The sequence below is a fragment of the Triticum urartu genome, chromosome 5 (genome assembly GCF_003073215.2).
Source record: "Triticum urartu cultivar G1812 chromosome 5, Tu2.1, whole genome shotgun sequence".
Classification (NCBI taxonomy): Eukaryota; Viridiplantae; Streptophyta; class Magnoliopsida; order Poales; family Poaceae; genus Triticum; species Triticum urartu.
Window position 1 is genome coordinate 123,183,355 of NC_053026.1, and position 144,179 is coordinate 123,327,533.

General features: G+C 44.4%; 1 protein-coding gene across 3 annotated transcripts in view; it reads right to left on the bottom strand.

Annotated features, from left to right (window-relative positions):
- Positions 1–4,049, bottom strand: part of LOC125508151 — a 4,775-nt gene extending 726 nt beyond the window's left edge. The window contains exons 1-9 of one of the 3 annotated variants that reach the window (XM_048672755.1): positions 1,936–4,049; positions 1,708–1,789; positions 1,462–1,532; positions 1,299–1,357; positions 769–913; positions 663–703; positions 454–587; positions 271–343; positions 121–201 (exon numbers count right to left, since the gene is read on the bottom strand). In XM_048672755.1, coding sequence (XP_048528712.1) covers positions 121–201; positions 271–343; positions 454–587; positions 663–703; positions 769–874 — 435 coding nt within the window. In that variant the 5' untranslated portion in view covers positions 875–913; positions 1,299–1,357; positions 1,462–1,532; positions 1,708–1,789; positions 1,936–4,049. Of the gene's footprint in view, positions 1–120; positions 202–270; positions 344–453; positions 588–662; positions 704–768; positions 914–1,298; positions 1,533–1,707; positions 1,790–1,935 lie in introns of all 3 variants that reach the window. The other 2 variants (XM_048672754.1, XM_048672753.1) reach the window with 2 other exon arrangements.
- Positions 4,050–144,179: the final 140,130 nt, after the last annotated feature.

The following is a 144,179-nucleotide window of genomic DNA, read 5'->3' on the forward strand; positions in this document are numbered from 1 at the left end:
GAACCGCATTAGAAATATGGCATAGACAAAAGATTTGCTAGAAACAAAACAATGTTTAAGAAATACGAATATCACACAAGAGAAGTTACCAAGAGTAAACAAGTACAACAGAGAACTTACTTCTTCAGAATCTGAATCTGAGTCAGAATCTGAGCTATCACTAGATTCTTTATTTTTCTTAACTGGTTTAGCAGTGGTATCCTGGAAATATATTGAAAAGGTTAGTATCACAATGAAGCCTTAGTTTTCATATAACTATTAGACTGATACCTCCTCAGAGTCAGAATCAGAACTTTCACTGGATTCTACCACTTTCTTGGCTTTAGTGGCCATATCCTGCAAACTCCACAGAATTAAACGACAAGATCAGGGGAATGGTAAGTGCAAGAGATATGTTTTATGCTTTTGTAATGATCTCACATAGACATGCATTGCTAGAAATATGATTCTTACCTCATCTGATGAATCATCAGAATCGCTGTCAGAGCCGTCCAATTCCAGGTTTTTCTTTTGTGCAGTAGCAACCCGCAGAATTCTTCACTTCGGTAGCTGGCTTCTGAAAACGAAGTGAAACATGGTAGCTTCCACTTCAGGCAAAAAGATAATTAAAATGCTATTAAATGATGAAGCTTCCACTTCGAAATTGGTAGGGAAATGAATACCTCGGAGTCAGAGCTTTCGGAATCAGAACTTTCATTGGATTCTGCAAGAGGCAAAAACTTACAGGATCACCAAAGTATAAGATATCTGCAAGAGGCAAAAACTAACCGTCCAGCACCGCGTTTGCCACATCAGTTGCCTCCGCGCAAGCAGGCCTTAGGTTGTCCGTCATACTGTCCACAACATGAGTAACAACAGCAGGCTTTCCAGCCATGTTGCACTTGTGCAGAGCAGACTTCTGAAATAAGAACACCTAAAGAACGAACAAAGTAGTGCTCAATATGAATCATCACTAAGCTTCATGGAAATGGGAAAAATACATGTTAATCAAGCAAAATGCCTTCAACTGCCAAGGGCACTCACAATGCTTCTCTTAGAAAGATGGCATAGTCAAAATGCTGATGTGGCACCGTAATAATTAAGAAAGAACGAGAGTGGAGCTGTATGTTTATATAGATACGGCTCTTAGCTCGTTTTCTTGCACTCCCTGTTCTCCTATTCTTTAATTTTCTCCACAATGCAACATCATTTAGATACAACCCTTAAGAAACAATGCATTGGGGTGATTCTCTCTAATTTTTTCACTACTAGGACGACACGTTAAGAGATGATGCATTGCGAAGGTTGAGATAACCAACCTTTTCAGGTGGAAGATCAATTCCAAAGTTTCCTCTTGACAGAATTATACCATCTGCTTCTTCCAGGATCTCATCAAAATGGTTCAAGCAAGGAATAAGGAGTCAATAGGTGGTAAACAAATTCAAGTTGCTCAGGAATGTTGAAGGAATATCTTGAAATTACCTCCACATTCTCAATTTTGGCAAAATCAGAGTTTGGCTAAGATCACCTAACTTTGAGAGGAACTCCCATGCCTATTGCAGGAAAAAATATTCTATCAACATTAGGAACATTTTTCCAAAGTATGAAATGCAAACAAACATGTGATACTAGTCAACCCAATATCAATATAAAAAAAATTCAATCTGTTGGGAAAGATGGCACTGTGAAGTAGTACACTCTAAATATCTGACATAATGAGTTACTTACTTGCCACACATCTTCTGCATGCCTTGTATAAGAAAGAGAGAGGAAGTCAATCTTGGTTGGGGCACCCTATTTTTCTCATAACCTGAAAGTGGTGCATGCTCATAAAGTCATATAATGGGTTACAGCAAGGAGCTCCAGTTTCACGAAAAAAATATTTTTTTAATATGTAAAGCCTAGTCGTCAAGTTAATACAAAGAGCAGGAGAGATTCTTGGGAGGAGTTCCTTACATCTTTATCCTCAGACAGCGTGGGATGTCGATATGGATCGAGCAGTGCAATGTGAAGACATAATCACAAAAAAGTTCAGAAAAAAGAATAGTCAGTCTACACTAAACAAGTAATAGGTGATCAGGAACTACCAATACAAGTTAGCATACATGATTATTCGTCAAGATACGAGTTCGCATTCAACAAACAGCAATCAATCGTGCCACAACAATATAAAACACAAGTTATACAAACCAATCATTCAACAAAGGATACAAGCCACACCATCAAGCAAATGCAATATTCACAGAGTCACACACACAGTCAAGCCACACACAAATTCACCATCAAGCCACACACAGTCAAGCCACACACACACACACAGAGTCAAGCCACACATATTCACCATCAAGCCACACACACACACACAGAGTCAAGCCACACATATTCACCATCAAGCCACACACAGTGACACACACATAATGGAGCACTTGCACACAAGAAACAGACTTAGATAGGGGCACAAACAGAAAGCATACATGCAAGACCGAAGTAATTTCAGAAAGCTATAAAGTTAGCAGCATTGACAAAAAACATGTGATGAACAAGCTTTCACAGATAAATAAATTCTGGAGTTATGCTCACAGCAGAATTATATGCCCAGGTGTGTAATGACAAAATTCTGGAGTTATGCTCTTTTATCTAGAACAATGTCTAAGGGGGACTAACTAGCAGCACCTCATCTAGTACTCGTATGATGAGCAGTTAAATGGAAATAGCAACATGAGGAAGAAAGGAAGGCCACATGGTTTGCACTCTTGTAAAACTTTCTACCTAAATGGTTTGCACCCCTGAATACACATCACCATATATGGGAACATGAGCAAAGCATGACAAGTAAGCAATTGAAAACAACATAGTAACACCCTGAACATCCATCAAGTAGAATAAGAATCGACAGAGGGCCAACAACCCAATTTCAATCAAAATAACCGATCTGAACAACGCAGCATTTGAGATCTGAACATCCATCAAGCAGTATCAAAGGGTGCATGCGTTTGAGATATGAAAGTAACTGACGAACAGCGCAGGTAACGGAACAGAGGAACCGATCTGAACGAGCACGATAAACAGCAGTTCCAATTTCAAAAGCAGACGCGAACAAGGGCCCGACCCGAACACGAAACACAGGAACGTGAGCGTCTCTCAGAAAACAGAAGCGCACGCAGAAGTTTCACAAACAGACTTGTTAGTTCGCAAACCAAACGACCCAAACCGACCGACCGACCGACCGCTCGCTTCCTCCACGGATACCCCCGATGAGACGGCACGAAGAACACGCGAGAGCATCAGTGCAAAGAACCCAGCAGCAACACAGGGGATCGAGCAGAATATAATCAGTCGCGATTCCAAATGGACTAGGATGAGATCGAGCAGAATCAAATCAAGACGCGGATTCTATCTAAATTGCCGACAGCGAGGACAAGAAAATCAAAACAGACGCGATTCTGATCTAAACGGACGACGGGGTGGACGAGCAGAATCAAATCACACGCAACTCTAAACTGACGACGGCGAGGACGAGCAAAATCAATTCGGAAGCGATTCTAAACGGGCGGCGGCGAGGACGAGCACACGCGACTCTAAACTGGCGACGGCGAGGACGAGTAAAATCAACTCGGAAGCGATGCTAAACGGGCGACAGCGAGGACGAGCAAAATGAAACCAGACGCGATTTCTATCTAAACAGATGAACCGAGGACGAGCAAAGTCAATCAAATTAGACGCGCTTCAAAACAGACGAATCGAGGACGAGCAATTCTTTCCAGTCTAAACGGACGAGTCGAGCGATGAGGAGCAAGATGAAACCAGACGCGGGAGGAGGAGAGGCAGGAGTCGAGGACGAATCGAGGCGAGAGGCATGGCCTGGGCGAAGAGAGGAGGAGCGGACGGCCAAAGGGCGTGCCTTTATAGCCAGGGCAGAGGCGGTTGCGGCAGCCGGAGGCTTGTCCTTGCCGGACACGGCTTCGTCGAGGTGGCGTGCGTGGCGTGGCGTGGCGGCGGATATAGAAGGAAAGTGGAGTTGGTGGGCTGGGGGTTTGGGGCTGGATCCGGAGCGGGAGCGGGAGCGGGGGCGGGGGTGGGCAGGAGGAGGTCGGCGGCGGCTCGTCCATCTCGAATCGGGAGCGGAACGGGAGATTTCCGTCTCGAATTGGGGACGGACAGGGAAATTTCCAACTAGGGTATTCGGGACGGAAGTTGCAACGGTCCAGATGATGGCGTGTCTTTTCTCTTCTTTTTTTGAGGGCGAAAACAAATGTGTGTGTTTTTACTACTGAAAAAAAATGTGTTCGGGTTAGAAAAACGTTACTACTGCCAAAAAAAAGAAAAAGAATAAAACTCATCTCGCCCGATAGTGTGCGCAGGGTGTGAACCCCAGCTTTTGTCGCTTCCCTCCACCTTCTTGCCTTCCGCCCCCTTCGACGTCAGCGGGCAAAGCCCAGTAAGTGTAGGCGGCGGGGGGGGGGGGGGGGGGGGGGGGGGCATTTCTCCCCTCCCGATAGTGTGCGCAGCGCGGGGCGGCACCGTGTCGAGGGTGCGGCGGCAGCAAGTCAGACGAGCGTGCCGGCAGCGTGGGCAGATGGCAGGGCTGCGACGGCTGTGCGGATTCCGGAGGTGCGGTGTTGCGTGCTCGGCGGGCAAGCATTGGTCTGTTGAGCGGCGCAAGTCGGGTAAGCATGGGCCGATGGTTATGGCCCTGCCTACAGGCGATCATGGTTGTTGGCGGAGGGGGTATGATGCAGAGGCGTAGTGGTGGCCCTGGTCTATCGAGGGATCTGGCCAGGTGCTGCAGGCGCGATGCAAGGGAGCTGCTCGAGGTCGTCAATGAATCTGGGTGGCCTTGGATGCTCCTCGCGGCTCCGGTGGGTGGATGGCTAGGTTGTGGCAGGGATCTCCCCTTGCCCTGGTCTGGTTCGGCCGTTGCAGGGTGCCTACATCGATCGGCGGGTCAGTCGCTATGGCTTGGGCGGCGCGGTTGGCAGCAGGGTGCGAGTGCTGGTGGTGCCTCTCTTCTTCCAGGTTCGAGTCGGGGGTGCTCATGCGGTGAAGATGGCCAGGACTTGGAGCTCGTGCTTGGGCGGATCAGTTTTGGGTCCGGGATGGGTCAGATCTCCGCTCCGGATAGATGATGGTGGGCCCAGTCTGGGTGGTGCCCTCAGGCGATGAGGTCCCTCTTCTCGTGGGTACAGTGGTTGATGGTGGTGGTCAGGACATCGTGAGTCCATCAGGCAGATTGGCGTCGAAGACCATGGACATGGTGTCATGCGAGCGTGCTCAGCGGCGACCATTGGTAGTCACAGAGTTGTGTCTCCTTTCGGTCCACCAGGACTGGCTGGAGGCATAGGTGTCCATGCCTCCTACCATGGAGGTGTCAATCCAGATTTCGTGGTTGATGTTGGGCTAGGAGTGGGTGCACCGTGATGTAGGCGGGTGGTTATGGCTTGGACATGGATGCCGGGGTGGCGGTTTGCATGTTTTGGCTATCTAGTGGGGAACACTACAGCGGTGGTGATTGTCTGTCTTGGCTATGTGGGCGATGGGGCGGGTAGAGGCAGGTGGGTCAGGTGTCTTCTTTGCCTTTGGAGTGGTTACACTCTGATCCGGATCTGCGGGGCGGGGGGGGGGGGTCAATCCTCGCTGAGCTTGTCCTAGTGACCTCGTAGTGGCATGGGTAAGCTGGCAAGGGAAAGCTCTATGCCTTGGTGCCAACGAAGGATCTTGGGTAGGGGGTCCCAAGATGTGGACGTAGCTTGATGGTGATAGGACAAAAGAGGTACACGATGTTTACCTAGGTTCACGCCCCCTCGAAGAGGTAAAACCCCATGTCCCGCTCTGATTGTATTAATATGGAGTACAAAGTACATGATGATCTACATCGAGATTGTATATGTATGTCTCTAACTCGAAGAGGTAAAAATTACTAGACTATTTTGTCCCCGAATTTGCTATGGAGGAAATGCTGGGTAGTTACGCGCATGCAAAGTATTGTCTCAGCCTGCAGTCCTTAATTCTCGTGCAAAGATATTGGCAAAGATATTGAAGAAGTGTGATTAGAATATAATAGTAGTGGCACTAGTTGATGAGACATAAACTCATCACAAATAGAAGCCGGTAGAAGTAGAGAAGTATCCACATGGAGAGACGTGGGGAGCTGGGGCAGTGGAGCAAGCCGGCTCCAAAAGGAAATTGTACCTAAGGGACATCGGGATGTAGTTAGGAGGGCGGTGGGAGGCGGCATCAGCCCATGCCGCAGCAGTGAGCAAGGGGCGAAGGCTACCATGCTAGAGCTTTGTGAGAGAGAACGGTGGGGACCCCTGATCGGGACGCACCAACAGTGGGTTTTCTCCCTCGCTGCTGCCGACCGCGTCTACACAAAACATCCTCCCCTTCCCCTGGCGGCGGGATCTGGACGGATATGTGACCAGCGGTGTGGGCACCGTCGTTCTGTGCAAGAGAGTGTGAAGAGAGCAATCCTAGCAAGCAGGCGGGTAGCTTAGGCTCCTGACTAGTATTATGTTATTATGTATATATAGTGGAGCGGTTTTCTCTTTCTCTCCATATCAACCTTTTTATATTGCGTACATGCCATTGAAGAGTGGAATGATGGTTGCTTCATCCGACCAACTTACTGTGTGATTTGGCTGCTCATTAGTCATTATTACTACGTCCCCTGCACGTACTCCCCCTACGCGTGTGACCGTTCCCGAGTCTCACTTGTACTTATCTCTATTTTCTTGCATGACACATGGACCTGGATGCTGGATGTCCCACGTGACGCTGAAAGGAAGAAGAGCGAGTTCCGACGACCAAGAAGTACTAGTATTTCCATGAAAACGGATCTTACGATGCATGAGATGTTTGTTGTGCTATCGACCAAAAAACACCCGTGTGCAGGTTTGTCTCACTCCTATGTGCCCTACCTTCTCTAACATCCATCATTCCAGCAAAGGGTAGTGCTGTCTAAAACTGCGTCCATGCAGTACATTATAGAATTTTGGCCAAAAGCTTATGCGCACAATAAAATAGAACAAAAGGAGTATGTTTTACCATGCTAATACTTGGTCATTGAAAAGAGAAGGTCATTAATCTATCATAAGTTTCTAAATGAGAGAGTGAATTGGTGATATTGTGATCTCCATTTGAAAGTCAATGATGTATGCATGAGTAAATGGAATAGAGAGGTGCGTACGCGTAATTGTAGAAGCGTGCTCAACCGGCAGATATCACTGGTACAACGAGGTGCTATACAAACGGTTTTTAACCCTTTTCCGCGATGGTGTTTTGAACCATCGCCAAGTGAGTGTGTGCAATAGGGGGGTCCTTCCCACACGACCCAAAAACCGTCGGGGATAAGCCCTCCTGAAAGGATCGAGAAGAGGTGTCTAGAGGGGGGTGATTAGACCCTCAACAAGCAAAAGTAGCAGTTTTTAAATTCTTCAAGTTGAGGTGGAGTTTTAGCACAATTTTAAACATTCACAATACATTTCAAGCAAGCATGGCAAGAGTATATGAGCAGCGGAAAGTAAAGCATGCAAATTGCAAGAAAGTAAAGGGATGGGATTGGAGTGAGCAAACGCAATGTAGACACAGAGATTTTTGGCGTGGTTTCGATAGGTGGTGCTATCGTACATCCACGTTGATGGAGACTTCAACCCACGAAGGGTAATAGTTGCGCGAGTCCACGGAGGGCTCCACCCACGAAGGATCCACGAACAAGCAACCTCGTCTATCCCACCATGGCCATTGCCCATGAAGGACTTGCCTCACTTGGGTAGATCTTCATGAAGTAGGCAATCTCCTTGCCCTTACAAGCTCCTTGGTTCAACTCCACAAGCTTGACGGAGGCTCCCAAGTGACACTTAACCAATCTAGGAGACACCACTCTCCAAAAGGTAATATATGGTGTGTTGATGATGAACTCCTTGCTCTTGTGCTTCAAATGATAGTCTCCCCAACACTCAACTCTCTCTCACAGATTTGGCTATGGTGAAAAGATGATTTGAGTAGAAAGCAACTTGGGGAAGGCTAGAGATCAAGATTCTTGTGGTTGGATTGGAATGTCTTGATCTCAACACATGAGTAGGTGGTTCTCTCTTAGAAAATGAATGCTGGAAGTGTAGGCATGTTCTGATGGCTCTCTCACTTATGGAGAGGAGGGTGGAGGGGTATATATAGCCTCCACACAAAATCTAACCATTACACACAAAAGAGCCAACTCGGTCAGACCTAATATATGAACTTGGTGAGACCGATTCAGTTCAAAATGTGAATGTTAGGATTTTCGGTGGGATCGACATGATCAACTGGGTGGGACCGATGTGCTAGGGTTAGGATAAAACCTCAACTCAGTTTGACTGATTACACAAACTCGGTGGGAGCGATTTTAGTAATAAGCAAACAGAGAGTTGGTCAAGCAAACTCGGTGTGACCGACTGCGTATCGGTGAGACCGAAATTGCAACAGGCAACTGAGAGTTTGCAAGCCCATCTCGGTGAGATCGAGATCCCATCAGTGGGACCGAACTGATTAGGGTTTCTCACAGTGGCTATGTCCTAGTGAACTCGGTGGCGCCGGATGAATCAAATTGGTGGGGTCGAGTTTGACTTTAGGTTTTGGACATGTTTGGAATTGAGAAAGTGGTTGAGGGCTTTGGAGCATATCACTAAGCACTTTGAGCAAGTAGACCATTAAGCAACACCTCATACCCTTTTAATAGTATTGGCTTTCCTATGGACTCAATGTGATCTTGGATCACTAAAAATACAAATGAAGAGTCTTGAGCTTTTGCCAATGTTCTGTCCTTAGCATCTAGAAAGGGGGTCCACATCCTCTTGTCCATGCCACGCCTTTGCTGAACTTTCTGAAATATACTAGATGAAAATATTAGTCCAATAGGAGATATGTTGACATTAATTACCAAAATCACCCGGGGAGCACTTGTGCTTTAAATCTCCCCCTTTTTGGTAATTGATGACAACATACATCAAAGCTTTAGATGAAGATATGAAGAATAACACGTAAAGCTTTGGAAAGACATGTAACATGCATATGCTCCCCCTACATGTATGAGGTCATGTAAAGATTGTGTGTAAGAGCATGTGAATGCATAAGCATGTCAGAGCAAGCAATGAGTTACATGTGTCTTGGATATATGCATCCGAGCAAATGATGTAAATACAGAGAATGTACCTTCATGTTCATGAGTCCTTCTTGCAAACAATATGTACTTCAACAAGAGATCGTCATGCACATGAGTGTGATGCATATACTTACCTTGTGGTCTTGAGCTGACTTTGGAGGAGGTGAACTTGAGAAAACAGAGTTAGATAACACAAGAACACCTACTAATCAGAGCAAGTTTAGGAAACCACAAGAGTACCAAGACTGGGATGACATGTAGTGAGTGAGCACTTAGTACTCAATTTGGGTATAAACATGTCCCCAAAGAACAAAGATATGAAATGAATTCCAAAGATTTGCTTCCCTTAGGTATGAACTCTTTCTTCCCCTGAATCTGATATTGGATAATGGGAGAAGATAGGGAAAAAGAAAATCAGGACAAAGCAACATAACCTTTACTTAACATGTCTTTCCCCTCTTAAAGACATGTGACTTCTCTCCTCTATGGTTGATAAGCATCTGGAGAAGCTAAGATGTGATGTCTCTCTTATGTGATAAGCTTTGATGTGATTTCTCTCCCTCTTTGACACCAATTTCCAAGAAGGGATCTTCTGGAGCATGAGTCATATAGGTTTGGTCCTTGAGTCACATTACAAAGCATCATGTAATTTGAAGATGCTAGTAGAGGACAAGAATCATCGAGTGGAGCTGGAAGGAAAATGAAAATGGCAATGGCAAAATGTTTTCTTAGTAGTGAAATCGGTAACGCTGAGGGTGACACCTAGTTGGAGATGTCAGAGATGATGCATATCGGTCAGACCAGGTTTGTCCTTTTCGGTTGGACCGATGAACAATCTACAATGCAAGATTGCAGTTTGGTCTAGCCGGGATGCAAAAATCGGTGAGACTGACCTCAATACAGAGGAAATATTTTGTCATCTCATCTCCCTAGGCAAATAAGATCTTACAAAGATTTGCAAGGAATTAACTAAAGGATTTGCAATGAATTAGATGTAGGGAATGCAGAAGGATAACAGACGGAAGAAATGAAATCTAGATGAAGTTTTTTTTGAAAGAGGAACAAGCAAGCAAAAGACAAATGCAAGAACACAAAGAAACACTATAGAACTTCATGTAGAATTGGTCGGCGACACAGTCACCTATGTTAGAGTATATTGACTTAGGAGTCAAGTGAGGTCACTTGATCATAGGTCATACTCATCGTTTAAGCTCAAAATGGGGTTACCATTTTTCGTTTAAGCATTTTGATGTATTCTCATCTTGTTGAGATGCTTTGACCCATGTCTTGGGGTAAAGCTTCTATAAGATGGAATAACATACCTTGGGTGGTGAGGTTGATCTTGATCATGTAGTTGAACTTGTGTAGGATGCTCAAGGTTGATGTAGTTCATCAAGAGCTAGGAGCACCACTTGTAGTTTGAGTCCATCTACCTACATGGGTCATTTTTGCAAGGAAGAGCACTCGTTTATCCAAAGTGACAATCATGAAATTTGATACCAAATGAAATTTGATATATAAAAATTGTCAAAGGATATGTTAAGTCGATTCATGCTTCCTTGTCTTCAACCACCCTATTGTAGAGACTTGGTGATGTAGAGATTGCTCAAGATGTGAGTGAGTTGTAATCTCATAGATTGGGGCTCATCCAAGTACCTACAAGGGTTAGATGACATACAAGGGTACAAGTATAGATCGAAGGCATATGATCTTCATCATAAGAGAAATATCAAGGATTAGTCAAAGGCTCATGCCTTGCATGCATCCAAATGGAGTTTCTACTCCAAGTTTGAGGCATCAATGATGTTCAATTCACCTCTCAAACGGCAAAATACTTTCTCATCAAGCGGTTTGGTGAATATATCTGCCAATTGCTTATCGACACGAACATGCTTAAGATCGATGTCTCCTTTAGCAACATGATCTCGAATGAAATGATGACGAACTTCAATATGCTTAGTTCGAGAATGTTGCACGGGATTGTGAGCAATATTAATAGCACTTTCATTATCACAAAGCAATGGAACATGTTTCACGTTAATCCCATAATCTTTAAGAGTTTGGGTCATCCAAAGTAATTGAGCACAACATGAACCGGCAGCAATGTATTCCGCTTCGGCGGTGGTTAAGGATACCGAGTTTTGTTTCTTGGAGGACCAAGACACAAGAGATCTCCCAAGAAATTGACAAGTACCCAAAGTGGACTTTCTATCAACCTTGTCACCGGTATAGTCCGAATCGGAGTAGCCAACAAGGTCAAAAGAGGACCTCTTAGGATACCAAATGCCAAAGTTTGGTGTATGAATTAAGTATCTCACTATCCTTTTCACAACCTTAAGATGACATTCCTTAGGGGCCGCTTGATATCGTGCACACATGCATACACTTAGCATAGTATTGAGGCGGGAGGCACATAGATATAACAATGAACCAATCATAGAGAGATAAACCTTTTGGTCAACCGGTTTGCCATCCTTTGTCAAGTCAAGATGTCCACTAGTAGGCATGGGTGTTTTCATACCTTTGCTTTCTTGCATGTTGAACTTCTTGATTAAGTCCTTGGTATACTTTTTTTGGAAACAAAGGTACCCTCCTTGGTTTGCTTGATTTGCAAACCAAGAAAGAACTTGAGTTCGCTCATCATAGACATCTCAAACTTCTCCGACATTAGCCTTCCAAACTTTTCACTAAAATGAGGGTTAATCGAACCAAATATGATATCATCCACATAAATTTGGCACACAAATAATTCACCATTAACCCTTTTAGTAAAAAGAGTAGAATCAATTTTTCCAATCTCAAAGCATTTTTCAGTAAGGAACTTAGCCAAGCATTTATACCATGCTCTAGGAGCTTGTTTAAGACCATAAAGAGCTTTGTGAAGTTTGTAAACATGATCGGGTTTCTTAGGATTAACAAAGGCAGGAGGTTGTTTAACATAAACTTCCTCCTCAATTTCACCATTTAGAAAAGCACTTTTAATGTCCATTTGATATAAGGTAATGTCATGATGATTGGCATAAGCAAGTAAGATGCGTATGGACTCAAGTCTAGCAACGGGGGCATATGTCTCACCATAGTCCATACCTTCGACTTGAGTGTAGCCTTGGGCGATGAGATGGGCCTTGTTGCATACAACTTGTCCATCTTCATCTTGCTTATTCCGAAACACCCATTTTGTACCAATGGCATTTTGGTTGTTATCCGGCTTTTCTACCAAGGTCCACACTTGGTTCCTCTCGAAGTTGTGTAGCTCTTCGTGCATGGCGTTTACCCAATCTGGATCATCAAGCACTTCTTCAACCTTCAAAGGTTCAATACTAGAGATAAATAAATAATGTTCACAAAAATTAGCCAAACGAGTTTTAGAGCGAGTAATTCTCTCGGTTTGGATATCATCAAATATTTGTTCGACGGGATGGTCTCTTGAAACTCTTGCTCTAACTCATGAGAGCTTTTGTTTGGGTTGGGGTGGAACATCTTCTTCATCATCTTGTTCTTCCTCTTGGCCTTCCTCGTTATTGGTGTTGTTGTTATCTTGTGGAGGTGGAGAAGGAGGTTGATGAGGTTCATCTTGGTGTACTTCCTCGCTTCCTTCATCTTGGCGTGTCCCACTTGTGGATGCCTTCAAGTCAACTCGTGGTTCACCTTGTCGTGAGGTAGAAGCTTCCACTTGAACGGACGAGGTACTCTCCTTCACCTCCGTTGGGCGAATCTTGCCAATAGACAAGTCTTGGATTGCTTCTGAAGGGTCTTTATCTCCTACACCAATTGGCAATTGCTCTACTCGCGAGCCGTTAGATTCATCAAACTTCACCTCTACCGTCTCTTCAACCTTTTGGGTGAAATTGTTGTAGACACGGTAAGTGTGAAACCTTCATGAGATTTAGGAGAAAATTTTGAATGATGATGCTTATAAAAAATATAGCACTTTGAGCCGAATACTCAAAAGTATCCAACTTAGAGTTTGTTACTGGTGAGGAGCTTGTATGTCGTCTTGCCGAGTAGCTTGTATGTCGTCTTGTCGAGTAGCTTGTGAAGATATAGACAATTTGTTGCATGACAAGCTGTCTCAATCGCTTCCGCCCAAAAGTGTTTTGGCGTCTTGTACTCATCAAGCATAGTTCTCGCCATCCCAATAAGAGTCCGGTTCTTCCTCTCAACAACTCCATTTTGTTGAGGAGTGTACGTAGCCGAGAACTCATGTGAAATCCCTTCTTCGTCAAGAAAGGTGTCCACATTTGCATTCTTGAACTCCGTTCCATTGTTGCTTCGAAACTTCTTGATCTTCACTTCAAATTGATTTTGGGCCTTCCTAGCGAAACTCTTGAAGATCTTTTGGACCTGCGATTTGTCATCAAGAAAGAACACCCACATAAATCTTGAAAAGTCATCGACAATGACTAAACCGAACGAGTTACCACCGAGACTTTTGTAGGTGTTGGGACCAAAAATATCCATATGAAGCAGCTCGAGCGATCTTCTCGTGGTCATGATGTTTTTCACGGGGTGGCTTCCTCCAACTTGTTTTCTTGCTTGACAAGCACTACATAGTCTATCCTTGTCAAATATAACGTCTTTCACTCCAAGGATATGATCACCTTTAATAATCTATCAAGATTTCGCATGCCCACATTGTCGGTGTCAAAACCGGCGGATCTCGGGTAGGGGGTCCCGAACTGTGCGTCTGAGGTTGATCGTAATAGGAGACAAGGGACACGAAGTTTTACCCAGGTTTGGGCCCTCTTGATGGAGGTAATACCCTACGTCTTGCTTGATTAATATTGATGAGTATGGGGGTTACAAGAGTTGATCTACCATGAGATCGTAATGGCTAAATCCCCAGAAGTCTAGCCTATATGATTATGATTGCCTCTACGGACTAAACCCTCCGGTTTATATAGACATTTGGGGTGCCTAGGGTTATACAAAGTCGGTTACATAGAAAGGAAATAGCACATCCGGCCGCCTAGCTTGCCTTCCACATAAAGGAGAGTCCTATCCGGACGCGGGAGGAAGTCTTCTATCTTGTATCTTCATGGCCCAATAGTCCGGCCCATGTCACATAGGCCGGATGCCCGAGGACCCCTTAATCCAGGACTCCCTTAGTAGCCCCTGAACCAGGCTTCAATGACGAGGTGTCCGGCGTGCAGATTGTCTTCGGCATTGCAAGGCGGGTTCCTCCTCCGGTCACTTCAAAGCACTTGACTTAAAGAGCTGTATTCGGACCTCCATTTAATGTTGCACCTATCAGCTTCTGTGCTTCCACACCTTCTGCTTCCACACGTCAAGCGAATACAAGAGGTCGGGGTATTTTTTCATAACCCCCTCCGGCTACATAAGAAAGGCCTCTATTTAAAGGGGTTGGATCTCAGATCCATTCCACACCCAACGGAAAATCCTCACAGTCTTGCCATGGGAAACCATTCGACATGGCCAGCGTCCCTAGTTCCTCCTCCCGCCCTCACGGCTCCGAACAAGGCGATTGTGAGAGGTGCTCTGTATCCCATGAGCAGTTGGTTAAGCTCCAAACACAGGGATTCCTTCCCCCCGCAAATGTGGTCCCTGTTCGAGCAGGATTGACCTCCTTCACAGGCGAAGTTTCAGTGGAAAATTTCCCCAATCCAACTAGGGGGAACGGGTGTGTTTCATATCTTACTTGTTGAGAGGCGTCGGGTTTCCAATCCACCCTTTCCTCCATGGACTCCTGGAGTATTACGGCCTCCAACTGCACAACCTCACGCCGGCCTCTATCCTGCGCATCGCGGGTTTTGTTGCCCTGTGCGAGCTTTTCTTAGGCCGTGAAGCCCACTTTGATTTGTGGAGGAAGCTATTCTGTCTCGTCCCTCGCAACCGAGAAGGGTCGATATTCGAGGTGGGCGGCGCCGAAGTATGTCAGCATAGCTGGGACCGGATACCCGTCTGGCACGCCGTAGAAGGTGCCCGAAAAATGGCCCTTAGAATGGTTTTATATTGAGGACGTCGCTCTCCCTGACCCAGTTCGAATGGGCCTCCCGAATTTTCAAATGCTCCGTTGAAGAAACATCACAGTTTGCGCCCTCGGAGCCTTGAGGAGGAAGATAGCGCGGAAGTCCGTCAATTGATGGGCAAGATAAAGACACTTGCCCACTCCAGATTATCAATAATCAAGGTGACGGCGACTTCCATAGTGCGGGGGGGGGGGGGGGGGGGGGGTCCAGCCACTCCAATACCGAGGGCTTTCCATGTGGCACTATAATGGGGAGGATGACGCCTCACGCTGCGGTCAGAAGGGTCTGGACACCCCCGCCGCTTTGGTCAAAATATTGGCCGAACTATACAAAGGGGAGGAAGAGGAGTTCACTCGTCTTAAACGCCGAGATGTATTTTCCATGTACAATCCTCTGAGCTGGGTGAGCTCTAATCCCACCACTTTACTCAATCTTCTCCCTGAATCACTTTTAATGGACATTAACCCATCTATTTATAATAGGAATGGCGGAAGGTTACCGAGGGGATCCATAACCCCGCCCCACAGCCAGAGGATCACAATCAGGATCTTGACCCCGGATTCGAAGAGGATCCGGACATATTTGTGGAGCTCGAGAAGGGAGTATTCTACCAGGCGAGCTATGATGGCACAGTTGTGCCAATCGTGGCCGACTATCCCGGCCTCCTTCCCGCCTCACATGTAAGTAATCAGGAGATACCTTCTTCGAAAGAGCTTCTTTATTATGCCTCACCGACCGCACTATTTCGTGCTATAAAGGGGAGGCGCTCGATGACACAACGTGCACCAGAGGCATCTCCGAGGAGAGCGGTGCCCGTGCCGAGCACATCTTCGAAGAGAAAGGCAAATGACAATATGGCAGTACCTTCATCAAAGAGTTATGGCTTTCTTTTTAAATATGCCTCCTGGTCGTCACATCAAATTGTGACATTAACCGCCGCATTTTATCAGGAAGAGCGTCCATCGGACTATGTCCGGGGATCCTGCTGGTCGCGCCTCCACTAGTAACGTTCCAGACCCTGCCCTAAGGATGGGGGCTGACACGGGAGTGGCGCCGGACTGCCCTTCCGCAGAGGATTCAGATGATATGTCCATCACGAACTCTGAAGTGGAGAGCGCCATGAATCATCGTCGTCGGAGGGCCGCTCTCCGTGACCCCAGCTTTTCAAAAGAGGCATTCAATGCCTTCAGCTCGGCTGATGCATACATCTGAGCTGCTCGGGATGGACTTGCCAGAGCCACGGACCAGCATCTAAAAGATATGTGGGTAAGTGTAGATTTGATAATCATATACCAGTAGCCCCCGAGACTTAAAGCAATTGATACAACTGGTTTAAGGATCACTGTATAATCAGGCACTTACGGAGAAGAATAGCCTGCTATCTCAAGAGCTGGAGAAGTGTCAGACCCAGCTAACTGCGGCACCGCCAAATTGGAAAAATTCAAGGAGGCACCGCCTGGTAATGTTTCTCCCCATTAGAAAAAGTATAATCATATACCAGTAATATTAATACTATTGTGTTTCCGCTGACAGAATCAGTAGAGCAACTGAGAGAGAAACTGAAGGTTGCCCAGGCTGGTGAACAAGAGGCCAAAAGGCAACATGCGACAGGCGAACGTGTGCTGACGCGGGTCAAGGATGAAAAGAACAAACTGCAGGATTCCAATACCCGGCTGGGCAAAGAACTAAAAGATGTTCGAGCCCAGCTAGCTGACGCCGTCAAGGAGAATAGGAGGCTACAAGACGGCATATTCAGTATGTTTTTAACCTCACCTTTATGCATTTCAGCGAAGAAATGATCTAACAGATTGATGTCTGCAGGTATGCTAACTGGCCGGCCCAAAGCGGAAATGTCCGGCTCTCAAGGCGACCTTCTGCAAGAGCTGTCCCAATTGCACGAGCGAGCTCGGCAAGCAATGCAAAGCATTTCCAAAGCTTTGTGGCCGTCCGCCTCTCCTCCGGGAAGTATGGGGGAGCTTGTGAAGCTATTCCAGGGAGCTCGGCGGTGCTTCCAATTATGGAAGATAACAGCCTGCCGAGAAGGTGCGTGAGAGGCCTGGGCCATAGTAAAAACACGGTATACCAAGCTCGATCCAAATCATATGGCCCGGGTCGGACCTAAGGGGCCAGATGGAAAAGAAATTCCAGTTAGTTTGGTATATGACCAAGTAAAGATAGCCGCCACATATTCCCAACGGGATTGTAAGCTAGACAGCCTATTAGACGGCATAGAGGAAGAAGTTTTTGAGTCTAAATGACTATGTAGTTCAATTGAAAATTTTGTCCCTAGCCAGATTGTAAAATGATTGTCATGGTAGACCTTTTCGCTTCGACCTCTGGACCTGAAGGCTCGGAGTGTTTCCGAATACCCACTCAGTAATATAAACCGGGGCATGCGTGGAAACTAGGCGTAGGGTCATAGTTGCTTGAACAGACAAGTTGTATCCGGCTAGTTATGTTATATTACATTGTAATTGTAAGAAACATGTTCCAGGGAGAATAGTTCTGTTAAGGGTTCCTTTACCTGGGCGAATATGCGTTAGTATGCATGTCCGAACTGTGATTGAAAAAAATCGCAGTGTGAGTGACATCTGGGGGTTCATAGTGTAATGAGTGTAACTCGTCTTTAGTCCGCCGACCAAATATTCCCTTAAGAACACTAGCTTTCGGCTTCACCCAGTCTGGGGTACACGTCTGGATGACCCGGCAGTAACAATCACAGAGGTGCTCCCTTTATGCCCTAGCTGAACAAACGGGAACGTAGGGCATAAGCACAGGAGCCAGGCAACCCAGCTTGCCCAAAACTTAAGTCATAACGATGCATATAATGGCGAAGAAAAGGTACGTATGCGGAAGAGGACACATATGTGTTGAGCTTGATGCTCAAAAAATAATAATAAGCTTATGTAAAAGAAGCCCCCAGGTGTTATGAGTGTATACATTTAAGGATGTGCACATCATAGGTGTGTGGTTTGGCCGCACAAGAGCTAAAGAGCTAAACGAAAAAGTTAAAGAGAGGAAAAAGAAAATAATGGAAATAAAGGGAGAAGAAGATGAACAAAGAGTCCGGCTCTAGGCGTAGAATCTTCGGAGTCTGGCGGCATTCCAGGGGTTCGGCTCTAGGCGTAGAATCTTTGGAGTCTGGCGGCATTCCAGGGGTTCGGCTCTAAGCGGTTGTCTGATGCGTCATGCAGGCGGTACGCTCCTCCAGTGAGAACTTCATCTATGATGAAGAGACCCTCCCACTTGGGCTTGAGTTTGTCCTTTTTCTTCTCTGGTAAGTGTAGAACGAGTACGTCAACGTTATAAGTCTTGGCCCGCACCTCCCTGCTTTGATATCTGTGAGCCTGCTGTTGATAAAATGTGGAACATGCTTTTGCGACGTCGTGCTCCTCCTCCAGGGCATCTAAGCCGTCCTGCCGATCTAGCTCGGCCTCTTTCTCTTCATACATGCGCACTCTAGGTGAGTCATGAATAATGTTGCAGGGCAACACAACCTCTACACCGTACACCATGAAGAAAGATGTATATCCAGTAGTGCGATTGGGCGTGGTCCACAACCCCCAGAGTACGGAGTCGAGCTCCTCAACCCAGTGCTTGTCTGATTCTTTCAAAGACCGCACTAGTCTAGGCTTAATGTCACCCATAATAAGACCATTAGCTCGTTCGACTTGACTGTTTGTTTGTGGATGATAGACCGAGGCGTAATCAAGTTTAATGCCCAATTTAGCACACCAGGATTTTACTTCATCAGCTGTGAAATTGGAGCAGTTATCGGTGATGATGCTGTGTGGGACACCATAACGGTGCATGACACCGGATATAAAGTCTATCACCGGTCCAGCTTCGACCGTTTTCACTGGTTTGGCCTCTATCCACTTGGTGAATTTATCTACCATGACTAGCAGATGTTTTTTCTTATGGCTCCCTCCTTTAAGGGGTCCCACCATATCAAGCCCCTAGACTGCAAAAGGCCAAGTAATGGGGATTGTTTGTAGTGCAGTAGGCGGCATATGGCTTTGAGTGGCGAAGAGCTGGCATCCGACACAACGTTGGACCAAGTCCTGGGCGTCTACTCGGGCCATCGGCTAGAAGAGACCTGTACGGAAGGCCTTACTTACAAGGGCCCGAGCCGCGGCGTGGTGATCGCCGAGGCCAGCATGGATTTCAGCCAGGAGCTGCCGTCCTCTTCTTCGGAGATACATCTTTGAAGGACTCCGGTAGCACTTTTCTTGTAGAGCTCTCTGTCGTGGACCTTGTAGGCTTTTGAATGCCAAACAATGCAGTGAGCCTCATTCTGGTCCGCCGGGAGATCTCGCCTATTAAGGTAGGGCAAGAATGGTTCGGTCCATGGGGCAATTACTGCCATTATTAGATGGGCTGATGGTGTTATTTCGGTGGCTGAGCCCCTGATGATATCGGTATTGTGTTCGGAATCTGGGGGTATAGTTGGATCCGGACTAGTGTTGCCGCACTCATCCTGCCATACCATGGATGGCTTGAAGAGCCTTTCCAAAAAGATGTTAGGCGGGACGGGGTCACGCTTGGCGCCCATGCGAGCGAGGACGTCTGCCACTTGATTACTCTCTCGAGCCACGTGATGGAACTCGAGTCCGTCGAACCATGTTGATATTTTGAGTAGGACATTATGATAGGCCGCCATCTTCGGGTCCTTGGCATTGAAGTCTCCATTTATCTGGGATATTGCAAGGTTTGAATCCCCGCGCACCTCCAGGCGTTGTATGCCCATGGAGGTAGCCATCCGAAGACCGTGCAATAAGGCCTCGTATTCGGCTGCATTGTTGGAGTCTGTGTATAATATTTGAAGTACATACTGGACCGTGTCTCCAGTGGGGGATGTTAAAATGACGCCTGCTCCTAAACCAGCCAGCATTTTAGAGCCATCGAAGTACATGACCCAGTTGGAATATTGTTGGATGTGGGGTTCCAGCAAACCCTAAAGGTTCGAACACTAGGGTGCGCGCGAAGTCTTTCCTTCCCACCAATCTACGCCCTAGCTCGCTAAGATCTCGCGGACGAACTCGACGAACTCGCAACACACAAAGACACAAGATTTATACTGGTTCGGGCCACCATTGTGGTGTAATACCCTACTCCAGTGTGGTGGTGGTGGATTGCCTCCAGGGCTAATGATGAACAGTACAAGGGAAGAACAGCCTCCTGAGGTTGAGGTGTTCTTGAGCTCGGTGAGCTTGAGTGTGTGAGGATGGTCTGAATGATCTATCCCCTGGTTGGATCAAGCTTGGGTGAGATGATCCCCCCACTATGGTGGCTAGCTCTACTTATATAGGCCCTGGTCCTCTTCCCAAATATCGAGCGGGAAGGGAGCCAACAATGGCGGGCCAATTTGAAGGGGGACAACTAGTACAAGCTATCCTGACAAAAGTGGTCTTCGCCTGCGCAAAGCTCTGGTGGTGATGCCATCTTGGGCTCCATGATGACCTCCGTCTTGCCATCCTCCAGGTCTTGGTCTTGTTGCACCGAAATGGCAACCTTTGCCCGATGCCTCGGTACTCCTCGCCAGCGCTTTCCTCCTTAGCACCAAAGAGGAAACAAGGACGCTGCGCGCCCTGGCGCCCGCCTGGTGTCGTGCGTCATGTCTCACATCACGAGGGTCTCGTGAGGTTTGCCCCGCCTTGATATCTCCGCTCCTCGTGAGCCTGCCTAGTTAGGCTACTCCCGAGGAGGTCTTGCATCGTCCGCCTCGTGAGGCTTGGACCCTCGCGAGGGTCTTGGGTGCTTTGTTGGTGAAGATGGGCCGTACGGCCTGCTGGCTCAGCCACGCCGCGGGTCGCAGGCAGGCAAGTATGGGGATCCCCGTTCCTAGAACGCCGACAGTAGCCCCCGGGCTTGGCTTCGCGGCGAAGCCAAGGGCCAAGTACGGAGCGCCGCGAGCCCCCAAAGCCTGCATCCTCGATTGATGCGTGGCGGTTGATTGGACGTGGGCGTCTCCGCTTCCCCATGTTGCCTCAGCAACTGCTCGACTTGACAAGTCCCTGCGACATGCAAGGAAAACCATCATTACCTGCGATCGTGGGAGACGCAGGTTGGCCTTCCCTTGCTATAAATGGTGAGGGGGGCGGAGCCCCCATTGCCCATATCTTCCTCGCTTGCTTGCTTCTTCCTCCTGGCTCCACTAATGACAACAATGGCGCCCATCAGAAAGTTCTCTATTGAAGAGAGGCTCCCTGTGATGATCCAGGGCCTCTTCCGCCGAAGAAGAGGTCGATCCATCACCGTGATGAAGCGGCAATGCAGGTGGTTGATGTCTACTACACAACCTTCTTCTTGTAGACGTTGTTGGGCCTCCAAGTGCAGAGGTTTGTAGGACAGTAGCAAATTTCCCTCAAGTGGATGACCTAAGGTTTATCAATCCGTAGGAGGCGTAGGATGAAGATGGTCTCTCTCGAGCAACCCTACAACCAAATAACAAAGAGTCTCTTGTGTCCCCAACACACCCAATACAATGGTAAATTGTATAGGTGCACTAGTTCGGCGAAGAGATGGTGAAACAAGTGGTATATGGATGGTAGATAAAGGTATTTGTAATCTGAAATTATAAAAACAGCAAGGTAACAAGTGATAAAAGTGAGCGTAAACGGTATTGCAATGATGGGCTTCCTCAAAATGCCCTAGGTCTTCGTGAGCAAGCGAGTTGGATGCACACCCACTAGTTTCTTTTGTTGAGCTTTCATATACTTATAGCTCTAGTGCATCCGTTGCATGGCAATCCCTACTCACTCACATTGATATATATTGATGGGCATCTCCATAGCCCGTTGATACGCCTAGTTGATGTGAGATTATCTTCTCCCTTTTTGTCTTCTCCACAACCACCATTCTATTCCACCTATAGTGCTATATCCATGGCTCACGCTCATGTATTGCGTGAAGATTGAAAAAGTTTGAGAACATCAAAAGTATGAAACAATTGCTTGGCTTGTCATCGGGGTTGTGCATGATTTAAATATTTTGTGTGGTGAAGATAGAGCATAGCCAGACTATATGATTTTGTAGGGATAGCTTTCTTTGGCCATGTTATTTTGAGAAAACATAATTGCTTAGTTAGTATGCTTGAAGTATTATTGTTTTTATGTCAATATTAAACTTTTGTCTTGAATCTTACGGATCTGAATATTCATGACACAATTAAGAAGAATTACATTGAAATTATGCCAAGTAGCACTCCGCATCAAAAATTCTGTTTTTATCATTTACCTACTCGAGGACGAGTAGGAATTAAGCTTGGGGATGCTGATACGTCTCCAACATATCTATAATTTTTTATTGCTCCATGCTATATTATCTACTGTTTTGAATGTTTATGGGCTTTATTATACACTTTTATACCATTTTTGGGACTAACCTATTAACCCAAAGCCCAGTGCCAGTTTATGTTTTTACCCTGTTTTAGGGTTTCGAAGAAAAGGAAAATCAAACGGAGTCCAATTGACCTGAAACTTCACGGAACTCATTTTTGGAAGGAAAGAAGCCCAGAAGAGTTGGAGTGCACGTCGGGGGATCTACGAGGAGGTCACGAGGCAGGGGGCGCGCCCACCCCCTGGGTGCGCCCTCCACCCTCGTGAGCCCCTCATGGCCCCCCTGACGTACTTCTTCCGCCTATATATCTCCATATACCCTAAAAACATCTGGGGGCGCAATAGATCGGGAGTTCCGCCGCCAGAAGCCTCCGTAGCCACCGAAAGCCAATCTAGACCCGTTCCGGCACCCTGTCAGAGGGGGAATCCCTCTCCGGTGGCCATCTTCATCATCCCGGTGCTCTCCATGACGAGGAGGGAGTAGTTCTCCCTCAGGGCTGAGGGTATGTACCAGTAGCTATGTGTTTGATCTCTCTCTCTCTCTCTCTCTCTCTCGTGTTCTTGAGATGATACGATCTTCATGTATCGCGAGCTTTCCTATTATAGTTGGATCCTATGATGTTTTCTCCCCCCTCTACTCTCTTGTAATGAATTGAGTTTCCCCTTTGAAGTTATCTTATCGGATTGAGTCTTTAAAGATTTGAGAACACTTGATGTATGTCTTGCCGTGGATATCTGTGGTGACAATGGGATATCACGTGATTCACTTGATGTATGTTTTGGTGACCAACTCAAGTTCTATAATGAAAGATTCCCACTACTATATTAAAGTGACAACATAGGAGACTCTCTATCATGAAGATCATGGTGCTACTTTGAAGCACAAGTGTGGTAAAAGGATAGTAGCATTGTCCCTTCTCTCTTTTTCTCTCATTTTTTTATTTTTTTATTTTTTATTTGGGCCTTATCTTTTTTATGGCCTCATTTCTCTTTTTTTTATTTGGGCTTCCTTGGCCTCTTTTATTTATTTATTTATTTTTGTCCGGAGTCTCATCCCGACTTATGGGGGAATCATAGTCTCCATCATCCTTTCCTCACTGGGACAATGCTCTAATAATGATGATCATCACACTTTTATTTACTTACAACTCAAGAATTACAACTTGATACTTAGAACAAGATATGACTCTATATGAATGCCTCCGGCGCTGTACCGGGATATGCAATGACTCATGAGTGACATGTATGAAAGAATTATGAATGGTGGCTTTGCCACAAATAAGATGTCAACTACATGATCATGCTAAGCAATATGACAATGATGGAGTGTGTCATAAATGGAACGGTGGAAAGTTGTATGGCAATATATCTCGGAATGGCTATGGAAATTCCATAATAGGTACGTATGGTGGCTGTTTTGAGGAAGGTATATGGTGGGTTTATGGTACCGGCGAAAGTTGTGCGGTACTAGAGAGGCTAGAAATGGTGGAAGGGTGAAAGTGCGTATAATCCATGGACTCAACATTAGTCATAAATAACTCACATACTTATTGCAAAAATCTATTAGTTATCGAAACAAAGTACTATGCGCATGCTCCTAGGGGGATAGATTGGTAGGAAAAGACCATCACTCGTCCCCGACCGCCACTCATAAGGAAGGCAATCAATAAATAAATCATGCTCCGACTTCATCACATAACGGTTCACCATACATGCATGCTACAGGAATCACAAACTTCAACACAAGTATTTCTCAAATTCACAACTACTCAACTACCATGACTCTAATATTACCATCCTCATATCTCAAAACAATCATCAAGTATCAAACTTCTCTTAGTATTCAACACACTCATAAGAGAATTTTATTATTCTTGAATACCTAGCATATTAGGATTTTAAGCAAATTACCATGCTATTTAAGACTCTCAAAATAATATAAGTGAAGCATGAGAGTTCATCTATTTCTTCAAAATAAAACTACCACCATGCTCTAAAAGATATAAGTGAAGCACTAGAGCAAATGACAAACTACTCCGAAAGATATAAGTGAAGATCAATGAGTAGTAGAATTATGCAACTATGTGAAGACTCTCTAACATTTAATAATTTCAGATCTTGGTATTTTATTCAAACAGCAAGCAAAGCAAAATAAAGTGATATTCTAAGAATGGCAAACATCATGTGAAGAAGCAAAAACTTAGGATCAACCGATACTAACCGATAATTGTTGAAGAAGAAAGGTGGGATGCCAACCGGGGCATGCCCAAGCTTAGATGCTTGAGACTTATTGAAATATTATCTTGGGATGCCTTGGGCATCCCCAAGCTTGAGCTTTCGTGTCTCCTTAATTCCTCTCATATCACGGTCTCCCTAAATCTCAAAAGCTTCATCCACACAAAACTCAACAAGGACTCATGAGATAAGTTAGTATAAACCATTGCAAAAACCTTATCATACTCCACTGTAGCAAATCACTAAAATTATTATTCAACACTGGATACTAAATTCCTCTGCATATTTAATAGTCCTATCCTCAAATAGAATCATTAAAGAAGCAAACATATGCAAACATAACAACAATCTGCCTAAACAGGATAGTCTGTAAAGAATGCAGCAACATCCATACTTCCCTAGATCCAAAAATTATGAAAGAAAATTACCACTGTAGTAAATTTATCAGAGCTTAATATGCAAAATGTTTCAACATTTTATCACATTCTGACTTTTCTAGGGAATTATTGCAACAGCGGTAAACTTTCTGTTTTCAAACAGCAACATGTATACTTGTAACATAGGCATAGTAAAGGCTATCAATGCCACTTTTATTGAAATAAAAGATGCAAAACATTTTTATAAATAACAGCAAGCAAATATTAACAAAATAAATTGACGCTCCAAGCAAAACACATATCATGTGGCGAATAAAAATATAGCTCCAAGTAAAGTTACCGATGAACGAAGACGAAAGAGGGGATGCCTTCCGGGGCATCCCCAAGCTTTGGCTCTTGGCTATCCTTGAATATTACCTTGGGGTGCCTTGGGAATCCCCAAGATTAGGCTCTTGCCACTCCTTATTCCATAGTCCATCGAATCCTTACCCAAAACTTGAAAACTTCACAACACAAAACTTAACAGAAAACTCGTAAGCTCCGTTAGTATAAGAAGATAAATCACCACTTCAAGGTACTGTAATGAACTCATTCTTTATTTATATTGGTGTTAAAACTACTGTATTCCAACTTCTCTATGGTTTATAAACTCTTTTACTAGCCATAGATTCATCAAAATAAGTAAACAACACATGAAAAACAGAATCTGTCAAAAACAGAACAGTCTGTAGTAATCTGGATCAAACGTATACTTCTGGAACTCATAAAATTCTCAAATAAATTGCTGGACCTGAGGAATTTATCTATTAATCATCTTCAAAAATAATTAACTCAATAGCACTATCCAAATAAAAATGGCAGCAATTCTGGTGAGCGCTAAAGTTTCTGTTTTTTACAGCATGATCGCAAAGACTTTCCCCAAGTCTTCCCAACGGTTCTACTTGGCACAAACACTAATTAAACACATAAAACCACATCTAAACAGAGGCTAGATGGATTATTTATTATTAAACAGGAACAAAAATCAAGTAGCTAAAATAAAATTTGGTTGCCTCCCAACAAGCGCTATCGTTTAACGCCCCTCGCTAGGCATGATGATTTCAATGATGCTCACATAAAAGATAAGAATTGAAACATAAAGAGAGCATCATAAAGAATATGACTAGCACATTTAAGTCTAACATACTTACTATGCATAGGGATTTTGTGAGCAAACAACTTATGGGAATAAGAATCAACTTGCATAGGAAGGTAAAACAAGCATAACTTCAAAACTTTAAGCACATAGAGCGGAAACTTGATATTATTGAAATTCCTACAAGCATATATTCCTCCCTCATAATAATTTTCAGTAGCATCATGAACTAATTCAACAATATAACCAGCACCTAAAGCATTCTTTTCATGATCTATAATCATAGAAATTTTATTACTCTCCACATAAGCAAATTTCTTCTCATGAATAATAGTGGGAGCAAACTCAACAAAATAACTATCATGTGATTGAAAATTAAGATCAAGATGACAAGTTTAATGGTTATCATTATTCTTTAAAGCATACGTGTCATCACAATAATCATCACAGATAGGAGGCATGCTTTCATCATAGTAAATTTGCTCATCAAAGCTTGGGGGGCAAAAAATATCATCTTCATCAAACATAGCTTCCCCAAGCTTGTGGCTTTGCATATCATTAGCATCATGGATATTCAAGGAATTCATACTAACAACATTGCAATCATGCTCATCATTCAAATATTTAGTGCCAAACATTCTAATGCATTCTTCTTCTAGCACTTGAGCACAATTTTCCTTTCCATCATACTCACGAAAGATATTAAAAAGATGAAGCGTATGAGATAAACTCAATTCCATTTTTTTATAGTTTTCTTTTATAAACTAAACTAGTGATAAAACAAGAAACTAAAAGACTCGATTGCAAGATCTAAAGATATACCTTCAAGCACTAACCTCCCCGGCAACGGCGCCAGAAAAGAGCTTGATGTCTACTACACAACCTTCTTCTTGTAGACGTTGTTGGGCCTCCAAGTGCAGATGTTTGTAGGACAGTAGCAAATTTCCCTCAAGTGGATGACCTAAGGTTTATCAATCTGTAGGAGGCGTAGGATGAAGATGGTCTCTCTCGAGCAACGCTGCAACCAAATAACAAAGAGTCTCTTATGTCCCCAACACACCCAATACAATGGTAAATTGTATAGCTTCACTAGTTCGGCGAAGAGATGGTGAAACAAGTGGTATATGGATGGTAGATAAAGGTATTTGTAATCTGAAATTATAAAAACAGCAAGGTAACAAGTGATAAAAGTGAGCGTAAACGGTATTGCAATGCTAGGAAACAAGGCCTAGGGTTCATACTTTCACTAGTGTAAGTTCTCTCAACAATACTAACATAATTGGATCATAAAACTATCCCTCAACATGCAACAAAGAGTCACTCCAAAGTCACTAATAGCGGAGAACGAACAAAGAGATTATGGTAGGGTACGAAACCACCTCAAAGTTATTCTTTCCAATAAATCCGTTGGGCTATTCCTAAAAGTGTCACAAGCAGCCCTAGAGTTCGTACTAGAATAACACCTTAAGATACATATCAACCAAAACCCTAATGTCACCTAGATACTCCAATGTCACCTCAAGTATCCGTGGGCATGATTATACGATATGCATCACACAATCTCAGATTCATCTATTCAACCAACACAAAGGACCTCAAAGAGTGCCCCAAAGTTCTACCGGAGAATCACGACGAAAACGTGTGCCAACCCCTATGCATAGGTTCATGGGCGGAACCCGCAAGTTGGTCACCAAAACATACATCAAGTGAATCACGTGATATCCCATTGTCACCACAGATATCCATGGCAAGACATACATCAAGTGTTCTCAAATCTTTAAAGACTCAATTCGATAAGATAACTTCAAAGGGGAAACTCAATTCATTACAAGAGAGTAGAGGGGGGAGAAAACATCATAGGATCCAACTGTAATAGCAAAGCTCGCGATACATCAAGATCGTATCATCTCAAGAACACGAGAGAGAGAGATCAAACACATAGCTACTGGTACATACCATCAGCCCCGAGGGAGAACTACTCCCTCCTCGTCATGGAGAGCACCAGGATGATGAAGATGGCCACCGGAGAGGGATTCCCCCTTCGGCAGGGTGCCGGAACGGGTCTAGATTGGCTTTCGGTGGCTACGGAGGCTTCTGGCGGCGGAACTCCCGATCTATTGTGCCTCCTGATGTTTTTAGGGTATATGGAGATATATAGGTGGAAGAAGTACGTCAGGGGGGCCACGAGGGGCTCACGAGGGTGGAGGGCGCGCCCAGGGGGGGTGGGCGCGCCCCCCTGCCTCGTGACCTCATCGTAGAGCCCCCGACGTGCACTCCAAGTCTTCTGGGCTTCTTTCCTTCCAAAAATGAGTTCCGTGAAGTTTCAGGTCAATTGGACTCCGTTTGATTTTCCTTTTCTTCGAAACCCTAAAACAGGGTAAAAATAGAAACTGGCACTGGGCTTTGGGTTAATAGGTTAGTCCCAAAAATGATATAAAAGTGTATAATAAAGCCCATAAACATTCAAAACAGTAGATAATATAGCATGGAGCAATCAAAAATTATAGATACGTTGGAGACGTATCAGTGGTGTCAAGGCCTTGGTGCGAGCGGCCTCCTCCAGGGTACCCGCTACCCTTGTACGCCCAAGCCGAGGGCTCGGGAGGACGGAGTGACGAGCAGCATCGCCCACGCCGCATCCAGGGTCGCCGCGCCACGGCGACGCGTGCCGTCGCCCCTGGGGTTCACGCCGTGGACTCCTCGCGCGAGTTGGTGCTGTGGGCGCCGATGCCTCCGAGCTCCTAGATCCGCTTCCCGCGGTTCTTTTCGACGTGATGCCGCCGAGGGGGCCTCTCGAGCTCTGGGTGCAGCACGCCGACTGCAGCGCTCCGGCGACCGGAGCGGAGATCGAAGCGGTCCCCACCGGCAAGATCTTCATGACACGCGGGTCTGCCGTGCGAGGGGCGCCCTCGCGATCCACTTTGAGTTCGACGGCGTCTCCATGCTCTTCTTCAAGGTCTTCGATGCTAAGGGCCACCGCCTGGAGTGCTGCTCCGGAGAGGAGCGTGAGGTTGACGCGTGTCCCACTCGCGGCCACCCCAGCAGCAGCAGCCCTTGGGAGTCCAGCAACTCTCCTGAGCTCTATGAGACTCCGGAGACGAGCGACGACAGCTACGTGCCCCCGAGCCCTCGCCACAATCGGAGCAGGGCTGCGGCGTCCGGCCGTCGCCGCCACTGATCTGGATGGGGTTGGCGCCGGCCTCCCGTGGCCCACTGTTGATGATGGTGTCCACCACGGAAGGATGTAGATAGGATTCCCCTTAGTATCGGCTTTTGTTTCCTGCAATGAATCATGAATTGCCCCGTGGGGGCATGTAAGGGTCCGTAATGTCTTTTGTGCTTATCTTCCCTGTTATGAGAATTTGGTGAACACATGTCCCATTAAGGCTGGGTCCCCCCTTTCTTTCCTCGCGATAGCTTGTTGCTCTACGCCGACAAGTCCCGGTCCCCAGGTAGGCTACAGCCGTCGCTGGTATGCCAGGTCGTGTGCCATGGTCAAGGCCAGGAGGTGTGCGGCCCGAGGTCCAGTAAGAGCCCCTGAGGCACGATGCTCAGGAGGTCCCCCTTAGCGCTCAAGCAGCCATGGTAAGGCGAGAAAGGGAGTTGACGTGGCCGCAACGGGGCTGCGGCAAGGCGTGAGTGACCATTAGGCCCAAACATTTAGCCAATCCGAGTGCGGGACTTATCTCGTTGATCTCGTGGCGACTCCTGACGTTGCGCTAGGGCTATGCACCTGCTCGTGCGGCATAGCTAGGCTGGCCCATATGAGTTTCCCTCTCCTCATGCTCTCCTTAGTGCTCTACGTCCTCAGGTCCTGACCCTCGAGCGAGCTCAGTCGCTGCTGGTATGCCAGGTCGCAATGCCGTGGTCAAGGCCAGGGGGTGAGGGCTGGAGAGCCAGTAAGAGCTCCCGAGTCACGATGCTCAGGAGCCCCCCTTTTAACCCGCAAGCGAATTGCATGAGAGAAAAGGAGACTCGCGGTGCCGCCTTCTATCCTTCCCATGGGGTCCCTGTGAACAGGCACAAGAAGAAACACGGTTTGCCGTTACAGCTGTCAGCCTGCCGCTGATTGCTCTGAATGAGGTGAAGGCACTGAGGGCCTGGTGAGGTGACGTGCGCGGGGTGTGCCGGGAGCCAGAGCTCGACCACTCAGATTTGTCGGCGTGGCAGGGACGGACCCATGCACCAGCGCCGTGCCTGTATGGAGGCCCCGGGGGAGGCGATGATCGAGCAGGTGGCAGCAGTTGGTAGGTTAAGCATGGAGAGCAGATCAAGTTGGATAAATGCAGGAAGATGCGTGCCACCGGGTCCGGCCCAAGGGGCTTGGGGATGGTGCAGCCCGAGGGGCGCCCCCAACAAGGTAAGCTCAAGACATAAGCAAAAGGGATACATGCCGCAGGGACGGACCCACGCGGCCTGGGAATAATGTAGCCCGAGGGGCGCTCCTAGCTAAACGAGCTTGGAAGATGTCACCTGGTTCTGTAGAAGAAGTAGAGTTGGTGCAGCTGAAGGCGTGCGTTGAAGAAATGACTCCTCATGAGCCTCCAGAAACCTGAGCCTCGGGAGGCTCTGGGGGCTCGGGAGGTTCCCTGAAGACCGTCTCCATCTCCTCCAGAACGGCGTGGTACCTGGATTCCTGAGCCGCCAGGACACGTCGCATGTTGTGCTAATAGGCTGACGCCACGCTCGGCAAGCCAAAAGGCATATGAACGTAGCTGTGCGGCGGGCCCTCGCAGCGGCCCACACGCGAAGGCCAGAAACGCTCCTGAGATGCGGCCATGTTGAGCCCTGGGACGTTGATGCAGACACGCAGCCCAGCATCCTCGCCAGGATGCGGAGCTGCGCCCCGTGGGCGGCTGTCGCCGCACATGGCTCTTGCTTCTTGCAGTTCCTGAGTAGTCTTGGTGATGAACTCCTGGGTGGTGGGCACTCCTTACCCTGTACTCTCCTGAGGGTCACGTGCCACGAAGCACGCTTCCGAGTGGTGCCCAAGCGCCTCCCTCGTGAGGCTGGCAAGGTCTGATGCCCTCCAGAAGAGATCCCCCGAGCCCTGCCTGAGGAGGGCGCCGGACGCGCCTTCCTATGCGACGGAGGGAGGCGCCCCTAGAGCGGGCGCTGATCCTGACGTGGCTCCTGCCGCGATGCCATCCTCTCCTGCACGGCGCGGCTTCTTCTTCTTGGGGATGGCCTCTAGAGGGCCTTCATTTTGCTGTCGGGGTCGTCGATTGCTGCGGCTTGAAAGGCGCGCTCGAGGGAGCACACCGCATCCCTCTCTTCAGATGGGACCATGATGATTCCTCCGCTTCCTAGCATCTTGAGAACATTGTAGCCATGATGAGTGACTGCCATGAACTTGGCCAGGGCTGGATACCCGAGGATGGCATTGTACGATAGGCGGATGTGCGCGACGTCGAAGCCGATGAGGTCGGTGCGGTAGTTCTTGCGCTCCCCGAAGGTGACAGGCAGGCGGACCTGCCCTATCGGCGTGGTGGAGCCGTCGGTCACTCCTGAGAAAGGCTTGGTGGGCTGGAGCTGCTGATGACCCACAAGTATAGGGGATCTATCGTAGTCCTTTCGATAAGTAAGAGTGTCGAACCCAACGAGGAGCAGAAGGAAATGATAAGCGGTTTCCAGCAAGGTATTCTCTACAAGTACTGAAATAAGTGGTAACAGATAGTTTTGTGATAGGATAATTTGTAACGAGCAACAAGTAGCAAAAGTAAATAAAGTGCAGCAAGGTGGCCCAATCCTTTTTGTAGCAAAGGACAAGCCTGGACAAACTCTTATATAGAGAAAAGTGCTCCCGAGGACACATGGGAATATCGTCAAGCTAGTTTTCATCACGCTCATATGATTCGCGTTTGGTACTTTGATAATTTGGTATGTTGGTGGACCAGTGCTTGGGTGTTGTCCTTACTTGGACAAGCATCCCACTTATGATTAACCTCTATTGCAAGCATCCGCAACTACAACAAAAGTATTAAGGTAAACCTAACCATAGCATGAAACATATGGATCCAAATCAGCCCCTTACGAAGCAACGCATAAACTAGGGTTTAAGCTTCTGTCACTCTAGCAACCCATCATCTACTTATTACTTCCCAATGCCTTCCTCTAGGCCCAAATAATGGTGAAGTGTCATGTAGTCGACGTTCACATAACACCACTAGAGGACAGACAACATACATCTCATCAAAATATCGAACGAATACCAAATTCACATGACTACTAATAGCAAGACTTCTCCTATGTCCTCAGGAACAAACATAACTACTCACAAAGCATAAACATGTTCATAATCAAAGGGGTATTAATATGCATATAGGATCTGAACATATGATCTTCCACCAATTGAACCAACTAGCATCAACTACAAGGAGTAATTAACACTACTAGCAACCTACTAGCACCAATCCCGGACTTGGAGACAAGAATTGGATACAAGAGATGAACTAGGGTTTTGAGAGGAGATGGTGCTGATGAAGATGTTGATGGAGATTGGCCTCTCCCGATGAGGGGAGCGTTGGTGATGACGATGGCGATGATTTCCCCCTCCCGGAGGGAAGTTTCCCCGGCAGAACAGCTCCGCCAGAGCCCTAGATTGGTTCTGCCAAGGTTCCGCCTCGTGGCGGCGGAGTTTCGTCCGAGAAGATGGCTTGTTATTGTTTTCCCATCGAAAGACTTCATATAGCAGAAGATGGCCACCGGAGGGCCACCAGGGGGCCCACGAGGTAGGGGGCGCGCCCAGGGGGTAGGGCGCACCCCCACCCTCGTGGGCAGGGTGTGGCCCCCCTGGTGAATATCTTCCGCTGAGTATTTTTTTATATATTATGAAAACATCTTCCGTAAAGTTTCAGGACTTTTGGAGCTATGCAGAATAGGTCTCTAATATTTGCTCCTTTTCCAGCCCAGAATCCCAGCCGCCGGCATTCTCCCTCTTTATGGAAACTGAGGGAGTCCTGGATTAGGGGGTATCCGGACAGTCGGGCTATATCCTTTGGCCGGACTATTGGACTATGAAGATACAAGATTGAAGACTTCGTCCTGTGTCCGGATGGGACTCTCCTTGGCGTGGAAGGCAAGCTTGGCAATACGGATATGTAGATCTCCTTCCTTGTAACCGACTCCGTGTAACCCTAGCCCCCTCCGGTGTCTATATAAACCGGAGGGTTTAGTCCGTAGGACCGACAACAACAATCATACCATAGGCTAGCTTCTAGGGTTTAGCCTCTTCGATCTCGTGGTAGATCAACTCTTGTACTACTCATATTATCAAGAACAATCAAGCAGGACGTAGGGTATTACCTCCATCAAGAGGGCCCGAACCTGGGTAAACATCGTGTCCCCTGCCTCCTGTTACCATCCGCCTTAGACGCACAGTTCGGGACCCCCTACCCGAGATCCGAATGTTTTGACACCGACATTGGTGCTTTCATTGAGAATTCCTCTGTGTCGTCATCGTTAGGCTTGATGGCTCCTTCAATCATTGATAGCGATGCAGTCCAGGGTGAGACTTTTCTCCCCGGACAGATCTTTGTATTCGGCGAACCCGCACTGCGGGCCAACTCGCTTGGCCATCTGGAGAAGATCGAGAGTTACGCCCTTGGCCACCAGGTCAGGTTTGGAAGCATAAACCACACGGCCGACATCCACGGAGACTTGATCTTCGATGATTCGAGCCCTTGCCGAGTGCGCCGCACGGTCACGATGAGCATGATTTAGCTCTACCATCGGACAGTGTTCGGGAGATCGCACCGGCGACCGTTCCGACCCTCAATTCGGAGCCAGTTGTGCCATCCAAGGACGGGTGGATAGACCCCGCCACGGAGGCCGCATCTTCAGCGGCAATAGAGACAAATACCGACCTTACCCTTCACGGGAGCCGTGATGCCGAACAGCCGGATTCTTCCCCAGCCACGGACTCCGAACCGCCTGCACCCGTGCCTATCGAATCCAACTGGGCACTGATCATGGAGTTCACCTCCGTGGATATCTTTCAGCACTCGCCCTTTGGCGACATACTGAACTCATTAAGCTCTCTCTCCTTGTTAGGAGAGTCCTGGCCGAACTATGGCCGGCCAGATCGGGATGCGGACGACGAAGAAATTTGCTGCCCACCCACCATCCACTTAGTAGCCACTGTCGATGATTTGACCGACATGCTTGCCTTCGACTCCGAAGACATCGACGGTATGGACGACGATGCAGGAGACGAACAAGAGCCACTGCCCACAGGGCACTAGACGCCCACTTCATCATATGATGTATACATGGTCGACACACCCAAAGAAAACGGCGACGAGGAACAGAAGGACGCAGCGAAGGATCGTTCCGAGAAGCAGTCAAAGCGACGGCGTAAGCGCCGCTCCAAATCCCGCCTCGGCAGAAACAACGATCATATAGACCCAACGATAGAGCAGGGTGAGCTAGCGGACGACAATCACGGCATTGAACCACCGTCCGTCCACGACAACACGGAGAATCAAACCGCACAACCCGTCTCCGACGAAGATAACAGTCCGGATGACATCACACCGGACAGGCACCCGGAGCAACAGAGTACCCATCAAAGGCTTGTCGCCACTGCGAGGAGTCTGAAAAAGTAGAAGCAAAGGCTCAGGGCTGCACAAGACACACTCAGAATTAGATGGAGTAAAGTACTCAACACCGCATCAAAATACAGCGGCAGTCGCCACACAAAGAGCTACCCGAAGCGAAAGCTGCTACCTGAATTCCATGATGAGGCCTTAGATCCCCCGCAATCGAAAAACAAAACAGCCATCCGGTCGGATAGACGACCTCGTGGCCAACATAGAGCGGCAAACGACGCCACACACAAGCCAGTAAGCGATCCACGTAAGGACGCACATCAAAAGGACGGTGCAACCAGATCCATCTACGGGCCAAGCAAGCGCGCTCCAGCACGCAATGCAACACAACAAAAATCCGAACACCACGGTACACCCAAATACAGGGGTGCCGCACACCCCCTATGTTTCACCAATGAGGTGTTGGACCATGGATTTCCAAAGGGATTCAAACCCGTAAACATAGAGGCGTATGACGGAACGATAGACCCTCGGGTCTGGATTGAGGACTACATCCTCCATATCCACATGGCTCGAGGAGACGATCTCCACGCCATCAAGTACTTACCCCTCAAGCTCAAAGGGCCAGCTCGGCACTGGCTTAAAAACCTCCCCGAAAACTCCAATGGAAGCTGGGAAGAGCTCGAAGACGCTTTTCGGGCAAATTTTCAAGGGACCTATGTCCGACCACCGAATGCAGACGATTTAAGTCATATAACTCAGCAGCCCGGAGAGTCAGTCCGAAAGCTTTGGAACAGGTTTCTCACTAAGAAGAACCAAATAGTCGATTGTCCGGACGCTGAAGCCCTAGCAGCTTTCAAACACAGCGTTCAAGACGAATGGCTTGCCAGACACCTCGGCCAAGAAAAGCCGAGAACAATGGCATCATTAACGAGACTCATGACTCGCTTTTGCGTGGGCGAGGACAGCTGGTTAGACCGATGTAGCACCAGCGACCCAAGTACATCTGAAGTCAGGGACGGAAACGGGAAGCCACAACGCAGCAAAAACAAGCGCCGGAATAAAGAAGACAACCCGAAGAGCACGGCGGTAAACGCCGGATTTAGAAGCTCTCGACCAGGTCAGCAAAAGCTGCCCTCCAAAGGCAACAGAGATGAACTGTCCAGCCTAAACAAGATTCTGGACAAAATATGTCAGATCCACAGCACCCCCGATAAACCTGCAAATCATACCCATAGAGAATGTTGAGTCTTCAAGCAGTCCGGCAAGCTCAACGCCGAACACAAGGGGCAGGATACACCAAGCGAAGACGAGGATGAGCCTCGCAAGAAAATCACTGGGGAACAGAAGAAATTCCCACCAGAAGTAAAAATAGTAAACGTTTTACACGTAATGAAGGGGAGAAACAAAGAGGCACTCCTAGAGACACATGCCCCAGGGCCTATCACCGCGGAGTTCTGCCACTGGTCGTCCCAACCGATCACCTTTGACCATCGGGATTACTCGACAAGTATCCGGCATGCAGGATGGGCTGCCTTGGTGTTGGACCCAATAATTGACGGATACCACTTCACACGAGTCCTGATGGACGGCGGCAGTAGTTTAAACCTAATATATCAGGACATAGTCCGCAAAATGGGGATATACCCAAAAAAAAATCAGCTATAGCAAGGCCCAGAAGCCCATTGCACGGGCTCCCTACTACTAGAGGTTATATTTGGCTTTCCCGATAACTTCCGCAGCGAAAAGTTAACCTTCCACATCGCTCCGTTCCAAAGTGGCTATCAAGCACTACTCGGATGCGAAGCTTTCGCTCGCTTTAACGCAATACCGCATTACGCTTCTCTCATGCTTAGGATGCTCGGTCCACATGGCATCATTACAGTAAATGGAAATATTGAGCGCTCCTTGCACGCGGAAGACCGTGCGGCTGCCTTGGCAGCCGCACACTAGACGGCCTCACCAACTAGAGCATCTAACAGGTCGTTAAGACCACAGACACAGTTGGACGAGTCCGGTGTAGCTATATACAATTGATACAGGTTTGATGGCTATACCCCTATAACAATACAAGGGGCTCAACGCGTGTAAACTAGTGACAATTAGGCTCAACTTTACTCATCTTGAACTGTACATGGTTTATTTAGTATAACCTACCTTTTGCACGACAACTTTTCAACTAAGTTCCTCTCTTTTACAGATGACCATCGTGCTACACCCGTCCAGGAAACGGCACAACGGAGACACAGGCGCAGACGTGCAGCAGGGAGCCGTTCCAAGGATTCTTTCTAGATTAAGACCCTGCGTAAACCTTTTTTACTGTCTCTTGTTGATACACACCCCCCGGATTCTCAGTACAACTGAGAAGGATGCTGACGTATTGGCATGTGGTCACGTAGAATATTGCACGTACCTGGACACCAGGGGCTTATGACAAAAGGGCACTGATTAGCCCGATTTACATCATAAAGACCGAATACCTTAGGGAGTGTTTGGCGTCGCGAGTTTGGCCTTATATGCATTAGCTCCGAATCATGTCTTTGGTCAAATGTTGGGTTTGCCCGGCTCCTGTGTTTTGCTGCCTTATGTTCCGCTCTATTGGCTAGGGCGGCACCAGGAGAACTACTGCGATTGTGCCCTGGTTCATCCGGACGAGCACCTAAGTAGAGAAAGCCGAAAATTGACTGTCATGATATAGCGTGAGACTGGTCAACCACTCGATGACCTAGCTGAATCTTCGGGATTCCTCCACCTTAACGAAGGGCCGTTTCCCGGCCAGGCATGTACGCGCCCTGAATTCGGATGAGCGCGGAGCCACCAGGGGCTATATAGTAGCCCCACTATCAAACTCCTCTGGCTAAGTGAAAGTGTTAAAGCATTATAGTCCGGTTGCCTAGTTCGCTGCGCTATCACCTCCTTAATGGACCAAGACGTTGGATCAAGTGTGAACATGTGTCTTCTGCGAGCACCCCCACATTATATGCGTGGGGGCTGAAGCCGACGACTGCCATCTTTCAGGTTATATACATATATACATAAACGGCCGCATAGGAGGCATCATAGTACTTTCGGGAAAAAGTATAAATACAACCTTGATAATTCAATAAAACATTGTTTTTACAATGGGAATACATGTCACTCAAACATAATATTCTTCGAGCACCGAGCCTCTATCAAACGAGCGCCTTCAAGAACTTCTTCAAAGTAGTGCTCGGCAGCCACTCGGCGTATGGCCAAACCCTGTGCCGCAATAGTGGTGGCATCCATCTCCGCCCAGTATGTTTTGACACGGGCAAGGGCCATCCGCGAGCCTTCTATGCATGCCGACCTCTTTACAGCACCGATGTGTGGCACAACACCAAGGAATTGTTGCACTAAGCTAAAGTAGCTATTCAGCCTTGGCCCTCCCGGCCACAAATGATCCACAACGGACCTCATGGCAAGTCCGGATAATCTATGGAGCTCGGCCAATCGGCCATTTGCTCATTCAACAGCAGCGGACGGGCTAGAGCATGAAACTGTGACCAAAACAGTTTTTCCACTTCGTGATCTTTCCAATCCTTGAAGTACTCGGTCGCATCAGCAGCACTTGCAGCCAAATCCATGTAGGCGTCCACAGAACTCCATAGCCTGTCCAGAGGTGCATACTTCGGATCCCCGAACTTAGTCCGCAACAAGAAGGGCTTCCCAGATACAATATCCGCAGCTTGATGCAGCTCCTCCTTCGTCGCTCTAACCTTGGAGCGGGCCTCCTTGGCAGCCACCCGGGCCTTTTCCAGGTCCGTCGCCTTCGCCCGATTTTCTTCTTCAAGAAGCTGGTAACGGTCAGCAGCATCTTTTAACTCTACAACCATCTTGGCTATTTTTTCTTTGCTCTCGCAATGCGCGGCCTGTTCGGCCCTTAACTCTTCGGCCACCTTCAAAGCGGCCGCATTGCTACTCCTTGCTTGCTCCTTGGCTCGGGCGAGCTCCGCCCGAAGGGTCTCCACGGTGGCAGCTCCATCTGCAGTCACAACATATTAAAGATACTGGCATCATGCTGCTCTTATTATGTGACAATCACCAGAAAAATCACTTACCATGTGCCTCGTCAAGCCGCTTGTTAACAAGCACGATGTCAGCGTCTGCCGCATCCAGTTGTCGCCTTAGTTCGGCAAACCCATCAGTCTGGCTAGCCACCAGAGCTTTAACCACCTGCACATAAAGGCGGTCTGGTTATTACCTGGGACTATGATCCTCTGTTTGCTGTCGTTTTCGATGACAACCAGAGTCTCAGGGGCTACTATCTACACAGGGCACATCTAAAAATGTGCGCTACTGTCAAAAATGTACATCATTTCACGTACCTCAAAACCCGTCAGTAGACTCATAAAGGCTTCATGCAACCCGCTTTTGGCGGACGAAATCCTTTCAATCACCGTACCCATCAACGTGCAGTGCTCTTCTGAGATAGCCGCTTGCTCTAGCAGATCCCTCAGTACGTCTGACCGCACACTAGACGGTGCCGGATTCTTTCGATTGCTCTCTTCAAGAGCCGGATACTAAGGACTTTGGGTGGCCATAGGATTACCTTCCGGCCTTGCCGGATCAGGAGAAACCCGCCGCTATGACACCTCAGGGTCGCCCACCTCATGAGGCGGTATGGCAGGGGGAGGCATTTCGCTCTCCATCATCTCCGGAAGAAGTCCCCCTGAAGACGAGCTCTGCTGAGAAGGGCTAAGATCCGAACTGCAAGATAAATGCTTCGGTTATTTTTCTCAGAAGTAAAGCGAGATATTTTCATTATTAAGTACCCTTTTACTTACAGCTCGGTGGAGGGCTGATCCCCTTGAGGGCATAGTGCGGCCGGGGTATCCCCCTGGGCAGGACCCTCCGGCGAAGTTTTCTTCCTCCGTTTGGAGACCATTGTCTCCGGGTCCTCAGAGGCGGTTCTCTTCCTTCCCTGGGGAGAGGAAGTTTCAGTTCCTCCTCCACGGTTAACCTCCTTCGCAGAGGCGCTAGCCTCCTTGTTCCCCCCTTTATCTTCTCCTGAGGGCGCTTGATAAGGCACGATCTCCAGTATCCTGGTTAGCACGGGATTTGGTGAGGTCTCGGGGAGGGGGGTCGGACACCTGATCAACTTTGCCTTCGCTATCCAATCTTGGTCAAAGAGCGGCTTTTTTAGGGCAACGTTGCGATAAATAAACAGACAGTGTGTTCGGATGCGGGGCTACTTACTTGGGTATCCGGGCGATTGCAGCTCAGACCTGCATCCTTAGTGACGTCCGGACACATTATTTGTGGTCTAAAGAACAATTTGTACATCTCTTCGTGCGTCATGCCGAGGAAATGTTGAATAGCTCGCAGCCCTTCCGGGTTGAATTCCCACATGTGAAGGGGCCGGCGTTTGCAAGGCTGGACTCGACGAACTAGCATAACTTGCACTACCATAACTAGACTGAAATCTCTCTCAAAGAGATCTCGGATACGGTTTTGCAGTATTGGCACGTCCTTGGCTGGACCCCAGCTCAGCCCCCTGCTGATCCATGACATCAGTTGTGCTGGGGGGCCTGAGCGAAAGGTGGGGGCAGCTACCCACTTGGCACTTCGGGGAGCTGTGATGTAGAACCACTCCCGCTGCCACAATCCGGACACCTCTCGGAAGCAACCCTCAGGCCATGGAGCGTTAGCGATTTTGCTTATTAAAGCGCCTCCGCACGCTGCGTGCTGCCCCTCAGGCCATGGAGCGTTAGCGATTTTGCTTATTAAAGCGCCTCCGCACGCTGCGTGCTGCCCCTCGATCATCTTCGGCTTCACATCGAAGGTCTTGAGCCACAGGCCGAAGTGAGTGGTAATGCGAAGGAAGGCCTCACATATGACAATAAATGACGAGATGTGAAGAAGTGAATCCGGGGCCAGACCGTGAAAATCTAGCCCATAATAGAACATAAGACCCCTAACAAAGGGATCCAGAGTGAGGCCTAGTCCTCGGAGGAAGTGGGAGACGAACACGACGCTCTCGTTGGGTGCGGGAGTAGGGACGACCTGCCCTCAGGCAGGCAGCTGATGCAAAATTTCGGCAGTCAGATATCTGGCCTCTCTCAACTTCTTGATGTCCTCCTCCGTGACGGAGGAAGGCATCCACCGACCTTGAAGGTTGGATCCGGACATAGTTGAAGGTCCGAAGCACCTGACCTGAGTTTTGGGTGTTAGAACTCGAGGCAGGGGAAGGATTTGATTGAGCACGAGAGGGAAAAAAGAAAAAAGCCTTGTCCCCTTTATAAAGAGGGTGAATATCAAGAGCCCTCCTCGTGGCCGTTTGGGACTTGTCTAAGATCCAGGAGTCCTACCCATAGGCACGATTGGGTTACCCACGTCCGTATTGATGAGAATCCCGTGATAAAGGGGACACGATCTCTGCTTCGACAAGACGTGCCAAGGAAACCGCCTCGCGAAACACGCTGAGATGGGTTATGAAAATGATTCGAATAAAGACCTGGCTGTGGTGTGATGTCACACTACGGGGTACGTCAGCAGATTAGGTTTGTGGAAATATTTTTCTCTCTACGGTGGTATGTGGAACTTATTTTGCAGAGCCGGACACGGTCCTCGTGTTCAAAATCTTCTATGAAATATTTGGAGGAGGAACCCGCCTTGCAATGCCGAAGACAATCTATGCGCCGGACTCATCGTCATTGAAGCCTGGTTCAGGGGCTACTGAGGGAGTCCTGGATTAGGGGGTATCCGGACAGCCGGGCCATATCCTTTGGCTGGACTGTTGGACTATGAAGATACATGTAACACCCCGAGACCGTTGTGCCAGGTGTCTTCCAGTTATTCGCTGTTGTTGCCTTGTCATTTTCTTGCATGTCATGCATTTCATATCATGTCATCATGTGCATCGCATTTGCATACGTGTTCATCTCATGCATCCGAGCATTTTCCCCGTTGTCCGTTTTGCATTCTGGCACTCCTATGTCCTTCGGCGTCCTCTTTTGCTTCTTTTCGTGTGCAGGTATTAAATGTTTTCGGATTGGACCGAGACTTGCCAAGCGGCCCTAGTTTACCACCGGTAGACCGCCTGTCAAGTTTCGTGCCATTTGGACTTCGTTTGATACTCCAACGGTTAACCGAGGAGCCGAGAAGGCCTCGTGTGTGTTGCAGCCCAACACCTCTCCAAAGTGGCCCAAAACCCACCTAAACCCCTTCCATCATCTCGGCCTTTCGATCACGATCGCGTGGTCGCAAACCGTGCTCAATTTGGAGCCTCCTAGCTCCTCCTACCTATATAAAGGCCCCTCCACCAAAATTTCCAGATCCATACCTACCCTAACCCTAGTCCCCCTCTTCCTCCATGCGCCGGACAATGTCCGCCGGCGCCGAACATGTTCGACTTGTCCCTCCATCGCCACGTGGCACCACCTGGTTCGCCCGGCCGCCTCCCCCCCGCCGTCCCGTCCCGGCCCAGGGCGGGCCCTCTCCACCGACCGACTGGGCCGCGCGCCCGCCGCCGCCATCGCCTCGCGCCGCCGCTCCGGCCACCGCCCGCCATCGCCGGCACCGCCGCCGATTGCCTCGTCGCCTCCGCCTCCGTTCACCTCCGACGCCGCGTCGCCTCGCGCATCCGGCCGGAGCCGCCGCGCCCGCGCCGCGCCAGCCACCTCGCTGGCCCCTCCGTCCTCTCCTCGCCGACCGGATCCTCAAGTCCGGCGACCTCGTCCACTATTCTGGTGAGTACTCCGGCGACCGCCTCGGGAAGCGTGCAGATCTGGAAACCCTAGATCTGGTTGACCTTCTGCCTCTAACCCTAGTAATTTTGTGCATTTTTTCATCATGCTATAACTCTGCAACCATAGCTCCGTTTTGGGCGTGTAGCATATCAAATTGTTCGTCTTGACAATTAATTCATTTCATCTCACTGCACCATGTTCATTTGAGCTCATCTTGATGCCCTAAATGCTTTTGGAAGAGTGCTAGTTTCTGTTAGTTTCAGATTCATATCAGTAATTGGATATTTGTCATTTTTGCCATGATTAATGTGTGCCTCCTATGATTTTGAGCCCTACATGTGTTTTGAAGTATGCCATGCCATCTTTACAGGGGTGTATGCCATGTATTTTTGTGATCTTTGTGGTGACTAGCACAAGCATGCAAAGTATCTCTCGTAATGTTGCTGATTTCAGGGACTTAGAAATCTTCTAAGTCTTTGTCCTGTCAATATTTTTATGCCATGTATTCTTGTGGCTACAGAGTGATCCATGCCTCTTTTGAGCATGATTAGTAAGGATGTTTTGTAGATAATGTTATGCTCTATCCATCCATGTCTTTGTTTTCAATTATGGAGTCCCCTAGCATGACTCAATCTTGCTCTACTTTTGCTATAAAATGTTCCTGGCAGATTGTTTACGTGTTAAGCAATTTTGCCAAGGTTGTTGTAGTTGATCCTTGCATGCTATGAGGTTGTTCTTGCCATGTTTAGCTTCTATGCCATGTCTACTTGCTGGGTGTATGCTTAGTTTGTTATGCAATGCCTTGTGGTGAGTGCATCGAGCTCGTAAACATGCCTATGTGAATCTATTTTGCCATGTTCTAGTTTTCTGCCAAGTCTGAATGTGTTAACGAAAGTTGCTATGTTTACATGGTTGCCATTGTATTTTCTGATCCCTTTTGGCTTGTGGTCAGTAAGGGACTTTTGTTATATGCTCTATGTAGTTTCATGCCATGCCTTGCTTTGCCATGATATGTTCCTGTAGCATGTTGTTATCTTGCTCTAAACATTGCTTCCTGATGTTAAATCCCGCCATGTTGTTATTTTCACTAAGTCCGTGAACCTGATATCTTTTGCACTTTTGCCATGCTTGTTTGTACCTGCTCTTGTGTGATTTAGCCATAGCTCAGTGTTCATATTTTGTCAAGCATCTTGAGTGGATCACTGCCATGTGTTTTGTTGCTATGTTAGAGTGCAGTAGCTTGTTGTTCTTGATGCATTTAGATGGCCTCGTGCTGTTAATCGCAGATCGGTGCCATATTTGTTTTGCTTGCCATTTGCAAACCGTGCATCCGATTCCGGTGATCTTTATATCGATTTCGACCGAAATCAACTCATCTTTCCAGTGGCACTCTTGGTTTTCCAAGTTGAGGCCTGGTCCAATCTTTCCTTTTGGAAGCACGCATATGCATTGCATATCACATCCCGTATATCATGCCATGTTTTGCATCATGTTGCTTGCGCATTGCAACATGGTTGATTGTTGTTCCCTTTGCTTGTGTTCTTGCTTTGGGTAGAGCCGGAAGACGAGTTCGTGTTCGAGGACCCGTTTAGTTCGTTTTCGAGGATCAAGCTTTCGTCTTCTCGGAGATCTTTGCAGGCAAGATGACCATACCCTCGAAATCACTTCTATCTTTGCTTGCTAGTTGCTCGCTCTTTTGCTATGCCTATGCTGCGATACCTACCACTTGCTATATCATGCCTCCCATATTGCCATGTTCAGCCTCTAACCCACCTTGTCCTAGAAAACCGTTTTTTGGCTATGTTACCGCTTTGCTCAGCCCCTCTTATAGCATTGCTAGTTGCAGGTGAAGATGAAGATTGGAGTTTGTTCCTTGCTGGAACATGATTATTGTTGGGATATCACAATATCTCTTATTTAATTAATGCATCTATATACTTGGTAAAGGGTGGAAGGCTCGGCCTTATGCCTCGTGTTTTGTTCCACTCTTGCCGCCCTAGTTTCCGTCATACCAGTGTTATGTTCCTTGATTTTGCATTCCTTACGCGGTTGGGTTATAATGGGGACCCCTTGACAGTTCTCTTTGAATAAAACTCCTCCAGCATGGCCCAACCTTGGTTTTACCATTTGCCTCACCACCACCTACTTTTCCCTTGGGAGTCGCTCTCTCAAGGGTCATCCTTATTTTAGCCCCCCGGGCCAGTGCTTGTCGAAGTGTTGGTCCGAACCGAGCTGCCTGCGGGGCCACCTCGGGGAAACTTGAGGTTTGGTTTTACTCGTAGCTAGTCTCATCCGGTGTTGCCCTGAGAACGAGATACGTGCGACTCCTATTGGGATTGTCGGCACATCGGGTGGCTTTGCTGGTCTTGTTTTACCATTGTCGAAATGTCTTGTAACCAGGATTCCGAGACTGATCGGGTCTTCCCGCTAGAAGGAATATACTTCGTTGACCGTGAGAGCTTGTGATGGGCTAAGTTGGGACACCCCTGCAGGGATTTGAACTTTCGAAAGCCATGCCCGCGGTTATGGGCAGATGGGAATTTGTTAATGTCCGGTTGTAGAGAACTTGACACTTGACTTAATTAAAATACATCAACCGCATGTGTAGCTGTGATGGTCTCTTCTCGGCGGGGTCCGGGAGGTGAACACGGTGTTGGAGTTATGCTTGAACGTAAGTAGTTTCAGGATCACTTCTTGATCCTTATTAGTTCTCGATCGTTCTTTGCCTTCTCTTCTCGCTCTCATTTGCATATGTTAGCCACCATATATGCTAGTGCTTGCTGCAGCTCTACCTCACTGCCCTTTTCCTACCCATAAGCTTAAATAGTCTTGATCGCGAGGGTGTGAGATTGCTGAGTCCCCGTGACTCACAGATACTTCCAAAACTAGTTGCAGGTGCCGATGATACCGTGCAGGTGACGCAACCTAGCTCAAGGAGGAGCTCGATGAAGATCGTGTTCGTAGTCTAGTTTTGTTTCCAGTTGATCAGTAGTGGAGCCCAGTTGGGGTCGATCGGGGATCTTTTGCATTAGGGGTAGTCTTCTTTCATTTTGGTTCCATAGTCGGACCTTGATTGTATCTGGATGATGTAATGCTATATTTATGTATTGTGTGAAGTGGCGATTGTAAGCCAACTCTGTATCTCTATCTTATTTAGTACATGGGTTGTGTAAAGATTACCCCTCTTGCGACATGCCTACAATGCGGTTATGCCTCTAAGTCGTGCTCCGACACGTGGGAGATATAGCCGCATCGTGGGTGTTACAATACAAGATTGAAGACTTCGTCCCGTGTCCGGATGGGAATCTCCTTGGCGTGGAAGGCAAGCTTGGCAATACGGATATGTAGATCTCCTTCCTTGTAACCGACTCTGTGTAACCCTAACCCCCTTCGGTGTCTATATAAACCGGAGGGTTTAGTCCGTAGGACCGAAAACAACAATCATACCATAGGCTAGCTTCTAGGGTTTAGCCTCTTCGATCTCGTGGTAGATCAACTCTTGTACTACTCATATTATCAAGAACAATCAAGAAGGACGTAGGGTATTACCTCCATCAAGAGGGCCTGAACCTGGGTAAACATCGTGTCCCCTGCCTCCTGTTACCATCCGCCTTAGACGCACAGTTCAGGACCCCCTACCCGAGATCCGCCGGTTTTGACACCGACAGAAACCTTGTAAAATAAGAGAGAATAGGCATAATTATTGTGACATAATGTGTAATAACAGCCCATAATGCAATAAATATCGATATAAAAGCATGATGCAAAATGGACATATCAATTCCCCCAAGCTTAGACCTCGCTTGTCCTCAAGCGAAAGCCGAAATCGAAAAATATGTCCACATGTTTAGAGATAGAGGTGTCGATAAAAATAAAATACGGACATGAGGGCATCATGATCATTCTCAGAACAGTAACTTATATAATTCTTGTCATATGATTTCTTATGCTAGAGTAATAATTCAATCACAATTTCAAGTATGAATCGTAAACTTCATTGACAACTAACAAACTATAATCTCAGTCATTGGAGCAATTACAATTTATCATAACATGGGAAAGAGTCAACATATAAGAGATTTTCAGCAAGTCCACATACTCAACTATCATATAGTGTTTCACAATTGTTGACACTCACGCAATACTTATGGGTATGGAATTTTAACCGGACACAGAGAAAGATAGGGGCTTATAGTTTTGCCTCCCAACGTTTTACCTCTAGGGTAATGTCAACAATAATAGTTCATGAAAACTCACATCCAATTAGCCATATATACCAGGATCTTTCCAACATACTGTCCATGCCAAAGGATAAAATGTAAAAGGAAGGGTGAAGATCACCATGACTCTTATGCAAGGCAGGAGATAAAAGTGAAAGATAGGCCCTTCGCAGAGGGAAGCAGAGGTTGTCATCCGCTTTTATGGTTGGATGCACAAAATCTTAATGCGAAAGAACGTCACTTTATATTGCCACTTGTGATATGGACCTTTATTATGCAGTCTGTCGCTTTTATTTCTTCCATATCACACGATCGTATAAAGTTTATTTCTCCCACACTAATAAGTCATACATATTTAGAGATCAATTTTTATTGCTTTGCACCGATGACAACTTACTTGGAGGATCTTACTCAATCCATAGGTAGGTATGGTGGACTCTCAAGGCAAAACTGGTTTAAGGGTATTTGGAAGCACAAGTAGTATCTCTACTTGGTGCGATGAATTTGGCTAGCATGAGAGGGAAAGGCAAGCTCAACCATGTTGGATGATCCATGCCAATATAATTTATCTCATATGTAAGAAAACATAACCCATTACGTTGTCTTCCTTGGCCAACATCAACTCCTTAGCATGTCATATTTTAATGAGTGCTCAGAATCATAAAAGATGTCCAAGATAGTATATCTATATGTGAAGACCTCTCTTTCTTTATTAATTCCTATTAATTGCAACGATGACCAAAACTATGCTTGTCAACTCTCAACAACTTTTATTCATCATACTTTTTCTATGTGAGCTCATTACTCCCCATAAGACTCACATGATCTCTTTGTTTCTTTTTATTTCTTTCTCTTTTCTTTTGTTCCCTTAGGATCATGGCAAAATAATAAAGCCCTTGACTCAACACTAATCTTTATTATATAGCTCATGGACTCGATCACATAGAAGAACTATAAAGAAAAACTCAAAACTAGGTCATACTAATAACTTTTATTCTACTAGATCAAGATATTACCAAAAGGATCGAACTAAGAAAAACTGTAAAGTTAAAAGTGATGGTGATATGATACCGGGGCACTTCCCCAAGCTTGGCAGTTGCCAAGGGGAGTGCCCATACCAGATACTCAATTCTTCTTTGTTGGTGGAGACGGTGGTGATTTTGTTGATGGCGTAGGCTTGTCGTCCTTCTTCCAAGGCATAGGCTCACGATCATAGAAGGATGACCGAGTCTCCTGGAACCTCAAATCTGCAGCCAAACTCATCCTCTTGAATCTATATTCATACTCACGAAGCTTGAAGATGGCCTCCCCAATGTCCTTGACGTCCAGCTTGTGGTTGTTGGTGAACTCCGTGATCATAATGTGATTGGAATCGAGTCCACGCTCCACCATCTCCTGACACTTGAAAACTTCTTGCTCCAATGCCTCGAGCCTTGCCTCAGTGCTTCTGGTCTTCCATGGTCCCTCAGCATCGCGGATGTGCAACAACCCCTCACACATCTCAATGGTTTGAGGGTGTTGCAGCACTTCTGCGAGGTTGGGGTTGATGACCTTCTCGAAGAACTGGTCCTTGGGGGCGCTTGAAGACGACATGATGACCTGGATCTGTCAGAAAAACAGCTCGAAACAAAAACAGGGGATTTTTGCGTGATACGGGAGTCAAAACCTCCGGGAGATTATATAATGAATTTTTACCGACCAAAATACGTAACGTGTAAGAAAACGGAGTTCGGAGAGCGCACGAGGTGCCCACGAGGTAGGGGGCGTGCCCAGGGGGGTAGGGCGCGACCTCCACCCTCGTGGAGCCCTTGTGTCCTTCCCGGAATGCTTCTTATTTTTCTATTTTTCTAAATATTCCAAAACGGAGAAATATTGCCTTAAAAACTGTTTTGGAGTCGGTTTACTTACCGTACCACATACCTATTCCTTTTTGGAGTCTGAAACGTTCCGGAAAGTGTCCCTTATGTATTCCTCCGGGGTTACGGTTTCAATAACATTGGTTTCAACATTTATGAGATTACCTGAGATATAATGTTTGATTCTTTGACCGTTCACCACCTTCGGATTTGTGCCTTCGAAGTTGTTGATTTTTATGGCACCGGAACGATAGACCTCCTCGATAACGTAAGGACCTTCCCATTTAGAGAGAATTTTTCCTGCAAAAAATCTTAAACGAGAGTTGTATAGCAATACATAATCACCTACATTAAACTCACGCTTTTGTATCCTTTTATCATGCCATCTTTTAACTTTTTCTTTAAACAACTTGACATTTTCGTAGGCTTGGGTTCTCCATTCATCTAGTGAGCTAATATCAAATAACCTCTTCTCATCGGCAAGTTTAAAATCATAATTTAGCTCTTTAATAGCCCAATATGCTTTGTGTTCTAGTTCGTGAGGTAAGTGACATGCTTTTCCATAAACCATTTTATACGGAGACATACCCATAGGATTTTTATATGCAGTTCTATAGGCCCATAATGCATCATCAAGTTTCTTGGACCAATTCTTTCTAGATATATTAACAGTCTTTTGCAAAATTATTTGAGCTCTCTATTACTCAATTCTACTTTACCACTAGACTGTGGGTGATAAGGAGATGCAATTCTATGATTAGCATCATATTTAGGAAGCATTTTACGGAAAGCACCATGAATAAAATGTGAACCACCATCAGTCATTAAATATCTAGGGACTCCAAATCTTGGAAAAATAACTACTTTAAGCATTTTAATAGAAGTGTTATGATCAACACTACTAGTTGGAATAGCTTCTACCCACTTAGTAACGTAATCAACAGCAACTAAAATATGTGTATATCCATTAGAGGAAGGAAAAGGTCCCATATAGTCAAAGCCCCAAACATCAAATGGTTCAATAACAAGTGAATAATTCATAGGCATTTCTTGACGTCTACTAATATTACCAATTCTTTGACATTCATCACAAGATAAGACAAACTTACGGGCATCCTTTTTTTTGACTGTGAACTGTGGGGTAAAACCCCCACAGCAGATCAAAACTTTATTGAGAATATAATAGGTACAACAAGTTGATTACAAGGAGTAACCAGGTTACAAGGAACAAAAAAGAAAAGAGAAAGCCCTACCAGACTAGCTTAGGGTGGGAGATAAGAGATCCATTTGAGTAGGTCATCCTTCTAAGCAGCTCTGATCCTGTGCTGCATGAGACTAATATCCTGCCGAAAAGCAAACCTCCATTTATTGAAACTGGCCCTCTCATGTCTGAATACTTTGGCATTTCTGACTAGCCAAATATGCCAGCAAGCAATGAATACCACTTCAGAAAAGAAAGGCCTTGCAAAACCTCTCCTTGCCTGAGTAACCAGCTCAATCATAGATGTGCCAGCAGTCCAATCAATCTGCAGATAATTCCAGACCCTTACACTGAAATTGCAATTGAAAAATAAGTGGTCTCTTGTTTCCCTAGCCTGCAAAGGGCATAGTGTACAGTGGACTCCATCCTCCATGTGCCAGTGTCTCCTTTAAACTATATCCTTGGTGTTTAACCTGTCCATAATAAGCAACCAAGCAAAGACCTTGATCTTGAGAGTACAGGAGGATTTCCACATCCAACAGAGCAAAGGATTGAAGGACTCAAACTGAAAGGAGAGTAAGTAAAACATCTTGGGTTTGTAAAACTTGGAAGAGCCCTGCCAGAACCAACAATCCTTCAAGCTAGGGTCCCTTCTGTGTGAGTTCATTAAAGCCTTTATCAGATTTAACTCATCAAAGGCTTGAGCCGATAAGGGTAGATGAAAAAATTGGTGGAGATCCTGGGTGTTGAAGATTTCTTTAATTGAGACCCAGGGGTCCTTGGCAAAAGAGAAAAGCCTTGGGAATCGTGCCTGCAAACTAGACGTCTCAGAGCCAAGGTTCCAATTATCAGACCAAAAGAGAGCAGTGTCCCCTTCATTGACCTGTACCCAGGAGCAGTCCCTAAAATGCTGCATGACTTTGCAAACATCCCTCCACCAAAAGGAGCCACAGTCATTTGTTCCCTGGGGCATTCTCTCAAAATAATATGAGTCCCAAACTAGAGATACCCAAGGAATTTGTCGTTTGTTCAGGAAATTGCTGGCATGCTTGAGAAGGAGAGCCACATTCTGAACCCCCAGATTAAGAATACCAAGACCTCCTTTGCTTTTTGGCCTACATATGAGTTGCCAAGCCGCCAGAGATGGAGCTGGCTCATCTCTATGCTTTCTCCACAAGCACTGCCTTTGAATTCTTTCCAACTGCTTCAGAATACCAGCTGGGAGAGCAAGGCTACCCATAAAGAAAATTGGCAGAGCGGATAGAGCCGAGTTTAGGAACTGTAGCCTTTCTCCTTGGTTGAGGAAAGAAGAACTGGCAGTCATTCTTCTCTCCATACAGTCAACCAGTGGCATGAAGTCTGCCATTTTGGGCCTGGTGGTCCCCACAGGTAATCCCAGATATGTAAATGGCATTGTACCAATTTTGCAGTCAAAAGCAGATGCTAAATCCTTCATTACAGCAGAGTCAACATTGATTGGAATAATGGAAGACTTTTTATAATTGACATCCAGGCCAGTGGATTGAGAGAACACCTGCAGCATATCCTTCAGAGCCAGGAGTTGGACCCTGTCTGCAGGGAGGATAATCAAAGTATCATCAGCATACTGGATCACAGGGTAGTCTGTATCATGGCAGGGAATAGGTAAATGCAGAAGTCCCCTCCTGTACATATCATTAATCACTGTTTGTAGCAGGTCAGCAGCTATGACAAATAGCAGGGGAGATACAGGGTCACCCTGTCTAACTCCTTTCTTACAAACAAATTTCCTCCCAGGGACTCCGTTGAGCAAGACAGAAGAAGTACCAGTGGTAAGGAGCTGTTTCATCCAAAGAATCCACTTATCATTAAAGCCCTTATACCTGAGAATTTGAAAGATAGCTTCATGCTCAATGGAGTCAAATGCCTTTTCAAAATCCAATTTAAGGATTACTATTGGCCGCTTGGACTGGTGGCATTGATGTAAGTACTCAAAAGTCCAACCCAGGCAATCCTGTATTGTTCTGGTTTTGATGAAACCATATTGGTTCTTATGGATACACTGCATGATTATTGTTTGAAGTCTATTAGCAGCCATTTTGGACAAAAATTTAAGCCCCATACTAGTGAGAGAGATTGGTCTGAAGTCTCCCACTTCCTCAGGAGAAAGTTTTTTGGGCACAAGAGTAATAAAATAACTATTGATGTTATCTAAGACAGCCTTTCCCTCATGAAAGGCCTGGGCTAGCTCATAAAAATCCCCATAAATAAGGTGCCAGCATTTCTTAAAAAACAGGCCATTAAAACCATCCGGACCAGGTGCCTTATCCACAGGCATATGTTTGACCACGTTATCCATTTCCTCCTTTTCAAAAGGCCTAGTGAGCACCTCAAGGCTAGATACTGGTGTGATTAGTGAAGACAAGTCAAAACCCATCACAATCCCTCTAGAGGTGCCCATTCTATTCTTAAAACAGCTCCAGATAAGTCCAGCCATTTGGGAATGATCAGAGACTACAGTTCCATCAGGTAGTCTTAGACTTGCTATGGAGTTTCTCCTATGTCTCTCAGTGGCCATAGCATGGAAAAACTTAGTGTTTTCTCCCCCCACCTTAAAATATCTGATAGAGCATCTCTTCTTCCAGTACAGAAACTGTAAGTGCAGAAGCTTTTCCAAATGTGTTTTGACAATTCTTCTGAAGTTGTTCTCCTGAATAACAAGAGGCCTCCACTCCTCTAGTTCATCCAAAAGGAAAATGACATGATTGCATTTGCTAATCAATAGCCTCAATTTGGAAATACTCATTTGCCATCTCTTAAGACACATTCTCAAAAACTTAAATTTGTCTGCAATTTTTGCAGTGATGTGTGTCTTCCGAGAGGGCTGCTTCCAAGAGGATTCAACACAAGTCATAAAACCTTCCAGGTCAAGCCAATAGTTTTCAAACCTAAAGATGTTTGATTTTGGAATGGAAGTTTTGATGGATACTAGACAAGGCACATGATCAGATACAGTCCTAGCTAGTGGCAGAACTTCAGTCATGGGGTAATCAGAAATCCAATCTACAGAGGTAAAGAACCAATCTAGCTGCTCAAGAAGTGGGGTATCCTGCATATTGGACCATGTGTAGGATCTGCCTTTGATTGGAAGTTCAAGGAGGCCCAGGTGACCGATAATCTCATTAAAAATGAACATGTCATTTATGTCCCCGCCCGGTAAGTTTCTGTTGTCCACAGATCGGAGGAAATTAAAATCGCCAAGTAGTAACCAATGCTCATTAACAGGTATAACAAGGTTGTATAACCAATTAACAAAATTGTCCCTGGCTATACCCTGACAAGGACCATAAACAGTCACAAGAGTCCAAGTTTCATTATTTTGTCTGGAAGTAAACTGAACCACCACAGCAAACTACTGCACCTCTATGATAGTGCCACTAAAAACTGTAGAATTCCGGACAACAAAAATTCCACCAGAAGCCCCAATTGAGGGAGAACAGACAAAAGAGTCAAATCTTTTAGGGCAAAAAGATTTGACTGCCCTCGAGTCAAAAGAAGTACACTTCGTTTCTTGTAGACAAGCGATTGAACATTGGCTCTCCTCAATTTTCTGCCTAACAGCTCTCTGTCTAGCTTCAGAATTTAGGCCTCTCACATTCCAACAGAGAATATTCCAGTTTCTACAGCTATTACTCATTATAGCAAAAGTTAAAGGCCAGTAACCACATGGTACACAATACCACATTTTCAAAAGACGACAGTTTAGTCCGTCCCAACATCACCAAGTACCAGAGTTCCATAAGCAGGAAACAGCCTAAAAATAGAGAAAAGGCAAAATTAAGGGCTTGCAAAACCCAATACTCCAGGGACACATTAATCATCATGTTTAGGCGAAGCTCCAGCAGGTGGGTCCACCATAAGTGCATCCACAGTTAGCAGATCAGCATCAATCTGAAGCTCACGTCCAACTTCCTGTAGTCGACTGACAGGGGTTGCAGGAGGAATTCCATCAGAAGCAGGCTCTTCATGCATCTGGGCCGTGAAAGGCTTGGCCTTGGGCTTCTTCCTCTTGGGCTGAAGCGCGAGCTCTTGGAAAGTGGGCTTGAAACCATCTCGCTGGGCCGAGCTTCTGGTGCAGCGTCGAACTGTGGTGTCAACAATTGGAGTTGGCGCCAGAGTCTTCCGTGGCTTGCGTTTGATCGCAGCAGAAGGAACCTGCACAGGCTGCACAGCAATAGGATCAGAAAAAAGCGCCCTGGCAACTGGCCGAGCGGGCTCCTCTTCCCTCCATGTAAGACGTGGCAGGTGGAAATCACTAAAAGCCAAATCCCAGCTCCTTTTAGACAGAACAACGGGTGACAAAGGTTGCATCATCACTGGCCTAGGTACAGAAAATGCTACAGGAGCTTGCAAAAGGTTCTCAAAAGACCTCCTACAAATCATCTCCGGGGGCAAAGGAGGCCCAAAAGGAATGACAGGTAGAGCAATTTCCTTCGTGACGGAAGGAGGATTATACACCACAATTGCCCAATTGTTCGCTGTATCTTCATTGACCACAGGCTGCATAACTGATTCAGGTAGATCATCCTCCACCACAATGACAGGTGGATCCTGGTCAGTCGCGGAGCTTGGCTGGGCGGAGAGATCTACCACCATTGACTCTTGATCCTGAGCAGGTTCAGGCTGAACATTGTCCTGGCCGTTCCCCCAATTGTCCTCGGCCACTTCAATGATCACAGGCTCTGGCGGCGGAGGAGGGACTGCATTCCACCCCAAGGCGGGGTAGACAGGAAGATTAAACGGGGGCAAATCCGGGAAAGGAACACCCGGAACTGGATGCGGATTGCCATTGATGGGCATCCAATCTTCATCCTGAGGCATCTGCTTAGCAAAGTTCGCTCCCAAGATGTATAGAGGCGCAGTCCAAGAAACCCTCGCCCCACCATAGGCTGCAAAATCCATGAAGACTACATCACGTGGTACCAGGAAATCCTCTGGGAAAGAAGCAAAGACCAAAGAGCAGACCAAATAGGGGTCCTCACTGACCCAATGGTGGAATTTCCCAAAAGTATTCACCGCTGCTCTAATGCATTCAGTGTTGCGAAGGTCCAAGGGAATACCAAGAAACATAATAAGTCCCTGACGAAAACCCTGAACTCCCCGAAAATTTTCACCCTCGTCATGCTTCATAAAACGCACGAAACAGTCATTACCCAGCGGCTGAGGCGGAAGTTGTAGCAGAGAAAATCTGACAGCAGCATCTCTAAGCTCAAAGAGCCCAACAGACCGGATCCAAGGCTGAGCTGACCGAACATGAACCCCATGCCCATGCAACCACTGCACTACTTCCTCTCTAGCAGCACCAATCTCATCTGGTTGAGGAATAGGCATTACCTCCGCAAGCATGAACTCCTCATGGCGGCGCACAATTGGGGTATGTGGCGTCACAAAGGTTCGCGGCAGACGATCTTCTCCCCCATCGATGATGTGGTGACCAGCAGGTACATACCGCAGGGGATCCAAATGAAAGTTGGCCATCGGAGTCGGGAGCTCCGCTTCCAATGACGGCGAGTGAAGGGGCGGAGGAGGGGTTGCTGGCGGCGAAGTCGATGGCGTTTTGGGGCCAGGGCTGATGGAACTGGACGATGGTGTAAATGAAGAAGTGCAAGGGAGGTCCAAGTTTGGTAAAGGATTTGTCAGAGAGATATTCCCGCAGCGCGCCTCGAAAGATGGAGCGTTAACAGGTTTGGCTTGCCACACGAGCCCCAAGATACTAGCAAATTTGTTGCAGTCTTTTTTGACGTGACCAAACTGGAGGCAAGAGATACACCAGAGCATAGATGTGCACGCAGAAGCAAAATGACCCTTCTCCAGGCACTGCTGACACGTAAAAATTTCATCGACCATATCAGAAATTAAGGTGTCGAAATCTTCCCTTGCTTGTTGAGACGAGGGGATATCCAGCTGCTCCCCAACGGAAACCGGTGAAACCCGGCCCACCTCAGAGGGGGAGGATGGCTCATCCAGGCCCTCCGAGTCCAAAAAAGCGGGCCCAACATGGCCCGGCACGACCTCATTCGAAGGAACAGAATTCCCGCCCGAGATTGGTGGCGTGCGATCAGCATGGGGCTGAAGATCATGCACCGTACCAAACGAGATAGATGGTCTCGCCGACGTCCACCGGAGAGTCGCCGGCAAGGTTGGACGAATAATCACCCGCTCATGAGAAGAAATTGAGTAGCCCGCCTGTTCAACATCACGAATGCAACTTTCCGTAGCTGGATAACGATAGTCCTGGCAAGCACCATATCTTTGAAAAACTGCAAATGAGAGCTTCTTGCGAATTGAATGAGCCGATTTGAAAGAAGACTTAGAAGGCTTAGAGCGCAGGGCTAAAACCCCAAGAGCAGCACGTCTCTTTGAGGGACTCACTAGGATCCACTCAGCATCACATTCCAAATTCCAGATCTTGAACTCACGACTCCAATTAGGGCCATCGTTACTGCACAAATGGAAGTAACATTTGAATTGTTCGCAAGAAAAAGACCGAAGACGAAGAATAATCATGGCAACAACCTTGCAAGAGACTTGAAATCCAAAAACCTTGTCCTTTATCAAAAACACCATGAGATCAATGCCCGATCCACCAATAGCTGCTTCCAGAGCCGCAGCCACAGAATCCTCGTTCAAACGAAAGTTGTGGCGCCCAAATGAAACCACCATGGTGAAGATGTGGGATTCCTCCATGGGGTGTACCGAGAAGCCCGTAGATCTGAAAACCTTCTCCGCAAAAGCCACACCTTTAGAGAAGTCCAGGCCAAGGGTGGAACCCTCCATGGAACCCATTAAAGATGGGTATGAACGTGTAGATCTCGGAGCGGCGAAGAGATCCACTGGAGAAGAACTAGATTTTAGTGGCTAGTGTAGGAGATCGCCGGAAGGGGGTGGAGATCGCCGGGGTGGGGGTGGGAGCGCTCCATGGGTTTCCAACAACGGGCTTGCCACTTACGGGCATCCTTGAAGAGAGTGGGCCAATGAAAACCAGATTGCAATACGTTATGTGCAGTTCTATCTCCAGCATGGTGTCCTCCATAAGCTTCGGAGTGACACTTGCGTAGGATATGTTCCTATTCATGCTCAGGTACACAATGTCTAATAACACCATCTACTCCTTCTTTATAAAGATGTGGGTCATCCCAAAAGTAATGCCTCAAATCATAGAAGAACTTTTTCTTTTGCTGGTATGTGAAACTAGGTGGTATAAACTTAGCAACAATGTAATTAGCATAATCAGCATACCATGGAGCAGTATGAGAAGAATTTATGACATTTAGTTGCTCATCAAGAAAGCTATCATCAATAGGAAGTGGGTCATCAAGCACATTTTCTAACCTGACAAGTTGTCTGCAATGGGGTTCTCAGCTCCCTTTCTATCAACCATATGTAAGTCAAATTCTTGTAGCAAGAGAACCCATCTAATAAGTCTAGGTTTAGCATCTTTCTTTTCCATAAGATATTTAATAGCAGCATGATCAGTGTGAATAGTTACTTTAGAATCAACAATATAAGGTCTGAACTTATCACAAGCAAATACAACTGCTAAGAATTCTTTTTCAGTAGTAGCATAATTTCTTTGAGCATTGTCTAGGGTTTTACTAGTATATTGAATAATGTTTAATTTCTTATCAACTCTTTGCCCTAGAACAACACCTACAACATAATCACTAGCATCACACATAATTTCAAAGGGTAAATTCCAATCAGGTGGCTGAACAATAGGTGCAGAGATCAATGCTTTCTTAAGTATTTCAAATGCTTCTAGACAATCATCATCAAAGACAAATGGTATATCTTTTTGTAATAAATTAGTCAGAGGCCGAGAAATTTTTGAGAAGTCCTTAATGAACCTCCTATAAAATCCGGTGTGACCAAGGAAACTTCTTATACCTTTGATGTCCTTGGGGCATGGCATCTTTTCAATAGCATCAACCTTGGCTTTATCAACTTCAATACCTCTTTCAGAAACTTTATGCCCCAAGACAATACCTTCATTAACCATAAAGTGGCACTTTTCCCAATTGAAGACAAGATTAATTTCTTCACATCTCTGCAAAACTCGATTAAGGTTGCTCAAGCAATCATCAAAAGAAGATCCATAGAAGGAGAAATCATCCATGAAAACCTCACAAATCTTTTCACAAAAGTCAGAGAATATAGCCATCATGCATCTTTGAAAGGTAGAAGGTGCATTACATAAACCAAAAGGCATACGTCTATAAGAAAAAGTACTAAAAGGGCAAGTAAAAGTAGTCTTTGATTGATCCTTGGCTGACACAGGTATTTGAGAGAAACCAGAATAACCATCTAGAAAGCAAAAATGTGTATGTTTGGAAAATCTTTCTAGCATTTGATCGATAAAAGGTAAGGGGTAATGATCCTTTTTAGTGGCCTTATTTAATTTGCGAAAATCAATTACCATCCTATAACCTGTAATAATTCTTTGAGGAATCAATTCATCTTTATCATTAGGAACGATAATAATACCTCCCTTCTTAGGGACACAATGGACATGACTTACCCACTGACTATCAGCAACAGGATAGATTATACATGCCTCAAGGAGCTTTAGTATTTCTTTTCTTACCACTTCTTTCATTTTAGGATTCAGCCGTCGTTGATGATCACAAACTGGTTTAGCATCTTCTTCCAAATTAATTTTATGTTGACATAGAGTGGGACTAATGCTCTTAAGATCATCAAGAGTATACCCAATAGCAGCACGGTGCTTCTTTAGAGTCTTCAATAATCTCTCTTCCTCATGCTCTGAAAGGTTAGCACTAATAATAACATGATATATCTTTTTCTCATCAAGATAAGCATATTTAAGAGTATCAGGCAACGGTTTAAGCTCAAACACGGGATCACCCTTGGGTGGAGGAGGATCCCCTAGGATTTCAACAGGCAAATTGTTTTCCAGAATAGGTTCCTGTTTAAAGAATACTTCATCTATCTCCCTTCTTTCATTCATAAACATATCATTTTCATGGCCTAGCAAAAATTGCTCTAAAGGATCACTAGGAGGTACGGCAATAGAAGCAAGACCAATAATTTCATCCTTACTAGGTAATTCTTCTTCACGGTGTTGTCTACTAAATTTAGAGAAATTAAATTCATGAGTCATATCATCTAAACCGATAGTAACAACATCCCTTTTGCAATCTATGGTAGCATTAACAGTGTTCAGGAAGGGTCTACCAAATATAATGGGACAAAAGCTATCTTGTGGGGAACCAAGAACAAGAAAATCAGCAGGATATTTAGTTTTCCCACACAAGACTTCAACATCTCTAACAATTCCCATTGGTGAAATAGTATCTCTATTGGCAAGTTTAATTGTGACATCAATATCTTCTATCTCAGCAGGTGCAATATCATGCATAATTTCTTTGTATAAGGAATAAGGTATTGCACTAGCACTAGCACCCATATCACATAAGCCATGATAACAATGATCTCCTATTTTAACAGAAATAACAAGCATGCCTACCACAGGTCTGTTTTTATCTTTAGCACAAGGTTTAGCAATTCTAGCAGTCTCATCAAGGAAATGAATAACATGCCCATCAATATTATCAAAAAAGAGATCTTTAACAATAGCAATATCAGGTTCAACTTTAATTTGCTCATGAGGTGTATAAGTTTTAATATTGCTTTTACGAACCACAGTTGAAGCTTTAGCATGATCCTTTATCCTAACAGGAAAAGGTGGTTTCTCAACATAAGAAGTAGGAACAAATAGGATCATTATAAGTGACAATCTTTTCTTCAACTTTAATAGGTGCAACTACTTTTACTTCTATGGGAGGATGATATTTAACCACTTCTCCTTGGGGAGATCAACATAAGTAGCAGAAGATTCACAAAAATAAGCTACTATCTCAGAGTCAAGTCCATATTTAGTGCTAAATTTACGGAAAACATCGGTATCCATAAAATATTTAACACAATCAAACCTAGGTGTCATACCTGACTCCTTACCTTTGTCGAGGTCCCAATCTTCAGAGTTGTGTTTAATTCTTTCCAATAAATCCCATTCGAATTCAACAGTCTTCATCATAAAAGATCCAGCACAAGAAGTATCAAGCATGGTGCGATTGCTATCAGAAGACGAGCATACAAATTTTAAATAATCATTTCTCTTGAGAGCTCATGATTGGGGCATGAATATAACATTGATTTAAGCCTCCCCCAAGCTTGAGCGATGCTTTCTCCTTCGCGAGGCCAAAAATTATATATATAATTGCGATCATGATGAACAAGATGCATATGATAAAACTTCTGATGAAATTCCAATTTCAATCGTTTGTAATTCCAAGACCCCATATCATCACATAGCCTATACCATGTCGATGCATCTCCCTTCAAAGATAAAGGGAAGACCTTCTTCTTAACAACATCTCCGGGTACACCTCCAAGCTTAAACAATCCACAAACTTCATCCACATATATTAGGTGCTCATCAGGATGCTTTGTTCCATCTCCTACAAAAGGATTAGCTAGCAGTTTTTCTATTATACCCGAAGGAATTTCAAAGCAGATATTTTCATTTTCATTTGGTTTAGTAGGTTGAGGAGCAACTCTTTGCTCTACTGGTCGGGGTGAAGATACCCCGAACAAGCCCCTCAAAGGATTACTTTCCATAGTAACAAGTGACAGTAAATTTCAGCACACTATATAAATTTTTCCTTACCAAATTCCACCTACCAAAGGCGCTTCACTCCCCGGCAACGGCGCCAGAAAAGAGTCTTGATGACCCACAAGTATAGGGGATCTATCGTAGTCCTTTCCATAAGTAAGAGTATCGAACCCAACGAGGAGCAGAAGGAAATGATAAGCGGTTTCCAGTAAGGTATTCTCTGCAAGTACTGAAATAAGTGGTAACAGATAGTTTTGTGATGGGATAATTTATACCGAGCAATAAGTAGCAAAAGTAAATAAAGTGCAGCAAGGTGGCCCAATACTTTTTGTAGCAAAGGACAAGCCTGGACAAACTCTTATATAGAGAAAAGCGCTCCCGAGGACACGTGGGAATACCGTCAAGCTAGTTTTCATCACGCTCATATGATTCGCGTTCGGTACTTTGATAATTTCGTATGTGGGTGGACCGGTGCTTGGGTGCTATCCTTACTTGGACAAGCATCCCACTTATGATTAAACTCTATTGCAAGCATCTGCCACTACAACAAAAGTATTAAGGTAAACCTAACCATAGCATGAAACATATGGATCCAAATCTGCCCCTTACGAAGCAACGCATGAGCTAGGATTTAAGCTTCTGTCACTCTAGCAACCCATCATCTACTTATTACTTCCCAATGCCTTCCTCTAGGCCCAAATAATGGTGAAGTGTCATGTAGTCGACGTTCACATAACACCACTAGAGGAGAGACAACATACATCTCATCAAAATATCGAACGAATACCAAATTCACATGACTACTAATAGCAAGACTTCTCCCATGTCCTCAGAAACAAACGTAACTACTCACAAAGCATAAACATGTTCATAATCAGAGGGGTATTAATATGCATATAGGATCTGAACATATGATTTTCCACCAATTGAACCAACTAGCATCAACTACAAGGAGTAATTAACACTACTAGAAACCCATAGGTACCAATCCCGGACTTGGAGACAAGAATTGGATACAAGAGATGAACAAGGGTTTGAGAGGAGATGGTGCTAGTGAAGATGTTGATGGAGATTGACCCCCTCCCGATGAGAGGATCGTTGGTGATCATTTCCCCCTACCGAAGGGAAGTTTCCTCGGTAGAACAGCTCTGCCGGAGCCCTAGATTGGTTCCGCCAAGGTTCCGCCTCGTGGCGGCGGAGTCTCGTCCCGAAAGGTTGCTTATGATTTTTTTCCTCATCGAAAGACTCCATATAGCAGAAGATGGGCATCGGAGGGCCACCAGGGGACCCACGAGGCAGGGGGGCGCGCCCAGGGGGGTAGGGCGCGCCCCCACCCTCGTGGGCAGGGTGTGGCCCCCCTCTGGAACTTCTTGTGCTCATTATTTTTTATATATTCTAAAAATGACTTCCGTGAAGTTTCAGGACTTTTGGAGCTGTGCATAATAGGTCTCTAATATTTGCTCCTTTTCCAGCCCAGAATCCCAGCTGCCGGCATTCTCCCTCTTTATGTAAACCTTGTAAAATAAGAGAGAATAAGCATAAGTATTGTGGCATACTGTGTAATAACAGCCCATAATGCAATAAATATCGATATAAAAGCATGATGCAAAATGGACGTATCAACTCCCCCAAGCTTAGACCTCGCTTGTCCTCAAGCGAAAGCCAAAATCGAAAAATATGTCCACATGTTTAGAGATAGAGGTGTCGATTAAAATAAAATACGGACATGAGGGCATCATGATCATTCTTAGAACAACAACTTATATAATTCTTGTCATATGATCTCTTATGATAGAGTAACAATTCAATCACAATTTCAAGTATGAATCATAAACTTCATTGAAAACTAACAAACTATAATCTCAGTCATTGGAGCAATTTCAATTTATCATAACATAGGAAAGAGTCAATATATAAGAGCTTTTCAGCAAGTCCACATACTCAACCATCTTTTAGTCTTTCACAATTGCTAACACTCATGTAATATTTATGGGTATGAAGTCTTAATCGGACACAAAGAAAGATAGGGGCTTATAGTTTTGCCTCCCAACATATTACCTCAAGGGTAATGTCTACAATAATAGTTCATGAAAACGCACATCCAATTAGCCATATATACCGGGATCTTTCCAACATATTGTGCTTGCCAAAAGATAATATGTAAAAAGGAAAGGTGAATATCAGCATCACTCTTATGTAAGGTAGGAGATAAAAGTAAAAGATAGGCCCTTCGCAGAGGGAAGCAGAGGTTGTCATGCGCTTTTATGGTTGGATGCACAAAATCTTAATGCGAAAGAACGTCACTTTATATTGCCACTTGTGAGATGGACTTTTATTATGTAGTCCGTCGCTTTTATTTCTTCCATATCACAAGATTGTATAAAGCTTATTTTCTCCCACACTAATAAGTCATACATATTTAGAGAGCAATTTTTATTGCTTGCACCGATGACAACTTACTTGAAGGATCTTACTCAATCCATAGGTAGATATGGTGGACTCTCATGGCAAAACTGGGTTTAGGGATATTCGGAAGCACTACTAGTATCTCTACTTGGTGCAAAGAATTGGCTAGCATGAGAGGGAAAGGCAAGCTCAATCATGTTGGGTGATCCATGACAATATAATTTATCTCAGATGTAAGAAAACATAACCCATTAAGTTGTCTTCCTTGTCCAACGTCAACTCTTTAGCATGTCATATTTTGATGAGTACTCACAATCATAAAAGATGTCCAAGATAGTGTATTTATATGTGAAGACCTCTCTTTCTTTCTTACTTCTTATTAATTGCAATGATGACCAAAACTATGTTTGTCAACTCTCAACAACTTTTAATCATCATACTCTTTATATGTGAGCTCATTACTCTCCATAAGATCCATATGATCTCTTTTGTTTCTTTTTATTCTTTCTCTTTTATTTTATTCACTCAAGATTATGGCAAAGTAATCAAGCCCTTGACTCAACACTAATCTTTATTATATATAGCTCACGGACTCGATTACATAGAAGGATTATAAAGCAAAACTCACAACTAGATCATACTAAAACTTTATGCTACTAGATCAAGATATTATCAAAAGGATCGAACTAAGAAAAAAAAGGTAAAGATAAAAGTGATGGTGATACGATATCGGGGCACTCCCCCAAGCTTGGCAGTTTCCAAGGGGAGTGCCCATACCCATGTGATTATGTCTCCTTTGTTGGTGAAGAAGTTGATGGTTTTGTTGATGGCGCATGCTTGTCGTCCTTCTTAAGGCATAGGCTCACCATCATAGAATGATGATCGAGTCTCCTGAAACCTCAAATCTGCAGCCAAACTCATCCTCTTGAATCTATATTCATACTCACAGTTCTGATTTTGTAGGTCATAGATCTGGGCTTGGAGGTGCTCGATTTTCTCATGAAGTTTGAAGATGGCCTCCCCAATGTCCTTGACGTCCAGCTTATGGTTGTTGGTGAACTCCGTGATCATAATGTGATTGGAATCGAGTCCACACTCCACCATCTCCTGACACTTGAAAACTTCTTGCTCCAATGCCTCGAGCCTTGCCTCCGTGCTTCCGGTCTTCCTTGGTCCCTCAACATTGCGGATGTGCAACAACCCCTCACGCATCTCAATGGTTTGAGGGTGTTGCAGCACTTCCGCGAGGTAGGGGTTGATGACCTTCTCGAAGAACTGGTCCTTGGGGGCACTTGAAGACTGATGACCTGGATCTGTCAGAAAAACAGCTCGAAACAAAGACAGGAGCTTTTGCGTGATACGGTGGTCAAAACCTTCGGGAGGTTATATAATGAATTTTTATCGACCAAAATACATATCATTTAAGAAAACAAAGTCCGGAGAGCACACGAGGTGCCCACGAGGTAGGGGGGCACGCCCAGGGGGTAGAGCGCGCCCTCCACCCTCGTGTCCTTCCCGGACTGCTTCTTATTTTTCTATTTTTCTAAATATTCCAAAAGGTAAGAAAATTGCCATTAGAACTGTTTTAGAGTCGGTTTACTTACCATACCACATACCTATTCCTTTTCGGAGTCTGAAACGTTCCGGAAAGTGTCCCTTATGTATTCCTCCGGGGTTACGGTTTCAATAACATTGGTTTCAACATTTATAGCATTACCTAAGATATAATGTTTAATTGTTTGACCGTTCACCACCTTCGGATTTGTGCCTTCGAAGTTGTTGATTTTTATGGCACCGGAACGATAGACCTCCTCGATAACATAAGGACCTTCCCATTTAGAGAGAATTTTTCTTGCAAAAAATCTTAAACGAGAGTTGTATAATAATACATAATCACCTACATTAAACTCACGCTTTTGTATTCTTTTGTCATGCCATCTTTTGACTTTTTCTTTAAACAACTTGGCATTTTCGTAGGCTTGGGTTCTCCATTCATCAAGTGAGCTAATGTCAAATAACCTCTTCTCACCGGCAAGTTTGAAATCATAGTTGAGCTCTTTAATATCCCAATAAGCCTTATGTTCTAGTTTGAGAGGTAAGTGACATGCTTTTCCAATAAACCATTTTATACGGAGACATACCCATAGGATTTTTATATGCAGTTCTATAGGCCCATAATGCATCATCATGTTTCCTGGACCAATTTTTTCTAGATCTATTGACAGTCTTCTGCGAAATTAATTTGAGCTCTCTATTACTCAATTCTACTTGACCACTAGAATGAGGGTGATAAGGAGATGCAATTCTATGATTAACATCATACTTAGCAAGCATTTTACGGAAAGCACCGTGAATAAAATGTGAACCACCATCAGTCATTAAATATCTAGGGACTCCAAACCTTGGGAAAATAACTTCTTTAAGCATCTTAATAGAAGTGTTATGATCAGCACTACTAGTTGGAATAGCTTCTACCCACTTAGTAACGTAATCAACAGCGACTAAAATATGTGTGTAACCGTTAGAGGCAGGAAAAGGTCCCATATAATCGAAGCCCCAAACATCAAATGGTTCAATAACAAGTGAATAATTCATAGGCATTTCTTGACGTCTACCAATATTACCAATTCTTTGACATTCATCACAAGACAAGACAAACTTATGGGCATCCTTGAAGAGAGTAGGCCAATAAAAACCGGATTGCAATACCTTATGTGCAGTTCTATCTCCAGCGTGGTGTCCTCCATAAGCCTCAAAATGACACTTGCATAGGATTTGTTCCTGTTCATGCTCAGGTACACAACGTCTAATAACACCATCTACTCCTTTATAAAGGTGCGGGTCATCCCAAAAGTAATGCCTCAAATCGTAGAAAAACTTTTTCTTTTGTTGGTATGTGAAACTGGGTGGTATAAATTTAGCAACAATATAATTAGCATAATCATCATACCATGGAGTAGTACGAGAAGCATTTATGACATTTAATTGTTCATCAAGAAAGCTATCATCAATAGGTAGTGGGTCATCAAGCACATTTTCTAACCTAGACAAGTTGTCTGCAACGGGGTTCTCAGCTCCCTTTCTATCAACAATATGCAAATCAAATTCTTGTAGCACGAGAACCCATCTAACAAGTCTAGGTTTAGCATCTTTCTTTTCCATAAGGTATTTAATAGCATAATGATCCGTGTGAATAGTTACTTTAGAATCAACAATATATGGTCTAAACTTATCACAAGCAAATACAACTGCTAGGAATTCCTTTTCAGTAGTAGCATAATTTCTCTGAGCATTGTCTAGAGTTTTACTAGCATATCGAATACCATTTAATTTCTTATCATCTCTTTTCCCTAGAATAGCACCTATAGCATAATCACTAGCATCACACATAATTTCAAAGGGTAAATTCTAATCAGGTGGCTGAACAATCGGTGCAGAGATCAATGCTTTCTTAAGTATTTCAAATGCTTCTACACAATCATCATCAAAGACAAATGGTATATCTTTTTGTAATAAATTAGTTAGAGGCCGAGAAATTTTTGAGAAGTCCTGAATGAACCTCCTATAAAAACCGGCATGACCAAGGAAACTTCTTATACCTTTGATGTCCTTGGGACATGGCATCTTTTCAATAGCATCAACCTTGGCTTTATCAACTTCAATACCTCTTTCAGAAACTTTATGCCCCAAGACAATACCTTCATTAACCATAAAGTGGCACTTTTCAAAATTCAAGACAAGATTAGTTTCTTCACATCTCTGCAAAACTCGATCAAGGTTGCTCAAGCAATCATCAAAAGAGGATCCATAGACGGAGAAATCGTCCATGAAAACCTCAAAAATCTTTTCACAAAAGTCAGAGAATATAGCCATCATGCATCTTTGGAAGGTAGCAAGTGCATTACATAAATCAAAAGGCATACGTCTATAAGCAAAAGTACCAAACGGGCAAGTAAAAGTGGTCTTAGACTGATCATCAGCTGACACAGGTATTTGAGAGAAACCGGAATAACCATCTAGAAAGCAAAAATGTGCATGTTTGGATAATCTTTCTAGCATTTGATCAATAAAAGGTAAGGGTAATGATCTTTTTAGTAGCCTTATTTAATTTGCGGAAATCAATTACCATCCTATAACCAGTAATAATTCTTTGCAGAATCAATTCATCTTTATCATTAGGAACGACAGTAATACCTCCCTTCTTAGGGACACAGTGGACAAGACTTACCCACTGACTATCAGCAACGTGATAAATAATACCTGCCTCCAGAAGCTTTAGTATTTCCTTTCTTACCACTTCTTTCATCTTAGGATTCAGCCGTCGTTGGTGATCACAAACTGGTTTGGCATCTTTCTCCAAATTTATTTTATGTTGACATAGAGTGGGACTAATGCCCTTAAGATCATCAAGAGTATATCCAATAGCAGCGCGGTGCTTCCTCAGAGTTTTCAATAATCTCTCTTCTTCATGCTCTGAAAGGTTAGCACTAATAATAACAGGATATATCTTCTTTTCATCAAGATAAGCACATTTAAGAGTATCAGGTAACAGTTTGATCTCAAACACGGGATCACCCTTGGGTGGAGGAGTATCCCCTAGGATTTCAACAGGCAATTTGTGTTTCATGATGGGTTCTTGTTTAAAGAATACTTCATCTATTTCCCTTCATTCATTCATTCATAAACATATCATTTTGATGGTCCAACCAATACTGTTCTAAAGGATCACTAGGAGGCACGACAATAGAAGCAAGACCAATAATTTCATCTTTAGTAGGCAATTCTTTATCATGGGGTTGTCTACAAAATATAGCAAAATTAAACTCATGAGACATATCCCCTAAACCAACAGAAACAATATCCTTATTGCAGTCTGTCTTAGCATTAACAGTGTTCAAGAAGGGTCTACCGAAAATAATCGGACAAAAGCTATCTTATGGGGAGCCAAGAACAAGAAAATTAGCAGGATATTTAGTTTTCCCACACAAGACTTCAACATCTCTAACAATTCCCATTGGTGAAATAGTATCTCTATTGTCAAGTTTAATTGTGACATCAATATCTTCTAACTCAGCGGGTGCAATGTCATGCATAATTTCTTTGTATAAGTCAAAAGGTAGTGCACGAGCACTAGCACCCATATCACATAAGCCATGATAACAATGATCTCCTATTTTAACAGAAATAACAGGCATGCCTACCACAGGTCTATGTTTATCTTTAGCACAAGGTTTGGCAATTCTAGCGGTTTCATTACATAAATGAATAACATGCCCATCAACATTATCAGCCAAGAGATCTTTAACAATAGCAATATTTGGTTCAACTTTAATTTGCTCAGGAGGTGTATAAGTTTTAATATTTCTTTTACGAACCACAGTTGAAGCTTTAGCATGATCCTTTATCCTAACAGGGAAAGGTGGTTTCTCAACATAAGAAGTAGGAACAATAGGATCATTATAAGTGATAGTCTTTTCTTCAACTTTAATAGGTGCAACTACTTTTACTTCTATGGGAGGATGATATTTAAACCACTTCTCCTTAGGGAGATCGATATGAGCAGCAAAAGATTCACAGAAAGAGGCTACTATCTGAGAGTCAAGTCCATATTTAGTGCTAAATTTACGGAAAACATCGGTACCCATAAAAGATTTAACACAATCATACTTAGGTGTCATACGTGACTCCTTACCTTGGTCGAGGTCCCAATCTTCAGAGTTATGTTTAATTCCTTCCAATAAATCCCATTTGAATTCAATAGTCTTCATCATAAAAGAGCCAGCACAAGAAGTATCGAGCATGGTGCGAATGTTATCAGAAAGCCAGGCATAAAATTTTTGAATAATCATTTCTCTTGAGAGCTCATGATTGGGGAATGAATATAACATTGATTTAAGCCTCCCCAAGCTTGAGAGATGCTTTCTCCTTCGCAAGGCCAGAAATTATATATATAATTGCGATCACGATGAACAAGATGCATAGGATAAAACTTCTGATAAAATTCCAATTTCAATCGTTTGTAGTTCCATGACCCCGTATCATCACATAACCTATACCATGTCAATGCATCTCCCTTCAAAGATAAAGGGAAGAACTTCTTCTTAATAGCATCTCCGGACACACCTGCAAACTTAAATAATCCAAAAACTTCATCCACATATATTAGGTGCTCATCAGGATGCTTTGTTCCATATCCTGCAAAAGGATTAGCTAGCAGTTTTTCTAACATACCCGAAGGAATTTGAAAGCAGACATTTTCATTTTTCAGTAGGTTCAGTAGGTTGATGAGCAACTCTTTGCTCTACTGGTCGGGGTGAAGATCCCCCGAACAAGCCCCTCAGAGGATTACTTTCCATAGTAACAAGTGACAGTAAATTTCAGCACACTATATAAATTTTCCTTACCAAATTCCACCTACGAAAGGCGCTTCACTCCCCGGAGAAGGCGCTAAAAAAGAGTCTTGATGACCCACAAGTATAGGGGATCTATCGTAGTCCTTTCAATAAGTAAGAGTGTTGAACCCAACGAGGAGTAGAAGGAAATGATAAGCGTTTTTCAGCAAGGTATTCTCTGCAAGCACTGAAATAATAGGTAACAGATAATTTTGTGATAGGATAATTTGTAACGAGTAACAAGTAACAAAGGTAAATAAAGTGGAGAAAGGTGGCCCAATCCTTTTTGTATCAAAGGACAAGACTGGACAAACTCTTATATAGAGAAAAGTGCTCCCGAAGACACATGGGAATATCGTCAAGCTAGTTTTCATCACGTTCATATGATTCACGTTCGGTGCTTTGATAATTTGGTATGTGGGTGGACCAGTGCTTGGGTGTTGTCCTTACTTGGACAAGCATCCCACTTATGATTAACCTCTATTGCAAGCATCCGCAACTACAACAAAAGTATTAAGGTAAACCTAACCATAGCATGAAACATGTGGATCCAAATCAGCCCCTTACGAAGCAACGCATAAACTAGGGATTAAGCTTCTGTTACTCTAGCAACCCATCATCTACTTATTACTTCCCAATGCCTTCCTCTAGGCCCAAATAATGGTGAAGTGTCATGTAGTCGACGTTCACATAACACCACTAGAGGAGAGACAACATACATCTCATCAAAATATCGAACGAATACCAAATTCAAATGACTACTAATAGCAAGACTTCTCCCATGTCCTCAGGAACAAACGTAACTACTCACAAAGCATATTCATGTTCATAATCAGAGGGGTATTAATATGCATAAAGGATCTGAACATATGATCTTCCACCAAATAAACCAACTAGCATCAACTACAAGGAGTAATCAAAACTACTAGCAACCCACAGGTACCAAACCCGGACTTGGAGACAAGAATTGGATACAAGAGATGAACTAGGGTTTGAGAGGAGATGGTGCTGGTGAAGATGTTGATGGGGATTGGCCCCCTCCCGATGAGAGGATCGTTGGCGATGACGATGGCGATGATTTCCTCCTCCCGGAGGGAAGTGTCCCTAGCAGAATAGCTCTGCCGGAGCCCTAGATTGGTTCTGCCAAGGTTCCGCCTCGTGGCGGCGGAGTCTCGTCCCGAAAGGTTGCTTATGATTTTTTCCTCATCGAAAGAATCCATATAGCAGAAGATGGGCATCGGAGGGCCACCAGGGGACCCATGAGGCAGGGGGGCGCAGCCAGGGGGTAGGGCGCGCCCCCACCCTCGTGGGCAGGGTGTGGCCCCCCTCTGGAACTTCTTGCGCTCATTATTTTTTATATATTATGAAAATGACTTCCATGAAGTTTCAGGACTTTTGGAGCTGTGCAGAATAGGTCTCTAATATTTGCTCCTTTTCCAGCCCAGAATCCCAGCTGCCGGCATTCTCCCTCTTTATGTAAACCTTGTAAAACAAGAGAGAATAGGCATAAGTATTGTGACATAATGTGTAATAACAGCCCATAATACAATAAATATCGATATAAAAGCATGATGCAAAATGGACGTATCAACGTGCTCTAAAAGATATAAGTGAAGCACTAGAGCAAAAACTATATAACTCAAAAGATATAAGTGAAGCACATAGATTATTCTAACAATTGCCGAATCATGTGTGTATCTCTCAAAAGGTGTGTACAGCAAGGATGATTGTGGAAAACTAACAAATAAAGACTCAGATAATACAAGACGCTCCAAGCAAAACACATATCATGTGGTAAACAAAAATATAGCTCCAAGTAAAGTTACCGATGGAAGTAGACGAAAGAGGGGATGCCTTCCGGGGCATCCCCAAGCTTTGGCTTTTAGGTGTCCTTATATTATCTTGGGGTGCCATGGGAATCCCCAAGCTTAGGCTCTTTTCACTCCTTGTTCCATAATCCATCAAATATTTTACCCAAAACTTGAAAACTTCACAACACAAAACTTAAAATAGAAAATCTTGTGAGCTCCGTTAGCGAAAGAAAACAAAACACCACTTCAAGGTACTGCAATGAAATCATTCTCTATTTGTATTGGTGTTAAACCTACTGTATTCCAACTTCTCTATGGTTTATAAACTATTTTACTAGCCATAGATTCATCAAAATAAGCAAACAACACACGGAAAACAGAATCTGTCAAAAACAGAACAATCTGTAGTAATCTGTATATAACGCAATATCTGGAACCCCAAAAATTCTAAAATAAATTTCTGGACGTGAGTAATTTATCTATTAATCATCTGCAAAAATAATTAACGAAATAGCACTTTCCAAATAAAAATGGCAGCAATTCTCGTGAGTGCTAAAGTTTCTGTTTTTGCAGCAAGATTAAAAAGACTTTCCCTAAGTCTGCCCAACGGTTCTACTTGGCACAAACACTAATTAAACACAAAAAACACAACCAAAATAGAGGATAGATAAATTATTTATTACTAAACAGGAGCAAAAAGTAAGGAATAAAAATATAATTGGGTTGCCTCCCAACAAGCGCTATCGTTTAACGCCCCTAGCTAGGCATAAAAGCAAGGATAGATCTAGGTATTGCCATCTTTGGTAGGCAATCCATAAGTGGATCTCATAATAGATTCATAATGTAATTTAATTTTATTTCTAGAGAAGTGTTTCATGCCTTTCCTTAACGGAAATTGGAATCTAATATTCCCTTCCTTCATATCAATAATTGCACCAATCGTTCTAAGGAAAGGTCTACCAAGAATAATAGGACATGAAGGATTGCAATCTATGTCAAGAACAATAAAATCTATGGGCACATAATTCCTATTTGCAACAATAATAACATCATTAATTCTTCCCATAGGTTTCTTAATAGTGGAATCCACAAGGTGCAAGTTTAAAGAGCAATCATCAAAATCACGGAAACCTAGCAAATCACACAAAGTCTTTGGAATCGTGGAAACACTAGCACCCAAATCACACAAAGCATAGCATTCATGATCTTTAATTTTAATTTTAATAGTAGGTTACCACTCATCATAAAGTTTTCTAGGGATAGAAACTTCCAACTCAAGTTTTTCTTCATAAGATTGCATCAAAGCATCAACGATATGTTTAGTAAAAGCTTTATTTTGACTATAAGCATGAGGAGAATTTAGCACGGATTGCAACAAGGAAATACAATATATCAAAGAGCAATTATCATAATTAAATTCCTTGAAATCCAAAATAGTGGGTTCATTAATATTTAAAGTTTTGACTTCTTCAATCACACTTTTAGCAATTTTAGCATCAAGATCTAAAGACTCCGAATTTTTGGAACGCCGTCTAGGTAAAGGTGGATCATATTCAGTCCCATCATTATCAAGATTCATATTGCAAAACAAATATTTAATAGGGGACACATCAATAACTTTTAGATCTTCATCTTTATTATCATGGAAACTAGAAGAACACGCTTTTATAAAGCAATCTTTCTTAGGAAGCATCCTAGCAGTTCTTTCTTTGCACTCATCAATGGAAATTCTCATGGCTTTGAGAGACTCATTGATATCATGCTTAGGTGGAATAGATCTAAGTTTCAAAGAATCAACATCAAGAGAAATTCTATCAACGTTCCTAGCCAACTCATCAATCTTAAGCAATTTTTCTTCAATCAAAGCATTGAAATTCTTTTGCGAAGTAATAAATTCTTTAATATTAGATTCAAAATCATAGGGTATCTTATTATAATTTCCATAAGAATTATTGTAGGAATTACCATAATTGTTAGAGGAATTACTAGGATACGGCCTAGGATTAAAGTTTCCTCTATACGTGTTGTTACCAAAATTATTCCTACCAACAAAATTCACATCCATATATTCATTTTTATTCTCAATCAAAGTAGACAAGGGAATATCATTAGGATCATAAGAAACACTTTTATTAGCAAATAATTTCATAAGTTCATCCATCATTCCACTCAAAACATTAATTTCTTCTATCGTATGCACTTTCTTATTAGTAGATCTTTCAGTGTGCCATTGAGAAAAATTAACCATAATATTATCTAGGAGTTTAGTAGCTTCTCCTAAAGTGATTTTCATAAAAGTGCCTCCCGCGGCCGAATCTAAAAGATTTCTAGAAGCAAAATTCAATCCGGCATAACATTTTTGTATAATCATCCACAAATTCAAGCCATGTGTAGGGCAATTACGTATCATTAATTTCATCCTATACCAAGCTTGTGCAACATGTTCATGATCAAGTTGCTTAAAATTCATAATATCATTTCTAAGAGAGATGATCTTAGCGGGAGGAAAATACTTAGAGATAAAAGCATCTTTGCACTTATTCCACGAATCAATACTATTTTTAGGCAAAGACGAAAACCAAGCTTTAGCACGATCTCTAAGCGAAAAAGGAAATAGATTCAATTTAAAAATATCATTATCCACATCTTTCTTCTTTTGCATATCACATAAATCAATGAAGCTATTCAGATGGGTAGCGGCATCTTCACTAGGAAGGCCGGCGAATTGATCTTTCATGACAAGATTCAACAAAGTAGCATTGATTTCACAGGATTCAGTATCGGTAAGAGGAGCAATCGGAGTGCTAAGGAAATCATTATTGTTGGTATTGGTGAAGTCACACAATTTAGTATTATCTTGAGCCATCGTGACAAGCAAGAAATCCAACACACAAGCAAACAAGAAACGGGCAAAAAGAGGCAAATAGAGAAAGAGAGGGAGGATGGAGAGAGAGAGGACGAATAAAACGGCAAGGGTGAAGTGGGGAGAGGAAAATGAGAGGCAAATGGCAAATAATGTAATGCAGGAGATAAGGGTTTGTGATGGGTACTTGGTATGTCTTGACTTGCAACGGCGCCACAAGTGACTCGTTGTCGGGAGTCAAATCTTGACTTGTCTTGCGCGAACCTCCCCAGCAACGACGCCAGAAATCCTTCTTGCTACCTCTTGAGCACTGCGTTGGTTTTCCCTTGAAGAGGAAAGGGTGATGCAGCAAAGTAGCGTAAGTATTTCCCTCAGTTTTTGAGAACCAAGGTATCAATACAGTAGGAGTCCGCGCACAAGTCCCTTGCACCTACACAAACAAATAAATCCTCGCAACCAACGCGATAAGGGGTTTTCAATCCCTACACGGTCACTTACGAGAGTGAGATCTGATAGATATGATAGGATAATATTTTTGGTATTTTTATGATAAAGAGAAATAAAATATGCAAGTAAAAAAGTGGCAAAGGAAATACGTAAGTATTGAAAGATTAATATGATGGAAGATAGACCTGGGGGCCATAGGTTTCACTAGTGGCTTCTCTCAAGAGCATAAGTATTTACAGTGGGTGAACAAATTACTGTTGAGCAATTGACAGAATTGAGCATAGTTATGTGAATATCTAGGTATGATCATGTATATAGGCATCACGTCCGAGACAAGTAGACCGACTCCTGCCTGCATCTACTACTATTACTCCACACATCGACCGCTATCTAGCATGCATCTAGAGTATTAAGTTCAAGAGAACAGAGTAACACTTTAAGCAATATGACATGATGTAGAGGGATAAACTCATGCAATATGATATAAACCCCATATTGTTATCCTCGATGGCAACAATACAATATGTGCCTTGCTGCCCCTACTGTCACTGGGAAAGGACACCGCAAGATTGAACCCAAAGCTAAGCACTTCTCCCATTGCAAGAAAGATCAATCTAGTAGGCCAAACCAAACTGATAATTCGAAGAGACTTGCAAAGATAACCAATCATACATAAAAGAATTCAGAGAAGATTCAAATATTGTTCATAGATAAACTTGATCATAAACCCACAATTCATCGGTCTCAACAAACACACCGCAAAAGAAGATTACATCGAATAGATCTCCACAAGAGAGGGGGAGAACTTTGTATTGAGATCCAAAAAGAGAGAAGAAGCCATCTAGCTAATAACTATGGACCCATAGGTCTGAAGTAAACTACTCACACTTCATCGGAGAGGCTATGGTGTTGATGTATAAGCCCTCCGTGATCGATTCCCCCTCCGGCGGAGCTCCGGAAAAGGCCCCAAGATGGGATCTCATGGACACAGAAAGTTATGGCGGTGGAATTAGGGTTTTGGCTCCGTATCTGGTAGTTTGGGGGTACGTAGGTATATATAGGAGGAAGGAGTACATCGGTGGAGCAACAGGGGGCCCATGAGGGTGGAGGGCGCGCCTGGGGGGTAGGCGCCCCCCGTACCTCGTGCCTTCCTTGTTGATTGCTTGACGTAGGGTCTAAGTCCTTTGGATCATGTTCGTTCCAAAAATCACGTTCCCGGAGGTTTCATTCCGTTTGGACTCTGTTTGATATTCTTTTTCCGTGAAACCCTAAAATAGGCAAAAAAAACAACAATTCTGGGCTGGGCCTCCGGTTAATAGGTTAGTTCCAAAAATAGTATAAAAGTGTATAATAAAGTCCAATAATTTCCAAAACAGAATATAATATAGCATGGAACAATCAAAAATTATAGATACGTTGGAGACGTATCAATGATCCCTCACTAAATTTCAACGTATAAGTGTTCTCCCTGAGTATGCACCATTGCTAGAGTTCGTCGTGATGAGACACCACGTGATGATTGGGTGTGATAAGCTCTACATTCACATACAACGGGTGCAAGCCAGTTTTTGCACACGCAGAATACTCTAGTTAAACTTGATGAGCCTGACATATGCAGATATGGCCTCGGAACACTGAGACCGAAAGGTCGAACGTGAATCATATAGTAGATATAATCAACATAGTGATGTTCACCATTGAAAACTACTCCATCTCACGTGATGATCGGACATGGTTTAGTTGATATGGATCACGTGATCATTTAGATCACTAGAGGGATGTCTATCTAAGTGGGAGTTCTTAAGTAATATGATTAATTGAACTTTAATTTATCATGAACTTAGTACCTAATAGTATTTTGCATGTCTATGTTGTTGTAGATCAATGGCCTGTGCTACCGTTCCCTTGAATTTTAATGCGTTCCTAGAGAAACCTAAGTTGAAAGATGATGGTAGCAACTACACGGACTGGGTCCGTAACTTGAGGATTATCCTCATTGCTGCACAGAAGAATTACGTCCTGCAAGCACCGCTAGGTGCAAGACCCACAACAGGAGCAACTCCGGACGTTATGAACATCTGGCAGAGCAAAGCTAATGACTACTCGATAGTTCAATGTGCCATGATTTACGGCTTAGAATCGGGACTTCAACGGCGTTTTGAACGTCATGGAGCATATGAGATGTTCCAAGAGTTGAAGTTAATATTTCAAGCAAATGCCCGAATTGAGCGATATGAAGTCTCCAATAAGTTCTATAGTTGTGATGACCCACAAGTATTGGGGATCTAGCGTCGTCCTTTCGATAAGTAAGAGTGTCGAACCCAACGAGGAGCAGAAGGAAATGATAAGCGGTTTTCAGCAAGGTATTCGCTTCAAGCACTGAAAGTATCGGTAACAAATAGTTTTGTGATAAGGTAATTGGTAACGAGTAACAAGTAATAAAAGTAAATAAGGTGCAGCAAGATGGCCCAATCCTTTTTGTAGCAAAGGACAAGCCTGGACAAACTCTTATATGAAGGAAAGCGCTCCTGAGGACACATGGGAATTATCGTCAAGCTAGTTTTCATCCCAGTCGTATGATTCGCGTTCGGTACTTTGATAATTTGATATGTGGGTGGACCGGTGCTTGGGGTGCTGTCCTTACTTGGACAAGCATCCCACTTATGATTAACTCCTATTGCAAGCATCCGCAACTACAAAAGAAGTATTAAGGTAAACCTAACCATAGCATGAAACATATGGATCCAAATCAGCCCCTTACGAAGCAACGCATAAACTAGGGTTTAAGCTTCTGTCACTCTAGCAACCCATCATCTACTTATTACTTCCCAATGCCTCCCTCTAGGCCCACACAATGGTGAAGTGTCATGTAGTCGACGTTCATATGACACCACTAGAGGGATGACAACATACATCTCATCAAAATATCGAACGAATACCAAATTCACATGACTACTAATAGCAACACTTCTCCCATGTCCTCAGGAACAAACATAACTACTCACAAAGCATATTCATGTTCATAATCAGAGGGGTATTAATATGCATAATGGATCTGAACATATGATCTTCCACCAAGTAAACCAACTAGCATCAACTACAAGGAGTAATCAACACTACTAGCAACCCACAGGTACCAATCTGAGGTTTGGATACAAAGATTGGATACAAGAGATGAACTAGGGTTTGAGATGAGATGGTGCTGGTGAAGATGTTGATGGAGATCGACCCCCTCCTGATGAGAGGATCGTTGGTGATGACGATGGTGATGATTTCCCCCTCCCGGAGGGAATTTTCCCCGACAGAACAGCTCCGCCGGAGCCCTAGATTGGTTCCGCCAAGGTTCCGCCTCGTGGCGGCGGAGTCTCATCCAGAAAGCTTGCTTATGATTTTTTCCTCGATGAAAGACTCCATATAGCAGAAGATGGGCATCGGAGGTCCACCAAGGGGCCCACGAGGCAGGGGGGCGCGCCCCCCACCCTCGTGGTTGGTGGGTGGCCCCCCTCTGGTACTTCTTGCGCTCGGTATTTTTTATATATTCTGGAAATAACTTTCGTGAGGTTTCATGACTTTTGGAGCTGTGCAGAATAGGTCTCTAATACTTGCTCCTTTTCCACCAAGAATCCTAGCTGCCGGCATTCTCCCTCTTCATGTAAACCTTGTAAAATAAGAGAGAATAGGCATAAGTATTGTGACATAATGTGTAATAGCAGCCCATAATGCAATAAATATCAATATAAAAGCATGATGCAAAATGGACGTATCAACTCCCCCAAGCTTAGACCTCACTTGTCCTCAAGCGAAAGCCTAAATCGAAAAATATGTCCACATGTTTAGAGATAGAGGTGTCGATAAAAATAAAATACGGACATGAGGGCATCATGATCATCCTTATATCAGCAACATATATATATATTGTCATATGATCTCTTATGCTAAAGTAACAATTCAATCACAATTTTAAGTATGAATCATAAACTTCGTTGAGAACCAACAAACTCTAATCTCAGTCATTGAGGCAATTGCAATTTATCATAACATAGGAAACAATCAATATAAGAGCTTTTCAGCAAGTCCACATACTCAACCATCTTTTAGTCTTTCACAATTTCTAACACTCACGCAATACGTATGGGTATGGAGTTTTCATCAGACACAGAGAAAGATTGGGGCTTATAGTTTTGCCTCCCAATGTTTTACCTCAAGGGTAATGTCAACAATAATAGATCATGACGACTCACATCCAATTAGCTATATATATCAAGATCTTTCCAACATATTGTGCTTGCCAAAGGATAAAATGTAAAAAGGATAGGTGAAGATCACCATGACTCTTATGTAAGGTAGAAGCTAAAAGTAAAAGATAGGCCCTTCGCAGAGGGAAGCAGAGGTTGTCATGCGCTTTTATGGTTGGATGCACAAAATCTTAATGCAAAAGAACGTCACTTTATATTGCCACTTGTGATATAGACCTTTATTATGTAGTCCATCGCTTTTATTTCTTCCATATCACAAGATCGTATAAATCTTATTTTCTCCGCACTATTAAGTCATACATATTTAGAGAGCAATTTTTATTGCTTGCGCCGATGACAACTTACTTGAAGGATCTTACTCAATCCATAGGTAGATATGGTGGACTCTCATGGCAAAACTGGGTTTAGGTATATTTGGAAGCACAAGTAGTATCTCTACTTGGTGCAAAGAAATTGGCTAGCATGAGAGGGAAAGGCAAGCTCAACATGTTGGATGATCCATGACAATATAATTTATCTCAGATGTAAGAAAACATAACCCATTATATTGTCTTCCTTGTCCAACGTCAACTCCTAGCATGTCATACTTTAATGAGTGCTCACAATCATAAAAGATGTCCAAGATAGTATATTTATATGTGAACCTCTCTTTCTTTATTACTTCCTATTAATTGCAGCGATGACCAAAACTATGTTTGTCAACTCTCAACAACTTTTATTCATCACACTCTTTATATGTGAAGTCATTACTCTCCATAAGATCGATATGATCTCTTTGTTTCTTTGTTTCTTATTTTTTATTCAATTCCCTCAAGATCGTAGCAAAATAATTAAGCCCTTGACTCAAACACTAATCTTTATTATATAGCTCACGGACTCGATTACATAGAAGGATCATAAAGCAAAACTCACAACTAGATCATACTAAAACTTTATTCTACTAGATCAAGATATTATCAAAAGGATCGAACTAAGAAAAACGGTAAAGATAAAAGTATGGTGATATGATACCGGGGCACTCCTCCAAGCTTGGCAGTTGCCAAGGGGAGTGCCCATACCCGTGTGATTATGTCTCCTTCTTCGGGGGTGGTGATGTGATATTCTTGGCGATGATGCCCCTCAGGATACGATTCTCTTCCCCGAGCTTATTGACTTGCTGCTTGAGGTTCATTATCTCCTTACGGAGCTGGCAAGTGACGGCTAAAGCTCCTTTCACGCAAGGATGTTGCATAGCTGCGGGAGAACAAGTAACACTCTTTTTCATATTTTCATAAGAAAGAAATCTAACATTGGAAGGGATAACCGAGTTTGGAATAGCTGGGCTCTGTGGTTCCCCCATCGTGAATCCTGCCCGGAAACGAGAAGTAACTTCTTGATCCTCCTCCATGGCATCTATCCTTTTCAAGTCAGCTTCCATCTCTTCCTCCGTTGAGGGCCCAAAGTGATAGGCATCGCTGTTTGCCCCTGGACCTGGTGTCGGATGAGACACCCGACTCTCCCCGACTGACTCTTGAGAAGAAATCTTGCTCTAATCTGCGGCAGAAATAGCTCGAAACAAAGACAGGAGATATTTGCGTGATATGGTGGTCAAAACCTTCGGGAGATTATATAATGAATTTTTACCGACCAAAAGAAGTGTCGTGCAAGAAAACGGAGTCCGGAGAGTACACGAGGTGCCCACGAGGCAGGGGGCGCGCCCTCCACCCTCGTGGAATCCTCGTCTCCTTTCCGGTCTGCTTCTTATTTTCCTATTTTTCTAAATATTCCAAAACGGAGAAAAATTGCCATTAGAACAATTCTGGAGTCGGTTTACTTACTGTACCACATACCTATTCCTTTTTGGAGTCTGAAACGTTCCTAAAAGTGTCCCTTATGTATTCCTCCGGGGTTACGGTTTCAATAATATTAGTTTCAACATTTATAGTATTACCTGAGATATAATGTTTGATTCTTTGACTGTTCACCACCCTCGGATTTGTGCCTTCGAAGTTGATTTTTATGGCACTGGAACGATAGACCTCCTCGATAACGGAAGGACCTTCCCATTTAGAGAGAAGTTTTCCTGCGAAAAATCTTAAACAAGAGTTGTATAACAATACACAATCACCTAGATTGAACTCATGCTTTTGTATCCTTTTGTCATGCCATCTTTTAACTTTTTCTTTAAACAATTTGGCATTTTCATAGGCTTGGGTTCTCCATTCATCAAGTGAGCTAATGTCAAATAACCTCTTCTCACCGGCAAGTTTAAAGTCATAGTTGAGCTCTTTAATAGCCCAATATGCCTTATGTTCTAATTCAAGAGGTAAGTGACATGCTTTACCATAAACCATTTTATACGGAGACATACCCATAGGATTTTTATATGCAGTTCTATAGGCCCATAATGCATCATCAAGTTTCTTGGACCAATTCTTTCTAGATCTATTAACAGTCTTTTGCAAAGTTAATTTCAGCTCTCTGTTACTCAATTCTACTTGACCACTAGACTGTGGGTGATAAGGAGATGCAATTCTATGATTAACGTCATACTTAGCAAGCATTTTACGAAAGGCACCATGAATAAAATGTGAACCACCATTAGTCATTAAATATCTAGGGACACCAAACCTCGGGAAAATAACTTCTTTAAGCATCTTAATAGAGGTGTTATGATCAGCACTACTAGTTGGAATAGCTTCTACCGACTTAGTAACATAATCAACAGCAACTAAAATATGTGTATACCCATTAGAGGAAGGAAAAGGTCCCATATAATCAAAGCCCCAAACATCAAATGGTTCAATAACAAGTGAATAATTCATAGGCATTTCTTGACGTCTACTAATATTACCAATTCTTTGACATTTATCACAAGACAAGACAAACTTACAAGCATCCTTGAAGAGAGTAGGCCAATAAAAACCGGATTGCAATACCTTATGTGCAGTTCTATCTCCAGCATGGTGTCCTCCATAAGCCTCAGAGTGACACTTACGTAGAATCTGTTCCTGTTCATGCTCAGGTACACAACGTCTAATAATACCATCTACTCCTTCTTTATAAAGATGTGGGTCATCCCAAAAGTAATGTCTCAAATCATAGAAAAACTTTTTCTTTTGTTGGTATGTGAAACTAGTTGGTATAAATTTAGCAACAATATAATTAGCATAATCAGCATACCATGGAGCAGTACGAGAAGCATTTATGACATTTAATTGTTCATCAGGAAAGCTATCATCAATAGGTAGTGGGTCATCAAGAACATTCTCTAACCTAGACAAGTTGTCTACAACGGGGTTCTCAGCTCCCTTTCTATCAATAATATGTAAATCAAATTCAGAAGAACCCATCTAATAAGTCTAGGTTTAGCATCTTTCTTTTCCATAAGGTATTTAATAGCAGCATGATCAGTGTGAATAGTTACTTTAGAATCAACAATATAAGGTCTGAACTTATCACAAGCAAATACAACTGCTAAAAATTCTTTTTCAGTGGTAGCATAATTTATCTAGGCATTGTCTAGAGTTTTACTAGCATATTGAATAACATTTAATTTCTTATCTACTCTTTGCCCTAGAACAGCACCTACAACATAATCACTAGCATCACACATAATTTCAAAGGGTAAACTCCAATCAGGTGGCTGAACAATAGGTACATAAATTAATGCTTTCTTAAGTATTTCAAATGCTTCTATACAATCATCATCAAAGACAAAATGAATATCTTTTTGTAATAGGGTAGTCAGAGGCCGAGAAATTTTTGAGAAGTCCTTAATGAACCTCCTATAAAAACCAGTGTGACCGAGGAAGCTTCTTATACCTTTAGTGTCCTTGGGACATGGCATCTTTTCAATAGCATCAACTTTAGCTTTGTCAACTTCAATACCTCTTTTAGAAATTCTATGTCCCAAGACAATACCTTCATTAACCATAAAGTGGCATTTCTCCCAATTCAGAACAAGATTAGTTTCTTCGCATCTCTGCAAAACTCGATCAAGGTTGCTCAAGCCATCATCAAAAGAGGATCCATAAACGGAGAAATCGTCCATGAAAACCTCACATATCTTTTCACAAAAGTCAGAAAATATAGCCATCATGCATCTTTGAAAGGTAGCAGGTGCATTACATAAACCAAAAGGCATACGTCTATAAGCAAAAGTACCGGAAGGGCAAGTAAAAGTGGTATTTGCTTGATCATCAGCTGACACAGGTATTTGAGAGAAGACAGAGTAACCATCTAGAAAGCAAAAATGTGTATGTTTGGATAATCTTTCTAGCATTTGATCAATAAAAGGTAAGGGGTAATGATCTTTTTTAGTAGCCTTATTTAATTTGCAGAAATCGATTACCATCCTATAACCTGTAATAATTCTTTGCGGAATCAATTCATCTTTATCATTAGGAACAACAGTAATACCTCCCTTCTTAGGGACACAATGGACAAGACTTACCCACTGACTATTAGCAACGGGATAAATTATACCTGCTTCAAGGAGTTTTAATATTTCCTTTCTTACCACCTCTTTCATCTTAGGATTCAGCCGTCGTTGGTGATCAATAATTGGTTTGGCGTCTTTCTCTAAGTTTATTTTGTGTTGACATAGAGTGGGACTAATGCCTTAAGATCATCAAGAGTATATCCAATAGCAGCACGATGCTTCTTCAGAGTTTTCAATAATTTCTCTTCTTCATGCTCTGAAAGTTTAGCACTAATAATAACAGGATATATCCTCTTTTCATCAAGATAAGCATATTTCAGAGTATCAGGTAATGGTTTAAGCTCAAACACGGGATCACCCTTGGGTGGAGGAGGATCCCCTAGGATTTCAATAGGCAAGTTGTGTTTCAGAATAGGTCCCTGTTTAAAGAATACTTCAACTATATCCCTTCTTTCATTCATAAACATAACATTTTCATGGTCTAGCAAATATTGTTCTAAAGGATCAGTAGGAGGCTCGGCAATAAAAGCAAGACCAATAATTTCATCTTTACTAGGCAATTCTTCATCATGGGGTTGTCTACGAAATTTAGAAAAATTAAACTCATGAGACATATCATCCAAACCAATAGTAACAGCATCCTTCTTGCAATCTATCTTAGCATTAACAGTATTCAAGAAGGGTCTACCAAATATAATGGGACAAAAGCTAGCTTGAGGGGAACCAAGAACAAGCAAATCAATAGGATATTTGGCTTTCCCACACAAGACCTCAACATCCCTAACAATCCCAATTGGTGAAATTGTATCTCTATTAGCAAGCTTAATGGTAACATCGATATCTTCTATCTCAGCTGGTGCAATATCATGCATAATTTCTTTATATAAGGAAATATGTATTGCACTAGCACTAGAACCCATATCACACAAGCCATGATAACAATGATCTCCTATTTTAACAGAAATAACAGGCATGCCTACCATAGGTCTATGTTTATCGTTAGCACCAGGTTTAGCAATTCTAGAAGTCTCATCACAGAAATAAATAACATGCCCATCGATATTATCAGCCAAGAGATCTTTAACAATAGCAATATTAGGTTCAACTTTAACTTGCTCAGGAGGTGTATAAGTTCTAATATTACTTTTACGAACCACATTTGAAGCTTTAGCATGATCCTTTATTCTAATAGGGAAAGGTGGTTTCTCAACATAAGCAGTAGGAACAATAGGCTCATTATAAGTGATAGTCTTTTCTTCAACTTTAATAGGTGCAACTACTTTTACTTCAATGGGAGGATTATATTTAAACCACTTCTCCTTAGGGAGATCAACATGAGTAGCAAAGGATTCACAGAAAGAAGCTACTATCTCAGAGTCAAGTCCATATTTAGTGCTAAATTTACGGAAAACATCGGTATCCATAAAAGATTTAACACAATCAAACTTTAGTGTTATACCTGACTCCTTACCTTCTTCGAGATCCCAATCTTAAGAGTTGTGTTTAATTCTCTCCAATAAATTCCATTTGAATTCAATAGTCTTCATCATAAAGGAACCAGTACAAGAAGTATCGAGCATGGAGCGATTGTTGTGAGAAAGCCGAGCATAAAATTTTTGTATAATCATTTCTCTTGAGAGCTCATGATTGGGGCATGAATATAACATTGACTTAAGCCTCCACCAAGCTTGAGCGATGCTTTCTCCTTCGCGAGATATATATAATTACGATCACGATGAATAAGATGCATAGGATAAAACTTTTGATGGAAATCCACTTTCAACCGTTTGTAGTCCATGATCCCATATCATCACATAGCCTACACCATGTCAATGCATCTCCCTTAAAAGATAAAGGGAAGACCTTCTTCTAGATAACATCATCGGGCATACCTGCAAGCTTAAATAATACACAAACTTCATCCACATAGATTCAGTGTAAGTCGGGATATAATGTTCCATCTCCTGCAAAAGGATTAGCTAGCAGTTTCTCTATCATACCCGAAGGAATTTCAAAGTAAACATTTTCAGTAGGTTCAGTAGGTTGAGGGATAACTAATTGTGGTTCCGGACGAGGTGAAGATACCCCGAACAAACCCCTCAAAGGATTTTATTCCATAGTAACAAGTGACAGTAAATTTCAGCACACTATATAATTTTTTCCATACCAAATTCCACCTACCAAAGGTGCTTCATTTCTGGGCAACGACGCCAGAAAAGAGTCTTGATGACCCACAAGTATAGGGGATCTATCGTAGTCCTTTCGATAAGTAAGAGTGTCGAACCCAACGAGGAGCAGCAGGAAATGATAAGCGGTTTTCAGCAAGGTATTCTCTGCAAGCACTGAAATTATCGGTAACAGATAGTTTTGTGATAAGGTAATTGGTAATGAGTAACAAGTAACAAAAGTAAATAAGGTGCAGCAAGATGGCCCAATACTTTTTGTAGCAAAGGACAAGCCTGGAAAAACTCTTATATGAAGGAAAGCGCTCCCGAGGACACATGGGAATTATCGTCAAGCTAGTTTTCATCATGATCGTATGATTCACGTTCGGTACTTTGATAATTTGATATGTGGGTGGACCGGTGCTTGGGTGCTGTCCTGACTTGGACAAGCATCCCACTTACGATTAACTCCTATTGCAAGCATCCGCAACTACAAAACAAGTATTAAGGTAAACCTAACCATAGCATGAAACATATGGATCCAAATCAGCCCCTTACAAAGCAACGCATAAACTAGGGTTTAAGCTTCTATCACTCTAGCAACCCATCATCTACTTATTACTTCCCAATGCCTCCCTCTAGGCCCAAACAATGGTGAAGTGTCATGTAGTCGACGTTCACATGACACCACTAGAGGGATGACAACATACATCTCATCAAAATATCGAACAAATACCAAATTCACATGACTACTAATAGAAAGACTTCTCCCATATGTCTTCAGGAACAAACGTAACTACTCACAAAGCATATTCATGTTCATAATCAGAGGGGTATTAATATGCATGATGGATCTGAACATATGATCTTCCACCAAGTAAACCAACTAGCATTAACTACAAGGAGTAATCAACACTACTAGCATCCCACAGGTACCAATCTATAGTTTGGATACAAAGATTGGATACAAGAGATGAACTAGGGTTTGAGATGAGATGGTGCTGGTGAAGATGTTAATGGAGATTGACCCCCTCCCGATGAGAGGATCCTTGGTGATGACGATGGTGATGATTTCCCCCTACCGGAGGGAAGTTTCCCCGGCAGAATAGCTCCGCCGGAGCCCTAGATTGGTTCGCCAAGGTTCCGCCTCGTGGTGGCGGAGTCTCTTTCCGAAAGATTGCTTATGATTTTTTCCTTGACGAAAGACTCCATATAGCAGAAGATGGGCATCGGAGGGCCACCAGGGGGCCCACGACGCAGGGGGGCGTGCCCCCCACCCACGTGGCTGGTGGGTGGCCCCCCTCTGGTACTTCTTGTGCTCAGTATTTTTTATATATTCTAGAAATAACTTTCATGTAGTTTCATGACTTTTGGAGTTGTGCATAATAGGTCTCTAATATTTGCTCCTTTTCCAGCCCAGAATCCCAGCTGCCGGCATTCTCCCTCTTTATGTAAACCTTGTAAAATAAGAGAGAATAGGCATAAGTATTGTGGCATAATGTGTAATAACAGACCATAATGCAATAAATATCGATATAAAATCATGATGCAAAATGGTCGTATCAAGCTGCAAGATGGAGGAGAATAGTTCTGTTAGTGAACATATACTCAGAATGTCTGGGTACCACAACCACTTGACTCAACTAGGATTTAATCTTCCTGATGATAGTGTCATTGAAAGAGTTCTTCAATCATTGCCACCAAGCTAGAAAAGCTTCGTGATGAACTATAATATGCAAGGGATGGATAAGACAATTCCCGAGCTCTTCGCAATGCTAAAGGTTGCGGAGGTAGAAATCAAAAAGGAGCATCAAGTGTTGATGGTTAATAAGACCACTAGTTTCAAGAAGAATTGCAAAGGGAAGATGGGGAACTTCAAGAAGAATGGCAAGCAAGTTGTTGTTCAAGTGAAGAGGCCCAAGTCTGGACCTAAGCCTGAGACTGAGTGCTTCTACTGCAAAGGGACTGGTCCCTGGAAGCGGAACTGCCCCAAGTATTTGGCGGATAAGAAGGACGGCAAAGTGAAAGGTATATTTGATATACATGTTATTGATGTGTACCTTACTAATGCTCGTAGTAGCGCCTGGGTATTTGATACTGGTTCTGTTGCTCATATTTGAAACTCGAAACAGGGGCTACGGATTGAACGAAGATTAGCTAAGGACGAGGTGACGATGCGCGTGGGAAATGGTTCCAAAGTCGATTTGATCGCCGCCGGCACGCTACCTCTACATCTATCGTCGGGATTAGTTTTAGACCTAAATAATTGTTATTTGGTGCCAACGTTGTGCATGAACATTATATCTGGATCGTGTTTGATGTGAGACGATTATTCATTTAAATCAGAGAATAATGGTTGTTCTGTTTATATGAGTAATATCTTTTATGGTCATGCACCCTTGATGAGTGGTCTATTCTTGTTGAATCTCGATTGTAGTGATACACATATTCATAATATTGAAGCCAAAAGATGCAAGGTTAATAACGATAGTGCAACTTATTTGTGGCACTGCCGTTTAGGTCATATTGGTATAAAGCGCATGAAGAAACTCCATGCTGATGGGATTTTGGAATCACTTGATTATGAATCACTTGATGCTTGCGAACCATGCCTCATGGGTGATACGTCCATTTTGCATCATGATTTTATATCGATATTTATTGCATTATGGGTTGTTATTACACATTATGTCACAATACTTATGCCTTTTCTCTCTTATTTTACAAGGTTTACATGAAGAGGGGGAATGCCGGCAGCTGGAATTCTGGGCTGGAAAAGGAGCAAATATTAGAGACCTATTCTGCACATCTCCAAAAGTCCTGAAACTCCACGGGAATTATTTTCAGAATATATAAAAAATATTGGACGAAAGAAGTACCAGAGGGGGGCCACCCACCGTCCATGAGGGTGGGGGCGCACCCCTGCCTCGTGGGCCCCCTGGTGGCCCTCTGATGCCCACTTTGGCTATATGGAGTCTTTTGTCGAGGAAAAAACCATAAGCAAGATCACGGGACGAAACTCCGCCGCCACGAGGTGGAACCTTGGCGGAACCAATCTAGGGCTCCGGCGGAGCTGTTCTGCCAGGGAAACTTCCCTCCGGGAGGGGGAAATCATCACCATCGTCATCACCAACGATCCTCTCATCAGGAGGGGTCAATCTCCATCAACATCTTCACCAGTACCATCTCATCACAAACCCTAGTTCATCTCTTGTATCCAATCTTTGTATCCAAACCTCAGATTGGTACCTGTGGTTTACTAGTAGTGTTGATTACTCCTTGTAGTTGATGCTAGTTGGTTTACTTGATGGAAGATCATATGTTTAGATCCATTATGCATATTAATACCCCTCTGATTATGAACATGAATATGCTTTGTGAGTAGTTACGTTTGTTCCCAACGACATGAGAGAAGTCTTGCTATAAGTAGTCATGTGAATTTGGTATTCGTTCGATATTTTGATGAGATGTATGTTGTCATCCCTCTAGTGGTGTCATGTGAACGTCGACTACATGGCACTTCACCAATGTTTGGGCCTAGAGGCAGGAATTGGGAAGTAATAAGTAGATGATGGGTTGCTAGAGTGACAGAAGCTTAAACCCTAGTTTATGCGTTGCTTCGTAAGGGGCTGATTTGGATCCATATGTTTCATGCTATGGTTAGGTTTACCTTAATACTTCTATTGTAGTTGTGGATGCTTGCAATAGGGGTTAATCATAAGTGGGATGCTTGTCCAAGTAAGGGAAATACCCAAGCACTGGTCCACCCACATATCAAATCATCAAAGTACCGAACACGAGTGATATGGACGTGATGAAAACTAGCTTGACGATAATTCCCATGTGTCCTCGGGAGCGCTTTACTTTATATAAGAGTTTGTCCAGGCTTGTCCTTGGCTACAAAAATGATTGGGCCATATTGCTACACCTTATTTACTTTTGTTACTTGTTACTCATTACCAATTACCTTATCACAAAACTATCTGTTACCGATAATTTCAGTGCTTGCAGAGAATACCTTGCTGAAAACCGCTTATCATTTCCTTCTGCTCCTCATTGGGTTTGACACTCTTACTTATCGAAAACGCTACAATAGTTCCCCTACACTTGTGCGTCCTCAAGACTCTTTCTGGCACCGTTGCCGGGGAGTGAAGCGCCTTTGGTAGGTGGAATTTGGTAAGGAAAAAATTTATATAGTGTGCTGAAATTTATTGTCACTTGTTACTATGGAAAGTAATCCTTTGAGGGGCTTGTTCGGGGTATCTTCACCCCAACCAGTAGAGCAAAGAGTTGCTCCTCAACCTGCTAAACCTACTAAAAATGTTTACTTTGAAATTCCTTCGGGTATGATAGAGAAACTGCTAGCTAATCCTTTCACAGGTGACGGGACATTACATCCTGATTTGCACCTAATCTATGTGGATGAAGTTTGTGGATTATTTAAGCTTGCAGGTATGCCCGAGGATGTTATCAATAAGAAGGTCTTCCCTTTATCTTTAAAGGGATATGCACTGACATGGTTTGGGCTATGTGATGATATTGGATCATGAAACTACCAACGATTGAAATTGGAATTTCATCAGAAGTTTTATCCTATGCATCTTGTTCATCGTGATCGTAATTATATATATAATTTTTGGCCTCATGAAGGAGAAAGCATCGCTCAAGCTTGGGGGAGGCTTAATTCAATGTTATATTCATGCCCCAATCATGAGCTCTCAAAAGAAATTTTTATTCAAAAATATTATGCTCGGCTTTCTCTCAGTAATCGCTCCATGCTTGATACTTCTTGTACTGGATCTTTTATGATGAAGACTAATGAATTCAAATGGGATTTATTGGAAAGAATTAAGCGCACCCCTAAAGATTGGGACCTCGATGAAGGTAAGGAGTTAGGTATAACACCTAAGTTTGATTGTGTTATATCTTTGATGGATACCGATGCATTCCCTGAATTTAGCACTAAATATGGACTTGACTCTGAGATAGTAGCTTCTTTCTGTGAATCCTTCGCTACTCATGTTGATCTCCCTAAGGAGAAGTGGTTTAAATATAATCCTCCCATTGAAGTAAAAGTAGTTGCACCTATTAAAGTTGAAGAAAAGACTATCACTTATAATGATCCTATTGTTCCTACTGCTTATATTGAGAAACCACCTTTCCCTGTTAGAATAAAGGATCATGCTAAAGCTTCAACTGTGGTTAACATAAGTAATATTAAGACACCTAAACCCCCTGAGAAAATTAAAGTTGAACCTAGTGTTGCTATGGTTAAAGATCTCCTGGCCGATAATATTCATGGGCATGTTACTTACTTTTGCAATGAATCTGCTAGAATTGCTAGACCTGATACTAAAAATAAACATAGACCTGTTGTAGGCATGCCTGTTATTTCTGTTAAAATAGGAGATCATTGCTATCATGGCTTATGTGATATGGGTGCTAGTGCAAGTGCAATACCTCATTCCTTATACAAAGAAATTATGCATGATATTGCACTTGCTGAGATAGAAGAGATTGATGTTACTATTAAGCGTGCCAATAGAGATACTATTTCACCAGTTGGGATTGTTAGAGATGTTGAAGTCTTGTGTGGGAAAGTTAAAAATCCTGCTGATTTTCTTGTTCTTGGTTCCCCACAAGACAACTTTTGTCCCATTATATTTGGTAGACCCTTCTTGAATACTGTTAATGCTAAGATAGACTGCAATAAGGATATTGTTTCTGTTGGTTTAGGGGATATGTCTCATGAGTTTAATTTTGCTATATTTTGTAGACAACCCCATGATAAAGAATTGCCTAGTAAAGATGAAATTATTGGTCTTGCTTCTATTGTCGTTCCTCCTAGTGATCCTTTAGAATAATATTTGCTAGACCATGAAAATGATATGTTTATGAATGAAAGAAGGGAAATAGATGAAGTATTCTTTAAATAGGGTCCTAATTTGGAACACAACTTGCCTGTTGAAATCCTAGGGGATCCTCCTCCACCTAAGGGTGATCTCGTGTTTGAGCTTAAACCTTTACCTGATACTCTTAAATATGCTTATCTTGATGAGAAAGAGATATATACTGTTATTATTAGTGCTAACCTTTCAGAGCATGAAGAAAAGAAATTATGGAAAACTCTGAAGAAGCACCGTGCTGCTATTGGATATACTTTGGATGATCTTAAGGGTATTAGTCCCACTTTATGCCAGCACAAAATAAAATTGGAGAAGGATGCTAAACCGGTTGTTGATCACCAACGACGGTTAAATCCTAAGATGAAAGAAGTGGTAAGAAAAGAAATACTAAAGCTTCTGGAGGCAGGTATAATTTATCCCGTTACTGATAGTCAGTGGGTAAGTCCTGTCCATTGTGTCCTAATAACCCACAAGTATAGGGGATCGCAACAGTTTTCGAGGGTAGAGTATTCAACCCAAATTTATTGATTCGACACAAGGGGAGCCAAAGAATATTCTTAAGTATTAGCAGCTGAGTTGTCAATTCAACCACACCTGGAAACTTAATATCTGCAGCAAAGTTTTTAGTAGCAAAGTAATATGATAGTAGTGGTAACGATTGCAAAAGTAACGGTAGAAAAAGTAATGTTTTTGGTATTTTATAGTGATGATAACAATAGCAACGGAAAAGTAAATAAGTGAAGAACAATATATGGAAAGCTCGTAGGCAATGGATCGGTGATAGAGAATTATGCCAGATGTGGTTCATCATGTAACAGCCATAACCTAGGGTGACACAGAACTAGCTCCAATTCATCAATGTAATGTAGTCATGTATTCCGAATATAGTCATACATGCTTATGGAAAAGAACTTGCATGACATCTTTTGTCCTACCCTCCCGTGGCAGCAGGGTCCTAGCGGAAACTAAGGGATATTAAGGCCTCCTTTTAATAGAGTACCAGGCCAAAGCATTAACACATAGTGAATACATGAACTCCTCAAACTACGGTCATCACCGGAAGTGGTCCCGATTATTGTCACTTCCGGGTTGCCGGATCATAACACATAGTAGGTGACTATAGACTTGCAAGATAGGATAATGAACTCACATATATTTATGAAAGCATAATAGGTTCAGATCTGAAATCATGGCACTCGGGCCCTAGTGACAAGCATTAAGCATAGAAAAGTCATAGCAACATCAATCTCAGAACATAGTGGATACTAGAGATCAAACCCTAGCAAAACTAACTCGATTACATGATAAATCTCATCCAACCAATCACAGTCCAGCAAGCCTACGATGGAATTACTCATGCACGGCGGTGAGCATCATGAAATTGGTGATGGAGGATGGTTGATGATGACGATGGCGACGGATTCCCCTCTCCGGAGCCCCGAACGGACTCTAGATCAGCCCTCCTGAGAGAGTTTAGGGCTTGGCGGCGGCTCCGTGTCGTAAAACGCGATGAATCTTTCTCATTGATTTTTTTCTCTCCGAACACGAATATATAGAGTTGGAGTTGAGGTCGGAGGAGCTCCAGGGGGCCCACGAGGTAGGGGGGCGCGCCCCCACCCTCGTGCCTAGGGTGTGGGCCCCTGGTCTTGATCTTTTGCCAGTATTTTTTATTATTTCCAAAAATAATCTCCATGAAGTTTCAGGTCATTCCGAGAACTTTTTTTTCTACACATAAATAACACCATGGCAATTCTACTGAAAACAGCGTCGGTCCGGGTTAGTTCCATTCAAATCATGCAAGTTAGAGTCCAAAACAAGGGAAAAAGTGTTTGGAAAAGTAGATATGACGGAGACGTATCAACTCCCCCAAGCTTAAACCTTTGCTTGTCCTCAAGCAATTCAATTGACAAACTGAAAGTGATAAAGAAAAACTTTTACAAACTCTGTTTGCTCTTGTTGTTGTAAATATGTAGAGCGAGCATTCAAGTTTTCAACAAAGATTATAAACTAACCATATTCACAATAACGCTTAGGTCTCATGTTTACTCATATCAATGGCATAATCAACTAGCGAGCAATAATAATAAATCTCGGGTGACAACACTTTCTCAAAACAATCATAATATGATATAACAAGATGGTATCTCGCTAGCCCTTTCTGAGTCCGCAAAACATAAATGCAGCAGCACCTTTAAAGATCAAGGACTGACTAGACATTGGAATTCATGGTAAAAGAGATCCAGTCAAGTCATACTCAATGTAAACTAACAGTAATGAATGCAAATGACAGCGGTGCTCTCCAACGAGTGCTTTTTAATAAGAGGGTGATGACTCAACATGAAAGTAAATAGATGGGCCCTTCGTAGAGGGAAGCAGGGATTTGTAGAGGTGCCAGAGCTTGGTTTTGAAATAGAGATGAATAATATTTTGAGCGGTATACTTTCGTTGTCAACATAACAACCAAGAGATGGCGATATCTTCCATGCTAAACACATTATAGGATGTTACCAAACAGAATTGTAAAGTTTACACTCCCCCTCCACCAACAAGCATCAATCCATGGCTTGCTCGAAACAACGAGTGCCTCCAACTAACAAGAGTCCCGGGGGGAGTTTTGTTTGCAATTATTTTGATTTGATTTGCATAAAGCATGGGTCTGGGAATCCCGGTGACCAGACACTTTCCCGTGAGTGAGGAGCGGAGTCCAGTCCTCTTGAGAATAACCCGCCTAACATGGAAGATACAGACAGCCCTAGTTGATACATGAGCTATTCGAGCATACAAAACAGGATATTTATTTGAAGGTTTAGAGTTTGGCATATACAAATTTACTTGGAACGGTAGGTAGATACCGTATATTGGTAGGTATGGTGGACTCATATGCAACAACTTTGGGGTTTATGGGATTCGATGCACAAGCAGTATTCCTGCTTAGTACAGGTGAAGGCTAGAAAAAGACTAGGAAGCGACCAGCTAGAGAGCGACAACAGTCATGAACATGCACTAAAACTAATCAACACTGAATGCAAGCATGAGTAGGATATAATGCACCATGAACATAAATATCGTAGAGGCTATGTTGATTTTGTTTCAACTACATGCGTGAATATGTGCCAAGTCAAGCCACTCGAATCGTTCAAAAGAGGATACCACCCTATCATACCACATCACAACCATTTTAATAGCATGTTGGCACACAAGGTAAACCATTATAAGCTCCTAGCTAGTAAAGCATGGCATAAGAAACTATGATCTCTAATTTTCATTGCAAACATGTTTATTCATAATAGGTTGAATTAGGAACGATGAACTAATCATATTTACAAAAACAAGAGGTGTCGAGTTCATACCAGCTTCTCCCATCTCAATCAGTCCATCATATATTGTCATAATTGCCTTTCACTTGCACGACCGAATGATGTGGATAATAATAATAGTGCATGTGCATTGGACTAAGCTAGAATCTGCAAGCATTCAATAAACAGGAGAAGACAAGGCAATATGGGCTCTTTTGTCAGATCAATAATAATGCATATAAGAGCCACTTTAACAATTTAATCATGGTCTTCTCCTATCAACCCCCAAAGAAAAGAAATAAAACTATTTACACGGGAAAGCTCCCAACAAGCAAAAAGAAGAACAGGAAATCTCTTTGGGTTTTCTTTTTAATTACTACTACAAGCATGGAAAGTAAACTAATTAAAAGCTACAACTATTTTTTTGGTTTTTTCTTAAGGTTTATTAAACACACAAGAAGAAAGCATAAAAATAGAAAATAAACTAGCATGGATGATACAATGAAAAAGTATGAGCACCGACATCTGGCAATGAGTGTGTGAACATGAATGTAATGTCGGTGGGAAATACGTACTCCCCCAAGCTTAGGCTTTTGGCCTAAGTTGGTCTAATGCCACGGATGGCCTGGCGGATATCCAAAGTTGTAGTTGGGGTCGTACTGAGTTGCAGCAGTCATTGCATCGTGGGCTACAGCTTGGAGTCGAGCTATCTCAGCCCTCCTCTTATACTCTTCCGCCTCCTCTTTGGTTATAAAGTATCTCCCCTTTGCCTGAAAATCAAAGAAAGTAGAAGCAGGGAGAGCGACGTGATAGGTGCGTCATCTGTTAAAGATTAGTCGGTACTGGAGGAACTGATCGTTCCTCTCAACAAACTTATGGCGAACCATAGCCTCATAATCCAAATAAGCAGGGGGCAACTCAATATCATCCTCACGTATAGTTATACCAAGAAAATTAGCTATGAGGGTTGCATAAATTCCACCAAAGAAATCTCCATTAAATCTATTAAGATGCAACCTACGTGCAACAATGGCTCCCAAATTATAAGATTTATCTCCTAACACAGCACTCCTAAGAATACTGAGGTCAGGGACACACATGTGACATGCTTCATCTTTACCGTTAATGCATCTACCTATGAAGAGAGCAAAATAATGTATAGCAGGAAAGTGAATGCTCCCTATGGTAGCTTGTGCTATATCTCGAGATTCCCCCACAATTATACTAGCAAGAAAATCTCTAAATTCAGATTTGCGAGGTTCACTAGCACTACCCCACTGTGGAAGTTTGCAAGCAGTGGTAAAGTCCTCTAAGTCCATAGTATAAGAATTTTCATAAAGATCAAACATGACAGTTTGATAATTACGTGAAGATGAAAATTCAAACCTCCTCACAAAGGAACTAGTGAGATAGTGGTACTGACGGCATTTTTTCGCCTCGAAGCTCACAAGATCGGCGTTACGCAAATATGCGTTAAATTCTTCCTTAATTCCCGCTCGATCCATGAAGTCCTCTGAAGGCCATTCACAAGGCCGCACTGGGGCGTCCCTTGGTGGCTCATCATCAGCATCACGCATTGTAAGCCTGGGTCCTTGTTTCCTTGAAGAACCACCTTGGTACATTTTCCTAAACATATTTCTTCCTCTGAAAAATTTCTGAAAATTTTTAGTAACTTAAAAATAGAAGTGAACCAAACTCAACAAAATTGATAGCCACTACTCCCACAAGTGCCTACACTACAAAAAAAAGACACATCCGTGACATTTTGGGTTGAACGAAATTTTTTTCTGTCATACATATGACACTTCTATGACGATAATTGTGACAAAACCCGGTATCATCATAGATGTGGTGGGCTCCTACTTCTATGACAAAAAATCATGACAGAAAATGGGCTTTTCGTCCTGGGCGGGCCGGAGACGCAGCTGCATGACATTCTTTGGGCCGTCCATGACAGAAAAAACCGTGGTAGAAGCGAGGGGGAGGAAAATTTCGGGGAGTTCCCGGTTACAGTGGGAGGTCGGGGCCGAGCGATGCGCGCTTCTCTCGTACACGTACGCGCATGTGTGCGAGGCATTGGCTCTAACTGAACCTGAGCGAGGCGTTGGGCTCTAACTGAACCCGAGCGATTGCACTGCAGGCTACGCGTTTCTGAACCCGAGCGATCGATCGATGGCTGTTAACTGAACCCGATCGAGCGATTCCTTCGCTACAGCTGCTAACTGAAGCCGATCGATGCTGCCTATGGATGAACAGTGAGTGTTGCGGGGGGTTTGGATGAACAGTTCCCGGTGGGGGTGGATGAACAGGACCCCGTGGTGTTGCCTCTGGATGAACAGGACCCCGATCGATCGAGCCGGTTGGGGCTGGATGAACAGGACCCCTTGGAGGGCTGGATGAACAGGACCACCCTATGGAGGGCAGGATGAACAGTAGACGGTGGAGGGCAGGATGAATAGTAGCCCGTGGAGGGGTGGTTGAACAGGAGCCCGTGGAGAGGACTGATTCAACAGTAGCCGGTGGAGTAGCGCGCAGTGGAGGCTGGATGAACAGGAGCCCGTGGATGAACTGTCGCAGGTGGAGGCTGGAGGAGGTCGACGGTGGATGAACAGTAGCTCGTGGACGCTGGAGGGGTCGACGGTGGAGATGAACAGTAACCCGTGGAGTCCAGTTTTGTGGTACGCCACACCCCTCCCGATGAACAAGACCCACGTTTCGACCGTAGCACTCCAACACAAGTCCGTTTCCTCCATTTTGCGGTACGCCACACCCCTCCCGATGAATAGGACCCCTGTTTCGACCGTAGGAGGTCCGTTTGCTCCGTTTTGCGGTACACCAGACCCCTCCCGATCAACAGGATCCCGTTTCGAACGTGGCCGGTCGAACACAAGGCCGTTTCCTTCGTTCTGTGATACGCCAGGCCTCGTTTCCATCGCGTGTTCCGTCCAAGCCCTCCCGATGAACACGACGCATTTTGTTGCCTCCCCATGAACACGACGCATTCCGTTGCCTCCCCATGAACACGACGACGACGCTGTTTCTCCGTTCCGACCCAGCCATGTACACGAGCCCCGGCCGTACGTATGCGCGAGTAGGCGTTCGAGACCTCGCCCGTGTGTACACATACGTGGCCGTATTTTCTTTCTTGCACCCTGGCCGCTATACGTACATGTACATGCTACGTGTGCACCTCTACTACGACATGTGCGCGCCTCTACATCCACCAGTATATACGTACATACACGTTCGCGACCAGAATGACAACGCTACGTACGCTTCGACCAGGTGGGTTCCGACTGTCAGGCACTTCCTTGCGAGCGAAGATGTAGCTGGTGGGTCCCAGCAGTCAGGGGCAAACATTTTTTTCGCGAAATATGGTGGCCTATCCGGTGGGTCCCCGCTGTCAGGTGGAGGAATAATTATTTTGCACGTAATAAGGAGGCACTTCCTTGCTGCGGCCGTGGACCCAGCTGTCAGCCTCTCCATGTATAGTCCACGTCCGATGGAAGCCGTTCCTTGACCACGTTGACCACACCGCGCCGAGAGAACCAGGGCGGTGGACGAGGGCGAGGCCTAGGAAGGGGACGACGCGGAGCCGGGGAAGATGCGGCAGTGGATGCCCATGCGTAGAGGAGTACGAGGGTTCACTGGTTCACTGCGGTGTGAGGCTGCCATCGCCGTAGAATAACAGGGGGTGTGGGTGAGTAGAGGGATGGCCTGGCCAGCGGTGGGAGTAGTAGGGGGCGGTGAGGCCTCCGCCGCATCGCAGCTGGCCATGGGAGGCAGGAGCACGAGGCACGACCGGCGCTGGTTTGGGCGGCTGGAGGAAGAAGACCAGAGGTTGAAGAAGCACTACGGCTGTTGGATCGACATCGTACGGTCACTGGAGCTAGAATCGTGCATATTGACTAAGTTGACAAAGCCCTCCGTCCCCGTCAACTTAGTAGCCCACAAGTCAGCCTCCCACCAAGGTGTGTCCCAGCTAGCAGGGGGGTATTCATTCTTTTGTGCGTAATAAGGAGGCACTTCCGATGGGTCCGAGCTAACAGCAGGGGGAACGTTTTTTCACGAAATACGGTGGCCCGTCGGGTGGGTCCCAGCAGTCAGGGGCAAACGTTTTTTTCGCGATATACTGGTGGACGTCTGGTGGGTCCCTACTGTCAGGCGGAGGAATAATTATTTTCTGCGTAATAAGGAGGCACTTCCTTGCGGATGCCGTGGACCCAGCTGTCAGCCTCTCCACGTATAGTATTCTTCCGATGGAATTCGGTCGTTGACCACATTGACCACGCCGCGCCGATAGCACCATGATGGTGGACGACAGCGAGGCCTAGGAAGGGGATGACGCGGAGCCGGGGAAGACGCGGCAGTGGATGCCCACGCGGAGAGAAGTACGAGGGTTCACTGGTTCGGCTGCACTGCCGTCGCCGTAGGATAACAGGGGTGTGGGTGAGTGGAGTGGAGGGATGGCCTGGCCAGCGGTGGGAGTAGTATGGGGGCGGTGAGGCCTCCGCGGCAGCACAGCCGGCCACGGGAGGCAGGAGCAGGCGGCACGACCGGCGCTACTTTGGGCGGCTAGAGCAAGAAGACCAGAGGTTGAAGAAGCACTACGGCCGTTGGATGGACATCGTACGGTTAGTCGAGCTAGAATCGTGCATATTGACTAAGTTGACAAAGCCCTTCGTCCCCGTCAACTTAGTAGGCCCACTATACTGGGTCCCAGCTAGCAGGGGGAGTATTCATTTTTTTGTGAGTAATAAGGAGGCACTTCCTTGCGTGCGAAGATATAGCTGGTGGGTCTGAGCTGTCAGCGGCGGTAACGTTTTTTCGTGAAATACAGAGGCTGTTTCGGTGTGTCCCAGATGTTAGGTGGAGGAAATCATTATTTTGCGCGTAATAAGGAGGCATTTCCTTGCGTGCGGTCGTGGACCTAGCTGTCAGCCTCTCCACGTACAATCCACTTCAGATGCATGTTGGTCGTTGACCACGCTGACCACGCCACGCCGAGAGCACCTGGGCGGTGGACGACGGCGAGACCTAGGAAGGGAATGACACGGAGGCAGGGAAGACTCGGCTGTTGTTTTTGTTTTCCACGCGGAGGGGAGTACGACTGTACGAGGGTTTACTGGTTCGTCTACCATCGCCGGAGAATAACAGTAGGTGTGGGTGAGTAGAGGGATGGCTAGGCCAGCAATGGGAGTATGGTGGGGCGGTGAGGCCTGCGCGGCAGCACAGCCGGCCGCGGGGAGGAGGGAGCAGGTAGTCCCGCCGGCGCTTGTTTGAGCAGCTGGAGCAGGAAGAGCAGAGATTGAAGAAGCACGACAGCCGTTGGATGGACATCCAACAGTATACAGGCCATCTGTGGAAAGCCTCAAATCTGTGGAAAACATCATACAACCCATCTGCCATTATTTCAAATAATTTACAGCCCATTTGCTAATTCTTACGGGTTTTTTGGAGCCCATATTCTTTATGTTAGCATTACAGCCCATATTGTGGCCACGGTTAAAAAATTATACGAAATTTTGCATATGTCGGTGCGGTCTGAACTGTTTTTAATCCCGAAATTTCAAGTCACATTCAGACTGATTTTAAAAATAAATGTATATCAATATAAAATCCAATAAATTGTCCATGCATAAAAATCAATGCAATTTAAAATCTCGAAATGAAAAAAAGATATTTGAAAATAATTGCCGGTTTGATGTGTTTTAAAAATGTACATCCCATTCCTCATTACCGATAGGCCATTTTCTCGGCCAGCCGAATGAAGCTCTCCTCGTCTTGAAAGATTTGCAGCCCAACAGGCCTGATAAAGCGACTTACTTGACAAATCACAAAAGAACTGGGCTAGCCATTTTCAGAAAGAAAAAAAAAACTACTGGGCTGGTCTGTGGTAAACATAAAAGAAAAGGCTGTCTAGACAGGCCAGAGTGTCCCGCACAGCCCAGTTGACACCCTGCTTCCGTCTCAAAAACAAATTAGATAAAAGCCACTCCAATTATGGCGATTCATAAAAATGCCACTGCAATTTCCAAACTTTGAAAAATGCCACTGCAATTTTTGCAAACTTTGAAAAACGCTACTACAGTTTGCAAACTTTGAAAAACGCCACTCCAGACTTCGAAAAATGCCACTAGAAATGGCATGAAATGGCATTTTTCAAAGTTTGGAAATTGCAGTGGAATTTCTCGGATACACTAGATTTGGAGTGGCATTTATCAAATTAACCCAAAGCAAAAATAACTCGGCGAGCTGCTGGGTCCCTGGTGTCAGCCGCTCGTTGTGCAATTCTCTCGTTTATTGACTACATTGACAATGGCATGGGACCCAGATGTCAGAAATCCACTAGGAAGAGCCATTTTTTTATTGGCTTGAAATAAGGAGGCACTTGCTTGCGTACTGCCATGACCTTGGCGGGTCCCTGCTGTCATCCTCTCCACGTACAGTACCAGTTAGTCGTGCTTCAAAACTGATCGGCACGCCATTACAAAAACAAAGGTCGATAACTAATGCGGCACCTCGGGCCAACGCGGCCAGATCGCATTTTGCATGAGAGATTACACACCATGTTTCGTTGACATGTGGTCCCGTTCCAACATATTAGTGAGATGACGGCGACTAGTAGGAGTATTTCTGAGCGAACATGTAGGCCGGGGCGCCTCTTCGTGAACCGTGGCAAACTCGCAACCGTCCACTGACTCTTCACCTTTCTGTCTTGATTTGGAACTACTGTCACACGCTCTTCATCTCCCTCCTCCATTTTCCTTCAGCCCTTCGCCCTTTCTTCTGCCATTGTTCGATCGTCTTCTCCATGGAGGGAACAGACCGGAAACAACCCCGTTATTCTTTCCCCGATCTGAAAGATGACGTGGTGGAGGAACTCATTGATCGGTGCGACGTCATCACCTCGGCTAGCATGGCAGGTTCGTTCAAGCCCATTCTCGACTCAACTAATAACATCATTGCAAGGAACCCAAGAGTCAAGGAGCAGTTTAATCTCCCCTATCTTCTTCGTCGTGACCCTGATGACTGGCACCGGCACGACGGAGGCCTTGCCATGTGCAAGTTGATGCCGCTTGATAATGATACGTATGATGTTAAGATGCCATCGCTTGAGGGCAAGGCTTGGGCAGGCGCAAATGGATATTGGGTTGTTTACATTGGGTCCAACTACGAGCGGGAACTTGTGAATGTGTACACTCGTCACCGCGTTCCACTTCCAAAAATCTCAGCACACTGTCCAGAGGTTGAGCACACCGGTAATGTACGCACGTTCAAATACGATCATGGTGACTGTCTCTATGGAAGATAGCAATTTGTCAAGTTCCCAACCGCTCTTGGAATTACAACAGCTATCAAGTTGTTGCTATCTTCGACAAGCTTGTTGCCGTCCTTCGTGGTTCGACTCGATGGATATTGCTCAAAAATCAGTTTCTGTACACGGATGAGTACTGTGATGCAATTCAATACGAGGGCCTTGTGTTTGCTGCCACGACTCGTGGCACTGCTTTTGCATGGCATCCTAGTAGTTTCGGTACGTTTGTCTTCCACCGTAATTATAATTGTTTCATCCACATGCATGCGGGTTAGCAAGTTTCCCTTTACTAATTAACCTTCTTCTTGTGTTTCCAAGGTCCTGTGAACATCCCACCACCTATCCTTGAAAATTTTTATAACCAAGGGGGAGATGCTGATGGTGATGATCACGAGCAGTGCCCATATACTCTGTGGCTGCTGGCAAGTAATTCCGATGGATCACCTCTTCTTGTGTGTATACAGCCCACTGATGATGTTACTGCTAAGGAAGCAGGTGTCTCCCATGGTCGCACTCTTCAGACCTATTCCAACACCCGTTACATGGTATTCGGGATGGATACTAGTGTGCTAGCGCCAACTCCTTCTCCCTAGCACAGAATTGATAGTCTTGGAGAAAACTCGCTCTTCCTTGGACAAAACTATCCGATGATGGTGAAAGGCGATCCAACTACTGTTGACACATTTATGAGAAGCAACTATGTCTATACCTCGGACATTTGGGTGGTTCCCTACCCTGGTACTGATATAGCAGGCCGCTTCAGCCTGGATGATCAGTCCTGCATTGGTCTCCAGATCGACAACGGATGGCCCGTCCCAGAGAATCACTTGTGGTTCAAAGAAAGCGTTTCCAACACCGCGGAATGGTTGAGTTGAAGTTCATTTCATGGCTTGTTATTTGTTATGTGGTGAAAACTTTAGTATTTATAATGTATCCTCATTGTCAATGTGGGTTGATGCCCTATTGTATGTAATAAAATGATATGTCTGTGATAAACTTACTAAATTTATGAATGGCTTTCGAGTCGCTTCTCTAAGTGAGTGCTGCGACGAGGCAAAAAAATATTTTCCGAATACATAATTATACGTGCACTGCAACAGGTTATCGGATGAGGCCAATCAACAATAGTACACGCCACCACCACGACATCCATCTGACACCATATTATTTCTTGGAGTCTGTGCAAGAGCAATCTCTTCAACCTCGTCATTTCTCTAACTTCAGCCATCGCGTGGCGGGCGAGGTGGGGGTTTTCCGATAGTCGGTTTTGCTTAACTGCAGTCCCACTTGTAAGGCCAACTCCAACGCACGACCCCAAACGCACCTCCGTTTTGCACGAACTCCAACGATAATTTTGACTAGAAAAGCAAGACCAAAGAAAACAAGAACCACAAGAATACATTTTCCTACTCCTGTAAGTTGGATTAGTGCCTTCTCGATGCATTCATTGTTGATCTGCGGAGGCTCGATCTTGCGTATGTGCTAGCTAAAAGTGATAGAACATCTACTAAATTGCGCTCTATCAATATATGGATGTACTCTTCTTCCTAATACAAAAACTTGCATCCATTCTACTCCCTCCGTTGCATAATACATGCCTTCTATTTGTCAAAATATATATGTATCTAGACATGTCTTAGTATATAGGTACATCCATTTTTGGACAAATGGAAGTCAAGTATTTTGGAACAGAGGGAGTACACAATAAAAATTTTAAGTTAGCACAACTAGTCTAATCCGAGAGCAGAACCGAAGATTTGGTCGGGTTCTTCCTCCTTTTGCCAACACGTGGGACATCCAGCATCCAGGTCGTGTCATGAAAGAAAATAGAGTGGTAGTTGAAGCCACGAGATGTGCATCTTGGGTTAAACTGTAAATAGAATCTTACTACTCTTGAGTAACTCCAAAAGCGGCCACCTAAGATCTTTATTGGATTTGTTTTTCATCACCAGCACGTCGAGGTGAAAGATGTGCAGGTTCAGTGGGTCCTCTTGTGTTTTCACTGACATGTGGGGCCGCATGTGAGCAAACAAACGATGGGCTCCGCGCATTCGCTGGCTGGCTGAGAAGAGAGATAGAGGAGGGCTGAGCACGGACTACAGGAAATTTGTTCTACGTACCTTGATATAGGCTCGATATAATGGGGTGGCATGGGCCATAACTAGCATTCACATCTAGCAGTACGGCACACGCCACCCACACGAGTCCCATCCGACACCAATTTTCTTGGAGTCCATGCTATAGCCATCTCTTCTCCCTCCTGTTTTCTCAGCCATCACGCGGTGGGTGGGGTGGGGGTTTGCCGATAGTCGGTTTGCTCAACTGCGGTCCCACTTGTAAGTGAAAATGCAACACCGCACGCATTCCCGCTTGAGCGGCATGCCGGACCAACCGTGTGGGGGTGCGACGCGAACACAGCAGGCTTTTCCTTTTGAACTCGTAACTTGTAAAATTTGGTTCTGCTCCATGGCGCGACCGATAGATAGAAAATAACGATTTTGCCTAGAGTAATGAGAAGTTTGGTTTTGGCGCCGTTCATGCATGGAGTACGTACGAAAATTATGAAGTTGATGTGAAAGGTAAGATAATTACTGTAGTATCATATACTACTACATGGATTTGACGGAAAGATAAAAATACATACGGATCCATCAACGTTCAACGACATCCTCACGCCCTAGTGCGTCGGGTCACCAACCGACGTGTGAGGAGCAGCGGCGTTGGCGGCGAGCTCAACATGCTTCTGAACAGTGCCATCCAAGGTTGCCCTGCGCTCCAAGAAGGCCAGCGTCCTATCGTCCTCCTCTTGCATGTAGTAGTCCTTGTGGACGATTTGTGCGTAGACGTGGGTGATTATGTCGATGGTGTCTTGCTGCGCTAGGCGCTGCGCGGCGAGCGCGACCTCGAGGTGGACAGTCTCCGACGCGACGGCGGGCGGTCGCAGTGCCACCAGTGCGTCGAAGAGGTTGTTACCATAGTGGCCGTTGAGGGTGGCGGGCATCACAGAGCCTGGGTGTGTCGGCTGGAGGCTTACGTCAAAGTCATCCGCAAGCTTCTTGACGATGGTGAACTTGTCAAGGAAACCGACGAGGACCTCGTCGAACAAGGAGACGAAGCTGTCGTCCAAGCGGCCCCTCGCCCTGGCGGCCTCAAGCAATACTACCTGGAGACGTCCCTCGGTGCCGGGCCGCCGGCCGGCATCGTGGACCATCTGGCACAGCCGGCTGATGCTCGCGATCATCGCCTCCATGGGTCTAGCGTAGATTCTAGTCAACTGATCTTGTGATTCGAGTGATCACTCAGCCCTTGGTTGGCGTGCGTAGGTGCGTAGGATTTCGTACTACTCCTCGGCCCTCTACTACACCTGCCTTTGGCTGTATGATAGGTGGGCCAGCCACCCCCTGGGGCCACATGTCATTCACCCAAAGGCAGTTGCCGTAAGTCAATGAAGCTGTGTCCCCCTCCGTGCCGGTGCAGTATAGTCATCTCACTGGACCTCTAGTTGGGGCCAAATGAGACAAGTTTGATGTTTACTGGTTTATTGGTCCCCTTTGCATTTTGCGCCAAGTTTTGACCTTTGATTTAACTAATAAAATGTTAATGCATGTAAACAAAAATGTTGTGTAAGTCACCTTACGAAAACCAAATAATACAAAAATACTTAGGCACGGTGCATTAACTCCCTCCTTGTTTCTTATTTCGTGACATATCAACCAATGAGAGATGTGGGCCGTGCATGCTTTCAATGACTTGAGACTACCAAACATGACATGCAGTGTTTAGTTCATTGCATGTAATCCTATTAGTACTCTAGTTAGGAGTAGCAAAAAAACATTAAGTCCTCTCGCCGATAGGAATAAAACACCATGTATTTATTTACAGAGGGAGTAGTACATTTTTGGTGACATGCATTACTAGATATTGCTAGTCAAATACTAAAATCCAGATGGACGTGGTAGTACTCCTAAATCCAGACGGTGGTGCTACTAGTACTAGTAGTAGTACTACCAATGTAGTAGTAGGAGTACTAGCACTGTACTACCCGTTGGTCAAATTATTACGTGCTGCTCCTCACAGTGAAGTGACAAGACCCTGCGCCGGAGATGACACCTGAGTATAGGTGCCGTGTTCGGCATACCATAGTCAGCCTCACCGTTTGTAGTCACTATCATCATGGCTGTAGAGCTAGCCTGCTTATGACTAGCCCTGTTCGACATAATTTCCCGTGCATAGATGCCCGTGCATTGCACGGAACACCAAGATTGGGGGTGGACGGCTCCGGCAGCGGCCATCGCGCCAGATTTTTCCACGGCCTTCTACTCCTAGATGTGGTGGGGAGGAGATGAGGCTGATTGTGAGAGACAAGGAGTTGTTTGTAAATAGGGAACAAGTGCGGGCATCTTTTTGCAATAATGGAGAAGCTTGGTTTGTATGCATCAGATCTAGATCCGATGGATATTGGTGAAAGATGGGAGGCACAACATCATCGCCAACTCAGGACCTGTTTGATTCGCAGGATTTTGAAAACACAGGAATAGGACACGGCAATATTACAAGTTTCAAACTGATATTACAAATGTTAGGAGTAATGCTGCACCTACAAAGAGGGAATTACTAGGAAGTTTACGTAAGAACTTTCGTTACTTTAGGTGGATGCAGCATTATCGCACAAACTAAAATCCACCGCCCTGACAAGTCACTAATGGGCAAATAAGTTTACGAGTCTCTGGCCACTTGATGTTTCAAAAACAAATTCAGCTTCTGCGGAGAAATGAGCTCCATCGTGTACCCGCGCGGGTGTGGCTGGGCACGAAGCGTGAGTACGTGCTCGGTGCACCTATTCTCTTCTTGTATACGTACACCACCTATGTGGGGTTGTGTGAAAGAGATACAAACCTAGAGAGATATAGTGTGTGGATTCTTGAGAGTTTTTTTTGTGGGGGGGGGGGTCAATCAAAAAATTTAACCTATGCAATGTGTGTGAAATAGAGTCCTGGATATAACATATATATAGAGGGGGCGATCCACGAGAACAGAGTGGAGGTATCATCGGCTTGAGGTGTCCATATAATCGAAGAGAGGGATGATGTGTGTGTGTGTGTGTGCGTGCGCGATCGGTAAAGAGTGCCATCGAATTTGTGTGTGCCCGCGTCAAAGATATAGAGTGGCTGGCCTACTGGAACGTGAGATGGGACATGTGCAGTTTGTCTCTATGGCATGGATACCTACCTGCAGCGCTCGACTATCGGTGTGTGGTGGGGGAAGAGGGAGGCCCAATTAACTATAGAGGTACAATGGCTGGTATATGTGTGGAGGAAGAGAGAGGCCTACCTCATGTATTAAGGAGATAGATCTGCCTCATGTATTAAGGGAGATCGATCGACATCCATGCATATGTGCAGGAGATGAATAAGGTTGGGAGAGAGACAGAGCTAGAGTGTTGGAGGGGGTGGTAGTGGAGTTGCTTCTAACAAATGGTGGGATAGGCTTGCTAGACAAACGGAGGGCATGCCCGCAATATCAATAAGAGAGGAGATGGCTGCTTGTTGTCTGTGCATGTGCGTGTGAGAGACGGGTCAGGAGGCATGCACGAATGATGAGGGGGACGATGCGGCTGTGGTAAGAAGACGTAACTACATAGGAAGATCAATCACCCTTTGTAAGAGAAAGGAGAGACATAACTTGTGAGGTACGTCGATCGATGGGGGGTAGTTAAAGTCAATCTAGGTATATGTTGGGAGATCGATCGGTATACATGCATGTGTGTGTTAGAAGCAAATGAGGCACGAGGAGAAGGATAGAGAGAGAGGGATGCATGTAGGAGGTGGTACGAGAGGCATACTATATCGATTGGGAGTGTGCGAGTACGAGAACAATGAAAAGAGTGGTGGGAGTGAGGCATGGACGATGACAAGAGAAGAGGGGAAGCTTGTGTTTGTGCTAGGCACACCTGGCTAGAGAGGCATATCGATCGATGTGTGCCGTAAAGAAGGAGCTGGGGGGCCTACACACACCGTGGGTGAATGACCTAAAGTGAAAAGATGAATTTGCGCGATGGAGCTAGAGAATGCTGAGGGAGGGTGAGAGGGATGCGGGCGTGTGCATGCACAAGAGTAAGTTAGCGCTAGCTACAAAGATAATAGGGTTGTGTGGGTGTAAAATACGAATAGAGATCATATATACTTCATTATAAAAAGCGAATTCGGATATTTGAAGAATTTATCATAGTGTTTCAAACAGACGGATGTGTGAATATATATAACGGTGATACACATGGTGTGTTTATGAACATGGTATACTACATTTAATATATTCTATCTCTACTCTTATAAAAAAACGGAGTTGTTGATGATGGTGTGCCTGCCATCCTGCATTATAGGCCGTCTGATTTATATTTGGCGGATAGCAAGGAAACTATGATGGTTGAAGTTGGCAACAATCATGATTGTAGATTCTTATTGAATAGAGAAATTGCAGCGGTAGTATAGACATTTGGAATGCACTAAAATGTTGGTATGAGTAGGTTACATGCATTATACAGCAAGCGAAAAAATTTAATCGGACATAACATGGATTCATACTCCCTCCTTCCATCTATATAGGGCGTAATAAGATTTTTAAGACCGCCTTTGACTATTGACAAGATTAATAGTACATGACATGCACAATGTGGAAATTATATCATTGAAAGAACCTTTCACAGACGAATTTAAGGTGTGCTTTGTGTGAGTTGCATGTCATATATCATTGCTCTAATATTTGGTCAAAGTTAGCATCGAAAAACGCATTAGGCCCTATATAGATGGAAGGAGGGAGTAGCTTTGAATAGCATTTGTATAGTAAAATGGGGCAAGACTCTCTCTTTGTGTGGTGTGAATAGTTTTATTTTTTTGTTTTCTTTTTGGTTGAGGGAAGTGCGAATTGATTTGGTACGTACAAGTATAATATTACTACACGTTAGGCTTGTCCCTGAAATTCAACCCGCGTCTTGTTATATCCCGAAAATTCAGATATTGTGCTCCCAAAACTGACGCCTTCACAACTCGTGCCTTGCTATCTCGAAATTACAACGCGCGTGAAAACTCCCTCCAACTGCCAAATCCCGACACGCGAAATCCCCCTTCTAACCCTGAGTCGAAAGGGCCGCTAGTTCAAATCGGTGGGGGGTACTTTTGTAACACACCCTACATTTTGGACAAGCGCGTTCCTAAGTCATGCTTCACCCCTCCCATCGCCCCCTTTTCGCCATTCAAAATCCCAGGCCGCCATAACCTCTTCGCGCCAGCCGCGAAACCCCACCCTCTCCGTCCGCCACGTCACCGCTGCCCAGCCAGAGCCTCTTCCCCGACGACGTCGTCAACCGCAACAGCTCGACGTCCCTCGTCCACCTCCCCGGATGAGGATCCGTCGTCCATCTCGCTGTCCCGCCGGTTCAGCTGCCCCGTCCTCCACCTCCAAGGAGCTGCTCCGACGATCGCCTTGTCTATCGCGGCTGCTCCATCCCCACAGCGCCGCCTTAACCTGCTCCACCGGAACCACAGCATCCTCACCGACTCCTCGGACAAAGCCAAGGCCTACTCGGCGCCACCAAAGAGGTTGTACACTCATCGCATCGCACCTTCTCCTTAACTCGACCTCCCGGCGCCGACGGTGCTCCATCCCGCACCCCCATGGAGCGGCTACCTTGAAGCCGGCGCCGCGGGCGACATCTCCACGGCGGCTCTCCCCCAGTGCGAGGCCCCTTCGGCGGCGGCGGCCATACCAGCTGGATCTTCTGCTGCTGCTCCGGCTCTCGCTCGATCGCTTGCTCGTCCAGCTGCTGCTGCTGCTCTCCCCCTCGCTCGTGCTGCAGCTCTGCTCTGATTAAGCCACACTTCAGTCGACTGAATCGACTTTTGGGTCAATCGATTTTTAGGGGTTGGGGGGGCTCGCCGGAGTTAAGGAAGAACCACCCGCAGAGGGGACGGGGGCTCGCCGGAGAGATACCCCACTATCTATCTTAGGGTTCAGGGTGGGGGGATAGAGGGCTGGCCGGGGCGGTGGTGGCGAGTTGTTTCGAGGCGGCGAGGCGGCGCTGGGGCCGGCAGTTCGGCCGGTGGTGGCTGGCGGCTCAGGGGGGGTGCAGGTTGAAGATGAACTGCAGGCCCTCCCTAAACTACATGTCAAGTGCCTCTCTGCTACCATTGCGTTCATTTTCGACAGTAGCATTCAGATTCCACGGTAAATTTGAGTTTCGACAGTTAAGTTCAGAGTCAACAGTTTTTACCTCATCTGTTGTAGTCAGGTGGTTTTTGGTGATGTTAATTTTACATCCATTTTACATCATCTATTGGAGATGCTATTAGAATCCCACTTGAGATTGACGATGTCTGTCTTGTGCTACTTCAGCCTTGACGTCTTACGACTCACCGGAGCTGCTCCAACGACAGAACGATCCATCACAATAGAGCAGTGCCCTAGACGCCGTCTACAGATTCCTCAGATCTTCCTCCACACCTCCGACAGCCACCTCTGCCTCAACTGCTTCAGCGACCAACCCAATGATGCTGAGGTCGACACGGCTACGGCAAAGAGGTTGTACACTTGTTGCATCACTTTACTATACATTCATGTCGATCCATTAGGGCTATTTTGGTTCAACGGAAAAACATCGATCCACTGGTTGTTACCATCACTCTAAATTTCTGCATGCTCTCGTTACATAATCTCACCATATTTTTTTCGTATGCATGTCAGATATTGTACACAGTCATGCTGAACATGTAGAGAAAAAGAGAAGAGTTTTGCGTGGCAATACAACGTCATGCAGACATCGCTCCATGGTGGGTTCAATGGCAAACCCTCCCCACCCCTCTCCAGATTGTAATCCAGAGGAAGATATCTATTCTGAGGCGGATTCGGACGCCGCTGACCACTCCTATTTACCCCCCAAGGTGTTTGCTCTACCTTGGCATGATGATGTTAGTCATATCATACATATGTTGCCTTGCAGTGCCTACTTTTGACATCATATATGTCATCTGCTTAGTTTAGACATGTTCTATAATGCCACCTGTTTAGTTTCTATATCATATATGGGAATTATGCAGTCTCATGTCTTTTAGCCAGCCATAATATATGTGAAATGTGCAATGCCATCTTGTTTAACCAGGCATCATATATTTGAATGATATCTTGCCCATCCTTTTCTTCATTACATTTCCATTTGTTGACAATGTTTGTACATTAAACTACTCTTCCTGTGAATCAGCCATTTGGGTGGGAGATGGAAAAATCTGGAGTGAAAACAAGGCCTTCAGAGCAGACAGTGCTACCTGTCGAAGCAGATCTCTTGTTGGGTCCCGATAGCTCCTCAGAGATGGATTCAGAGACAGATGACCAGTCCTATTCCCCCACTGAGGTGTATGCTCTAACTTGGCACGGTTATACTGCTCATATCATGCATACGGTGTCTTGCATTGCATAGTTTAGACATCATATACACAATATTCAACACCATGTTCTTAGTTCAGACATCATATCGAATGCCCTCTATTTAGCATATAAATCACATATGTGAATTAAATGATGCGATCCTGATTACTTAGATAACATGTAGGTGAATTATGTCATGCGATCTTGTTTAGTTATTCATCATATCTTTGAATTATGTTATGCTATGCTATCCAGTTTAGATAGAGATCATATATGTGAAATTATGTCATGATATCCATTTTAGTTAAACAATATACATGTCAACTATTTCATGCCCTCTTTTTTCCACACTATCTATTGCATCTGTCTCTCATACAATGTTTGTACATTCAACTATGTTTCCTGTTTATCAGCCATTTGAATTGGAGCGGGTGATGCCAGTATCTAGCGGACTAAAAACACGGTCTTCAAATAAAACAGTGCTACCTCTTGGTGGAGATAGCACCCCGGTTGTACATGCACAAGAACCAGCCCTACCACACATAACCCAAACTCTCGCAGATTGTACCCCTACTATGATGGACAGAGAACCAGCTTCACCCAATCTAACACCAACCCCAGCCGATAGTAACCCAGTTCCTGTTGACACAGCACCATCTCCACCACAAAGCTCCCAAACAAGAGCAGTTAGTAAGGCAGCTCCAGTGCCCAAAGGGCCAGTACTATCACGGCGAACCCCAACTCCACCAGTTAGTATGCCTATTCCTGTGGAGGAAGCACAACCAGCTAGTCGTAGTTTAACATCTATCGCATTTGATGTTGTTAAATCGTATGTGCGTATCTTCCCATCTTGGAAATATTATACTGAAGATGAAGCAAACTGCCAGTTACAGGTGTTTGCCCAGGAGTTATGTGTAAGTAATGTTATTCATGGCAATTACTTTGCTTCGTCCCATACATCCTACCTCCATGATGGTTATAATATAGCAAATATTCCCATTTTTCTCTATAGAGAAGGACCGATTTGGAAACTCAGGATGAGGTAACCTTTGCTAATACCTCTACTATCTTCAAGAATGCTTGGTGGCAGTATCGGAATTACCTGAAGAAAACGTACTTCACCGGCAAAGAAACTCATCAAATTCCCTTACGTTCTCCTGAGACACATTTACTGGACGATGACTGGGAACGCCTTGTTCTGTACTGGTCCCGAACCAAGAATGTGGTAAGGTCTATGAGCTCATTTTCTATTTTTAAGTATTATATTCTTGCGTCTTACTGTACTCTGTTCATGTAGAACAAGTGCCTAAACCTGAAGAACAACTATTGTAATTTAAGATTCCATTGCTACCATAGGACATAGATATATGTTTGTTTAATGCTTTTATTATGTACTAGTACTTGGCAATAGAAGACTTGGTAGTTTAATCCTGTCCACCTTACTAATGAACTGGTTCACCAAAATGAGTTTCATATACTAGTACATGCTAAACTTGTTATGTGTCTGCTTGTTTCTTCTTTTCGAATGCTGACAGAATATTGGGGAAGAGTGCCTTATTAAGCAACGGTAAAGGAAGTAATGCAGATAAGGTTCAGGATAGTGACACATCCTGTCTTGGTTTAGTGTTGGAGTTACTGGCCACTACCGCTTGCACAAGCTATTCAAACTCACTGTCTGAATCAGTTCGGTTTCTTGAGTCTCAACTACAAGCTGAAAGACATCGATCAGCTGTGCTACGACAAGAAGTGGAAGGACTGCGGAAGTCCCTGGAGCATTCAGATGCATACTTTCTGGTGCAACAGCAAGCGTTGGAGGATTTTAGCGCCAAACAGGACAAAGCTAATCAGCTTGCTAAGCTTATTGCCCGCATGGTGGATACCCAGGATAACGTTTCTTGAGCTCTTCTGAAGTTGTTTCAGTTATGCTCTTGTTTTGCTGCCGCGTTTATTTGCACTGGTGGACAATTTGGACGGCCAGTGTACATGATATGCTGCGTTGTTCCCTATATTTGCACTGGTGGCGAACTTTGATGCCTAGTGGATGTAATATGTGTAATAGCCATGATAGCCTAGCGTTAGTTGCTTGCTTATTTATTTCCTTGCTGTCTTGTTTATTTGTTTGCTTGTAGTCATTGCAGTTCTTTTTCCACGGTTAACTAGTGGCTGCAATAACCTATTTTTTAAAACTAGGCCACAATAACCATGGGCTAATATTTACTGTAGTGACACTAGGCCTCCTACGGGTCATAGAAACAGTGGGCCTTCTACAGGCCGTAGAAATAGTAGGCCTTCTACGGGCCGTAGAAACAATGGGCCTTCTACGGGCCGTGTCAGCAATGGGCCTTATACGGGTCGTATGATCGATTGGCCAAACATGGGCCAATAACAGGCCACATTATGTCCGTAAACGGGCTAGAGTTGGAATCGTCCGTTCATGGGCCGACCGTAACGGGAAATCGTTAATAGGCCGTATTTGATGACGCTATGAAAACGGCCCAATGTATTAACGGACCACAAACGGGCCGACTGTAACCACGGGCTGAATTTGGCCCACAAGCAGAAAATGACAGTAACGGGCCGTAAGTAAACGAATGCTAGAAATGAGCCCAAGAATAAATGGGCTCTGAGAAGGCCGAAAGATAACATGGGCTGGAAACGGCCCAACGGAATAACGGGCCGTTAATGGGTATAAAGTGATACACTGTTCATTACGGGCCAGTTTCACCACGGGCCGTTAATGGGTGTAAAGTGATACACTGTTCATTACGGGCCAGTTTCACCACGGGCCGTTAATAGGCCAAGAGTTACATAGGGCCTCATATGGGCCGAAAGACGTCATGGGCCATACATGGGCCAGAAGTGAAAATAGGCTGGAATCATATTGGATGGCCCAGATGACACTACTGGGCCTAATTATAATAGGGCGTAACGGGCCTTGGGTTAGCGGGATGTACATGGGCTATATGCGAACATGTCGTTAACATGCTTTCCACGGGCCGGCCCACCACCTTTTGACCAAGTCAAACGGGCCGACCTTTTCACAGGAATGGGCCTCTGTTGGGCCGTGCCATGTGTCGACGTATCATAGGCGCCTATCTGACCCACTGACGAGCTGACACGTGTTTCGTCCGACCAATAAGAATTTTACACGTGGAAATTTCCCATTGGTCGGGGCTGTTAACGGGTTATCGGATCCAAAACCTGACCCGATAGCTTAACGGCGTTTCGTTACGGTGGATACCATGTGTCAGTCACCCTTGACGAAAGCACTTCTGTGACGCGTGATTTATCATCATGGAAGTGGACATTTCTGTGATGATAATTTTGGTAATGTCATGGAACACTTCTACGACAGCACAGGTATGACTATCTTGATTCTGTCATAAATTTGTCATGGATGTACATGCATGACAAAAAACGCGACCTACTGTGACAAACACGTATCATCACGGAAGTGTATTTTTTTTGTAGTGCTAGAGCCTATATCATGCATCAAAACTACTTGGAACCACATAAATTTGACATGCAAGCTCAAGAACAGGGTCACCTAAGCAGCAAAAATATGCAATGAATAAAGCACTAGAACAAAAACTAATTGGACCATTGGAGGAGTCATATACCAAGGAACAATCCCCCAAAGCAGCTTTGTGAGAGGTGCTTTGAGCAAGGAGATCGAAAATCGTAGCAAAATGAGCTAGAACTCGTGCTTGAGCTGGATAGTCGTGTTTGTGGGAGGAAGAAGGAGTGTGTAGGTGCAGAAATAAGTGGAGGAGGGCCACCATGGGCCCACGAGGCAGGGGCGCGCCTAGGGGGGTAGGGCGCGCCCTCCACCCTCGTGGCCAGGTGGATGCCCCCCTGCTGTGTTCTTAGTGCCAAATATTCTCAAATATTCTAGAAAAAATCATATTTAAATTTCAGGGCATTTGGAGAACTTTTATTTTCGGGGTATTTTTATATTGCACGGATAATCAGAAAACAGACAGAAATTACTATTTTTGCTTTATTTAATATAAATAACAGAAAGTAGAAAGAGGGTACAGAGAGTTGTGTTTTCTAAATTCATCCATCTCATGATCATCAAAAGGAATCCATTAACAAGGTTGATCAAGTCTTGTTAACAAACTCATTCCGAATAACATGGAACCGGAGAATTTTCGAATAACACTAGGTTACCTCAACGGGGATATGCACATCCCAAACAATAAGAATATCATATTTCTTCTTGACAGTAGGAAGAGGAAATTCAAAACCTCCAAAAATAATCGATGGAATTTTTCCAATAGAATTGATACTGTGGACTTAAGGTTGTTTCCTCAAAAAGTGTACCGTATGCTCATTACCATTAACATGAAAAGTGACATTGCCTTTGGTGCAATCAATTTCATCTCCTGCAGTATTCAAAAACGGTTTTCCAAAAATAATAGACATACTATCGTCCTTGGGAATATCAAGAATAACAAAGTCCGTTAAAATAGTAGCGTTAGCAACCACAACAGGCACATCCTCACAAATACCGACATGTATAGCAGTTGATTTATTAGCCATTTGCAAAGATATTTTAGTAGTTTTCAACTTATTCAAATCAAGTCTACGATATAAAGAGAGAGGCATAACACTAACACAGGCTCCAAGATCACATACAACATTTTGAACATAGTTTCTTTTAATGGAGCATGGTATAGTTGGTACTCCTGGATCTCCTAGTTTCTTTGGTATTCCACCTTTAAAAGTACAATTAGCAAGCATGGTGGAAATTTCAGCTTCCGGTATCTTTCTTTTATTAGTAACAATATCTTTCATATACTTAGCATAAGGATTCATTTTGAGCATATTAGTTAATCGCATACGCAAAAAGATAGGTCTAATCATTTCAGCAAAGCGCTCAAAATCCTCATCATCCTTTTTCTTGGATGGTTTGGGAGGAAAATGCATGGGTTTTTGAACCCAAGGCTCTCTTTCCTTACCATGTTTCCTAGCAACAAAGTCCCTCTTATCATAACGTTTATTCTTTGATTGTGGGTTATCAAGATCAACAACAGGTTCAATTTCTATATCATTATCATTGCTAGGTTGAGCATCATCATGAACATTATCATTAACATTATCACTAGTTTCAGGTTCATTACCAGATTGTGTTTCAGCATCAGAAATAGAAATATCATTTGGATTCTCAGGTGTTTCAGCAATAGGTTCACTAGAAGCATGCAAAGTCCTATCATTTTTCTTTTTCTTCCTTTTAGAAGGACTAGGTGCATCTATATTATTTCTCTAAGAATCTTGCTCAATTCTCTTAGGGTGGCCTTCAGGATACAAAGGTCCCTGAGTCATTTTACCAGTTCTAGTAGCCACTCTAACAACATAGTCCTTATTCTTACTATTCAATTCATTGAGCAAATCATTTTGAGCTTTAAGTACTTGTTCTACTTGAGTGGTAACCATAGAAGCATGTTTACTAATAAGTTTAAGTTCACCTTTGACATTAGCCATATAATCACCCAAGTGTTCAAGCATATCAGCATTGCGTTTTAATTCTCTACCAAAATAAGCATTGAAGTCTTCTTGCTTAACCATAAATTTATCAAACTCATCTAAGCATGGGCTAGCAAACTTAGTAAATGGAATTTTAGCTTTATCATATCTATAGAGAGAATTTACATTTACTACCCATGTCGGGTTATCAAGACCATGTGTTTCTTCAATAGGTGATGGATTAAAACCATATATTTCTTCAACAGGCGGTAAATTAAGACCATGTATTTCTTCAATAGGAGGTAAATTCTTAACATCTTCAGCTTTAAGACCCTTTTATTTCATGGATTTCTTTGCCTCTTGCATATCTTCAGGACTGAGAAATAGAACACCCCTTTTCTTCGGAGTTGGTTTAGGAATAGGCTCAGGAGTTGGCTCGGGAAGTGTCCAATTATTTTCATTTGTCAACATATTATTCAATAAAATTTCAACTTCATCCGGTGTTCTTTCCCTGAAAGCAGAACCAGCACAACTATCCAGGTAATCTTTGGAAGCATCGGTTAGTCCATTATAAAAGATATCAAGTATTTCATTTTTCTTAAGAGGATGATCAAGCAAAGCATTAAGTAATTGGAGAAGCCTCCCCAAGCTTGTGGGAGACTCTCTTCTTCAATTTGCACAAAATTATATATATATCCCTTAAAGCAGCTTGTTTCTTATGAGCAGGGAAATATTGAGCAGAGAAGTAATAAATCATATCCTGGGGACTACGCACTCAACCAGGATCAAGAGAATTAAACCATATCTTAGCATCACCCTTTAATGAGAATGCAAATATTTTAAGGATATAAAAGTAGCGAGTTCTCTCATCATTAGTGAACAGGGTAGCTATATCATTTAATTCAGTAAGATGTGCCACAACAGTTTCAGATTCATAGCCATAAAAGGATCAGATTCAACCAAAGTAATTATATCAGGATCAATAGAGAATTCATAATCCTTATCAGTAACAAAGATAGGTGAAATAGCATAAGCAGGATCATATTTCATTCTAGCATTCAGAGTTTTTTGTTTAAGCTTAGCTAATAATTTCTTAAGATCACTTCTATCATTGCAAGCAACAAAGTCTATTTTAGTTTCTTCATCCATAACATAGCCCTCAGGCACAACAGGTAATTCATATTTATTAGGAGAGCCTTCATAATCACTTTCATCAGTATTATCAGTTTCAATAATTTCATTCTCTCTAGCCCTAGCGAGTTGTTCATCAAGAAATTCACCAAGTGGCATAGTAGTATCAAGCATAGAAGTAGTTTCATCATAAGTATCATGCATAGCAGAAGTGGCATCATCAATAATATGTAACATATCATAATTAATAGCAGAAGCAGGTTTAGGTGTCGCAAGCTTACTCAAAACAGAAGGTGAATCAAGTGCAGAGCTAGATGGTAGTTCCTTACCTCCCCTCGTAGTTGAGGGATAAATCTTGGTTTTTGGATCTCTCAAGTTCTTCATAATGATAAGCAGATATAAATCCCAAGTGACTCAAAGAATAGAGCTATGCTCCCCGTCAACGGCGCCAGAAAATAGTCTTGATAACCCACAAGTATAGGGGATCACAATAGTTTTCGAGGGTAGAGTATTCAACCCAAATTTATTGATTCGACACAAGGGGAGCCAAAGAATATTCTCAAGTATTAGCAGCTGAGTTGTCAATTAAACCACACTTGGAAACTTAATATCTGCAGCAAAGTATTTAGTAGCAAAGTAATATGATAGTAGTGGTAACGATAGCAAAAGTAACGGCAGCAAAAGTAATGTTTTTGGTATTTTATAGTGATGATAACAATAGCAACGGAAAAGTAAATAAGCGAAGAACAATATATGGAAAGCTCGCAGGCAATGGATCGGTGATAGAGAATTATGCCGAATGTGGTTCATCATGTAATAGTCATAACCTAGAGTGACACAGAACTAGCTCCAATTCATCAATGTAATGTAGTCATGTATTCCGAATATAGTCATACGTGCTTATGGAAAAGAACTTGCATGACATCTTTTGTCCTACCCTCCCGTGGCAGCGGGGTCCTAGCGGAAACTAAGGGATATTAAGGCCTCTTTTTAATAGAGTACCAGACCAAAGCATTAACACATAGTGAATACATGAACTCCTCAAACTACGGTCATCACCGGAAGTGGTCCCGATTATTGTCACTTTGGGGTTGTCAGATCATAACACATAGTTGGTGACTATAGACTTGCAAGATAGGATCAAGAACTCACATATATTCTTGAAAACATAATAGGTTTAGATCTGAAATCATGGCACTCGGGCCCTAGTGACAAGCATTAAGCATAGCAAAGTCATAGCAACTTCAATCTAAGAACATAGTGGATACTAGGGATCAAACCCTAACAAAACTAACTCGATTACATGATAAATCTCATCCAACCCATCACAGTCCAGCAAGCCTACGATGGAATTACTCACGCACGGCCGTGAGCATCATGAAATTGGTGATGGAGGATGGTTGATGATGACGATGGCGATGGATTCCCCTCTCTGGAGCCCCGAACAGACTCCAGATCAGCCCTCCCGAGAGAGTTTAGGGCTTGGCGGCGGCTCCGTATCATAAAACATGATGAATCTTTCTCCTTGATTTTTTTCTCTCCGAACACAAATATATAGAGTTGGAGTTGAGGTCGGAGGAGCTCCAGGGGGCCCATGAGGTAGGGGGCGCGCCCAGGGGGGCAGGCGCGCCCCCACCCTCGTGGCTAGGGTGTGGGCCCCTTGGTCTTGATCTTTTGCCAGTATTTTTTATTATTTCCAAAAATAATCTCCGTGAAGTTTAAGGTCATTCCGAGAACTTTTGTTTCTGCACATGAATAACACCATGGCAATTCTGCTGAAAACAACGTCAGTCTGGGTTAGTTCCATTCAAATCATGCAAGTTAGAGTCCAAATCAAGCGCAAAAGTGTTTGGAAAAGTAGATACGACAGAGACATATCATGTCCCTAAGAAGGGAGGTATTACTGTTGTTCCTAATGATAAAGATGAATTGATTCCATAAAGAATTGTCACAGGTTGTAGAATGGTAATTGATTTCCGCAAACTGAATAAAGCTACTAAAAAGGATCATTACCTTTTGCCTTTTATTGATCAAATGCTAGAAAGACTATCCAAACATGCACATTTTTGCTTTCTAGATGGTTATTCTGGTTTCTCTCAAATACCTATGTCAAAAGAGGATCAAGAAAAGACAACTTTTACTTGCCCTTTCGTTACCTTTGCTTATAGACGTATGCCTTTTGGTTTATCTAATGCACCTGCTACATTAAAAGATGTATGACTACTATATTCTCTGGCTTTTGTGAAAAGATTTTTGAGGTATTCATGGATGATTTCTTTGTTTATGGGACTTCTTTTGATGATTGCTTAAGCAACCTTGATCGAGTTTTGCAGAGATGTGAAGAAACTAATCTTGTCTTGAATTGGGAGAAATGCCACTTTATGGTTAATGAAGGTATTGTCTTGGGGCATAAAATTTCTGAAAGAGGTATTGAAGTTGATAAAGCTAAAGGTGATGCTATTGAAAAGATGCCGTGTCCTAAGGATATTAAAGGTATAAGAAGCTTCCTTGGTCATGCCGGTTTTTATAGGAGGTTCATTAAGGACTTCTCTAAAATTTCTCGGCCTCTGACTAATCTCTTACAAAAGGATGTTGCTTTTGTCTTTGATGATGACTGTGTAGAAGCATTTGAAATACTTAAGAAAGATTTGGTTTTTGCACCTATTGTTCAACCTCCTGATTGGAATTTACCATTTGAAATTATGTGTGATGCTAGTGAGTATGCTGTAGGGGATGTTCTAGGACAAAGAGTTGATAAGAAATTAAATGTTATTCAATATGCTAGTAAAACTCTAGACAGTGCCCAAAGACATTATGCTACTACTGAAAAAGAATTTTTAGCAGTTGTATTTTCTTGTGATAAGTTCAGACCTTAAATTGTTGATTCTAAAGTAACTGTTCACACTGATCATGCTGCTATTAAATATCTTATGGAAAAGAAAGATGCTAAACCTAGACTTATTAGATGGGTTCTCTTACTAGAAGAATTTGATTTGCATATTATTGATAGAAAGGGAGCTGAGAACCCCGTTGCAGACAACTTGTCTAGGTTAGAGAATGTTCTTGATGACCCACTACCTATTGATGATAGCTTTCCTGATGAACAATTAGCTGTGATAAATGCTTCTCGTACTGCTCCATGGTATGCTGATTATGCTAATTATATTGTTGCTAAATTTATACCACCTAGTTTCACATACCAGCAAAAGAAAAAGTTCTTCTATGATTTAAGACATTACTTCTAGGATGACCCACATATTTATAAAGAAGGAGTAGATGGTGTTATTAGACGTTGTGTACCTGAGCATGAACAGGAACAGATCCTACACAAGTGTCACTCCGAGGCTTATGGAGGACACCCTGCTGGAGACAGAACTGCACATAAGGTATTGCAATCTGGTTTTTATTAGCCTACTCTCTTCAAAGATGCTCGTAAGTTTGTCTTGTCTTGTGATGAATGTCAAAGAATTGGTAATATTAGTAGACGTCAAGAAATGCCTATGAATTATTCACTTGTTAGTGAACCATTTGATGTTTGGGGCTTTGATTATATGGGACCTTTTCCTTCCTCTAATGGGTACACACATATTTTAGTTGTTGTTGATTACGTTACTAAGTGGGTAGAAGCTATTCCAACTAGTAGTGCTGATCATAACACCTCTATTAAGATGCTTAAAGAAGTTATTTTTCCGAGGTTTGGAGTCCCTAGATACTTAATGACCGATGGTGGTTCACATTTCATTCATGGCGCTTTCCGTAAAATGCTTGCTAAGTATGATGTTAATCATAGAATTGCATCTCCATATCATCCACAGTCTAGTGGTCAAGTAGAACTGAGCAGTAGAGAGCTTAAATTAATTTTGCAAAAGACTGTTAATAGATCTAGAAAGAATTGGTCCAAGAAACTTGATGATGCATTATGGGCCTATAGAACTGCATACAAAAATCATATGGGTATGTCTCCATATAAAATGGTTTATGGTAAAGCATGTCACTTACCTCTCAAATTAGAACATAAGGCATATTGGGCTATTAAAGAGCTCAACTACGACTTCAAACTTGCCGGTGAGAAGAGGCTTTTTGACATTAGCTCACTTGATGAATGGAGAACCCAGGCCTATGAGAATGCCAAACTGTTTAAAGAAAAAGTTAAAAGATGACATGATAAAAGGATACAAAAATGTGAGTTTAATGTAGGTGATTATGTATTGTTATACAACTCTCATTTAAGATTTTTTGCAGGCAAACTCCTCTCTAAATGGGAAGGTCCTTACGTCATCAAGGAGGTCTATCGTTCCGGTGCCATAAAAATCAACAACTTCGAAGGCACAAATCTGAGGGTGGTGAACGGTCAAAGAATCAAACATTATATCTCAGGTAATCCCATAAATTTTGAAATTAATGTTATTGAAACCGTAACCCCGGAGGAATACACAAGGGACACTTTCCAGAATGTTTCATACTCCGAAAAGGAATAGGTACGTGGTACGGTAAGTAAACCGACTCTAAAACAATTTTAATGGCAATTTTTCTCCGTTTTGGAATATTTAAGAAAATAGGAAAATAAGAAGCAGTCTGGGAAGGACACGGAGCTTCCATGAGGGTGGAGGGTGCGCCCTACCCCCCTGGGCGTGCCCCCTGCCTCGTGGGCACCTCGTGTGCCCTCCGGACTCCGTTTTCTTGCACTATACTTCTTTTGGTCGGTAAAAATTCATTATATAATATCCCAAAGGCTTTGAACACCGTATCATGCAAATATCTCCTGTTTTTGTTTCGAGCTGTTTTCTGCCAGGGTTTTCAAGGCCAGGCATCATGTCATCTCCCTCCTCCTCCAATAATGAGGGCAACGATGCTTGGCTAATGAAGATAGAGCCAAAGAGAGAAGAGCCCGGAGAGATCAACAAGGATGATGGGATCAAGAGGGCCATGGGGGATCAAGTTCCGGCAGTAGAAGAAGAAGACATCCTTCAACCTAATCACAAGTTCTTTACCCCAACGGAGATTGGAGCTTTCAAGATGATTGAGTTAGCTCGCATTCAAAACAAGTATCTCACAAGCAAAAATATTTCGTTGAAGGAGCATATCATCGTACTCAAGGGCATTATCCGCAAATTGGACGATCTCCTACGCTCGTTGTGCGACTATCCATCATCACCAACACCTTCTTCACCAACAAAGAAGAACTGGGCATCGGGTATGGGCACTCCCCTTGGCAACTGCCAAGCTTGGGGGAGTGCCTCGGTATCGTATCACCATATTTACCGTTTTTCTTAGTTCGATCCTTTTCGTAATATCTTGATCTAGTAGAATAAATTTTTAGTATGATCTAGTTCTTTAGTTTTGCTTTATGATCCTTCTGTGTAATCGAGTCCGTGAGCTATATATAATAAAGATTAGTGTTGAGTCAAGGGCTTGATTATTTTGCTATGATCTTGAGGGAATAGAATAAAAAAAGAAATAAAGAGAAATAAAGAGATCTTATGGAGAGTAATGACTTCACATATAAAGAGTATGATGAACAAAAGTTGTTGAGAGTTGACAAACATAGTTTTAGTCATCGTTGCAATTAATAGGAAGTAATAAAGAAAGAGAGGTTTTCACATATAAATATACTATCTTGGACATCTTTTATGATTGTGAGCACTCATTAAAGTATGATATGCTAAAGAGTTGACATTGGACAAGGAAGACAATGTAATGGGTTATGTTTTCTCACATCTAAGATAAATTATATTGTCATGGATAATCCAACATGTTGAGCTTGACTTTCCCTCTCATTCTAGCCAAATTCTTTGCACCAAGTAGAGATACTACTTGTGCTTCCAAATATCCTTAAACCTAGTGTTGCCATGAGAGTCCACCATATCTACCTATGGATTGAGTAAGATCCTTCAAGTAAGTTGTCATCGTTGCAAGCAATAAAAATTGCTCCCTAAATATGTATAATTTATTAGTGTGGAGAAAATAAGCTTTATACGATCTTGTGACGTGGAAGAAATAAAAGCGACATACTGCATAATAAAGGTCCATATCACAAGTGGCAATATAAAGTGACGTTCTTTCGCATTAATATTTCCAACCATAAAAGCACATGACAACCTCTGCTTCCCTCTGCGAAGGGCCTATATTTTATTCTTGTCTTATACTTCATGCAAGAGTCACGGTGATCTTCACCTTCCCTTTTTACATTTTATCCTTTGGCAAGCACAATGTGTTGGAAAGATCCTGATATATATGCCTAATTGGATGTGGGTTTTCATGAACTATTATTGTTGACATTACCCTTGAGGTAAAAAGTTGGGAGGCAAAACTATAAGCCCCTATCTTTCTCTATGTCCGATTAAAACTTCATAACCATAAATATCGCGTGAGTGTTAGCAATTGTGAAAGACTAAATGATGGTTGAGTATGTGGACTTGCTGAGAAGCTCTTATATTGACTCTTTCCTATGTTATGATAAATTGCAATTGCTTCAATGATGAGATTATAGTTTGCTAGTTTTCAATGAAGTTTCTGATTCATACTTGAGTATGTGAATGAATTGTTACTTTAGAATAAGAGATCATGTGACAATATATATATATATATATATTCTAAGAATGATCATGATGCCCTCATGTCCGTATTTTATTTTATCGACACCTCCATCTCTAAACATGTGGTCATATTTTTCGATTTCGGCTTTCGCTTGAGGACAAGCGAGGTCTAAGCTTGGAGGAGTTGCTACCTCCATTTTGCATCATGCTTTTATATCGATATTTATTGCATTATGGGCTGTTATTACACATTATGTCACAATACTTATGCCTTTTCTCACTTATTTTACAAGGTTTACATGAAGAAGAGGGGGAATGCCGGCAGCTAGAATTTTGGGCTGCAAAAGGAGCAAATATTAGAGACCTATTCTGCACATCTCCAAAAGTCCTGAAACTCCACGGGAATTATTTTCAGAATATATAAAAAATATTGGGCGAAAGAAGTACCAGAGGGGGCCACCTACCATCCACGAGGTGGGGTATGCCCTACCCCCCTTGGCACGCCCCCTGCCTTGTGGGCCCCCTGGTGGCCCTCTGATGCCCATCTTTGGCTATATGGAGTCTTTCGTCGGGGAAAAAATCATAGGCAAGCTCACGGGACGAAACTCCGCCGCCACGAGGTGGAACCTTGGCGGAACCAATCTAGGGCTCCGGCGGAGCTGTTCTGCCAGGGAAACTTCCCTCCGAGAGGGGGAAATCATCACCAACGATCCTCTCATTGGGAGGGGGTCAATCTCCATCAACAACTTCACCAGCACCATCTCATCTCGAACCCTAGTTCATCTCTTGTATCCAATCTTTGTCTCCAAACCTCGTATTGGTACCTGTGGGTTGCTAGTAGTGTTGATTACTCCTTGTAGTTGATGCTAGTTGGTTTACTTGGTGGAAGATCATAAGTTCAGCTCCGTTATGCATATTAATACCCCTCTGATTATGAACATGAATATGCTTTGTGAGTAGTTACGTTTGTTCCTGAGGACATGGGAGAAGTCTTGCTATAAGTAGTCATGTGAATTTGGTATTCGTTCGATATTTTGATGAGATGTATGTTGTCATCCCTCTAGTGGTGTCATTTGAACGTCGACTACATGACACTTCACCATTGTTTGGGCCTAGAGGGAGGCATTGGGAAGTAATAAGTAGATGATGGGTTGCTAGAGTGACAGATGCTTAAACCCTAGTTTATGCGTTGCTTCGTAAGGGGCTGATTTGGATCCATATGTTTCATGCTATGGTTAGGTTTACCTTAATACTTCTGTTGTAGTTGCGGATGCTTGCAATAGGGGTTAATCATAAGTGGGATGCTTGTCCAAGTAAGGACAGTACCCAAGCACCAGTCCACCCACATATCAAATTATCAAAGTACCGAACGCGAATCATATGAACGTGATGAAAACTAGCTTGACGATAATTCTCGTGTGTCCTCGGGAGGGCTTTACTTTATATAAGAGTTTGTCTAGGCTTGTCCTTTGGTACAAAAAGGATTGGGCCATATTGCTGCACCTTATTTATTTTTACTATTCGTTACCCGTTACCAATTACCTTATCACAAAACTATTTTTTACCGATAATTTCAGTGCTTGCAGAAAATACCTTGCTGAAAACCGCTTATCATTTCCTTCTGCTCCTCGTTGGGTTCGACACTCTTACTTATCAAAAAGGCTATGATAGATCACCTACACTTGTGGGTCATCAATGGGCAAGATGACTAAGACTCCGTTCTCCGGAACAATGGAGCAAGCAACTAACTTGTTGGAAATATTACATACTGATGTATGCGGTCCGATGAGTGTTGAGGCTCGCGGCGGGTATTATTATTTTCCGACCTTCAGAGATGATTTGAACATATATGGGTATATCTACTTGATGAAACATAAGTCTGAAACATTTGAGAAGTTCAAATAATTTCAGAGTGAAGTGGAAAATCATCGTAACAAGAAAATAAAGTTTCTACGATTTGATCATGGAGGTGAATATTTGAGTTACGAGTTTGGTCTTCATTTGAAACAATGTGGAATAGTTTCGCAACTCACGCCACCTGGAACACCACAGCATAATGGTGTGTCCGAACATCATAACCATACTTTGTTAGATATGGTGCGATCTATGATGTCTCTTACTGATTTACCGCTATCGTTTTGGGGTTATGCTTTAGAGACGACTGCATTCATGTTAAATAGGGCACCATCTAAATCTGTTGAGACGACACCATATGAACTGTGGTTTGGCAAGAAACCCAAGTTGTCATTTCTTAAAGTTTGGGGCCGTGATGCTTATGTGAAAAAAGCTTCAACCTGATAAGATCGAACCCAAATTGGAGAAATGTGTCTTCATAGGATACCCAAAGGAGACTGTTGGGTACACCTTTCTATCACATATCCGAAGGCAAGATTTTCATTGCCAAGAATGGATCCTCTCTAGAGAAGGAGTTTCTCTCGAAAGAAGTGAGTGGGAGGAAAGTAGAACTTGATGAGGTAATTGTACCTTCTCCCGAATTTGAAAGTAGTTCATCATAGAAATCAATTCTAGTGATTCCTACACCAATCAGTGAGGAAGCTAATGATGATGATCATGAAACTTCAGATCAAGTTACTACCGAACCTCATAGGTCAACTAGAGTAAGATCTGCACCAGAGTGGTTCGGTAATCCTGTTCTGGAGGTCATGTTACTTGACCATGACGAACCTATGAACTATGAGGAAGTGATGATGAGCCCAGATTCCGTGAAATGGCTTGAGGCCATGAAGTCCATGTATGAGAACAAAGTATGGACTTTGGTTGACTTGCGTGATGATCGGCAAGCCATTGAGAATAAATGGATCTTCAAGAAGAAGACTGACGCTGACGGTAATGTTACTGTCTACAAAGCTTGACTTGTTGCGAAAGGTTTTCGACAAGTTTAAGGAGTTGACTATGATGAGACCTTCTCACCCGTAGTGATGCTTAAGTCTGTCCGAATCATGTTAGCAATTGCCGCATTTTATGATTATGAAATTTGGCAAATGGATGTCAAAACTGCATTCCTTAATGGATATCTTAAAGAAGAGTTGTATATGATGCAACCAGAAGGTTTTGTCGATCCTAAAGGTGCTAACAAAGTGTGCAAGCTCCAGTGATCCATTTATGGACTGGTGCAAGCCTCTCGGAGTTGGAATATACGCTTTGATAGTGTGATCAAAGCATATTGTTGGCGTCCTGGGAACAGGGGTACCTAGACTTGCCTGCCTGCGGCCCAGGGTGTGGCTCCACCAGCGGCCTGGTACGACCCATCTTCATCAACAAACACTCAAGACCCTCGTGAGGGGCAAGCCTCGCGAGGCGGACGACACAAGACCTACTCAGGGGCAGCCTCACTAGGCTGGCTCGCAAGGAGCGGAGAGATCAAGGCGAGGGGCACCTCGTGAGGTTTCCGTGACGTGAGCCATGACGATCGAGGCTAGGCGGGCACCAGCGGGCGCAGAGTGCGAGTTTCCTCTTTGGTGCTAAAGAGGCAAGCGCATGCGAGGAGTCCCGAGGCGTCAGGCAAAGGTTTCCATATCGGTGCAACAAGACCAAGACCACTAGGACGGCAAGACGGAGGTCATCACGGAGTCCACGACGGCGTCACCACCAGAGGCTTTGGCAGGCGAAGACCACCTTTTGTCAGGATGGCTTGTACTAGCTGTCCCCCTTCAAATTGGCCATTGTGGGATCCCTTCCCGCCTAATATTTGGGGAGAGGACCTGGGCCTCTATAAATAGGACTAGCCACCACCAGAGAACTGGATCCATTCGACCGAGGCCACCACACAAACTCAACGAGCTTAAGAACACCTCTCCTCAGGAGGTTGTTCTTCCCTTGTACTTGTTCATCTCCAGCCTAAAAGGCAATCCACCACACCACACTAGAGTAGGGTATTACACCGCAACGGTGGCCCGAACCAGTATAAACTCTTGTGTCACTTGTTCCTCGGGTTCGGCGAGCTAGGCTTTGAGATTGTTGCGAGCGTGTGAGCCAGGGGGAGAGAGATCTTCGTGCGCACCCCAGAGTTCAAACCTCAAGGGTTTTGCGGGAACCCATAATCCGACATTTGGCGTGCCAGGTAGGGGTGCGCTGAAGCCTCTTTTCTGTCAGCTGATCTGCCAACACCCCGCGGTCTCGATGTCCGGCGACCCGAGGACCAACACCGACCAGTGGGCTGCTTGGCCCGTCAGGGCGGCACCGTCCGCCCAAGGAGACCTCAACTCCGCGCTCCAGGCGGACCACACACTGCCGAACACCGCGGGACGCGGGCGGCGCGGACCGATGCCTTCCACCCTCACACCGCAGCGTGCGCGGGCCGCCGCAAGATCCGCAAGCTACGCAGCAGCGAGGGCGCCACACACACGACGGGAACAGGCAAACATGTGAGCCGTGCTCGTGGTGGCACGGGAGCTGCTGCGGTGCCGGCTGATGGAGGGCGACTGCGACGTGTTGCTGGAACGCGTCGCCGAGCTGTTGGATGCTGCAGCCAGGGGTACGCTGCCTTTCTGCTCCCTACTTACGTCCCAAGTTATGGCCAGGTCGCACGACGGCCCTCGTCGTGCCCGCGTGCTCCCAGGAGCGCCAGGAGGGCTCGCCAGCGCCAGCATGACCAGCAGTGCCAGACATCCGGCCGCACCCTTGCCTCCCCGAGTGGCGTCTGTGCGGGCGATGCTCCTCATGGTCCGGATCGAGCGCCACCCTACAGCCACCAGGGAGGCTCATCGGGCTTGGCGGCATGGGGCATAGGGTGCCTCGGCGGAGGTTCCGGAGGTGCAGCTCAGGAAGCGTATGTGCCCCGCATGGTGTATCAGGAGTACACACCAGAGGACGACCCCTGCACGTTCCACGAGCCGGGCTGGGAAGAAGAGATGCTGGAAGCCGAGGCCTTCTATGAGCCACCCAAGAGCCTCGCCGACCACGCCAACGACAACCACCTCAGGGTACCACTGATATCTCAGGAGTAGGCTTACGCTAGCCATGGGTTGCAGGTGGACCAGGCCGCAGTGGCGGACGGCGACCCCAGCACTGCAGCCCCACTCCAGTCAGGGGTGGCGCACTGGGGGCTGCACGGAAGGGGTCTGGAGCAAGGCCCTCCCTCATGTCGCGCGGGGCAAGGCATCGCCCAGAGGTAGGTCCTCTGTCGGGGAGGCGCCGGCGAGCCCTCCCCCGGCAGAGAGCCAGTGGTCCCCGAGGGTGCCGCTAGCATCCCCTTTGCCCCTTGGCTTCGTCCTGGTTTCCGGACGAACCAACGGTGGTCGAGGGTGGCGCAAGGCGGGGCCCTCGTCTGGCGATATGAAGCAAGGCTAGCGCCTGTGAAGGTCTCCGCCCGGGACACTCTCATGTAATAATGAGTGGGGCTGTACATGCCCCGGAGTCTCCGGAGAGCCGCCCTCGGGCCTCGGGGCTCCCGCCCATGTCCTAGTGGAAGCACCATGCTCAGCGCTGGCCATCGACACTGTCCCCCAATGAGCAAGCTCACGGACAGTAAAAGCATTAGGTTCCGTGCGGGTGAGAAGACAAGAAGACTAGCTAGGTGCCGGACGCGGCCATTTGCTTTCAACCCCTTTTTCTGTAGCTCGATTTGCCGCCTTTTGGATTTGAACTCGCAGACGTATTTTGTTTGGCAAAGCATGGGGGGCATCTTTTCTCGTTCATCTTGATGATACGTCTCCAACGTATCTATAATTTTTGATTGCTCCATGCTATATTATCTACTGTTTTGGATATTACTAGGCTTTATTATCCACTTTTATATTATTTTTGGGACTAACCTATTAAACGGAGGCCCAGCCCAGAATTGCTGTTTTTTGCCTGTTTTAGGGTTTGGAAGAAAAGGAATATCAAACGAAGTCCAAACAGAATGAAACCTTCGGGAACGTGATTTTCTCATCGAATACAACTCAGGAGACTTGGACCCTACGTCAAGCCACGTAACAGGAGGCCACGAGGCAGGGGGCGTGCCTGCCTACCCTAGGCGTGCCCTCCACCCTCGTGGGCCCCCTGTTGCTCCACCGACGTACTTCTTCCTCCTATATATATCCACGTACCCCCAAACGATCAGATACGGAGCCAAAACCCTAATTCCACCGCCGTAACTTTCTGTATCCACGAGATCCCATCTTGGGGCATGTTCCGGAGCTTCGCCGAAGAGGGCATCGATCACGGAGGGCTTCTACATCAACACCATAGCCTCTCTGATGAAGTGTGAGTAGTTACCTCAGACCTACGAGTCCATAGTTAGTAGCTAGATGGCTTCTTCTCTCTTTTTGGATCTCAATACAATGTTCTCCCCCTCTCTTGTGGAGATCTATTTGATGTAATCTTCTTTTTGCGGTGTGTTTGTTGAGACCGATGAATTGTGGGTTTATGATCAAGTCTATCTATGAATAATATTTGAATCTTCTCTGAATTCTTTTATGTATGATTGGTTATCTTTTCAAGTCTCTTCGAATTATCAGTTTGGTTTGGCCTACTAGATTGATCTTTCTTGCAATGGGAGAAGTGCTTAGCTTTGGGTTCAATCTTGCGGTGTCCTTTCCCAGTGACAGGAGGGGCAGCAAGGCACGTATTGTATTGTTTCCATCGAGGATAACAAGATGGGGTTTTCTTCATATTGCATGAGTCTATCCCTCTACATCATGTCATCTTGCTTAAGGCGTTACTCTGTTTTTAACTTAATACTCTAGATGCATGCTGGATAGAGGTCGATGAGTGGAGTAATAGTAGTAGATGCAGGCAGGAGTCGGTCTACTTGTCTCGGACATGATGCCTATATACATGATCATACATAGATATTCTCATAACTATGCTCAATTATGTCAATTGCTCAACAGTAATTTGTTCACCCACCGTAGAATACTTATGCTCTTGAGAGAAGACACTAGTGAAACCTATGCCCCCCGGGTCTATCTTTATCATATCCATCTCGTACTACTTAGTTATTTACTTTGCCTTTATTTTACTTTGCATCTTTATCATAAAAATACCAAAAATATTATCTTATCATATCTATCAGATCTCACTCTCGTAAGTGGCCTTATAGGGATTGACAACCCATATTTGCGTTGGTTGCGAGGATTTATTTGTTTTGTGCAGGTGCGAGGGACTCGCGCATAGCCTCCTACTGGATTTATACCTTGGTTCTCAAAAACTGAGGGAAATACTTACACTACTTTGCTGCATCATCCCTTCCTCTTCGGGGAAAACCAACGCAATGCTAAAAGAGGTAGCAAGAAGGATTTCTGGCGCCGTTGCCGGGGAGGTCTACGCAAAAATCAACATACCAAGTACCCATCACATACCCTTATCTCCCGCATTACATTATTTGCCATTTGCCTCTCATTTTCCTGTCCCCCACTTCACCCTTGCCGTTTTATTCGCCCTCTCTCTCTCTCTATCCTCCCTCTCTATTTGCCTCTTTTTGCCCGCTTGCTTTTTGTTTGCTTGTGTGTTAGTTGTTTGCTTGTCGTTATGGCTAGTCCTTTACCTTCTGCCTCTATGTCTGAAATTGGGGATATTATTGTCAATAATAATTTTGATACTCCTACTAAAGAACCCACTATCTCACATATAAAAAGATTCCTTGTTGGTAGTGGTAATATTATTGGAAAAGGAGTTATTCAGGATTTCTTTACTTGTGCCGGTGCTTTACCCTCTATGGGTAGTTCTATCCTTCATAGAACTAGTAGTCTTGCGGACGCTATTGCCATGCTTGTAGTTGAACTTGAAAGACAATTCATGCACATGCACCTTCCATACAAAGGATTTTCCTAGAATGTTCTAATATTGAGCATTCTTCTGTTAAGCATGCCGTTACTATATTTTTGGCTCATGAGCTTAGATTCATAATATAAGAGGCCAAAGAAATCTTTGCACATTATAGGGTGGACGCTTTCCGTCCTCCCATAGAGGCCATCCTCTTTGATCAAGAAGAAATAAAGCGTTTTCAATCTCTAGACTATGTTGCTTTCAATGAAAATCTTAGAAAAAGGGTTCCTACCAATGTTTTAGTTGATAGAATTTCTGAACTTAATGATGATTTGGCTATTCGAAATAATGAACTAGTATATTCTCTTGAATATAGGCTCACAAAGTTCTGTCAAAAGAATGCTTATAATGATGAATTGGTTGTGCAATATGAAGGACCGAAGGAGGAACCTATACCTCCCAAGGTTGATCTTGGGGAATTTTGTCCCAATAAATTTATCCCTTTTGATTACTTTTTCTTTCCTCAAAGAAAACTTGCTGCTTAAATTAGAGAATATGAAATGATTTTTAATAATCTATCTTCCTATTATGGCAATACCTAGATCTATTCTAGCTTGTTATGCCTAGCTAGGGGCGTTAAACAATAGCGCTTGTTGGGAGGCAACCCAATTTTATTTTTATTACTTGATTTTTGCTCCTGTTTAATAGTAAATAAATTATCTAGCCTCTGTTTTGGTTGTGTTTCTTGTGTTTAAATAGTGTTTGTGCCAAGTAGAACCGTTGGGAAGACTTGGGGGAAGTCTTATTGAACTTGCTGTAAAAAACAGAAACTTTAGCGCTCACGAGAACTGCTGTCATTTTTATTTGGAGAGTGATATTTAGTTAATTATTTTTGCATATGATTAATAGATAAATTACTCGTGTACAGCAATTTATTTTATAATTTTTTGTGATCCAGATCTTGCGCTAGCTACAGATTACTACAGGCTGTTCTGTTTTTGACAGATTCTGTTTTTCGTGTGTTGTTTACTTATTTTGATGAATCTATGGCTAGTAAAATAGTTTATAAACCATAGATAAGTTGGAATACAGTAGGTATAACACCCATATAAATAAATAATGAGTTCAATACAGTACCTTTAAGTGGTCTTTTGTTTTCTTTCGCTAACGGAGCTCACGAGATTTTCTACTTTAAGTTTTGTGTTGTGAAGTTTTCAAGTTTTGGGTGAAGATTTGATGGATTATGGAACAAGGAGTGGAAAGAGCCTAAGCTTGGGTATGCCCATAGCACCCCCAAGATAATCTAAGGACACCTAAAAGCCAAAGCTTGGGTATGCCCCGGAAGGCATCCCCTCTTTCGTCTACTTCTATCGGTAACTTTACTTGGAGCTATATTTTTATTCGGCACATGATATGTGTTTTGCTTGGAGTGTCTTGTATTATTTGAGTATTTTCTTGTTAGTTTACCACAATCATCCTTTCTGTACACACCTTTTGAGAGAGCCATACATGATTTGGAATTTGTTAGAATACTCTATGTGCTTCGCTTATATCTTTTGAGTTATATAGTTTTGCTCTAGTACTTCACTTATATCTTTTAGAGCACGATGGTGGATTTGTTTAATAGAAACTATTGATCTCTCATGCTTCACTTAGATTATTTTGAGATTCTTAATAGCATGGTAATTTGCTTAAAATCTTAATATGCTTGGTATGCAAGATTAATAATAAAACTTTCTTATGAGTCTGTTGAATACTAAGAGAAGTTTGATGCTCGATGATTGTTTTGAGACATGGAGGTAATAATATCAAAGTCGTGCTAGTTGAGTAGTTGTGAAATTGAGAGATACTTGTGTTGAAGTTTACAAGTCCCGTAGCATGCACGTATGGTAAACGTTATGCAACAAATTTGAAATATGAGGTGTAATTTGATTGTCTTCCTTATGAGTGGCGGTCGGGGACGAGCGATGGTCTTTTCCTACCAATCTATCCCCCTAGGAGCATGCGCGTAGTACCGAGGTTTTTGATGACTTGTAGATTTTTGCAATAAGTATGTGAGTTCTTTATGACTAATGTTGAGTCCATGGATGATACGCACTCTCACCCTTCCATCCTTTCTAGCCTCTTCGGTACCGTGCATTGCCCTTTCTCACATTGAGAGTTGGTGCAAACTTCGTCGGTGCATCCAAACCCCGTGATATGATACGCTCTTTCACACATAAACCTCCTTATATCTTCCTCAAAACAGCCACCATACCTACCTATTATGGCATTTCCATAGCCATTCCGAGATATATTGCCATGCAACTTTCCATCATTCCGTTCATCATGACACATTCATCATTGTCATATTGCTTAGCATGATCATGTAGTTGACATAGTATTTGTGGCAAAGCCACCGTTCATAATTCTTTCATACATGTCACTCTTGGTCTATTGCATATCCCGGTACACCGCTGGAGGCATTCACATAGAGTCATCTTTTGTTCTAGTATCAAGTTGTAATCATTGAGTTGTAAATAAATAGAAGTGTGATGACCATCATTTTCTAGAGCATTGTCCCAAGTGAGGAATATAAAAAAGAGAAAGGCCATAAAAAAGAGAAGGCCCCAAAAAAAGAGAAAGGCCATAAAAAAAGAGATGGCCCAAAAGAAAAAGAAAAAGAAAAAAAGAGAGAAAAAGAGAGAAGGGACAATGTTACTATCCTTTGCCACACTTGTGCTTCAAAGTAGCACCATGATCTTCATAGTAGAGAGTCTCTCATGTTATCACTTTCATATACTAGTGTGAATTTTTCATTATAGAACTTGGCTTGTATATTCCAACAATGGGCCTCCTCAAGTGCCCTAGGTCTTCGTGAGCAAGCAAGTTGGATGCACACCCACTAGTTTCTTTTGTTGAGCTTTCATAAATTTATAGCTCTAGTGCATCCGTTGCATGGCAATCCCTACTCCTTGCATTAACATCAATCGGTGGGAATCTCCATAGCCCATTGATTGGCCTCGTTGATGTGAGACTTTCTCCTTTTTTGTCTTCTCCACATGACCCCCCTCATTATATTCTATTCCACCTATAGTGCTATGTCCATGGCTCGCGCTCATATATTGCGTGAAAGTTTATAGGTTTGAGATTACTAAAGTATGAAACAATTGCTTGGCTTGTCATCGGGGTTGTGCATGATGATAGCATTCTTGTGTGACGAAAATGAAACATGACTAAACCATATGATTTTGTAGGGATGAACTTTCTTTGCCCATGTTATTTTGAGAAGACATAATTGCTTAGTTAGTATGCTTGAAGTATTATCATTTTTATGTCAATATGAACTTTTGTCTTGAATATTTCGGATCTGAATATTCATACCACAATTAAGAAGAATTACATTAAAATTATGCCAAGTAGCACTCCGCATCCAAATTTTTGTTTTTATCATTTACCTACTCGAGGACGAGAAGGAATTACGCTTGGGGATGCTTGATACGTCTCCAACGTATCTATAATTTTTGATTGCTCCATGCTATATTATCTACTGTTTTGGACATTATTGGGCTTTATTATCCACTTTTATATTATTTTTGGGACTAACCAATTAACCGGAGACCCGGCCCAAAATTGCAGTTTTTTGCCTGTTTTAGGGTTTCGAAGAAAAGGAATATCAAACGGAGTCCAAACGGAATGAAACCTTCGGGAACGTGATTTTCTCATCGAATACAACTTAGGAGACTTGGACCCTACGTCAAGCCACGTAGCAAGAGGCCACGAGGTAGGGGGCGCGCCTGCCTACCCTAGGCACGCCCTCCACCCTCGTGGGCCCCCTGTTGCTCCACCGACGTACTTCTTCCTCCTATATATATCCCCGTACCCCCAAACAATCAAATACGGAGCTAAAACCCTAATTCCACCGCCGTAACTCTCTGTATCCACGAGATCCCATCTTGGGGCCTGTTCCGGAGCTCCGCCGGAGGGGGCATCGATCACGGAGGGCTTCTACATCAACACCATAGCCTCTCTGATGAAGTGTGAGTAGTTTACCTCAGACCTACGGGCTCATAGTTAGTAGCTAGATGGCTTCTTCTCTCTTTTTGGATCTCAATACAATGATCTCCCCCTCTCTTTTGGAGATCTATTCGATGTAATCTTCTTTTTGCGGTGTGTTTGTTGAGACCGATGAATTGTGGGTTTATGATCAAGTCTATCTATGAATAATATTTGAATCTTCTCTGAATTCTTTTATGTATGATTGGTTATCTTTGCAAGTCTCTTCGAATTATCAGTTTGGTTTGGCCTACTAGATTGATCTTTCTTGCAATGGGAGAAGTGCTTAGCTTTGGTTTCAATCTTGCGGTGTCCTTTCCCAGTGACAGTAGGGGCAGCAAGGCACGTATTGTATTGTTGCCATCGAGGATAACAAGATGGGGTTTTCTTCATATTGCATGAGTCTATCCCTCTACATCATGTCATCTTGCTTAAGGCGTTACTCTGTTTTTAACTTAATACTCTAGATGCATGCTGGATAGCGATCAATGAGTGGAGTAATAGTAGTAGATGCAGGCAGGAGTCGGTCTACTTGTCTCGGACGTGAGCCTATATACATGATCATACCTAGATATTCTCATAACTATGCTCAATTCTGTTAATTGCTCAACAGTAATTTGTTCACCCACCGTAGAATACTTATGCTCTCGAGAGAAGCCACTAGTGAAACCTATGGCCCCCGGGTCTATCTTTATCATATTGATACCCTACTACTTAGTTATTTCCTTTGCTATTTACTTTGCCTTTATTTTACTTTGCATCTTTTATCATAAAAATACCAAAAATATTATCTTATCATATCTATCAGATCTCACTCTCATAAGTGGCCTTATAGGGATTGACAACCCCTATTTGCGTTGGTTGCGAGGATTTATTTGTTTTGTGTAGGTGCGAGGGACTCGTGCGTAGCCTCCTACTGGATTGATACCTTGGTTCTAAAAAACTGAGGGAAATACTTACGCTACTTTGCTGCATCATCCCTTCCTCTTCGGGGAAAACCAACACAATGCTAAAAGAGGTAGCAGTTGATTTCTTGAGTTTTCTGGCTTTGTGCCTTGTTTCGAGGCCAGCGCCTACTGCCCCTCCCTCACGAGGGCCTCACGAGCGGGGGTTGGGCGTGGTATGCGCGCGCATCCCACCGTGATCTAACGCCCATCTCTCGCAAGGCCCTCTCGGGCAGACCAGCGGGCTCCTGAGAAACCCGAAACCTCACAAGCCCGCGGAGGACTCCCTTCGGGAGAACTACACATTGACAACTACAAGGATAGTCTGGGACCCACCTAGACTGAGGTAAGTTACTATGGCAAGCTCGCGGAGGAACTTGAGAACTCGCTAAAGCATGCCTTAAGTCTGACTGAGGGAATAAAACAATAGTCTGATTACATGAGGGGCTTCCCCTCCCCAAAATGCACTTACATCTTCGGGGGCCATGCCCAAGATTTTTGCGCGCAGGATCAAAACAAGGAGCACATGCTCAATCGGACATGTCGCTCGCAGCATCTTCCGAATCACTCCTGGACATGCTACTGGCATCGTCGCCAGCGCCGTCTTCACCATCATGGACCACGTCGCCTTCGGCCGCCGCGACCACCACAGCGTCATCGTCCGAAGCGAAAGCTCTGACCAGAGCATCGACGTCATCATCCACCTAGTGGGCCAGGTTGCCCCAGATAGCTCCGAGCACTGGGGAGATGGTGGCATCGAAGCGAAGTTGGGGTCGGCATTCTGAAGATGGCTGAAGACACGGGAAAACACGCGCCCAAGGAGGCCACGGCTCTTTTCGTCAACGAGCTCGCGAGCCCTCTCAGCCAAGTCCTCCAGGCGCGTCATGACGTCGGTGAAGAAGCGAAGATGGCCGGCATATTCTTCTGCATGAGGATGGGGGCGTATTCATCGCAGATGATGCCCAGCGCCCGATTGGCCCTCACCCTGAGGTCCTGGAGCATGGGGGCATGTTCACGCTGCAACGTCTGTCGGCGGATCGCCTCCTCCCTGCTCTGCTGCGTGAGGGACTCAGCAGCGGTAACTCGCTGCTGAAACGGGAGCAGTTCAGCACAGGCAGAGGCCAACTTGGCCTGCACAGAGATCAAGGCAGTTGCAGCGGCCTTCTCGCGCTGCTCCGCCTCAGCCAACCTCGACCTGAGGGCGGTGGCCCTGCCCTCAGCTTCGGCTTCCACGAGCTTTAGCTTCAGGTCGTACCTATTGACAAGATCAGTGCGAGCATCCTCCACCCTGCGGTCCACTTCCTCCTGGATCTTGGCCTCGCGCGCTGGCGGCATCTTCCGCCTGAGCAACCTGACGCTCCCTCATCTCCAACCTCTCAAGCTCAAGGTTGCGCTCTGCGGCCTCCAGCATTAGCGCTTCCTCGCGCTTCAAGATCTCCTCCTCGTTGGACAGCGCCCCCTTCATCGACACCAAGGCAGCTCTACGCGCCTCCGCCTGCTGCTCCAGGAAGGCATTCAGGGCCTGAAGGTCTTGCCTACGCTTCTCGGTGACCTAGTGGCGGTGGTCTGCCTCCCTGGCCTCCTCCAAGACTCTGGCGCTGGGCTCACGTGAGGTTGCAATGGATGCCTCGGCTTTCGCGTTGGCGCGCTCATGTTGGAGGCGCCCGAGGTTAATGGCCACCTTCAATTGACGCCATTCATCCACTAGCCAAAGACCCTTAGTTTCAAGGCGAGCGTCGACATCCACGAGCTCTCCCCCAAGTCGGCTCAGCGCACCCATAGTTTCAATGGCCGGAAGGCATCACCACTGCAGCTTGGAGACCCCCTCCTCTTGCGGAGCACCGCGAAGTTCGGTCGGAGCTGGCCGAAGCCCTGGGCGTGCTCACCAAGGCTGGGCACGGATGGTGTGACTCCAGAGGAGGCAACCTCAGGGGTGCTGGACCGTGCTGAGACCTCGGTACTCGCCTCGTGGCGGTTCACTGGGGCCTCGGGGGCTCCGACCTCAGGAGCGTTGGACTGCGTCACCCCTAGGCCGTTTCGTCAGGACGGCTCTCTAGAGTCCCGGGGGCGGCACCTCCGGAGCCCTGAGTGGTGCCGATTCTTCTGCAGCAACATCGCCATCACTCGACAGCAACCGCCCCCTGTGCCCGCTCCTAGGGCAGGCATAGCGCTCGCGACAGGCAGGGGGGCCACGAAGACAGGGCTCTCACGAGGCCCTTCAAGGCCAACCGGGCATGGTCCCCATTCGTCGAAGAGGGGCATCTACTTCACGAACTCCACCTTGTTCGAGCAGCAATATAGAAGACAACCCTCCTTCTTCAGGTTGGCTGGCATCGGGTCGCCCGTCAGAAGCTTCGAGCACCATGCACCGCGCCTCAGGGGGAAGAGCCGGAGCCTAAAGCCTCATACGGTCCCCGTAGCCGGAGAAGGTCCACATTTGCCGAGAGTGGCGCTGGAGCGGAGTGATGCGACATTGGATGAACTCCTTCACCACCATGGGCGCCATAACTCTGAGGTCCTTCAGCCTGGCAAGTCGGAGCCAAACATGGGCGAGTCGCCGATCGGTGAGCTTCGCGTGCCCCCAACCGGAGCTTGGAGTAGCTGGAATCTGGGGGAGCAGCAGCAGGGGGCTGCGCACGCCAACGTCCACAAACGACCAGCTCTTCCTGATGCCCCTGACAACCGGCGCTCGAAGTCAATCCCCGAGCTGGCAGTCGCCGCGACGGCCTGAAGGGATACACACCCTGAGCGCTGGAGAGGATATGCCAGGTGCAGTGAGAAGAGGTGGCGAAGCAGGGCCATGGAAGGGGCAATCCCCACCATGGCTTCACAGATGAAGGTGAAGACAGCAAGGAGGATAATGGATTGGGGATTGGGGATCAAGATGCAGCGCGTTGATCTGGTAATGCGAGAGCACCGAATTGAAGAAATTGGAGAATGGGGGAATCAAGCCTACCCACAGGGCGTGAAGATGGATGGGGACCTCGGTGGTCGTCCTGTCAACTTCGGCGCGGAAAGCAGGCCAGGCCACCATCACCCCACACTCATTGAAATCAGCGGCAAGCGCCGGACGCACCTTGCCCATCGCTTCTTGGTTGAGCACCACCGACCGCTCGATGGCGGGCTCAAAAACCAGCATCGCGGGGGCCGAGGCACGGGACTCCCTCTTTCCCTTCTTCTTCCGACTTGGTGCTATGGCGGCGGGGGGGGTGGTGTCAGATTGGACTGGGGGAAGAGATCCGCTGCCTTCCAGAAGATGAGGGAGCGGTGGAGAGTGTTGCCTGTAAAGGAGGTGGAGCTACGAAGATGACAATGGTTGCCTCGCTAGGCGGAAATTGAGGCTGCGTGGGGAAGTGGAGGCGCCCACATCCTGTCAATCGCCACGTGTCAATCAAGGCTGCAGGCAGTTAGGGCACGCGATGCTCTGCACTTGGCCCTTGACTTCGCCGCGAAGCCAAGCATGAGCGCGTATTGGGCCCGGGGGATAGTATCGGTGTCCTGGCAATGGGGGTACGCAGACTTGCCTGCCTGCGGCCCAGGGAGTGGCTCCACCAGCGGCCTGGTACGGCTCGTCTTCATCAACAAACACTCAAGACCCTCGCGAGGGGCCAAGCCTCGTGAGGCGGATGACACAAGACCTCCTCAGGGGCAGCCTCACTAGGTTGGCTCGCGAGGAGCGGAGAGATCAAGGCGAGGGGCACCTCGTGAGGTCTCCATGACGTGAGCCATGACGACCAAGGCCAGGCGGGTGCCAGCGGGCACAGAGTGCCAGTTTCCTCTTTGGTGCTAAAGAGGCAAGCACAGGCGAGGAGTCCCGAGGCGTCACTCAAAGGTTTCCATATTGGTGCAATGAGACCAAGACTAGCACGACAGCAAGACGGAGGTCATCACGGAGCCCACGATGGTGTCACCACCAGAGCCTTTGGCAGGCAAAGACCACCTTTTGTCAAGATGGCTTGTACTAGCTGCCCCCCTTCAAATTGGCTGTTGTGGGATCCCTTCACGCCTAATATTTGGGGAGAGGACCCAGGCCTCTATAAATAGGACTAGCCACCACCAGGGGACTGGATCCATTCGACCAAGGCCAGCACACAAGCTCACCGAGCTCAAGAACACCTCTCCTTAGGAGGTTGTTCTTCCCTTGTACTTGTTCATCTCCAGCCTACAAGGCAATCCACCACACCACACTAGAGTAGGGTATTACACCGCAACGGTGGCCCGAACTAGTAAAAACTCTTGTGTCACTTGTTCCTCGGGTTCGGCGAGCTAGGCTTTGATATCGTTGCGAGAGTGTGAGCTAGGGGGACAGAGATCTTCGTGCGCACCCCAGAGTTCGAACCTCAAGGGTTTTGCCGAAACTCGTAATCCGGCACATATGGTTTTATACAAACTTTTGGAGAAGCCTGTATTTACAAGAAAGTGAGTGGGAGCTCTGTTGCATTTCTAATATTATATGTGGATGACATATTGTTGATTGGAAATAATACAGAATTTCTATATAGCTTAAAAGGATACTTGAATAAGAATTTTTCAATGAAAGACCTCGGTGAAGCTGCTTATATATTGGGCATCAAGATTTATAGAGATAGATCAAGACGCTTAATTGGACTTTCACAAAGCACATACCTTGATAAAGTTTTGAAGATGTTCAAAATGGTTCAGTCAAAGAAAGGGTTCTTGCCTGTATTACAAGGTGTGAAGTTGAGCCAGACTCAATGCCCGACCACTGCAGAAGATAGAGAGAAAATGAAAGTCATTCCCTATGCCTCAGCCATAGGTTCTATCATGTATGCAATGCTATGTACCAGACCTGATGTGTGCCTTGCTATTAGTTTAGCAGGGAGGTACCAAAGTAATCTAGGAGTGGATCACTAGACAGCGGTCAAGAACATCCTGAAATACTTGAAAAGGACAAAGGATATGTTTCTCGTTTATGGAGGTGACAAAGAGCTCGTCGTAAATGGTTACATTGATGCAAGCTTTGACACTGATCCGGATAACTCAAAGTCACAAATCGGATACGTATTTATATTCAATGGTGGAGCTGTCAGTTGGTGCAGTTCCAAGTAGAGCGTCGTGGCGGGATCTACGTGTGAAGCGGAATACATAGCTGCTTTAGAAGCAGCAAATGAAGGAATCAGGATGAAGGAGTTCATATCCGATCTAGGTGTCATACCTAGTGCATCGGGTCCAATGAAAATCTTTTGTGACAATACTGCAGAAATTGCCTTGGCGAAGGAATCTAGATTTCACAAGAGAACCAAACACATCAAGAGACGCTTCAATTCCATCCGCAATCAAGTCAAGGAGGGAGACATAGATATTTGCAAGATACATACGGATCTGAATGTTGCAGACCCGTTGACTAAGCCTCTCTCATGAGCAAAACATGATCAACACCAAGACTCCATGGGTGTTAGCATCATTACTATGTAATCTAGATTACTGACTCTAGTGCAAGTGGGAGACTGAAGGAAATATGCCCTAGAGGCAATAATAAGTTGTTATTTATATTTCCTTATATCATGATAAATGTTTATTACTCATGCTAGAATTGTATTAACCAGAAACTTAGTACATGTGTGAATACATAGACAAACAGAGTGTCCCTAGTATGCCTCTACTAGACTAGCTCGTTAATCAAAGATGGTTAAGTTTCCTGACCATAGACATGTATTGTCATTTGATGAACAGGATCACATCATTAGAAAATGATGTGATGGACAAGACCCATCCATTAGCTTAGCATAATGATCTCTTAGTTTTATTGCTATTGCTTTCATCATGACTTATGCATGTTCCTCTGACTGTGAGATTATGCAACTCCCGAATACCGGAGGAACACCTTGGGTGCTATCAAACGGCACAACCTAACTGGGTGATTATAAAGATGCTCTACAGGTGTCTCTGATGGTGTTTGTTGAGTTGGCATAGATCGAGATTAGGATTTGTCACTCCGTGTATCGGAGAGGTATCTCTGGGCCCTATCGGTAATGCTCATCACTATAAGCCTTGCAAGCAATGTGACTAATGAGTTAGTTACAGGATGATGCATTACGGAACGAGTAAAGAGACTTGCCAGTAACGAGATTGAACTAGGTATGATGATACCCATGATCGAATCTCGGGCAAGTAACATACCGATGACAAAGGGAACAACGTATGTTGTTATGTGGTTTGACCGATAAAGATCTTCATAGAATATGTAGGAACCAACATGAGCACATCCAGGTTCCTCTATTGGTTATTGATCGGAGATGTGTCTCGGTCATGTCTACATAGTTCACAAACCCGTAGGGTCCGCACGCTTAACGTTCGATGATGATTTGTATTATGAGTTATGCGATTTGATGACCGAAGTTTTTTCGGAGTCCCGGATGGGATCACGGACATGAAGAGGAGTCTCGAAATGGTCGAGAGGTAAAGATCGATATATTGGAAGGTTATATTCAGACACTGGAATGGTTCCGAAGTGTTTCGAGTATTTTTCGGAGTACCGGGAGGTTACCGGAACCCCTCGGGAGAGTAATGGGCCTTAATGGGCTTTAGGGGAAAGGAGAGAAGGGCCTCAAGGGGTGACCGCGCGCCCCCGATGGGCTGGTCCGAATTGGACTAGGAGGGGGCGGCGCCCCCCTCCTTCCTTCTCCCCTCTTCCCCCTTCCCTCCTTCTCCTAGTTGGATTGGGCAAGGGGGGATCCTACTTGGACCGGGAGTCCAAGTAGGACTCCCCCCCTTGGCGCGCCCCCTCTAGGGCAGGCCTCCTCTTCCCCCTCCTTTATATATGTGGGAGGGGCACCCCAAAGGCACACCAAGTCTTCTCTTAGTCGTGTGCGGTGCCCCCCCTCCACAGTTACACACCTCGGTCATATTGTCGTAGTGCTTAGGCGAAGCCCTACGCCGGTAACATCATCATCATCTTCACCACGCCGTTGTGCTGACGGAACTCTCCCTCGTCCTCAACTGGATCAAGAGTTTGAGGGACGTCATCATGCTGAAGATGTGCTGAACACGGAGGTGTCGTAGGTTCGGTGCTTGGATCGGTTGGATCGCCAAGACGTTGGACTACATCAACCGCGTTACTAAACGCTTCCGCTTTTGGTCTACGAGGGTACGTGGACACACTCTCCCCGCTCGTTGCTATGCTTCTCCTAGATAGATCTTGCGTGATCGTAGGAATTTTTTTGAAAATACTACGTTCCCCAACAATCGGTACATCCACTATCAAGAACCCATTCCTTTCCTCCGACCATGTAGC